General features: G+C 44.1%; 3 protein-coding genes across 3 annotated transcripts; all 3 read right to left on the reverse strand.

Annotated features, from left to right (window-relative positions):
• Positions 1-13576: 13576 nt before the first annotated feature.
• Positions 13577-101220, reverse strand: SSU72 (SSU72 homolog, RNA polymerase II CTD phosphatase). Its single transcript, XM_040325809.1, has 5 exons — positions 101020-101220; positions 77336-77479; positions 28907-29046; positions 26140-26258; positions 13577-14003 (listed from the first exon to the last, which is right to left on the reverse strand). Exons 1-5 carry the CDS (start codon positions 101097-101099, stop codon positions 13902-13904), a joined length of 585 nt encoding a protein of 194 aa, XP_040181743.1. The 5' UTR covers positions 101100-101220; the 3' UTR covers positions 13577-13901.
• A 37816-nt stretch (positions 101221-139036) lies between these two features.
• LOC120915845 (putative eggshell protein) lies at positions 139037-139666 on the reverse strand. The gene is made up of 2 exons (XM_040326652.1): positions 139137-139666; positions 139037-139052 (listed from the first exon to the last, which is right to left on the reverse strand). The coding sequence occupies exons 1-2, from the start codon at positions 139664-139666 to the stop codon at positions 139037-139039; spliced, it is 546 nt and encodes a 181-aa protein (XP_040182586.1).
• A 2616-nt stretch (positions 139667-142282) lies between these two features.
• Positions 142283-144133, reverse strand: FNDC10 (fibronectin type III domain containing 10). The gene has a single exon (XM_040325810.1). The coding sequence runs from the start codon at positions 143704-143706 to the stop codon at positions 142822-142824; it is 885 nt and encodes a 294-aa protein (XP_040181744.1). The 5' UTR covers positions 143707-144133; the 3' UTR covers positions 142283-142821.
• Positions 144134-144179: the final 46 nt, after the last annotated feature.

Below are 144179 nucleotides of genomic sequence, written 5' to 3' on the forward strand. Positions count from 1 at the left end.
GCACATTGGACTCAGGGCGCACTCCTTCATCATGCTCCTTCAAGAGTATGAAGAAGGAGCGTGCCCTCAGCACCACTACCCTATATTTTTTGTCTGTGCCACATCAGTGCTCATCCATGCCTCATCACTGCTTATCCGTGCCACATCACTGCTCATCCATGCCTCATCCGTGCCACATCAGTGCTTATCCATGCCACATCCATGCCATTTCAGTGCTCATCTGTGCCACGTCCATGCCCCATCAGTGCTTATCTATGCCACATCATTGCTCATCCATACCTCATCTGTGTCAAATCAGTGCTAATTCGTGCCACATTCATGCCACATCAGTGCTCATCCATGCCACATCAGTGTTCACCCGTGCCTCATCTGTGCCACATCAGTGCTCATCTATGCCACATTCGTGCTCATCCGTGCCACATCAGTGTTCATCTGTGCCTCATCCATGCCACATCAGTGTTCATCCGTAACTCATCCATGCCACATCAGTGCCTCATCCGTGCCACATCAGTGCTCATCCGTGCCACATCAGTGCTCATCCGTGCCTCATCTGTGCCACATCAGTGCTCATCCGTGCCTCATCTGTGCCACATCAGTGCTCATCCGTGCCTCATCTGTGCCACATCAGTGCTCATCCGTGCCACATCAGTGCCATCACAGTGCTCATTAGTGCCATTACAATGCCAATAAGTGCCACTACAGTGCTCATCAGTGCCCTACAGTGCCTCACAAAAGTGTAATATGTAGTCAGGAAATGATATGAGTAATTTATGTCCCTAGAATACCTGATGGTGCTCCCTGCAGGTTGGGCCTCTGTAAGTGTGGCCAGGCTGTGTAAAAGACTCACAGATGTGGTATCGCCAAACTCAGGAGGAGTAGCAGAATGTGTTTTGGGGTGTAGTTGCAAGTATGCACTTGCCATGTGAGAGAAATAACCTGTTAATACGACAATTTGGAAGGGAAAAAAATATCTTAATTTCGCAAAGAATTGTAGGAAAAAAATTTCAAAAAACTCACCACGCCTCTTACTAAATACCTTGGAATTTCTACTTTACAAAAAGTTGTAATTTTGGGGGTATTTGTACTTTCCTGGCTTGTTTGTGTCTCAAGAAATGAGAGGCTGTCAGTACATCAGGTGTTATCTGTTGTGATCAATTTTCAATGATTGGCACCATAGCTTGTAAACTCTATGAGGTTGATTTACTAAAGGCAAAAAAACTTTGCAGTTGCTCAAGAGCAAATGAGGGGAAAGTTCTCTTTGCAAAGAATACCCAATCACATGCAAGGAAAATAAAAAAAAACAGCATTTTTGCTTGCACATGATTGGATGATGGAAGTCAGCAGAGTTTCTTCTCATTTACTAAGCTCTGGAGCAACAACACTTGCAGACTGCAACTGCACTTTGCAAAGCGCACAGTCTCTTTGCCTTTAGCAAATCAACCCCCAATGTCTATAACCTTCACAAAGACCAAATAACATACTCTGATTTGGGTTATTTTTACCAAAGAAATGTAACAGTATAACCTTTGGCCAAAATTAAAGGAGAAAAATTAAAAATTTTCAAAATGTTATAACAGAAACAAAGAAAAATTCGGTCTTTTTTATGTATAGCGCCAAAAAATTAAAAACCCAGTGGTGATTAACCACTTGACGACCGCTTCACGCACTTATACGTTGGCAGAATGGCTCCTGTGGGCAAAGCAACGTACCTGTAATACGTATCAATTACTAGTAAAAAAATATATATAATAAAAATACCATAAAACTACCCCCTATTTTGTAGACGCTATGGGCCAGATTTAGGTACAAATGCGGCGGCGTAACGTATGTCATTTACGTTACACCGCCGCAAGTTTTCAGAGTAAGTGCTTGATTCACAAAGCACTTGCCTGTAAACTTGCGGCGGCGTAGCATAAAGCCGTCCGGCGCAAGCCCGCCTAATTCAAATGGGGCGTGTATCATTTAAATTAGGCGTGTTCCCGCGCCGAACGTACTGCGCATGCTCCATTTTGAAATTTCCCGATGTGCTTTGCGCGAAATGACGTCGCACCGACGTAATTTTTTGAACGGCGACGTGCGTTACGTCCTTTCCTATTCCCGGACGTCTTACGCAAAAAAAAAATTTTTAAATTCGACGCGGGAACGACGGCCATACTTTAACATGGGCTGTCTAATTTTATACCACCTAAATAGCAATCGCAACTTTACGACGGGAAAAGCCGACTAGCGACGACATAAGAGAATGCGACGAATGCGCGTACCTTCGTGGATCGCCGTAAACAGCTAATTAGCATACCAGACACGGAAAACGACGCAAACTCCACCCAGCGGGCACCGAAGTACTGCATCCTAAGATCCGAAGGCGTACGAAGCCGTACGCCTGTCGGATCTTAGCCAAATGCCGTTGTATCTTTGTTTGAGAATTCCAAATAAAGATACGACGCTGCAAATTTGAAAGTACGCCGGAGTATCAGCAGATACTCCGGCGTACTTTTTCTGTGAATCTGGCCCTATAACTTTTGCGCAAACCAATCAATATCCGCTTATTGGGATTTTTTTTATTTGTTTAAAAAAAATATGTAGAAGAATATATATCGGTCTAAACTGAGGAAAAAAAATATTTTTATATATTTTTGGGGATATTTATTATAGCAAAATGTAAAAAATATTTAATTTTTTTCAAAATTGTCAACATTTTTTTGTTTAAAGCGCAACAAATAAAAACCGCAGAGGTGATCAAATACCACCAAATGAAAGCTCTATTTGTGGGGGGGGGGGGGAAACGTCAATTTGGTTTGGGTGCAAAGTCGCTCGACCGCGCAATTGTCAGTTAAAGCGACGCAGTGCCGAATCACAAAAAATGGCCTGGTCATTGGGCAGCCAAATCTTCCGGGGCTGAAGTGGTTAAACACCACCAAAAGAAAGCTCTACAGTATTTGTGTGAAAAAAAGGACACAAATTTCATATGGGTACAGTGCTGAGTAATTGTCATTCAAAGTATGAGAGCACTGAAATCTGGAAATTGGCCTAGTTAGAAAGGGGGTATAAATGCCCAATGGGCAAGTGGTTAAATCATTGTTATCTAATGCCCCTCAGCCCACTGCAAGAGGTGTTGAAAATGTAAGTTCTATGTTGCGTGTGCGATTTAGGAGTAGGATGGGACCTGTCATTTCTTTCTTTCTGAATAAGCCAGAGTGAGAAAACCAATCAGCTTCCAAGTTTTATTGTAACAGCTTAATTGAACAAGATAATGTTAGAAGCTGATTGGCTACCATGCACAGCTGCACCAGATTCTGAGTGCTCCAGTTTGAGTAAATCTCCCCCATAGGGCCAGATCCACGAAGCAGTTACGCTGGCGTATCTATTGATACGCCGCGTAACTTCTAGGTTACATCTTAGTACGCCGTCGGATCTAAGGTGCATATTTACGCTGGCCGCTAGGTGGCGCTTCCGTAAATTTCCGCGTTGAGTATGCAAATTAGCTAGATACGCCAATCCACAAACGTACGTCCGGCCGGCGCATTTTTTTTACGTCGTTTCCGTAAGGCTTTTTTCGGCGTATAGTTACCCCTGCTATATGAGGCATATCCAATGTTAAGTATGGACGTCTGGCCAGCGTCGAATTTTCTGTTGTTTGCGTAAAACATTCGCGAATAGGGCTTTGCGTAGAATGATGTTCACGTCGAAAGCATTGGCTTGTTGCGGGTTAATTTTGAGCATGCGCACTGGGATACCCCCACGGACGGCGCATGCGCCGTTAAAAAAAACGTCAATTACGTGGGGTCAATAGGAATTACCATAAAACACGCCCCCATCTCATCCATTTGAATTGCGCGCCCTTACGCCAACACAGTTACACTACGCCGCCGTAACTTACGGCGCAAATTCTTTCAGAATACGGCAAATACGCTGTAAATTACAGCGGCGTAGTGTATCTGAGATACGCTACGCCGGCCGTAAAAATGCGCGGAGGTACGTGGATCTGGCCCATAGTGTCTAATGCATTATTTAAGTCATCATTCTCTAATGCCACCCAGCCCCCTGCAAGAGGCGTGGGAAATGTAAATTCTATGTTGCATGCGCTATTTAGGAGTAGGATGGATTTTGTACAAAAAATTTAAAAATAATTTCAGGACCTGTCATTTCTTCCACTTGTGACAAAAGGTGACTTCAGCTCACACATAGGTAGATGGTGCATGATGATGCTTGCTCACTGTTGCCATCTAGTGGTGCATTTGCTAATATACCACTGGACCTGCATTGCAAGAGTGCGATAGACTTTGGCAGTTATAACTATGGGAAGAAAATGTATCATTGTTATATTAAACTATGAATAACACTCCTTTTTTTGTCCAGATAATGATATCCAACATCTAAAGGCTGCTGAGATTTTATTTTCCTTTTAAAATTTGTAATTTTCTTCGTTTTTTTTTTTGGTCAATGCCACTTCACTAGATTACAACATGTACAGTGCGTATAGAAAAGAACCACATTTTGTTGCTTTGCAGCCCAAAATGAAGACAGACACTATTTAGGCTTTATTCAGTTGACCTGAAGACTGCAGTCCACAAACGGTCACCATCAAGTTTAACTGAACTGAGCAAATATTGAAAAGTGAGTAGAGACATATCCCAACAGACTAAAGGCTGTAATTAAAGAAAAAGGTGGTGATGCTTTTTCCAACTCAGTGGGCCGGATTCAGATAGGAGATACGACGGCGTATCTCTGAGTGCGGGCCGTCGTATCTATGGGCCTGATTCAGAGAATCAGTTACACATAGATTTCCCTAAGATCCGACTGGTGTAAGTGTCTTACACCGTCGTATCTTAGGCTGCATATTCACGCTGGCCGCTAGGTGGCACTTCCGTATAGATACGTGAGGAATATGCAAATTAGGTATTTACGCCGATTCAGAAACGTATGTCCCGCCGGCGAATTTTTTTACGTTGTTTATGTTAGGCTTTTTTCGGCGTATAGTTACCCCTGCTATATGAGGCGTAGCTAATGTTAAGTATGGCCGTCGTTCCCGCGCCGAGTTTTGCAAATGTTACATCTTTTGCGTAAATCGTTCGCGAATAGGGCTGGACGTCATTTACATTCACGCCGAATCCAATACGTCCTTGCGGTGTACTTTGGAGCAATGCACACTGGGATATTTTACAGACGGCGCATGCGCCGTTCAAAAAAACCCGTCAAAAACGCAGGGTCAAGTAAAATTTTAATAAAACACGCCCCCAACATCCCCATTTGAATTAGGTGGGCTTACGCCGCAACACATACGTTACGCCGCCGTAACTAAGGGCGCAAGTTCTTTCTGCATATGGAACTTGCGCCCAAAGTTACGGCGGCGTAACGTATCTGATATACGTTACGCCGGAAGAAAGATAGAGCATTCTATCTGAATCCGGTCCAGTGATTCTGTTTTAGAATTCCTGACATATTGATGTTATATCTTTAACTTGGATGTTATAAATTGCACAGAGTAAATACAGCTGGATAAAACAAAATCTGTGTCTGTCTTTGTTTTAAGCTGCAAAGCAATAAAATGTGATAATTGTAAAGGGGGCGATTCTTTTCTATACCCACTGCATATGTGTACTTCCTTGCCTTTCTGCCATGCTTGATAACATCTTTGCAGGTATAGTCACATACACAACACTGCATGTCAATTGTGGTAATGGTATAATATGATATTTCAGGAGTGCCACTTCACACCTCTGTGCTTAAGGCATAACCCCCCAAAGGGAGAATTTAGATCTGAACCCCAACTAAACCCTCCTATCCTTTACACACAAGTAAGCTGCCATCTTAACCTCTGTTTGATCTGCAGTTGCTATGGTGCTGCACATGTGATCAGTTATGACAACCAACATTCAATGGCAGCTCGATTGAGTCCACAAGAAATGATGACAGTTATTATTTATGGTATGTCTTAAATGTAAGTGTTTTAGGAGTCAGTTATATTGGTGGATTTAATTCTGCTTTAACAAGTATGCTACCGGTCCTTAATGCCTATTCTACACCATATAATGTTAAACAAAAAGGTTTACAGTTATGCTTAAAACTGTACAGTACATAAGATGCAAGCAAAGTTTTAGGATTTATTTTTTAATTGGGTAGGTCTCATCTATGTGTAGAGCCTTGCTCCTGTTGGGTAGGCGCTATTTGTAAATTTATAGCTAGATTTAAAAAGACGCGCCTAACGTTAGGCAGGCGTAGCGTATCTCATATACGCTAAACCGCCGTAAGTTAGAGAGGCAAGTGCTGTATTCTCAAAGCACTTGCGTCCTAAGTTACGGCGGCGTAGCGTAAATGTCCCGCCTAATTCAAATTGTGAAGAGGTGGGCGTGTTTTATGTAAATAAAGCATGATCCCACGTAAATGACGTTGTGAACGAACGGTGCATGCGCCGTCCGTGGACATACCCCAGTGCGCATGCTCCAAATTACGCAGCAAAGACTCATTGGTTTCGACGTGAACGTAAATGACGCCCAGCCCCATTCACGGACGACTTACGCAAACGACGTAAAAATTAAAAAATTTGACGCGGGTCCGACGTCCATACTTAACATTGGCTGGGCCAGCTTTTTGGTGGACTAACTTTAGGCCTGAAAACGCCTTATGTAAACGGCGTATCTTTACTGCGACGGGCAAGCGTACGTTCGTGAATAGGCGTATCTTGCTAATTTACGCATTCTAGGTGTAAATCAGCATACACGCCCCTAGCGGCCGGCCTAAATAGACAGCTAAGATATGACGGCGCCCGCCGTCGTATCTTAGCTAGATTTAAGTGTATCTCAATTTGAGAATACACTTAAATTTACGACGGCGCAGATTTAGAGTTACGACGGCGTATCTACTGATACGCCGGCGTAAACCTCTCTGAATCTGGCTATCTGATATCTGAGCTGTAGTTTAGCTTAGAATTTTATGCCAATTTATGGGTCTCTGTTCCAGCTCGGCTGCGTTGCACATCTTCCACCTGACTGTGGGTGTCACTGTCACCAGTCGAGGTTGGAACTGTAAAGGGCTGGGTGTATTGGGTGCCTCTTGCCTAGAAGCAGCTCAGTGGCGTGGTCCCCGCCACTGTGCATTCTGGGGAGGGGTACTTAAGGGACAGCCACCGTTCCGGCGGGGTCTTCCGATCCTGACCGGATGGCCCTCCTGGCCTCAGGGATGTGTTTGCAGCTTTTTGGTATTTGGGGCCTGCTGGCCCGAGGCTCTGTTACTGCGAGTAGGCGCAGGAGTTTCTGGGGGCCTACTGGTCCAGGGGTGGTCCCGTGCTGTCTTGCCTGCGGGAAGAAGTTGAACAATTGGGGATCCAATTGGAGGACGCATCCTGGCCAATTTACCTCACTGTGCTGCCCGCTTGGCTAAAAGATCCTGGCACTGTGAGCTGTGTAATTTCATTGAACTTTGCAAAGTGTGTGTGTGGTTACATGGTCCTGTGGCAGAGGACCACGTAACGACTCAACAGCACTCATCAAGTCTGTGGCAGAGACTTTTGAACAAGCTTTGTACCGGCTGCTAGGTCAGTGAGAGAGGCCTATCCGGTGGTTGCTGAATCCAGTGTGGAAACGTTTTTTTTTGTCCTCTGGATCCAAGATCATACCTGTGATCTGCAAAGCAAAGTACCTGAATCCTCCCTACCCCCTTCACCCCTCTAATGGAACTTTTTTAATAAAACCCTTGAAGAAAAAGAAACAAAGTGTTGGTGCAGACCCCTAGGACCAGAATGGTGAACAGTAAGGTAACAGCAGGCCCAAATCTAAACCAGTAACTCCTTCAGGGGTAGTGCTACATATGCATTTAAACGCTGTTTAAATTTTTTTAATAAATGGCGCATGTTTGGTGAAGTTTCCGGCAAGCAGATTTTTTGATGGATAAAAAGTATTGCATGTAATGAGCATGGTGCTTTACTAATAACACAATCTCTATAGAAAATGTGTATAAATAAACTCAATAAAGCAGGGGTCTCCAACCCCTGGGCCGTAGCGTCTCTGCAGCTAGGCTGGCGGATGTTACGGGCGGCATGAAAGTGCAGGGCTGGTGAGAGAACTCATCAGAGGCGGGCGGGTGAGGGAGACCGGTACATTACAGGAGCGGGCAGGTGAGAGAGCCTTGTGGATCACAAAGGCATGCGCCCACCCCGCTTCCGCCCTCACAGCGCTGGTGTCAGAGGTACGGCCGGGAGCAGAGAGATGACATCATCTCTCACTGCCGGCTCTGCATCACCGATCTCCAGTCTCCTGCCCTTACTCAACAACGACCACTGCAGGCACAGTGGCAAGTAACATTCATCTGGTGACAGGCAGTGTGAAAAGTGGCATTCATCGGGTGGCAGGCAGCATGGCAAGTGGCATTCATCTGGTGGCAGGCAGCATGGCAAGTGGCATTCATCTGGTGGCAGGCAGCGTGGCAAGCGACATCCCTCATCTGGTGGCAAGTGACAATCATCTAGTGGCAGGCAGCGTGGCAAGTGACATACCTCATCTGGTGGCAGGCAGCGTGGCAAGTGACATTCATCCGGTGGCAAGTGGAATTCATCTGGTGGCAGGCAGCGTGGCAAGTGGCATTCCCCATCTGGTGGCAGGCAGCATGGCAAGTGACATTCATCTGGTGGCAGGCAGCGTGGCATTCCTCATCTGGTGGCAGGCAGCATGGCAAGTGGCAATCCTCATCTGGTGGCAGGCAGCGTGGCATTCCTCATCTGGTGGCAGGCAGCGTGGCAAGTGGCATTCCTCATCTGGTGGTAGGCAGCGTGGCAAGTGACACGCTAGATCTCGTGGCAGGTGACGTGGCAATTGACGCGCTCAGGGAACCCACTGATTGGCATTATGGTGAGTTTATATTTAATTTTATATTACAATGTAATAATAAAAATAATGCGCTTCAATCATCCTGACACCTGGTGCTGTGATGATTGAAGCACCAACACTAGCTATTGCTCCAAAAAATTGCCCCTGAAAAATCACTTAACCCCCACATGGGCCTTGGCACAATTTTTGTCCACGCAGCCGGTCCCCGGTGCCAAAAAGGTCAGGGACCGCTGCAATAAAGCATATTACAAATGGTTGTATTAGGAAGAGAATATGCACAGGAGCCCACTGTCTGCTGGGAGTATAGAAGGAGCTTCCCCTAGAAAAATAATTGAAGACAAGCTGTGTGTTGGACTGTTCATTCAGGCTGGGTTCACACCATTGTGAATTGGATGCCAGTTCCGCAGCAGGTCCGATGTGTTTTGCACAAAAATTCTGTGTGTCTTTTGGTCTGTTTGAGGTCCGAATTCAGCCCAAAATTTCGACCTGAAACCGTGAACCAGGACTGCTGTGAGCTGGATGCGGCGATGGTGTGAACCGAGCCTGAGAGAACTAGTTAAGACATGTGGCTAAGGGGCAGTAAAAGCAGGCAGTTGAGCCCACTGCTCATCTATGCCTCTCAGGGCTGTACACTAGGGTGACCAGACATCCCCCGTTTCAGGGGACAGTCCCCCAGATTGAGGACATTGTCCCCGGACCAAGTTTGTCCCCGGATTGGATTTGAACAGAGGCTGGGGCAATTTCAGACAGTGCAGAATAAAAAAAAAAATATATGAACTGCACACCCCCGCTCCTACTAGCTTTGAAGGGTGTATTTTTTCCATTATCTGTGCCTCTTTCTGATGATCATGTGCTGGTCAGAGCAGAGGGAATATTTCTTCAGTTTCGGGGGCATGCCCATTTAGCTCCGCTTGCATGTTCTTCTGCTTGGCTCAAGTCCTGGCCAGCAGCCTGCCTGCTAATCTCCTTGTCTTCCCTGGTGGAGTGATCTTCCTCGGCTCCCCACCCAGTAGTAGCCGGGGCCCGGGGGTAAAACTTGACAGGCTGTGAGGTGGGCGGCGTCGGGCAGAGAGTCGCTGATTGCCACCATTATTAGTTTAAAAAAAAAAATGTCCCTGGATTTATTTAAAAAAATCTGGTCACCATAGGCCCCTTTCAGACGTCCGCTCTGCCTGTCCGTTATCACAAGTCCGTTAACAGACTTGTAATACATCCCTATGGGATCGTGTCCGTTAGCGGATGGAGCATCCGCTAACGTCCGCATCCGGTTTTCGGACAGAAAAAAACCCTATTTTTCTTCCGTCTGGCGGAACGGATGCAGACGGACACACGGTCCGTCTGCATCCGGTTCCCCATAGGGCAGAGCGGAGCTGAGACAGGGCGGTCTCTGCACTGTGTGCGGGGACCGCCCTATCCGCCGAGAGCTCAGCGGGGATCCCCGCTGAGCCGACAGAGCGGACCCAGAAACGGTCCGCTCCGTGTGAAAGCCCTTACTGTACACATGCAATGGTTGCAACACTTTTCTCCACTAAGACAATAAAAACTGAAATCCCCTATTGCACCCAGCAGGCAGTACGACTGCCAGACTTGACCCATTCAAGTTAATGGGGTCAAACCCACACCACAACCTCCTGCACCCGCATATATTGTAGGTGCAGTCTGTACATTGTGTGGCAATCTGGGAAGACATTTTCAAGGTTGGAAAAGGTGGTGATAAGGTGACATGTTGCCCCCTTACTGCCTGTTCTAACAGGTGTCCCTACTGAAAGATTTCCTCTTTATTCCTGTTCTGGTGTTAACCTTTATTATAACCTTTTTTTGATTTTCCAACACTTTTTGTCCCGGTGACAATGGTTACCAGGACAAAGAGAGAGGTTGACACTCCCTAGTAGGGATACCCATGGAAGTCTGAGATTTTTCCCCATTTCCTCTTTTGCCTGACACCAGTCACAAAGGCAGGAAGTGAGAAGAAATCTCCCAAATGGGGGAACAAGTACTAAAACAAAACTGACTCAGGGTTCAGCATGTCTCATCATTTTACTGGGCCACGCGGCATTACCACCACTTGGGGGGGGTTTGCTTGGGCACCCACCGCATGCTCCATCTGGCCCCAAGACCACCAGGATGACAGCGCTGGGTCGTCTAGTGCATTAACATACAAGGCCTTCTAGCACCAAATATCTCCCAAGTGCGGTATAAACATTGAATACCCAAAGAAATGTAAATGTAAATAAAAAGGAAAGAAAAAAAAGGGAGAACAAACAAAAGTAGGAGAGGGAGAAGGTGACATGGGATAAAGAAGAATAGACAGGGGAGGGGAGAGACAAAGGGGCTGGGGGGTTAGCAGATGCATTATGTACCATGAATTCCATGAGACCACCCACACCGGAATTTGTAATTGGACAAAGAGAAGATCAGTACTGAATCAGGTAGGTAATCTGAAGTTGGGGTCTGCTAGTTTCAGTAATGGCACATCAACAAAACATTTTTTTTTATAAATATTTATGTTTTTTTTTTTCTTTATTACATTTTTTTCACAACAGTAACACTGTTCTACTCTGGGCAGGTGATCAGGATTTTAATTTTTTACACATGATAATTGCTTATAACTGCATTTTACAGTTATAAGCAACCATTTTTTTCTGAATGAAAACTACTCAGTGTTTACTATTATGATTAGCTGTAAATGGTCACAGCTGATCACATGGTACAGATGGGCTGTGACTGGCCCTGTCTGTACACTGTACCGTGTGATGACTGAACAATCACAGAGCTCATCACACAATGAAAGTCATGTAACAAAGCCTTTCATTGCTTAAAACCGTCATGTAATCTGCTGTGATTGTCCACAGCGGTAACATGGTACCAGCAGCAGGCCGTTACAGTGATCTGTCATCAGATGTGTCCGGTGACAGATCGTGCCGGTCATATGACATCTTCCCAGAACAACAGTGCTCCCGGCCGTCATTTTACAATATGATGGGGGGGGGGGGGGGTAAAGACTTTCGATCACAGATGCAATTAGGCATCAAAATGAGACAAAAAAAAAAAAACTTCACACCATCTTTTGCATACATTTCCAATTTATTAACTATTATATTACAGATATTAGCATTCATATTTGTAATCCACCATAAACTACTTGAATGAGAACTTCAGTCAGCACACACAAATAAAATTAAATCATCCACCAATGAAAGAACTTTTACCTCCATCTTTTGTGAGAAACCACTGGCATTAAAAAAAATGCCATTAAAAACTCCAGCAGCTCCAGTTCCCAGCTAGCATACTAAATATTAGCATGGATTTGGGGGGTGTCTACTTTGTTTGAGAGTACATAGTATACAAGATCACCATGTACACTATGACCAAATGTCTGTTGACACCCGACAATCACATCTACTATATGGCCACATGTAGAAACCCCTCCAAATGACTGAGTTCAGGCTTTTCTAATAAGAGGTACTTCTGATGCTACAGCAAAGACATTCTTATACAACTGTGCACTTTCAATTTTGTGGTAACTATTTGGGGGGGGGGGGGTCCTTTGTTCCAGCAAGACTGCACTCCTGCATAGCCAGCTCCATAAACACATGGTTTAAAGTGGTTATAAAGGCAGAAGTTTTTTTTTACCCCCCCATAGTTACCCGAGTCCCATCTAAATCTAGCGGTGTGCACGTGAGCAGCAGCTTTCCCTGGTCTCTCTCTCATTGGCTCCTGCCAATCACAATGAGCCAATGAGGAGAGCGTGTGGGCGGGGTCATGCATCACTGTGTGTAAATGGACAATGTCCATTCACAGGAGTGCAGCTCGGAACCGAGCCTGCTCGAGTTCCCCCAAGCAAGAGGAAGGGGACAGGAACGCCAGCGGGGGACTCGATAAGGGGAGGATTGGGGCTGCTCTGTACAAAACACCATTACACAGAGCAGGTAAGTACAACATGTTTTTTTTTTACTTAAAAAATAAAAATCACAAACCCCTTTAGAATTGCTTTAGGCTGGGTTCACACCCAAGATGGATCAGTCGCACAGCAGGGGTCTTGTGCGTCCTGGTTCAGTGTTTCAGGTCCGATTTCAGCCCAGATTTTGGGCCGAATTTAGACCTGAAACGGACCAAAAAAGGCACACGTTTTTCCTGCAAAACACATCGGACGTGCTGCAGAGATATGTGAACCGCCTCCATAATGAGCCAGTCACATTCTCCTGCTATGTGAATTGGATGTGGAGAAACCCGCATAGGTGTGAACCCAGCCTTAATGAGTCTGGTGTGGCCTGCACATTGCTCTGACCTCAACCCTGCTGAGGATAAACTGGAATGCCAAGTCTTTTCAACATCAATATCTAACAAATGTTCTTTTGGCTTAACAGGCACAAATTCTCAGACACGATTCAAAATCTTGTCCACAAACTTTTGGCTACATAGTGTATGTTGAAGGCCAAACTAGTGGCAGATATGCATTGTCCCAAATATGCTCAGAATTTCTCATTTTACAAGCAGCCCTTTGAGCTTTAGCATGATGAAATCTAATGATACCTTCTCTATCCATGTATTCAAAGAAAATGCACACAAAATAATCTGTTATTTCTACTGATCATCTATTCCTTAAATTAGTGTTTTGCCTGAAGTTCTCCATCAGTGTTGTTACCGGAGCTGACCACAGACCTACCAAAGTGCTGTTACCCTCTGACAGCAAGGAGTCTAAACGTAACTAGCACCAAAATAAAGGCTTCCTCCAGATATTACGCTCATTTCTTAAAAAAAAAAAAAAAAAAAAGTTAAAATAATACTTATGCAGCACAATCATAAGAAATAGTTTTTTTTTCTTCTTTTTTTGATATACATCTTTCAGTCTATATTTTCTTTTCCATATATATATACACACAAACATTTGTACATCCCTGCTTGTTTTGGACAAAATACCTGAAGGAAAACACTTTGCAGGAAAAACACAAGAGGGTGGAAACAAAACCAAAATGAAAACATAAAAAAAAAAAAAAAAAAAAAGTTTTTCTTTATACAATTTAGTTTTTCAGAAATATGATGATATAAATGTAGATAGAATAAGGCTTGGTTGGACTTGCATCAATAAAAGCAGACAGTATGAAGAAAGGTTCGGCAGCTTTTGTCTTCAAAATCTTGTAACAGTTCATCAATTTCATTTTCCATATCTTCTGTGTGTTGTATCTGTAATATTAGGAGATGGCCATACTTAGGAAGTGTGCATGAAAATACAATATCAATATAAGCAAATAGTCAGATTCTTTGGTATAGTTGTGTCTGTAAATCATCACTTCCTGGGGAAGAAGATACTTGCAGTAACTGCAGCACCACAATTCAGCTGCATTCACACCGGGGCCTTTTGAACTGTGGGCAGAATTGCTGCAAATTCAAAACACCCAGGTGTGATAACAAAATCGCACAACGAACATTTCACGTCACCCAAAAGAAGCAGAAAATAAAGAAAAATCCTGGACAGCTGCACTCCGAAAAAAACTATGTTGCTTTTATTGGTAAAAGGATAAAAAAAAAAAAACACTACAGGTCACAGCAAAATATTACACACAGCTGACGCATTTTGCACTAATAATAGCGCTTAGTCATAGCTAACACTCACAAGAAGATTTGCCAAATACTTTTAAGCAGACCCACCTGGAGCGGGAACTCCCCTTCCCTACCCAAAAGAGCTCCTGAACTTTTTTGGGTGACAAGCTTCCCGGGATGCGGTTTGCCAAAATTCCATCGAACGACAATCTCGGAATAACCGCACCGCGTTTTTAGGTGCCATTCAAATGAAAGGCATCTGAAATGTGCGTTTTGTAATTCACACCCGGGTGTTTTAAAAACGTGGCAAATTTGCCTGCAATTCAAAAACACCCAGGTGCGAATGCAGCCTTCAGCGCACCCAAAAAAGTGTTTGCAATGCATTTACTCATGATTGAAGCTGAACTCTAGCAAATAAGTACATACTTACACTGGGAAATACATGTGCATGGTCTTATCTGCCAAAGGATTAAGAATTCTGTGCAGCCGATTTGGTCATTAAAGCAGAACTTCATCCAAAAAGGGAAGTTTTGCTTATTTGCATCCTCCCCTCCCTCCTCCACTTTTGGTATGGGGAGCGGAGCGGGTACATGGTTTTGACACGTACCCACTCCTACTTCGTCAGATCGCTGCGGTGATCTGTGCGCAAGTTCTTCCCCCCAGCAGCCTTCTGGGACACATCACAAGTCTCAGACGACTGCGGAACAATTCACAAAGCGCAGCGTGGCACGCGCAGTAGGAAAGCTATTATCATTGTTTTCACACAAATAGAGCATTCTTTTGTAGTATTTAAGCAACACTAGTTTTTTTTTTTTGCTAAACAAACTAAAAAAAGACAGTTTGAAAAAATAAAAAAAATGTTTTTTCATAGTTTGTTATTACATTTTGCAAACAGGTAATTTTTCTCCTTTACTGATGTGCGCTGATGGGGCTGCACTGATGAGCAGCACTGATAATCTGGACAATGATAATCAGTGCAGCTGTCACTTTTCACGCTTCAGCGCGAGGAAAGAAAACCCAATAACTGGCTTGCGTTTACATCCTGTCATTGGCCACAGCTGATCATGTGGTATATGCCTGCTGTGATTGGCCCTTTACGACAATCTGTGAAAAGGATTACCACTAGTCTTAAAAAGTATTTAGCGAACACAGAGCACTGCCCGCATGCTGCAGGGGCCGTGCGGGTAGCACAATCATAGGATGTCCATGGATGCCCTCCTGGCAAACTAAGCCCGCGCTGTAGCCATCTTTTGGCTACAGCATGGGCAGGAAGTAGTTAAAGGAATAGTGGAGTAAACCTGATGGAGGATCCAATTTATTGGCATATCTTTTGAACCTGGATTGAACCAAGTTTGGGGACAATCCAGTCCAATAAAGCGTTTGACTTGCTTGTTGCAAACAAGGGGTCAATATGGTCTGGTGAGTGCGGTGTGTGGTAGAGTGGTACACACCGTTTTGTCCTTTGAAGCACATGCATCTTGGAATAAACCAGTGGTTCTCAACCTTTCTAGTGCCGTGACCCCTTGATAAAATTTCCCAAGTTGTGGGACCCCTAACAGTAAAATTATTTTCGTAGCGTGGGTTGTCGGGACCCAAGGCAAGACAAGTAATTTGCGCCCCTAACCCACGGACATTTAGCGCTCCCTGAGACTCTACCACTTGTACAGTATTAAAACCCCTTATGGTACATTTTAGGATATACCACTCTTTCTCTTTGTTCTCCTTTCTTTCCCTTTTATCTCTTTATGCAAATTTATTGTTTCCCCCCCCCCATTCCCTCTCTAGCCAGCTTTCTTATTATTACTCTTCCTTTTCCTTTGTTCCTTCCCCTCTCACTGTGTCTCTGACTTTGTGGTGTCTCGTAGCAGTGAAATCAGGAGATGGGGTCTCCTTCAGCCCCTCCCACTTCACATTCCTCACCAGTCAGCTGACCTCTAATCTCTGCCCCCCAGCCTAGCTGTGAACTGAATGGGCGGCTGCAAAGAGGCCGAGTGGGCGGCCGTGGGCTCCAGGGACAGCCCTGCTGGGCAGCCGCGAAAAGACTGGGAGAGCAACGCGGGCTCCAGCAACAGCCCAGGATTCGGTGACCCCTGGCAAATCGTCATTTGACCCCCGAGGGGATCCCGACCCCCAGGTTGAGAACCACTGGAATAGACGAACAGAGCACATATATTTATGTGGACCTATTATAGTTTATCGGTTCACTAATTTATTGCCTATGTTGCACAATTAAGTTATAAGCGCTGTCTTTTGCCCCATGTTTGCATAGGGGCTTACAAATACACTCTCTGGCCACTTTATTAGGTGCACAACCTTGCTAGTACTGGGTTGGGCCCCCTTTTACCTTCAAAATGGCCTCAATTCTTCATGGCATAGATTCAAAGATGTTGGATCAGAGATCAGTGAAATCATTGTCATGTTCAATAATCCAGTGGTGAGATAATTTGAGCTTTGTGACATGGTGATTTATACTGATGGAAGTAGCCATCCAAAGAGGCATAAGGATGGACATGGTCGGGGGGGGGGGGGGGGGAATAGTGGGTCTTAAGCACATCATATCCAATAGCAGGCTGCAGAGCTTTTCAGAATTTAAGGCAGAATTTCACCTGCCTAAAAGGATACTATTCAGATACCTACAGCATAAGCCTTGTACACACAATTGTTGGCCAACCGAGCATCAGATTTTTGTCAAAAGGGCGTGTGCCAGGATCTTGTCTTGCATACTAACGTTACACAATTGTCGTGCCACAAACACAAATGTAGTGACGTACTACAAGGAATTTCAGCTCTTGAGTGCCACTCTTTGGGCCCCTTCTGCTAATTTCGTGTTTGGTGAGCATCGATTCCGAGCATGCATGTTTGTACTTTCAAGTGATGGATTTGTGTACTGACCATACGAAAAATCTGACGTCAAACCGTTGTCCGCTGAAAATTTACTAGCCTGTCATCCAACATTTGTTGGCAGAAAATTGGACAACTATTGTCAAAAGGAGCATACTAATGGTAAGATTTTATGACAAACAGTCTGTCAACAGACAGTCCCCTACCAACAATTGAACCGTGTGTACGAGGCTTTAGACATGCGGTGCTCTCGCAGTTTCTCCCTCCCATCACCTTGGACTCTAACCCCCTGGAACATATTCTGACATACAGGGAAGCCCTTGTCATCAAATATACCTTTGACTCACTGTTGCACACTCAGTGGCAAGCTGATCTGCCAGAATTGTCGGAAGAGGACTGGGACGAGCATAAAAGCCACTATGTTACCAATATGGGCCCAGATTCACATACAAACGCCTACCTTTAGGCGGGCGTAGCGTATCTCAGATACAGTACGCCGCCGTAACTTAGTGAGGCAGGTCTCGTATTCACAAAGCACTTGCGCCCAAAGTTACGGTGGCGTAGTGCAACTGTGCCGGCGTAAGCCCGCGTAATTCAAAGTAGGCTGGTGTAGGCGTGTTTTATGGTAATGAATTGTAACCCGACGTGATTGACGCTTTTAACGAACGGCGCATGCGCCGTCCGTGAACGTATCCCAGTGCGCATGCTCAAAATTATGCCGCAAATAGTCAATGCTTTAAATGTTACGTGAACATAACTTACGTCCAGCCCCATTCACGGACGACTTACGCAAACGACGTAAAATACGACGCTGTTCGTCCGTTTCTGCCGTCCGTATCTAACATGACTTGCCCCTGCTTTATGAGGGGCAACTTTACGCCGGCGTATGTCTTACGTAAACAACGCATCTTGATACGCCGGGCGCACGTACGTTCGTGAATCGGCGTATCTAGCTAATTTGCATATTCAACGCAGAAATCTACGGAAGCGCCACCTAGCGGCCAGCGTAAATATGCAACTAAGATACGACGGCGCAAGAGACTTACGCCGCTCATATCCAAGCCGAATTTATGCGTAACTGATTCTAAGAATCAGGCGCATAGATACGACGGCTCTCATTCGGACTTACGATGGCGTACGTGGCGATACGCCGTAAGTCCTTTGAGAATCTGGGCCATGGTCTCAGCCAAGGTGAAATTTCTTCACAGAACCTACTAAACTCCGTTTGCTTGGCTGCCATATATCCTTCAGTTAGTTCCTTGTGTACTAGACATCTTGCCAAGGGCACGTTTTTTCACATGGTCTGGATATGCCCTGAGCTCTGGCACTTCTGGTCCTCGGTCTTGAATGCCATTAATGATATGTACAATCTAGCTTTGAGCTTGGACCCCCAAGGTACTGCTGCTGAGAGTGCAGAACTGGGTCAGTACATTAAACTTTTGTGTTCTTTGCCTCCTATGCCATAGGGAGACCCTGCTCAAGTGCAAGTCTCCACTACTGTTTCCTCCTGGTGTGCAACCATTATTGCAGTATTGCCTTTATTTAAGTTGACCTACGAAAGTTGTACAGTGACAAAAATTATTATTTGATCCCCTGCGGATTTTGTAAGTTTGCCCACTTACAAAAGAAATGAAGGGTCTAGAATTGTTATCAATGACAGAGACAGAATATCAAGCAAAAATCCCCAAAAAAACTATACAAATTTATAAATTGAGTTGCAGTTCAGTGAGTAAAATAAGTATTTGAGACTGGCTACAGTATGTGCTCATGTTGTACACAGATTAGTCCTATCAATTTAAGAAGAAGGTGCTCCTAACGAGAACCCGTTATGTGTATAAAAAACCCAATCATAGGCAAGACCAAAGAGCAGTCAAAGGACGTTGGGGACAAGATTGTAGACCTGGAAAAGGCTGGAATGGGCTGCAAGACAACTGTTAAAGCGAATATTTGCAAATGAAAGAAATACAAAATAGCCATCAATCGCCCTCATGGGGTAAGGATGATTATGAAAAAAGTGAGGGATCAGTCCAGAACTACACAGGAGGAGCTTGTGAATGATCTCAGGGCAGCTGGGACCAAAGTTACCAAACAAACCATTGGTAACATAATAAGCCGCCATGGAGTAAAATCCTGCAGCGCCCGCAAGGTCCCCCTCCTCAAGAAAGCACATGTACAGGCCCGTCTGAAGTTTGCCAATGAACATCTAAATTATTCAGAGGATTGAGAGAGAGTGCTTTGGTCAGATGAGAAAAAACAATTGAGCTCTTTGGCATTAACTCAACTCGCCCTGTTTGGAGGAAGAAAAATGCAGACTATGACCCCCAAGAACACCATCCCTACTGTCAAGCATGGAGGTGGAAAAATTATGCTTTGGGGTTGGTTCTCTGCTAAAGGTACAGGCTGACTTTTCCGCATTGCGGGGCCAATAGACGGGGCCATGTATTGTAAAAGTTTGGGTGAGAACCTTCTACCCTCAGCCAGAACACTGAAGATGCGTCATGGATGGGTCTTCCAGCATGACAAGGACCCAAAACATACAAGGCAGTAAATGAGTGGCTCAAGAAGAAGCACATTAAAGTGGTTGTAAACACTTACAACACACTTTATGCTACAGGTAAGCCTATATTAAGGCTCACCTGCAGCTACGTGGGATATCTCCTAAACCTGCACGTCTAACTGAAGTAACGGCACGACATGCTATCGCTTCAATGCGCTTCCCAGGATATCTCCTAAACCTGCATGTCTAACTGAAGCAACGGCACAACATGCCATTGCTTCAGGGCACATGTGCCAATGACTTTGGCAACATGCAGACACATGGGGAAAGCTCCTAAACCATGCAGGTTTAGGAGATATCCAGGGTAGAGAGAGAGAGCTGTGCATGATGTCATAAGCCTAGGCTAATGACCAGACAAGAAAGAGGAAGTGGGCTGTATAAGGTATTTACTGGCAGAAAAAAATATATATTTTACTATCCAAAGTTAAAACAAGGGCAGAAGATTTAATAGATGGAAAGTTGAAAAAAAATTCCTGAAGGTCCCTATTAAAATCATGAAGTGGCCTAGCCAGTCTCCAGACCTTAATTCTATAGAACATTTATGGAGGGAGCTGAAACAGTGACAGCCAAGAAACCTTAAGGATTTAGAGAAAATCTGTAAAGAAGAGTGGACCAAACTCCCTCCTGAGATGTGTGCAAATATGGTAACCAACTACAAGAAATGTCTTCCTCTGTGCTTGCCAACAAGGGTTTCTCAAAGTACTAAGTTGTGGTTTGCTTGGGGATCAAATACTTATTTTAGTCACTGAACTGCAACTCAATTTTTAACATTTGAATCATGTGTTTTTTCTGGATTTTTGGTTAATATTCTGTGTCTATCATTTAAAATACACCGATGATAAAAAATTATAGACCCTCAATTTCTTTGCAAGTGGGCAAACTTGCACAATACGACTGCCATGTGTCCCGGCTCTCCCCCTTCCCTACCCTTCCCTGCTTATCCATCCAATATCTTTTTCTCCATCTTTTTTCTGCCCTCGTCTCTTCTTTTTCTTTATTTATAGACAATTGAAACGCTTGTGCTTTCTATGATGCATCATTTGTTATATTTCCCGATTTATTATTCTGTATTGATGCTTCTTTAAAGAGTTGATTTACTCTTATTGTACTGTTTATTTCTATCAATAAAAATATATTAAACAAAAAAAAAACTTGCACAATCTGCAGGGGATCAAATAATTTTCCCCACTAACTGTCCTAGGAAAGGCAACAAATCTGGTCAGCCTGGATAGATTCCTGGGGCTCATGTGACTCTGCATCTGTTTTATATGCCAATAATCATGTGCTTTTGGCCTCTTTTCCTTGATCTGTCTCTTCCTCCCCCTGCCCCTTCTTCCCTCCACTCTTCTTTTCTTTTCCTCTCCCGATTCCGCTTTCTCATGTTTCGCCTCCCCCCTCTTCTGATTCCTCTGTCTTCCAGCTGCAGCCCTGTGTAGCACATGCCTGTAGCCAACTACCTTCACTTTGTACCCCTGCAGCCTGTTGTACTTATGTGACTTCTTTGGTTGTCCTACATTTGTAGCACTGTACCAAATAAGATATCCTACTGTCTTATTGGTGTTCTCATTATATCAGCTGCACTTGTTTGTACCAGTTTTGCTCATCTCAAAATATTTTTGGGATAAAAAATATAATCTTCTGGACATGTAGAAAAGCTTGATGCTTTCCGAATCGGGGAGACTATCAAACAGCTCCCTGGCTTTGATTCAGGTACAGACCCAGAAAAGTACCAGTTACACCACTCTGAGCTCCAAAAAAATATATAAAAAATAAAAAAGATGCCAACTTATTTGCTGAATGCAGCCAGGGCCTGCACACTGGTATTCTGGAGGCAGCAGCCTCATCTTACACTCTCGCTGTGGTTTACCAAGATAGCTGAAATTCATTCTATTGCAAATAGAGCCGTGATGTGTGCCAAGGAGAACAAAATTCATTCATATGCACGTGGTATCATCACTGGTCACTCCACATCTGTTCAGAGAATACGTTGTTGTCCTTGCAATGGGGGAGTAAATCTCAAAAAATTCATCCTCCCTCTCCCCCACCTCCTCATTTTTTTTTTGTTTTTATCCTTCTTATTTTATTACTGTGTTGCTCCCAGATACAGGAATCTTCTATTTGTAGGGTGATGTTTATAACTGAATTTTGGATACAGCAAGAGTCACACCACTGCTTATTTGGGTTTACATACAGATGCATCTCATTAAAATTAGAATATCAAAATGTTTATTTCAGTAATTCAATTCAAAAAGTGAAACTCATATTTTATATAGAGATATATTTCAAGCATTTTTCTTTTAATTTTGAGGATTATGGCTTACAGCTAGTGAAAGCCTAAAATCCAGTATCTCAGAAAATTTGATTACATAAATCCAATAAAATGTTAATACTTTTCAGTAAGCCAACATTTCTGTATGTTCATGTACAGTATAGTATAGTATAGTATGTACTAAATACTTGGTTGGGGCTCCTTTTGCATGAATTACTGGATCTAGGTGGCGTGGCATGGAAGCAATCAGCCTGTGGCACTGCTGAGGTGTTATGGAAGCCCAAGTTTCTTTAATATCGGCCTTCAGCTCTTCTGCATTGTTGGGTTTGGTCTCTCTCATCTTCCTCTTGACAATACCCCACAAATTCTCAATGGGGTTTAGGTCAGGTGAGTTTTCTGGCCAATCGAGCACAGTGATACCATGATCATTAAACCAGGTATTGGTACTTTTGGCAGTGTGGGCAAGGTGCGAAGTCATGTTGGAAAAGGAAATTAGCATCTCCATTAAGCTGGTCAGCAGAGCAAAGCATGAAGTGCTCTAGAATTTCCTGGTAGAGGGCTGCGCTGACTTTGGACTTGATAAAACCCAGTGGACCAACACCAGCAGATGACATGGTTCCCCAAAACATCATGGACTGTTGACAATTTTGCATTTCATTTGGAAATCGAGGTTCCAGGGTCTGGAGGAAGAGTGGAGAGGTACAAAATCCAAGTTGCATTAGGGCTAGTGTGAAGTTTTCACAGTCAGTGATGATTTGGGGAACCATGTCATCTGCTGGTGTTGGTCCACTGTGTTTTATCAAGTCCAATGTCAGTGCAGCCGTCTACCAGGAAATTCTAGAGCACTTCATGCTTCCCTCTGCTAACCAGCTTTATGGAGATGCCGATTTCATTTTCTAGCAGGATTTGGCACCTGCCCATAATGCCAAAGGTACCAATACCTGGTGTAATGATCATAGTATTACTGTGCTTGATTGGCCAGCAAACCCCCTGACCTAAACCCCATATAGCATATGTGGGGTATTGTCAAGAGGAAGATAAGACACCAGACCCAACAATGCAGAGGAGCTGAAGACCGTAATCAAAGCAACCTCGGCTTCCATAACACCTCAGCAGTGCCACAGGCCGATCGCCTCCATGTAACGCCGCATTGATTCATGCAAAAGGAACCACAACTGAGTAACGAGTGCATACTATACTGTACATGAATATACTTTTTAGTAAACAAACATTTCTGTATTAAAAATACCTTTTTTTGGTCTTATGTAATATGCACATTTTCTGAGATACTGAATTTTGGGTTTTCACTAGCTGTAAGCCATAATCATGAAAATTAAAAGAAATGCTGAAATATATCACTCTGTATGTAACACACCTATATAAAATATATGAGTTCACTTTTTGAATTGAATTAACTGAAATAAAGTAACTTTGATGATATTCAAATTTTATGAGATGCACTTGTTTATTGATTGGAAGTGGATACGTCTCATCTCACTGGATGTAGCTCTTATACTCAATGTGCTGTCATAGGTACGGTTTGTCCCACTTTATGTACTGATGTGCTAGTAGGGCCACGCCCACCAAGGGATAATCTAACATCAGTGATTTGTACGACTGGTCGCGCTGTCTGTACTGTGATTCATTGTTTTTGTTGTTTTTTATAACCCTTTGATATTATGTCAATAAATTTATACATTTAATTGTAAAATTTCTCTCTTGAGCTTGCCTGCTTACCCTGTACTGCTACAGTCCTACTGCCTCCCTCTTTTTTTTCAGCTTTTGCTGTTGGTCTTTTGGGTTCCGTTAAGCCCTATCTATTCAAATGGCCACACTCTTGTCTGTTAAAAAAAAAAAAAATGAGCCCATATGTGCTTGCAAATGGGGTTGTTTTTGCTTAAACATAGGAGACTCAGCAGGTTTCACTGCGATTAGCTGTGGGCAGGAAGCTCAGCCACATGGAAAGTATTCACACTGAAAAAAAAGACAAATGCCTTGTTGTTTTCTTCTAAAATACTACTTAAATCTGGTAGTTTTTTTTAATGCAGGTACCTTTCTTGTACACTATTTTGCACTGCGTTTGTGTTCCAAGCAACAAGATCTAGCATGATTAAGTGTAAGCCAAAGTGTAGCACCCTGTGATTATCATCAATTATAGAACTGCAAGTACTATCAGATGAAATCACACTTGCGAATAGAGCCCTTTACGATTAGATGCAGGAGATCCAGCAGGGGTTCCCTGTGAGTAGCTGCAGGTGGAAAGACTCATTGAAAACAGTGGAAAGCTAATGGCTCCTGCAGCTATTCGCAGACGCTTAAAGCGGAGGTTCACCCTAAAAACAACATGTATTTAACATTCCATTCAGCATAATTCCAACATTTACACTATGCCTTTTTTTTTGCTGTACATACCGTCTTATTGTTATTTTCCACCCGGCTTCCGGGTTCTCACTCCCGCGGGAGTAGGCAGGCGTTCCTATGCAGAGGCTAGATGATTGACGCCTTGTGAAAAACTTCCCCCCAGCGCATAAGGCGCGTCACCAGTTTTCCGAAAGTAGCCGGCTCTATACGGCGTCTGCGCAGTCAGCTCTACACGGCAGGCGCTGTATAGAGCCGACTAGCAGTTCAGCTACTTTCGGAAAACTGGTGACGCGCCTTATGCAACGGGGAGAAGTTTTTTTACAAGGCGTCAATCATCTAGCCTCTGCATAGGAACGCCTACTCCTGCAGGAGTGAGAACCCGGCAGCCGGGTGGAAAATAGCAATAAGACGGTATGTACAGCAAAAAAAAACAAAACAACATGGCATAGTGTAAATGTTGGCATTATGCGGAATGGAATGTTAAATACATGTTTTTAGGGTGAACCTCCTCTTTAACTTTGGAGCGACTACCTGTGAATGTTTGTCCCTGGATAAAGACTGTCTGCATCCAGAGTTAATCAGTCACAGGTAATTGCTCCATGAGCACGGCTGTGAATAGCTGTGGGAGCTAACAGCTTTCCACTATTTTCAATGTGGCTACCTACCTGCAGCTAATCGAAAGGGTACCCCCACTCAAATTTGATTGCAAACAGATGCACTCACAATTGAGAATGAGGCTCTAGGCCAGGGATAAGCAATTAGCGGACCTCCAGCTGTTGCCAAACTACAAGTCCCATCATGCCTCTGCCTCTGGGTGTCATGCTTGATGCTGTCAGAGTCTCGCTATGCCTCATGGGACTTGTAGTTTGGCAACATCTGGAGGTCCGCTAATTGCTTATCCCTGCTCTAGGCAAAGCAGCAAGCAAATAGAGATAGAGAAGCCGCCATATGCATTGCCTATTTTGCCACAAGGCAATGCATATCAGTCACCAACTACCTAAAAGCACATCCTCCTTCGTGAAGTAACAGGCAGGTCCACGGCTTTGTAAGACAATTAAGAAAACAGAAGGCGCCACCATCCAAGTGTAGTGTTTTATTAAAAACTGGAAAAAAAAAAAAAGTTTAAAAAACACTGACAAAACATAGAAGCGAATGGGAACATCGGAGTTCGGCAGGAAGGCATCCAAGTGTAGCAGAGTGGTGCCTGTGAGTGTCCACAGGACTGTTTGATGTTCCCATTTGCTTATACCTTTGCAAGTGTTTTTTAAACCTTTTTTTTTTTACAGTTTTTAATAAAACACTACACCTAGATGGCGGCGCCTTCTGTTTTCTTAATTGTCTTACAGTTCACAGAGAACATTCACTACTCTGCCAGAAGAGCTGCAGCCATTGCATAGTGGGACTTTTTAATCCTGGATTTCTACAAAGACACTTGAGACCGTTTTTCCTTATGGTTCCCTTTTCTCTTTTTGTGCAATTAAGCCTTTCTACTTCTGTAAGGTCCAGCTTTGTCCAATTGCGCTATTCCCCCGGTTTACTGCAGGAGCATGAAGGTTGTAGCGGAGCCCAATGACATCCACCAATCCCTAGGCTGGTGCTTTGTGGATGATCCGGCTTGAAGGACGATCCGGCTTGGAGGACTAGAATTTTAGAGCAGCTTGAGATACAAAGCTGGGCAGCCACGTGTACATGCCATTTCTACATTTAATGAAATGTGCTACAATGCACCAAATTAATATGTACAAACTTACACACTGGCAAAGTTCACAAATTAAGAAGGCTCCTAATGTGGCTTCTTCATGGTTATCTTGAATATCAACATTTATGACATGTACTGATTGGCACGTTTCTTGTTCTCTAGAGTTCAGGTCTGTAAAGGAGACAAAAAATAAAAACATACAGCATTACAACACAGCAATCACTCAACAGTGCTGAGCATGGCATTTGCAAGACGGAATAGTAAACCATAGAAAGATATAATTTTTTTTTTAAAAACACCAGTAATTTAAAGCATATATATACCCAATTTATTTTTTATAAATTGCAACTTGTAAGCCCTTGATGTGGTGGCTGCAATAGTTTTTTTACTGCAACTATGCATTTACCATACCTGGCCAAAGTGGAGGGGCAAGGGACCCAGAAGCCAACGAGATTACTGTAGCAGTGGTGCACAATACAGAGATTTACAATTTGCAGGCAGGTCCCACGAGTATGGTATTCCCCCATTACATTGGTCAAAGCTGCACCAATGTACTATGTAAAAATATCCATATCTGAATTATTCTTTAAACTGGTGATCCTGCCAGTAACACTTCCTGTCCTCTGACAATGGATCAAAATTTGTCTGGTTTAGCAAGAACCGGTTGAATTTTGATCCATGTGTCTGTTCAACAGAAGTTGATCATTAGATTGTCTTTTGCAGAACAGGAATGTTGTAAAATGTTTCTTGAGAGGGGGAGATGGAGAGAGTCCTCGCTTGCGTGGATAGAGGCATCTTTTTTTCTGTACAGTCCCCAGCTTTACTGTACTGTACATATGAAAAGTCATGGCAGCCACCCAGGCTGGATTTCAGACTTCCTTTCTTTATGTTTGTTATGGGGAGGGGTGGGGGGGATTTATAGTTTAGAGAAGGAAAATAAGTTATTTTTGCAGCTCACAGGAAGCGCCAGGATCACCGAATTTAGCAAGACCAGTAGGTATTTTCTGTACTTGCTGAAAATGTCCTTGCTTTCTATATTCATTCCCCCTACTGCCTGTCCCAGAAGGCATTTGTCACCAGGACTGGAAATTCGAGATTGTAAGTTCCTTGAAGGCAGAGACTCATGTGAATGTACAAGAAATGTAAAAGCACTGCACACATTGCCAAAACTCTAAATACTTGTAACAAATGACAATCTACAGAAAAAAAAAAAAAACACCTGGGTGTGCAGGATCGACTTCAACTTTAGAAATGGTTTCCTTTGGCTGTGCTTTACCGTTCCTCTCTTTCTCTCATTGCAGTTCGATCAGCCTCCCCTGACTGAATAACGATTCATAGCAATCTTGGCCAGAAAAGGCTCCCCTGTGTGCCTCTTTGAAATAAGCGTTAATAAGGAGTCCAGCTACCATAAAAGCCAGACCAAGTGGAATTCCCTAGTGCAGCAAGACCGTCTCCTTTGCCAATATGTCCATTGGTATTAGTGGACGAAAATAGTGCCCCATGAGCCAGATAAAAGCAAGCAAATGGCTGTATCTGGCCCCTTGGCCACAGTTTGGAGACAACTGGACAAGAGCGTGGTGGGTGGTAGGACTTAAGGAGATCATGCACAGTTCAAATTCTGGCAAAAATGTGAGCTGTGGCTGGCCTTGTCAGCACCCCTTCACGCTACAAAAGGCCTTTGATCAACTTTTGTTGAAAAAGCTGGCCTAAACGACTGAATACAATAGCTGATAAACCGATATTCCTCTATCTACGCTGTTTAGCATGGAAACTGGAATCTAGATGAACGAGAGAAATCTATGGGTATATGGCCAGTTTAACTTTAAATAGTAAGCGCCCAAGAAGCCAAGTGAAGCATGCTGCGGAGAGACGCACAGAAGGTGCTCCTCTGAATGAATGAATGACTTGTATAGCGCTACACATGCGAACTGAATCGCCTCTGGGCGCTTTATCCAGCCAGTGTCTGCTTGGCTGGTGCGGTCGTTTTTTTACCCCGTAGGATCACAACACGCTTGGTCATACACAGAGATAGATATATATACATATACACACACACACACACACACACATATACATACATATACACATACACTGGGATAATTTGGACAAGATGCAATTTACCTACCAGCATGTCTTTGGAGTGTGGGAGGAAACCGGAGCACCCGGAGGAAACCCACGCAGGCACAGGGAGAACATGCAAACTCCAGGCAAATGGTGTCGTGGTCGGGGATTCGAACCAGCGACCCTTTTGCTGCTAGGCGAAAGTGCTACTCACTACACCACTGTGCTGACGAAGGTAAAATAAAGAATCTTGTGGTGCCTGCTTTGGCATAATTCTCTAGGGAATTCCATATAGTTGTCATTGACTACAAACTGTTGGCCTACACTGTCAGTCCAGGTCAATTTAGGATTGAGTTTATAGGCAAAGGATGCCTGAAAAAATTATTCAAGATTGGGATGATGCTAATGAGTTCAGTCACCCTCCACCCCAACTTCAGAGACTTTCGTATCAGAGTTCCCAGCTCCACATACTTCAGCTATGTCATGCTCCATTTATTTTACATTCTAGAGAAGAAGGCAGGACCAGCATAATACCAAAGTTTGGCTCTGTTATGGCCACTGTGGTGGTGGAAGAGCTGAACATTCTTGAATTATGCAATTGAGGTCTCCAGCAACCAACCAAAACTAATACTGTATATCTAATCTGAGTAAGTTTGTTTGAGCGTGGTGATAATAGGAAATCAGTGCAAGTTTATAAATGTCCAATCTCAACTAAAATACAGAACTTTAATGAACGTAATAAAAAAAAAAACTCTTACCTTCAACTACTTGATCATACACTCTTTCCTCGCAGGTGATAACTAGGTCAAAGTAGTCCTTGCAGTTCTGGAACCTCTCTGGTCGTGGCTTGATCCTCTTATTTCTGTCCAGCATGTGTAAAATACCATTCTGTGTGTATCTGAATTATCATGAATTAAGGAACTTTTGCAAAAAGTCAGGCATATTAAAAAAAATTCTCCTTAGTATTTTGTTCACATCAACCTATAAAGTACAGCCCAACCTTTTTTTTTGGATAGAGTTGGGGAGAATTGAGACCCCTGTTTTTGCTCCCCTCTGGGATGGATGTTAGAGATATTCCCTTCAGCTCCTGTCCCAGTGACCAAAACTTAATCAGAGACAGAAGCAAACATGTTTTAGTTAAGGAATGGGAAAGCTAGAACCCATCAGCTTTTATTGCCATCTCTGTTGCAGATTTTTCTTTGCTTCCGGTCTGATGAAACCATTCTCAAATGGGAAAAGGGCAAAACTCTCCAATGGAGCCCATAATAGCAGTAAAAGACCACAGGGGTTTTAACCCTGTCCCACTTTCTATACATAATATATATATATTTTTTTTTGGCTGAATATGCACGTTAAAAGTAATGTATAGCATTTCCAAAAGGCAGCTCCTTTTTATGTGTATACTAGGCCACCCTTAACAGTTTTAACCTGCTTACTGAGCTGAATAGCTCAAGGTTAAACTGCACACACAACTGAAGAGGTGGGGCTCCCCTCTCCTTGGACGAGGCCACATGAAGATTTAAATAGTCACAAAAGCAATAACTACTGCTATTGCTTCTTAAAAAAAAAAAAACAGTGGTAGGGGTGAATCCTGTAATAAAGGTTTGTTAAAAAAAGAAAATATATCATTGGTTTAAAAACTTCTAAAGTTTAGGAAATTTGTCGTTTACTTTTAATGGATCACATTTGGGGTTAGATCAAAGCAGGATTAGAATCGTAAATTTTATTACAGTCTGCCAATCCTGGGGATAGCGTATCTTCGCTTTCCATCCAAGGGGACTGCCTTGATTCGGGCCTTCGTACCATCGACCTAGTTTTCACAACACCGCACCCAGCTAAGCCATCTATGCACGTAGAAGCAATTTAAGAAAACATATCTACGTGCAGCCTAGATCATTTATACAGTCCAGATCAAAAGTTTAAGACCACTTGAAAAATGGCAAAAAATCATATTTTACATTGTTGTATCTTAACAAGGTTCCAAGTAGAGCTTCAACATGCAACAAGAAGAAATGAGAGAGAGACAAAATATTTTTTCAGGTAGTCACACGTTGTGATGGCAAAGGCAAAAAAACTCTCCCTTTTTGAACGTGGTCGGGTTGCTGAACTGCATAAGCAGGGTCTCTCATCAAGACACTGGACTGGTTATGGTGCTGACTGCAGCCCCATAACCATCAGACGTCATCTGAGACTGAAGGGCTTCAAAAACAAAAAATGTCTTCAAAAACCTTGTCTCCTTGAACGCCACAGAACTGCTCGCTTGGACTTTGCAAGAGAGCACCAAACATGGGACATTCAAAAGGTGGAAGAAAGTTTTATTCTCTGATGAGAAAAAAATCTAACCTTGATGGTCTTGATGGTTTCCAACGTTACTGGCATGACAAGCAGATCCCACCTAAGATGTTGTCTACGCGCACAGTGGAGGGGGCGCCATAATGGTCTGGGGTGCTTTTTCCTTCAGTGGAACAATGGAGCTTCAGGAAGTGCAGGGGCGTCAGATGTTGCAGAGAGCATTCCCCATGACTGAGGGCCCTCGTCTGTGTGGTAACGACTGGGTTTTTCAACAGGACAATGCTACAGTACACAATGCCCGCAGGACAAGGAACTTCTTCCAGGAGAATAACATCACTCTTTTGGCCCATCCTGCGTGTTCCCCTGATCTAAATCCAATTGAGAATCTTTGGGGGATGGATGGCAAGGGAAGTTTACAAAAATGGACAACAGTTCCAGACAGTAGATGGCCTTCGTGCGGCTGTCTTCACCAAGTGAAGTGATCAACAATAACGGCGGAGCTACTCATTACCGAGTTCATGTTTGGAAATTGGATTTCTGTTTTTGGGGGGGGGGGGGGGGTTATTTTTTTTTGGAGGTGTGGTCCTAAACTTTTGATCAGCTGAAAAACAGCCTGTTTCAGTTTATTCGTTATTTTCGATTAATTGAATGCTCAAAAAATGTTTGGAACCTTAAGATCCAACAATGTAAAATATGATTTTTTGCCATTTTTTAAGTGGTCTTAAACTTGTGTTCAAGACTGTACTAAGGCCCCATTCACACCTGGGCATAGCGTTTTCAGGCAGAAAGTCACGCAATTTTTCCGCTTCAGGCGACAAAACGCTCAGGTGTGAATGGGGTCTAAATGTAATGGTATCATGAAAAGGCGACACGGTAAACAGTAGCATATTTGGAATTGGATATGCCTGCTCAGAACAAAAGGGAAGCCATGGCTACAACAAATCTATTTTAATTCTTTAACAAATCTAAAATGCAAGAACCAATTCATGAATGGTTTTCATTAGACAGCCTTGTACTATCAGCAGCTGAGAATAGCCAATCTAGTGAATTGGCGTTCCCACTCAATGTGAATATTCATACAGATCTGTCCGAGCTTCCTAGGCACTCCTCAGTGTAGTTCACATTGAAATTCTCTGCCTTCTTCTAATCTGAAGAGCTGCAGACAAGGTTTTTGTAATCATAAATGTATTCAATCAAGGGCATAAAAATGGGTTACATTTATTATTAGACTATTAAAATTAGAATTGTGTTTTACAGAAATTACAGACTAATTTCTGAACTTCCTTTACTACCTTACTCATGCAATTCAATCAGTGAACATTAATAACAACTGTGTTATATAAAGGACGTCAGACCTCTTGGAGGTACTTGACTAAAGTTGAAAAACATTGTTACTGCTAGTACAAATTCTGTTCCCTTAATACCTTTTTAAGCTGTGTTGTAGTACATCTTTCCTTCTGTTAGCAAGAGATGCTGTATAATGTACCAAAACAGATGATCATTCCTGCCTTGTCATGGCATTGCATAATACACTTCAAAAGAGAAGTTGTGGCAGGGCCAGAGAACATGGGTGGAAAGGACCATACAGCGAGGAACATGTGTATGCTGCAGGCAGTGGCAGGTGTTTATGGACAGCCGTCCAGGCTGTCACTGTATGGGTGACACTGTACATCCATGCGTTTGCATTCGCACAGAGATGGATGAGCAGGCCTGGACACAGAAACTTTAAATAGGTTTAAATCTACAGTCAGGTCCATAAATATTGGGACATCGACACAATTCTAGTCATTTTGGCTCTATACACCACCACAATGGATTTGAAATGAAATCAACAACTGCAGACATTCAGCAGTAATTTGAGGGTATTTACATTCAAAATGAGGTGAACAGTGTAGGAATTACAACAGTTTGTATGTGTGCCTCCCACTTTTTTAAGAGACCAAAAGTAGTGGGACAATTGGCTGCTCAGCTGTTCCATGGCCAGGTGTGTGTTATTCCCTCATTATCCCATTTACAAGGAGCAGATAAAAGGTCCAGAGTTAATTTCAAGTGTGCTATTTGCATTTGGAATCTGTTGCTGTCAACTCTCAATATGAGAGCTGTCACTATCAGTGAAGCAAGCCATCATTAGGCTGAAAAAACAAAAAAAAACAAACCCAGAGAGATAGCAAAAACACTAGGTGTGGCCAAATCAACTCTTTGGAACATCCTTAAAGAAAGAACGCACCGGTGAGCTCAGCAACACCAAAAGACCCAGAAGACCACAGAAAACAACTGTGGTGGATGACCGAGAAATTCTTTCCCTGGTGAAGAAAACACCCTTCACAACAGTTGGCCAGATCAAGAACACTCTGCAGGAGGTAGGTGTATGTGTGTCAAAGTCAACAATCAAGAGAAGACTTCCCTAGGAAGGCCAGATCTAAAAAAAAAAAAAAATTCACAATTCTGGAACAACATCCTATGGACAGATGAGACCAAGATCAACTTGTACCAGAGTGATGGGAAGAGAAGAGTATGGAGAAGGAAATGAACTGCTCATGAGCCAAAGCATACCACCTCATCAGTGAAGCATGGTGGTGGTACTGTCATGGCGTGGGCATGTATGGCTGCCAATTGAACTGATTCTCTTGTATTTATTGATGTGACTGCTGACAAAAGCAGCCGGATGAATTCTGAAGTGTTTCTGGCAATATTATCTGCTCATATTCAGCCAAATGCTTCAGAACTCATTGGACGGCGCTTCACAGTGCAGATGGACAATGACCCAAAGCATACTGCGAAAGTAACCAAAGAGTTTAAGGGAAAGAAGTGGAAGGTTATGCAATGGCCAAGTCTATCACCTGACCTAAATCCGATTGAGCATGCATTTCACTTGCTGAATACAAAACTGAAGGAAAAATGCCCCAAGAACAAGCAGGAACTGAAGACAGTTGCAGTAGAGGCCTGGCAGAGCATCACCAGGGATGAAACCCAGCATCTGGTGATGTCTATGCATTCCAGGCTTAAGGCTGTAATTGACTGCAAAGGATTTGCAACCAAGTATTAAAAAGTGAAAGTTTGATTTATAATTGTTAATCTGTCCCATTACTTTTGGGCCCTTTAAAAGTGGAAGGAGCCAAAAAGATTAGAATTGTGTCGATGTCCCAATATTTATGGACCTGACTAAGGCCCCATTCACACGGACACATCGTTCAGGTCCGCCTGTCAGTTTTGACGGTGGACCTGAACGGCCGCTCCATGCATCCCTATGGAGCGTCGGATGTCAGCGGAGACATGTCCGCTGACATCCGACCCTATCCGATCCGCCAAAAACAGATGTATAGGGGGCACATCCCCATCCATCCATGCGGATGGGATCGGGTAAGATCTGATGAAAACGGACATGCTGTCCGTTTTCATCAGATTGCTCCATAGGAGACAGCGGTGCCCGACAAGCCCCTCCTCGCTCAGTGAACAGAGAGGAGCTTGTCATCCATCGGCTCAGCGGAGATCTGCGGACTGATCTCCCACTGAGCTGACGGGAGCAGGCGGACTCCCTAGTAACGGAGTCCGCCTCGTGTGAATGAGGCCTTAATTTTATTTTGTTAACCGTTTTAATTTTGTTATTTTACCATCTACATACATTTTTTTTTTATTATTCTGGTTGGAGTAGGGCAGTGCAAGATCCTGGATCTATATTGATATCCAAAGCCCAGGTGAGGCAAGTTCCCCCACCAATGCTTCTCACTTCTCTTCTGGTGTGCATTCTTCATATATTCCTATGGAGCATCCACTAGAGTGCCAGTGACAAATGAGTGCAGCAAGCAGCATTCCAGGCTGACTGCATGGGAAAATTAGCAAATTCCCGCCCTTCTCCGGGGTCACTGGCAGTAGTATAGCCCTGGCAAGTGTCTGAATCTGCCTCCCTCCACCAAAGACAAGAGCAAGCACTGAAATGTATAATCAAAGCTGTCTATAGTAACCAGATCCTAGCAACAGGTATTGTAAAGTAGAACAGGAAATGAAAACAAAGACCCAGTTGCTATGAAAAACAACACACAGGGGTCGACGTATCAGTCTGGGTTCACCCTTTTCCAATGTAGTGCCTCAAAAAAAAAAAAAAAAAAGCAGATGCACTTTTTGAAACACTGCACTTTTACTGTATCAAAGCTGAATGGTGTCTTAATTAAACGTGTGTTGTGGCAAATGTTTTCACACTGGATTCACACATTTTTCCAAATTAATCCAGTTAGAAAAACGTGTGAATGCTGCGTAACACTTGTTGGAATCTACATAGAACCCAAACACTTCAGTTATTGTTTGGAATCCCATACACCTGTATCAGTTCCAAGATCACTGTGGCTCATGCTTACTGTTCTGATGTCTACTTGCGCGCATACCAATAAAACGTGTACATAGCGATTCAATCTGTTAAGTTTATTGCTGTAAAAAGCTAAATAATTCAACACCAGTTACTGCGGCTGGAAAAACGTGCAGAAGGTAATGAGATTGGATGGAAACAGAAGTAAAGTGTACATTACAGAGAAATATAGGGTACAGGTAGAGACTACAGTGGCAGAACAAGGACCAGCAAAGCTAAACATTAGCTTTCTTTATAGGAAATGTTTAACCGTATTTATCGTATGCCACCGAAAGGCCTTAGTCCGTTTGATCTGAGTTATGACTATTCTATTATGCTTGATTTACCAAGTTTGTTTTTACAGATACTTTTCCTAGAGAAAGTCTTACTCTTGGTTGCCAGTTTGTATTACGACTTTAATTGGAATGTATGTACAGTATATTTTACGTTCCCGGGCTAAACTAGGATTTTTGCTTTAGAACTGAAAAATCCTTTGCAGTATGGGGCACAGGTTCTTCAATCAATAGAAGTGGGTTAGGGCTCTTTCATACGAAGATCCTATGTTCTGATAATCAGAGGATCTGCGAACAGATCTTCTGCTAAATCAGAGCCAAAACGGTATAGATGCCACATTAATTATATCCATGGCCATTCAGCTTCCTGCCAGTGCCTAAAGTGATTGTAATTTGAAAAACAAGAAGAAAAAAAAAAAATCATGTTCTACTTACCTGCTCTGTGCAATGGTTTTGCATAGAGCAGACTTAATCCTCTTTTTGGGTCCCCCACGGTTTGTCCAGGCTCCTCCCTCCTGCCGAGTGCTTAATATTGGGCCACTCAAACAGTCTTGCTCCCGAGCAGAGGTCCTGTGAATGGAAATTGTCACCTGTGAGAGAAAGAGACCTAAGAGACACTGCTCTCATGCACCTTACTGGATCGAGATAGGGGTTCATGTAATCTGGGGGAGCTGGGGAAGGGGCTGAATCCAGAAGGTTTTTGCATTAAAGTGGAAGTTCAGGAAAAACATAACCAACGATAAACCTGCTCTTCGGCACAGTCTAATCCCTGTAAAGCAAAAAACTTTATACCTACCTATTCTGCAGCACTTTGAAATGCAGTCACTGTAGATTTGAGGAAAGGATCTGAAATGAGGGCTCTGCTGCTTTCTATCTATGCACATGGATTAGATAGAAAGCAGCAGAGCCCTCATTTCAGATCTTTACTTCAAATCTACAGTGACTGCACTTCGAAGTGCACTTGCAGTGCACAGTGGATTTGCAAATCAACTCCATTGATTGACAAGGAGGACTGCATCTACCAATAGAGCAACATGAAGCTTACGTTCAGATCTTCCTGAAAAACTGGAAGGTGGAGGTCATTGAAATGCCTGTGTGAAAGGGCCCTTTTATGCTGTTACCTAGTGATTGGTCGCTGGCAACAAAAAAAGTTGCAGGTACATCCCTCAATGTTACCTCTCACTCCCTGCTAGTTTTGTAGCAAGCAATACAGAAAACACAAGAACAGAGGGAGAGGGTACAGTGCCCTATACAGTACTCCAAAAGATGAATTTTACTGGCAAGTCGAAAAATTCTATTTTCTTTGTTGTACAGTTGGGACATAGAATCTTTAATCATTACGACTGGGATGTCCAAATGAATCCAACTAAAGGGATGGTGAACATGGCAAACACCACCAACAAGTCCATATAACAAATGGTTCAACCAAGACTTGACAGACTCAAAGAGAAGCTTGTAGCACCTTATATCTGAAACGAGCATCAGAGGAGACCCGATCATCCATCTTTTAGAACGTAGACAAGTCAACAGAAGCCCAAGTGGTAGCTTTGCAATCCTGGGAAAATAGGGCCATAGTCACAAATGACATACGACGGCGTTTCTCCTGATACGCCGTCGTATCTCTGTTTCTATCTATGCGACTGATTCATAGAATCAGTTACGCATAGATAGCCAGAAGATCCGACAGGTGTAATTGTTTTACACTGTCGGATCTTAGGATGCAGTACCGTGGCCGCCGCTGGGGGGAGTTTGCGTCGTAAACCAGCGTCGGGTATGCAAATTAGGAGTTACGGCCGATCCACGATGGTTTTTCGCGTTCGCTACGTCGCCGCTAGTATAGTTTCCCGTCTCAAAGTTACTTTTTTTTGGTGCCTTAACTTTAGTCAGCAAGTGTATTGCTGTCTAAAGTATGGCCGTCGTTCCCGCGTCGAAATTTAAAAAACAACGTCGTTTGCGACGTAGAGTGTGCCTTATAAGGAAAGAGAATAACCCTATCCTTTAAACTAATGGTAATCTCAACAATGGTGGAGTGAGAAGGGGGGACCTAGGAAAGTACAAAGAGGGAATCATGTTGCCTAAAAAATAGTAGCAGAGATATAAAATTCTCGGTGTGCACTACAGCTAAACAGTGGAGAGAAGTTGCCCTGAAATTGGAGCAGGATATAAGGAAGGACAATATCCTAAAGGTAGAAAGAAGAGAGCACCTTTGTGAGGAAGAAGGACTTAGGCAACACTAAATAGTTCCTGGAAGGATAAAGCCAACTCAGAGACCCTCCTTGCAGAGGTGAAAGCAGCAAGAAAAGTTACCATTCGATTAAAGTGTCATTAAACCTACATCATTAAAAACCTATCAGTAAATGCCGTGTTTCATGCTGTTCATACTCAGTCAATATGGGATTTGTTTCCTGTATTCTTCAAAAAAAAAAAAAAAATGTATTGATCCTGCTGTTCTCTATCTCCCTTTACTTTCTATGTCCCCAATGCAGTTGTGGAATTTGGAGAGCAGTGGTGGCAGCTCTGCACATGCTCAGCTTTCAGTGTATTTGCCACCCTGAGCATTTTCTCCCCATCACATCTGAGCAGCCCATGCGATTAAAGAGTCACACATGTGGGCTTATACACAGCAGTAAATGACAGCCCACTCCCTCCCTCCACCTCCGCCATGCCCACTAACCAGCTAAACTCAATGGGGAAGAATATTACAACTTTATTGTTGATTGCTTCACCTCCCTGTTATTCTAGGACACAGGCTGGAGGGACGTAACTAAGCCTGTGACTGGCAGAAATCCTCCCACACCAAAAAATAAATGATAGATTTCATTTTAATTAAATATTTGTATGACAACTTAAAACAGTTTATGGATATTAAATATTTATCAATTTTTACTTTTTGCACACTTGACCAGTAGCAGAGGACAGGATGCTCCTCATGCCACTGTTTCCCTACAGACAGGCTTGGGAAGAGCTAGATCATGTGACATCTGTATAGTGATTAGGGGAAAAAGGGTACTTATATATTTTTTTTATTAATAAAGAAGTACAGTGCCATCATCCACATACAGAAAGAGAATGGATAATGTAAATTAAACAGAGTGTGTTTAATATAATACATTTAGACAAGAACATATTCTTAAAATGTTGAAAAGGCAGCTTCTTTGAAGCCAAGAGACCCAGATTAAAGCCCTAAGGGGACACGGAGGAGTGTATGGGGAAAGGTGTGATACACCTTGAATTAAACCTTAGCTAGGAAGAAAGGGGTCAAAGATCTCTTGCACAGGACAGCCAAGGCCTAGCGTTATTCTCTAAAGGTACTGAAGGCTAGATGCTTACACAAACCACACTGGAAAAAAGAATACATTACATGGAGTACTTACTAGGATTAAAGTTCCTCAAATCACACCAAGCAAAACAGCCTTTTTTCAGGTGTAATGATAGACTTTTAATAAAAGCTCATATTCTTGGCCTTCCAGAGGGTGGGGATGATCGAGTCTGATAGGCCCCTGTTTCTAAAGAAATGCCATTAAAACCAGCGATCAAGAAGGATGAAACACTGGCCCTTGAAACAAAAGATCTGGGACAGGCCCACAGAGCATCTGCAAGGTATCTCAGGATGTCCAACTACGACACCCTTCTGGGACAATTTGGTGCGATGAGGATCTTCAGAATGCCCTCCAACTAAATCCCATAAAACTGACTAGGTTGATTCTGAAAAGGGCAAAAAAGACATAAATCAGGTTGAACTGATCCTATGGTGTTACCAGCACGTCCACTGACTGTCCAAGGACATCTGGGAGATGTATCCAGAGATTACTTTCTCAGATTGAGGATCCACAGCTTTGCAGAGTCTTAACTCTGTTGTTCAATGTCCGACAGGGATGACTGATACCACACAACACTAATCCTTTAGGCATAGAGCAGAGCCAAAACCAGGGGAAGCCATCTTGGTGAAAACCAACAGGGCTTTAGACAGACCAAAAGGGAAGAGCAACAAACTGTTAATACGGATTGCCCACTGCAAATTACAGATGTGCTGAGGTGGCCGAAAGAAGAGATATTTAAGGAGTCCAGTAAATCCCCTAGGAGGAGGAAAGCAATGACCGACCTAGCAGTTGGATTTTTCAAATCCAGAATAGAAGGGACTCCAAGTTGAGTAAAAACATTTTTTTGCAGACCAGTTTGTGAGCATGAATCATGGAGAAGGCCGAGTGTGAAAATGGGGACACCAAATCACTAGGAAGAAGCCTTGGAACCAGTTTGGGCTGCTTTGGAGGGCCATGTTTTTTTTTTACAAAAGTATGTTTCTGTTTATTTGGCATAAGAAGACAGAGGGACAAAATGAACCTTTCCTAACCTCAGTAGTAGAATCCCTACCAATGGAGGAACAAGCTTTCCTGTTCTCAGGTAGAAAAGTACTCCAAGGCCATGTAATAGTCTTTATTTATCCAACAGGCCTTTGTGATCAAACAGTAACCACTCAAAGTTGAATAGGTGCACTTGCATAAGAGCTCAGCTGACCGGCATTTCAAGCAACACTAAACAATAGCCTTATGCCGCGTACACACAAATCGGAATTTCCGACAAGAAAAGTTTGATGTGAGCTTTAGGTCGGAAATTCCGATCGTGTGTAGGCCCATCTGACTTTTTCTGTCGGAATTTCCAACAGCAAAAATTTGAGAGCTGGTTCTCAAATTTTCGACCGTGAAAAGTTATTGTCGGAAATCGCGATTGTCTGTATGCAATTCAGACATGCAATAAAAACACGTATGCTTGGAATCAAGTCGACATGCTCAGAAGCATTGAACTTAATTTTTCTCGGCTCATCATAGTGTTGTACGTCAACGTGCTATTGACGGTCGGAATTTTGTGTGACCGTGTGTATGCAACACAAAGTTTGAGCCAAAATTCCATCGGGAAAAAAATCCATGGTTTTCTTGTCAGAATTTCTGATCGTGTGTACGCGGCATTAGTCTCAAATAAACAAAAAAACAAAATACTTCCACTAAATAGTCCTATGAACTATTTTTCATGAAATGGTTTCTTATTATGATTTTCTGCCTCCTTGTAACCTTGTCTGAACTCCCAAACCTCTTCTTTGCCCCCCCCCCCCCCACTTCTGTATGTTTGGAACATACAGAAACTGTTAAATGCAGTCATGTGAATGGTTCTAGGCAGACACTACACATACCACAGCCCATAGCCCATCTTAGTAGCAAGTAAGAGGGCGGCTATGTTCCTACATACAGTGGAACCATGGAGACTTAACATAGCTGCCCTCTAACAGGAAGTTGGGTAACAGAAAAAAAAAAGAATTTGGAAATTTGGAGGCTACAGAGAGCAAATTAAGGCATTTGAGTTACATATAACTTACTTGGGTTTTTTTTTTTTTAAAACAGAGTTTAGCGTCACTCTGAGCCAATGGCTCCTGTGCAAATGGATGGAGAGAAGACCAAATCCTGGGGATTTGGCAGTGTCCACCAAGCCATTTGCACAGTAGCATAGGGTCATAAATAAACAGTCCAACCGCCTGAACTAAGTGAATCATTCTGATGGAACTACAATTTCGGACCATGCATTTAGATTAGACAGCAATCGTCTGGTAAACTGCCATAGAAGAAACCTCAGATTGCATGGCGGGCCCAAGAAAAATATAGGGAGAAGCCTCCACAGAAAAAGGGCAAGCTTCTCTCAATAAAGAGAACGAGGGATGCTATCAAAAAACTGAGGCTAGCTAAGAGTGGGAGGGGTTATTATTAATTATTATTAATTAGGAAACAAGGATAGAGTTCAGCCACCTTATATAGCAAGTACCTACACAAGAATCCTCATGGCAGGATCACCAGGTATTTAAAGTAAAATCTGTAAAATTTAAAATATAATGAAAATGACGTTTGAAACTGCATTAAAAGTTTGAGTAAGGCCCCTTTTACACCTGCGGAACGTATGTCCGCTTTTTCATCCATCCGTGTGCGGATTAAAAAAAGGGACACATTGGTCCCTATGAGATCGCGGATGTCAGCGGATGAACATCCGCTCTCACCTGCCTCCACAATGATCCGATTCTGCAGACGGTCTGTGTTCATCTGATCCCCCCATAGGGGAGAGCGGAGAAAAGACAGGGCAGTCCCTGCACAGTGTGCAAGGACCGCCCTGTCATCCACCGGCTCAGCGGGGATCAACGGAGCAATCCCCGCTGAGCAAGCAGAGGTTTAAGGGGCGGATCATTACTGATCCGCCCCATGTGAAAGGGGACCAATTCTCTTTTGGTCTGAATAACACATACTTTTTGCCCCTTTGCAATGACCTAAACCATTCCACCCTTCCACTCCACAGATGCAAAGCACAGGGAGATTTTCCACGTTGGATGCAAATAAAGTTAGCATCTGTAGAGGGTGATTTTGTTTAGATCAGGGAAAAGAGAATAAGTGCACTGTAGGGTATTCTATTACTTACTTTATTTATTTCAGTTACTTATATAGCGATGTCAATTTATGCAGTGGTTTACATATACATTGTACATTCACATCAGTAGAAATCCCGAATTCTCTGCAGACACAGCGCCACGAAAGAAAAGTGCACCTGGGCAGTCCCCCACCTCAGAACAGCGGGGAGGTCACTGTACTAACATTGCATACTTCGTACAGCGAGCTCTTCAGGTTTTGTTCAGCCCGCCGGGTTGAATGAGAAAAAAAAAAAAAAAATAGGATTTTTGTACTCACCGTAAAATCCATTTCTCCGAGTTCATGGACGGACACAGCAGCATTGACCTTAGGGTTATATACTTTCCTTTCAGGAGAGACTAGGCCGAAAAAACAGCACTTTAAGTGTTAAAAACACTTCTCAGTACAGCACCTCCCAGGGGGCGTGTCCCTCGGGTACATCCCACTCTCTGGAACATCCAGCCTCAGTTCGTAGACAAGCAGTACAAACAAAAGAGGGGTGGGTGCCGTGTCCGTCCATGAACTCAGAGAAATGGATTTTACTGTGAGTACAAAAATCCTATTTTCTCTTCCGTTCATGGACGGACACAGCAGCATTGACCTTAGGGACGTCCCAAGCAGTGTCAAAAACAGCAAACCAAGCTTCACCCCAAACAAAACCGGAGTTTCTCAATGGAGGAACTCCAACCTTAAACTGCCGCCTGTAACACCTTGCGGCCAAAGGAGGCATCCGAAGATGCACTCACATCCACCTTGTAAAATTTTGAGAAGGTGTGGATTGACGACCAGGTCGCCGCCTTACATACCTGTAAAACAGACGCTTGATGGCGGAAAGCCCAAAAGGCACCAATCGCCCTGGTCGAATGCGCCGTAACCTGAAAGGGAGGCGCACGCCCCTTTAGGGCATAGGCCTGGAGCACGACCTGGGTGATCCACCTAGAAATGGTGGCCGACGAGACCGCCAGACCTTTCTTAGGACCAGTCACAGACACGAACAGCGAGTCCGACTTCCGAAACGGAGCTGTAGCAGACAAGTACACCCGTAGGGCCCGAACCACGTCCAAGGAATGCAAAGTGGCCTCCTTCGGGTTTTTCGGCCGAGGACATAAGGATGGCAAAACAATGTCCTCATTAATGTGAAAAGATGAAACAACCTTTAGAAGGAATGATGGCTGCGGCCGCAGCACCACTTTATCCTCATGGATGACCAAGTAAGGAGCCTTGCAAGACAAGGCCGCCAGTTCAGATACCCGTCTGACCGAAGTAATTGCCACCAGAAAAAACACCTTCTGGGACAGAGTCAACAAAGGAATCTTCCGAATGTCCTCAAACGGAGCTTCTTGAAGCACCGAAATAACTAAATTCAAGTCCCATGGAGGCACTGGAGGACGCACAGGAGGGGCCACATGCCAGACCCCCTGCACAAACGTACGCACCAAGGAGTGCGCCGCCAAGGGTCGCTGAAAGTAGACAGCTAGAGCCGAAATCTGACTCTTAACCGTACTTAAGGTGAGAGCCTGATCCACTCCACGCTGCAAAAACAGCAGAATCCGGGACATCACGTATGTACGGGGGTGCCATTTTATCTCTTCACACAGAGATGTAGGCCTTCCACGTACGATGGTAAATCTTTCGTGAAGTGGACTTCCGTGCTCGTAGCATGGTAGAGATCACTGAGCCCGACAGACCTCGGTCCTTCAACACCTGGCTCTCAACAGCCACGCCGTTAAAGCCAGCGACTGTAAAGCAGGGTGAAAGATAGGACCTTGCGACAGAAGGTCTTCTCTCAGGGGTAGACGCCAGGGGACGGCCAGGCTAATCCGGAGCGATCAGGATTGTTGGTATCCCCTCGGCTTCCACACCCTGCGCAGCAGGCGAGGAAGAAGCTGCAGGGGAGGGAAGGCATACATTAGGCGATAGTGACCCCAAGGCGCCACCCAACGCGTCTGCCCACGGGTCCCTCGACCTGGTCACGAATCGTGACACCTTCCGATTGAGACGGGACGCTAGAAGGTCCATGTCTGGTGTGCCCCATTTTTGGCACAGACTCTGAAACACCTCCGGGTGTAGCGACCATTCTCCTTGGTCTAGCTTTTGGCGACTTAGGTAATCGGCTTGCCAGTTCAGCACCCCCGGAATGTACACCGCTGACAGAGCCGGAACGTAACTTTCAGCCCACCGGAGAATGTGCGCGTCTTCCGTCGCTGCAGCCGAGCTTCGTGTGCCCCTCTGATGATTGACGTATGCCACGGCCGTGGCGTTGTCGGACTGGATTCTGACCGGTTGGCCTTGCAGACCCAGAGACCACTTGGAGAGACAACTTGATCGCTTGGAGCTCCAGTACATTGATTGGAAGGCGGGACTCCTCCTGAGTCCAGCGCCCCTGGGCTGACTGGACACCCCAGACACCCCCCAGCTGGAGAGGCTGGCATCCGTCGTGATCACTATCCAATGACACAGCAGGAACGATTTTCCGGCCTGAAGTACCGGAGATGTCAGTCACACTAGGGAGGACTTGACCAGTCGACTCACCCGAGTCTGGTAATCCAGAGACGAAGGAAGTTTGTTCCAACGTGACAAAATCTCTTTCTGCAACACTCGAGTGTGGAATTAGGCATACGGAACTGCCTCGAAAGAGGCCACCATCAGACCCAGCACTCTCATGCAAAAGCGAAGCGACGCCCAAATCTGTTTAGCCAAGCGCTGCACCGCAGATTGCAGAGTCTGCAGTTTTTCCGTTGGGAGAAAAACTCTCGCCTCTGAGGAATCCAGGACCAACCCCAGATATTCCAGCTGCTGAGACGGTACCAGTACTGACTTCTGGGTATTTAATATCCAACCAAATTCTCGGAGGGTCTGACAGGTGATAGACACGTCCTCTTCAAACTCTGAGCTTGAGGAAGCCCTCAGAAGGTCGTCCAGGTATCCCACGATAGCGATCCCACGCTGCCGCAGCAGGGCCAGAATCGGGGCGAGCACCTTGGTGAAAACCCGCGGTGCTGAGGCCTGACCGAACAGGAGGGCCACAATTTGAAAGTGGTCCTCTCCGACTGCAAAACGCAGAAACCTCTGGTGTTTTGCGCATATGGGGATATGCAGGTACGCGTCCTTGATATCCAAGGATGCTAGGAAATCCCCCTGATGGAGCGCTGCTATTACTGAGCGACTGAATTTTTGCACTTTGACAAAGCAATTGAGGGCCTTGAGGTCCAGGATTGGACGGACCCCATCCTTCTTGGGGACTACAAACAGATTGGAGTAAAACCCCTGAAACCGTTCCGTTGAGGGAACCGGCACAATCACTCCCCTGACCAGCAGATCCTGGACAGCCCCTGACAGATCCTTCAGGCGATCCGGAGGAAGCCAGAGGTTGGAGGGAAAAATCTGTTTGGTGGACAAGAGAGAAACTATCTTGTACCCCGAGGAAACTACTTCGCAAACCCAACGGTCAGAAAGAAGAGACCTCCACCGAGCCGTGAGTTCGTGAAGCCGGCCCCCCACCCGAGATGTGGGCGGGGCAGACCTTCATGCGGAGGCAGGCTTGTCCGCAGGCTTGTTGGGCTTGCGGTACCAGGGGCGCTTTTTCCCTTCAGTGGACGCTTTAGCTCCCTGAAAACGTTTTCCTGCTGCACTTGGTGGGCGAAAAAAAAAACGCTTGGGGGTAGTAAATGTGGGCCCTTGCTTACGGCGAGGCTCCTTACCCTTACCAGATCTGGGGTTGGCATCTTTTATTATGTCATCCAGGGACGCCCCAAAAAGCCATTCACCCTTAATGGGCAAGTCCACCAGTGCCTTCTTAGAGGACTGGTCTGCAGACCAACACTTTAGCTACACAAGGCGGCATAGTACCACCACGGAGGCCCTGGAGAGCAAGGGAAGCGTATCCAGGGCCGACTCACAGGCAAATTTTAGGCCTTGCACCAACTGGTTGGCCAGGTCCATGCAGGTCTCAGAAGCATTCTGCGCCTCCGGTTCCTGCCCCAGGAACTTAGCTAGTTCGGTAAGTGTCTGCGACGCCAGAGCCCTGGCCAAAACCAGTCTCACCGCCGACCCCACCACTGTGAATATGGAGCAGGCCACAGCCTCAGCTCTCCTATCTGCGGGGTCCTTAAATGAGGGAGCCCCTTCCACAGGCAACGTGGTGGCCTGGTTTAGCCTGGACACCAGAGGGTCTACTGACGGAGGAGATACACACTTTTTTTTAGGAAATCCTCCTCAAACGGGTAACGGACCGCTAAGTATTTTGGTACTGCAAAAACTTTCTGCGCCCGTTTCCATTCCTTGTATAACAGTTTGTCCAGATATGGAACACAAGTAAACACTTTCGCGGTGCGGGGTGGCTTGCGGAACCCAAAAGGGACTGGCATGTCTGATGCCTTCGCCAAATCCTCAAGTTTTTGAGTGTCCCGCACCACAGTGATAAGAGCTCCAACAAATTCCTTATCATGCTTTGACCCTGAAGCAGAGTCATCCTCACTGTCTGTGTGGGCCAAGTCTGCATCATCTGACATGACAGAACCAGGGCCAGATGCAGTAGCAGGGCCTGATTCCGCGTCAGAGACATCCCCAGAAGCAGGCGCAGGGAGGGGGCGCTTTTTACCCCCCCTTCTGGCCACTTGCCGCTTCAATCCTGGCAACAAACGCCTCAAGGACTGCCTCATAGCATCCACCGAGGTCGCAGGAGCACTAAGGGTTAACTCTGGCATGGTTGGGGTAGAAGCCTCTGGCTCAGACTCCATGCTGATCCACCTATATATGCCACCTTAGTACTGCAGAAAACAGGACCCACAGGCCACCCTGCCGGCTGTCACAGAGAGCAGGGGACCCCCAGGGGACTCACCACCCAAAACAGGCTGTACTACTGTGCAGAGATGAGCGCTGTCCGTGCTGTGCCGTCCCTCAGGAAGAATGCTGCGGCTCTGGCGCCGCTATTCCAGACACTAGAGGCCAAAACTTTTTCAAGATGGCTGCCGACATGCAGAAAAAACAGCATGTGGGCTACAAGAAAATGGCCACCAATATATAGAACCGTGTCACCGGTAAAATGGCGGCCGTACACGCGTTTAAAAAACCCCAGTAACACACAGCAGACACTGTCCAGCATACACAGCACATAAGCACAATAAAAAACAGCAGCACAGCCCCCGACAGTAACAGAGCCCCCCCCCCTAGGTGTACCCCCCACCTCACAGCCGCCACCCAGAACGGGGAAGGAGGGAGAGGAAGGGAGAGAGGAAAGCAGGGCGGACCCTCAGTCGACCTCCCCAGGAATGCACCAGCCGAACCACCCTGCCGAGGCAAGGGGATACTACTTACCCATCCTGCGACCACCGGCTGGAGGCATTCCAGACAGACCCAATGTCCGCAGGTAGATACGGCTTGGCTGTCAGCCCGGCACACTGACACAGCCATAGAGACCAGTCATATGTGTGCCCTGTAGCATATAGCTCACCGGCTGCCCCTGGAGCAACGGGGCATGTCGTGGACGGCCTAGCTAAAGGCCGGCACACGCTCGATGGCCGAACATGGGGGGGACTACAAGGATCAAGATCCAGCCTGTCACCCAGTCAGCAGTTGATAGTAGATCCCAGGATCCAAAAATGCAGGAAAAAAAATAAAATAAGGCGAAAAATCGCAAAAAATCTCCAGAGCACATGGACTCCAGAAAGGCCATGTCTTCTCCTAATGCTAGGCAGAAAAAAACTGAGGCTGGATGTTTCAGAGAGTGGGATGTACCCAGGGGACACGCCCCCTGGGAGGTGCTGTACTGAGAAGTGTTAACACTTAAAGTGCTGTTTTTTCTGCCTAGTCTCTCCTGAAAGGAAGGTATATAACCCCCAAGGTCAATGCTGCTGTGTCCGCCCATGAACGGAAGAGAAATCGGGTGTACAAGGCATCAAAGTGGTTGTAAACTTCAGATATGAAATATGAACAAAGCATATCCCTCTATAGTGTGTACTTGTCTCAATCTAGAGCACCAAGTAGGATTTATTTCTGCGGTCCCATTCTTCTGTTATCACCGAGTCAGACAGAGCGGACCCAAGGTAGCCAGGTGTACATGGACAGCAGAGTCAGTTTTCTCCAGGCCTTTTATAGGGCGGAAGAGGCTCTGCCCGTGTCCGCTCTGCAGATACTGAGTGGACATGGGTATGTTATTCACCGGCTCTGCTCTAATCAGTAGGGGGGGGGGGGTCAGCTCACAGACCCCATGTTGATTATAACAAAATCTGCCCTGTGTGAAAGGTGCCCAAGAATACAATCTGTACAGCTAATCTTCTCATAGCCAAGCTCCTCTATGCCTCCGTTTGGTTGTCTTCTCTGCACTTTCTCCAGTTCCCCGATATCCTTTTAGTGAACTGGTGTCAAAAACTGAACTGCAAATTCCAGATGAGGCCTCATCTTGCCAATGATTTGCACAGGGAAAAACGATTTCTCTCTCTGGAATCTAGGACCTTTACTACGAGTCTATGATCTACCAGAACACCCAGATCCTTCTCCACCATTTACTTCCCCAGCGGTTCTCCTAGAATGTAAATTGCATGCATGTTTTAGCCCCCAAGAGCATTTTTTTATTTACTAACATTAAACCTCATTTCCACAGTCACCCAATCAGTGCATTAAAGTGGTTGAAAACCCTGAGGCTAAGTTCACACCATTGCGAATTGGATGGCGGATCCCTGCATCGGGCTGCAACGTTAGAATTCCAGTGGGCAGCAAAACTGCGAACCAGCCATGTTTTTACTGCCCCTGATCAACAGTGTGAAAAAGCCCTTTGTCCTTCAGTCACCACCTCCAAGTTATGTTGTAAAAGGACTTAAATACTCAGACCTGACCTTTTTACAAATGTATTATAATATATTTGAAGAATCTTTTGGAGGTTTGTCTTACTTTCGCAAACTAGATGTTCATTTTGAATTTTTGCGGTCTTCATTGTTTGTTTAACACGGTTTGTTACAGTCTTTGTAATGTAGGATCATATTCCTTCATTTTTAAATACACTTTTTTTATGCTTTATGGCTTTGTTACCCTTGGATGTGAGCCATATAGGTGTACTTTCAGCCTATTAAACTTGTTGTCCATGGGAATATATTTTGCAGTGTTGGCAGAAATGGGATTGTTTTAAATTGACTGTATGCAGTGTTTTGTGGAAAAGATTTCTTCCCAGTCGAGTCTTGGAAAGCAACCCAAATTTTCTCTCCAAGTGTTTTTAAATTTCTAGTATATGCTGCTTGTTTGCGGACGACATTAGAGCTGCACGATTCTGGCCAAAATGAGAATCTCAATTTTTTTGCTTAGAATGAAGATCACGATTCTCACTGCGTAAAATGTTTTACATTTATACCAAAAAATGGGCTAACTTTACTGGCTATTTTTTTTTTTTATTCATTAAAGTAATTTTTTCCCCAAAAATTGCATTTAAAAAGACTGCTGCGCAAATACAGTGCAACATAAAATATTGCAGCAACCGCCATTTTATTCTCTAGGGTCTCTACTAAAAAATTATATAATGTTTGGGGGTTCTAAGTAATTTTCTAGCAAAAAAAAAATTATGATTTTAACTTGAAAAAAGCTGTCAGAAAAAGGTTTGGTGTTTAAGTGGTTAAACGTTCCTAATTTACATACAGAAGTTTATTCCTTTGATGTACAAGTCAATGTGATACAATGTTTAGACTTAACTTTCCACCGATAAAGAATGTTTTCAAAACTTGGCAGGCTGCCCAGACTTGGCAGATTGCCCAGACTTTGACTTTTGGCTGAGAGCAGACAGGAAATTCTTTGCATACCAAAGTGCAGAGAGAAAATTCTTTTCATGTCAAAGATCGTGAAACCCTGTGTCAAGAATCGCAACGGAAAAAAGATCGCGATAACGATTGACAATTAATCGTGCAGCTCTAGATGACATCAAGTTAAATCATGTTATGGTCACTGCTACAGATGTTCTTATAGAAAACCTACATTATTTGTAATTATCAGGTCCAGCAGAGCACGGTTTCTAGTTAGGGATTCTAAATTCTCACCCTCAGCAGTGCCATTACTCTATTACAGTAAATTTCAGGGCAACGTCTCCCATTACCGTCACTGCCCCAGCCCTTTCTATCGGTTCATGCTCCATCTCCACCTCCTTATTAGCACTGAATGGCCTGTAACAAACTCCAAAAGTTCACTTTGAAGCACGCACACCCATATGAAGCTCTACCCATAATGCCCCTCTCTGAACCATCACAGCATCCATCAACAAGGTCCTCTTTCACACTCGCTTCTCATATAGAGACAGACGCCACCAATTTTGTTTTACCCTTTTACAATTTAGATTTTTTTATTAATACACTACATGACAGATTTCTATAATTAGGCAGGTTGTTAATAGCAATATTTAGTACGCATGATTTCACAATCTGAGCTAGGTCACAAAGGCTAGTGCTATATTGGCAATTATTAGACCAAGTTAGCATTAGAGGCTAAAATCTTTTGTGATCAATTACTTCCTTTTAGGGTTGTTACACAAGAGATCAATAGTCATGATGCAATCGCTCTACAATGAAAAATACAAAAGTTAGTCAGTCTGCCCTCTTCTCTTCCATAGACTTGGACATAAAATTAAACTAATTGCTCCTTTTAAAACAAAAAATAAATAAAAAATTGCTTTATTATTGTTAAGAGCTTTCTTTAAGATCCTGTTTACACGTATAAGGCAGCTCATTTATGTACTGGAATGTATCAAAAAAGGTGAATGCGCTATTTTTAGCAATGCAGTAAAGTACAGTGCACAGCAGTAATACCACAGCGTAGCAATGCATTTTACCATAATGCAACAATATAAATTTGGCCTTAAAAGATACCAGCATGTCTTTGGAGTGTGGGAGGAAACTCACAAGCACAAGGAGAACATAGAAACTTCATGCAGGTAGTGCTGTGGTTGGGATTTTAACTTACATTTGCAATAAATCGTGCACGATACTGTAATGCGCTCATGGGTACATGTGCATTGCTGTGCCATTCATTTTGAAATGCATTGAAAAAGGAGATTACCCAGTCCCTTTCTGAATGGAGAGAAGACAGCGGCTCCTCTCCATTCATGAACTGAGACTTTGTAAACACAGTTTACAATGTTTCAGTTATGTGAATGGACAGAGTCAGTGATCACTGACACTGTACATTTGGAAAAGGTAGGAGCCGGATTTACCTCCGCTCTCCATCCTGACAGATCGAGGGGGACAGCAGCACGGAGGGGGAGAAGAGAGGGGGACGCAGAAGAGGAGGGGGGGGACAGAGGAGAAGAGAGTGGGACAGCAGCACGAAGGGGGACACGGAGCAGCATGGAGGGGGACAGCAGCAGAAAAGAGGGGGACTGGAGAAGGATGCGGGGACAGTCAGCAGTGATTGTGTGCGATTGTGTGTGGGAGAGTTACAAGCACCGATCACTGCTGATTTCACTAAAAGCCGGACTTTGAAACCTATACAAGGTGATCAGTGCTTGTAACTCTCCCCACGCACTGATCACCCTGACTGCCCAGGTATCGGGTGAAGCATCAGACCATTTGCCCAAGTACAAGTACTCGGGCAAATGCTCGGTATCGGTACCGATACTAGTATCGGGACAGCCCTAAGGATAACACTGAGACTTCACGCATATGGCAGTCAGACTAGGCACAGATGTCTACACAGATGTACAAATCGCACCCCGAAGTTGCCAAAAGTAGTACAGAAACTACTTTTGGGAATTTGGACAGTGCCATTGCCGGCAATAGCCGCCGATTTGGCATGAACTGCCCAAAGCTTTAGCTTTGAGAGATAGAAGGGCTTATTGTTTGGAGTATCGATGGGTACTTGCATGATATTGAATATCTAATTGTTCTAAGTTTGTAGGAGGTTCTCAAAGTAATTGTAAAGTCTAGTTCAGCCAGCATCTTTCTATGGGGGCACCCGAGCAGAGTTAGAGCTCAGTGTATCTGTTCAGACACGGAGCCCTGGCCTGGTCCTCCCCCTTTCTCCGATTGGCTGACTGACTTTGACAGTCGCAGGAGCCAATGGCGCTGCTCCTGTTTCTCAGCCAATCATTCTGCCTTTACAACTCCTTTAAATGTAAAAACGTAGTGTTTTATATTGCCCCCCTCCATCCCAAGCAAACAATGGTTTCTGCCGCCAATGTCATTCCAGTAAACAAGTGGCATACACAATATAGAACACACAAGAGTCACCCATGTCCACTCTTTAGCAAAAGTAGGATCGTTCTCTTTATTGCTTGGACCTGCTCAGTAGGCTAAACCTGGGACCCTAAAGTGATCCTGTGCCAGTGTTTATTAAAGTATTTACATATTCTAAGAAAGCAGTGAAATGTTATGGGCTTGTTCCCACCACGTGTTGGTCAACTTGGCTCCAAAACACATGGACACAACAAAAAGTCTATTTTTCTTTTGCACTGCGTTGGCTTATGCTGAAAAATTATGAAGCAGGCAGCATTTTGACGCACACGTCTAGCTGCAGTTCATCATGCTGTAATGCTTATTGGCTAAAAGCAAAAGTACAATGCATGTAAAAATCTGAAAGCTTTGTTCAATGATCATTAATTTTATTTTTTTACCAGTAGGCCATTTGGGTCCCCTGAGAAGCCTAGCTACAAAAATAAAAAACACCCCTAGTTAGTTAGCAACATCCCGATTTGGTGCTAGGACATGAAAGCCATTGGATGCCCTTTTCTGGTATTGCAGTCCTAGCGACAAGGCAGGCTGTGGTTGTATTGCCTTGAAAAAGTATTTATACCCCTTGAAATTTTCCAAATTTTGTCATGTTACAACCAAAAATGTAAATGTATTTTAATGTGATAGACCAACACAAAGTGGCACAGAATTGTGACGTTGAAGGAAAATGATAGATGGTTTTTAAAATCAACCCGTGTGTAATTTAATTTCAGTAAAAAAAATACAGCTGTTCTGTGAAGTCCTCACAGGTTTGTTAGAGAACCTCAGCGAACAAAAAGCACCATGAAGGCCAAGGAACACCCCAGACAGGTCAGGGATAAAGTTTTGGAGAAGTTTAAAGCAGGCATAGGTTTTAAAAAAAATATCCCAAGCTTTAAAAATCTCACAAAGCACTATTCAATCCATCATCCAAAAATGTAAAGAGTGTGGCACAACTGAAAACCTGCCAAGACATTGCCGTCCACCTGTCAACTGACAGGCCAGGCAAGGAGAGCATTAAATCAGAGAAGCAGCCAAGAGGCCCATTGTAACTCTGGAGGAGCTGCAGAGCTCAGGTGGGAGAATATTAGTTGTGCACTCCACAAATCTGACCTTTACAGAAAGTGGCAAGAGGAAAGCCAAAAGAAGTCCTGTTTGCGAGAAGCCCTGTGGGGGGGGGGGACACAACAAACATGTGGAAAAAGGGGTTCTGGCCAGATGAGGCCAAAATTGAACTTTTTGGCCTAAAAGCAAAATGCTATGTGTGTGCGAAAAAGTAACACCGCACATCACCGTGAAATATGATGGTGGCAACATCATGCTATGGGGATGCTTTTCTTCAACAGGGGCAGGGAGGTTGGTCAGAGTCAATAGGAAGATGGATGGAGCTAAATATAGGGCAATCTTAGAAGAAACAAAGACTGGTGCAAATTTAGTCAGGCTACCTCTAGGCCCACCTGCCCCTTATCTATCCATTAGAATGCATGTGCTTCCATTGTGGAGACCCGCAGATTTAGAAGGTTAGGACTGCAAGTGATACAGGGTGCCGTGAAGAGGCCTTGCAGCTCATGCATGCATTTGCAAATGTTTGCCAACTAACCCCCTGTTTGTAACACACTGTTGGACAGGTTTATTCAGTTGGCAAGTTGGACTGGGAATTTTCTCCGATTTTTTTTACCTTCAATCTTGGAAGAATACCAGTTGGTTTGTCCGATGAAAACAGACCGATGGACTGTTTTCATCGGACAAACCGATCGTGTGTGGGCCCCATCGGTTTGTTTTCCATCGGCAAAAAAAAAAAGAGCGTTTTACATTTTTCCTATGGATAAAAACGATCATCTTTGTGGAAGTCCATTGGTCAAAAAGTCAACGCATGCTCAGAAGCATTGAACTTCATTTTTCTCAGCACGTGCGTTTTGGCACGGTCGGATTTTTGACTGATGGTGTGTAGGCAAGACTGATTAAAGTCAGCTTCATCGGATATCCAATGAAAAAAATCCATCGGATTAGATTCCATCAGATATCCGATCGTGTGTAGAGTCTGCAAAAGACTGGGGCGGAGGTTCACCTTCCGGCAGGACAACAAATCTAAAAACATACAGCCAGAGATACAATGGAATGGTTTAGATCAAAAGCATATTCATGTGTTAGCATGGCCCAGGCAAAGTCCAGACCTAAATCCAATTGAGAATCTGTGGCAACACTTGAAAATTGCTGCATAGACGCTCTCCATCAAATCTGACAGAGCTTGAGCTATTTTGCAAAGAAGAATGGGCAAAAATGTCACTCTAGATGTGCAAAACTGGTAGCCAAAAAGACTTGCAGCTGTAATTGCAGCAAAAGGTGGTTCTACAAAGTATTGACCAAGGTGGGCTGAATACAAATGTATGCCACACTTTTCAGATATTTGTAGAACATTTTGAAAACCATTTATCATTTTCCTTCCACTTCAAAATTATGTGCCACTTTCTGTTGGTCTATCACATAAAATCCCAATAAAATAAATTTACGTTTTTGGTTGTAGCATGACAAAATGTGGAAAATTTCAAGTGTTATGAATACTTTTTCAAGGCACTGTAACTACGTTTTTATTCAGGCTTCTGAGGGGAACCAAATGGCCTAGAGGTAAAACAATAAATTTAACAATCACTTTACAAAGCTGGACAGATTTTTAATATCTACTGGGCCCATTTTCTGTAAAAAGTGAACTTTATACCCTATATAATTATACCCAATTATGTTCAGCAGGCAGTAGTGCATGGATGTGGCACTGCTAACTCTTAAACGGCATGAGGCGGCAACATCACTTCCTCACTGCCCGTCAAGCACCTCTTAAAAGCAATCCATCGATGATAGCCACACCCAGGTTTAGCCTAAGCTGTTAAAAACAGGCCAACACAAATTACTTTACTGTCCACGTTATGACATGAGGAGGAATTACTTTTTACAGTGCAAGCATCTAGAGCAGGGCTCTCAAACTGGCGGCCCTCCAGCTGCTTTGTGAAAACTACAAAGTACCATCATGCCTCTCCCTGTGGGAGTCATGCTTGCAACGGTCAACGTTGCAAAACTACAAATCCCATGAAGCATTGCAACAGCTGGAGGGCCACCAATTTGAGACCCCTGATCTAGAGAGACCAGTGAGGGCTTTGTTTAACATTTTACTGCTTGTTAGGAATATGTAAATCTTTGATGTACATACTGTAGCTTTGGCACAGCTGCATATTTTTACTAGTCATAGCTTGATGACTCCATTTAAAAATACAAATTTTTTTAATCTGCAGTTCGTGCATTTCATGTGTACTGAGAAAGACAGCAAGAGGTTTAAGGGGTCACAATTTTCAAAGCTTACTTTGAAATCCCTTTAGCAGGCAGTATTCTGCCTGCCTCTTTTGTATCCCTTGTCAACAGGAAGTAGTTGTGATATGATGGTAGTACAACTTTAATAACTAGATTTTTAGCGCTGCTATACCATTGTATTTACCGCGATACTCGGCCGCTAATGGTGCGGTTTTAACCCCCACTAGCGGCCGAAAAAGGGTTAATACCGCCCACAATGCGCCTCTGCTGTTACTGCTACCATTATTAAAGGATGGCTACGCTAACCTCAGCCAGTGGAACACTCATTTAAGTATTCAGTCAATAGGGCATATTCTTTTACAGCTCAGGCCAGATAAGAGTGCTCCATAAAACATGTTAAGGAAAGTCACACTAAACCAAGAGTTTACAAGAGGGCATTTTATTGGCCCAAGACAACAATACATTCACAGGGTAAAACATTTGCTTTCAGTCTTGGCTGTTACTGTAAATTAGGTTATAAAAATAAATGCCATGACATTTATCATACTTAAAACTTTGCTGAAAATATATCTCTTGGCACACAGCATTGTGTTAATTACGCAACATTATATCTTTCGATTTCCCTAAAGATCTAAAAGTTTATTGAAAGCATGCTACTGTAGAGGCCATTAACTGACGCAATTTAAATACATCTGCAGGTATTCAGAAGCACACTTTCTATCCAAGGCTCACACTGTGCCATTAAAAAGGAAAAAATGCCTACCAAAATTTTTGCCAGATACACTGGTAGATGGACAGGCCAAAGGATATGTCCCACACAACTCTTCAGTCTATTTGCACACATATTTCTCCTTCGTAGTCAATAACTGAGTGGAAGGTATCACAGGTGAGACGCATGCCGTGGATTGTATCGCTCTCAGTGACAAGCCCGGCCGCTGCCTCCCCTCAAGCTGCGTGTGTACCTGCCTGCTTATACCAAGTTTTTACCCTGTAAGTCATTTTAATAAAAAGACGGTATTACACCATTTCCGCTTTTGTGGCTCATTGTGGTGGAGCCATTTGAACTTTCCAGATTGGAGAACCTGTATTGGAATATACAGATATATAATGGAGAGCAGTTTCTGTTGAATTATACTGGGGATTGACCCCGTTCAGGGAGAGGTCGCAAGAGAGGACCCTATTAACCACTTCCCTACCGAGTCTTGGTAAAATGACGTTGGCGGGAACCTTTCGTCCTTCAGAGTGGACGTCATATGACGTCCTTGCATTCCCGGCCGCTAGGGGGTGCGTGTGCGCCCCTGCCGCATTGTTTGGGACCCGGAGCGTGTGCCCTGCGGCCGCGATGTCCGCCGGGCACCCGCGATTGCCCGCAATCACGGCAGGACCATGGATCCAGGGCTCAAGTCCTGCGGGAACGGAGTTCCTGCACTTTTTTCACAGCAGGAACTCCGTTCCCTTTGCAGGACTAGGGCAGCCGAGAGCAGCCAAGCCGCCCGAGCCAATCCTTCACTAAGCAGCGATGCCCAGCTCGAGTCAATGTCAGGGGCAGGTGAACCTTAGTAATCCTTTTATGTTACAGGCCGCTTCCTGTATATGGATTCATCGGGTAGTGTGCGGGTATTTTGTCACTTCCTCGATGCCGCAATGTCTCCTGGGAGCTTTTGTCATTGTTCCCAGGAGACATTGTGGAGGCCTGCCGTGAGTTATCGCGGGATTTAGAAAGAAGCAACATTGCGGCATCGAGGAAGTGACGGAATACCCGCACACTACCCGATGAATCCATATACAGGAAGCGGCCAGTAACAAAGGATTACTAAGGTACAGTGGATCGAAAAAAAAAAAAAAACATGCGGTTTAGTAATTATGCATGAGCGTATCGTTTTTGTTTTTTTTTGGTGGGGGAGTGGATCTTGGGTGGGAGTTCCCACACTTTTTTCCCCCAGGACTCGACCCCTGCATGGATCTGTATGTGTAAACACACAGATCCATGTCCTGTCAGCGGTGAGGAGACCGATTTGTGTTCCCAGTACAGAGGAACACACATCGATCTCCTCCCCCTGTGAGTCCCCTTCCCCCTACAGTTAGAACACACTTTAGGGAACATATTTAACCCCTTCAGCGCCCCCTAGTGTTAACCCCTTCCCTGCCAGTCACATTTACACAGTAATCAGTGAAGTTTTATAGCACTAATCGCTGTGTAAATGTGAATGGTCCCAAAAATGTGTCAAAAGTGTCCGATATGTCAGCCGCAATGTCACGGTAACAATAAAAATAGCAGATCGCCGCCATTACTAGTTAAAAAAAAAAAAAAAAAAAAAGCCATAATTCTATTCCCTATTTTGTAGACGCTAGAACTGAAACCGATAAAATATGCTTATTGCGATATTTTTTTACCAAAAATATGTAGAATACGTATCGGTCTAAACTGAATGAATTTTTTTATCATATTTATTAAATCAAAAAGTAAAAGAGTGTTTTTTTCAAAATTGCCGCTCTACTTTTGTTTATAGCGCAAAAAAAAAAAAAAAAAAAAAAAAAGCAGAGGTGATCAAATACCCCCAAAAGAAAGCGCTATTTGTGGGAAAAAAGGGCGTCAATTTTGTTTGGGAGCCACGTCCTACGACCGCGCAATTGTCATTCAAGGTGCGACAGCGCTGAAAACGAAAAATTGGTCTGGGCAGGAAGGGGGTGAAAATGCCCTGTATGGAAGTGGTTAAAAAACCCTTTACATGCCTGATGGTCATTTATGGCCCTATATATTCAGTGAGCGCATTTGATTGTCACATCGGGTGAAGCACTTTATGTATGCACGCTGCACTTTTTTGAAAGCACGGTGGTTGGAAAATATAAATTTGGAATATAGCACTTGTCTACTGCAAATTTCATATCTGCATATATTTGAACTTTTCAACTAAATATTGCATGTTTATTTTATGGACATTAATTTTACAATGTTGCACCCTTTTTATTACTTATCACAGGTGGACTATTTATAAGGCACCACTGTCCACTGAAGGAGCAAATTTGGGAAGAAATGTATTGGTTATAAAGCCACAATACAAGTCGTCAAGGGATGCAGATTAGCTTATACTAAAAATTTTCATTTCTGTGACATGTTTTATTTGTACCCAATGTATTAATAAATGTGCCATTGTGCATCGATTTTTTTCCACTTCAGCCCCAGAAGATTTTACCCCCTTCCTGACCAGAGCATTACAATTTAGCACTGCGTCGCTTTAAATGACAAAAATAAATACATTTCTTTATCAGTTTAGGCCAATATATATTCTTCTACAAACTATGGGAAAGATTTATGGCATTTTTTTTTACTAGTAAATAGCAATGATCTGCGATTTTTAGCGGTACTGTGCAGCGGATAGATCGGTCACTTGACACATTTTTTGGGACCATTGACATTTATACAGCAATCGATGCTAAAAAAATACACAGATTACTGTGTAAATGTCACTGGTAGGGAAGGGGTTTACATTAGGGGCGATCAAGGGGTTAAATTGTGTTCCCTAGATGTGTCTGACTGGGGGAGGAGACATATCGTTGTTCCACGCTCCAGACGACGTCCGATGACGAAACCGGTCGAGCGAACAGACGCTGTCACGACACACTGCCGAAAATACGATCTTTTTACCGCTTGTTCAATCTGCCAAATTGTGAGTACCCAGTTTTTAACAATAAAGGCAAATGCTTTTTAATGGTATCACACTATTGGGATTCCCTCTCTCTTTGCATATGAATTAACGTTGGAAACTGAAGAGCAATACAGGGGGATGAGAAATTGCCAGAGTGCCGCACAGGGCATACACTGTGAAAGCTTTTCACCCCAAGAGGGGGTGTAGGATCTGGTGAGTGCAGGCCATATCAGAGCACAAAGGGGGCACTGTGTGGAACACAGGAACATTGTTGAAACTGGCACAAAGCACTTTTAATGCAACATCCAGCACTCTCTGAATGAAGACACAAAGCACTTTCTATGCAACATCTAGCACTCCTTTCTTTGATAATATAGTTGCACATGGACTGTTCACTGTAATTTTATTATAATTAGCACCTTCACTTGCACCTTTGTAATATCTTATCCTGTATCATTTAATATATATTATTTATAATTTCTTAGCACGCCATTGGGAAGCAAATTTATATTTTTTTTAATATATCATTTTTTTTTTTTTTTATATGCCGTGTGCATTAAAGCACCAAAAATCAGAACAGGTCATGCGAGTAAAGCGCCCTGAGGCAACATAGCCTCAGGGTAAGAGACAAGGCCTCAGGTACTCAAAAAATACTGGGCAGCTGAAGTAACCAAGTCGGTATAGTAGAGCAGAACCCCCCTACTTTCTCCTTTTCAAGCAGCTGTATGGCAAGAAACTGAGTGTGGAGTATGACCCTCACTGAATAGAATTTGCCAGGCAGGCGCCAACTTCTACTAAATTCTCCATTCCGTTGTTCCTACTTCGTAATAACAAACAATATGTCTCCTCTCCCCTGACAGAACAGGGATTTGCGTACACAAATCTCTGTGCTGGCGATCATGCATGGCTGTAGGCGATTGTGCCCATCGGGTCTCCCGCCGTGCAGTGGGCTCTTAAAGGGTACAATTTACCCATACAGGGTTTCGCCCAGGACAGCCATTCTGCCGATGCATATCGGCGTGAGCCAGTGGCAAGCGGTTAAAGTCCTGACTCCTTAAAGGGTCACTAAAGAAGTTTTTTTTTTTTAGCTAAATAGCTTTCTTTACCTTACTGCAGTCCTGGTTTCATGTCCACATTGTTCGTTTTTGCTCTAATCCTTCTCTGTCCTGAACACTTCCTGGTTGTCTGTTTCCTGATGAAAAGTCATGGGAGCTTTCTCTGTGGTCACTAATCAAGGAGGTGTGATTACTGTGTGTCTAAAACCCCTCAACACCAATCAGTTTTGTTTTCCAAACCATCACTGCCCTGTATTGGCTCCGTGTCTCTGTACATCACAGAGCAGGAAACCGCATGCAAAAACGAAACTGAAGGTACATTATGATTGATTTTTATCTATTTTTAAAAGAAATCAGTTAACTATTATGTCTCTATACCCTGTAAACAGTCATTTCAGCAAAAAAAATTTTTTTCCCATTACAACTCCTTTAATCATATATTGGGGATAGAGGTGGGTGACCTGTTGGATCATGTGCTTCATTCAAAGTCCCAAAATCCCTTTCCTATTTATATTGCTTCAACTATGGCGACTGAAAAGGATTCCCTTCTTTTTAGTTTCTGATGATTGTGATGAAAAATTTTGACTAGCTTAAGCTTAAAAGAGAAGTTCTGGAATTGAACAATCAATCGTACTCACCTAGGTTAAAGCAGCATTGGTCTGATGCTGCATTTGTCCCCTGCCACCTGTAAGACTGAGAACAAAGCGATCAAATGCCACTGATCGCACAGTAAGCAGAGACCAGCTCTCTACTCTACCCCTCCAGCGCTCACTGGAGAGACAGGCTGTGGAGGGGGCTCTCAGCAGTATGTTGAGCCTACCATTTAAGGCATCTGGCCAGATCCTGCCATTAAAGCTGGGATTAATCCAGAGCCTGAACCAGCTGAGTGACATCAGCTTACTTTATAAAGGACAAGAGACAAGTCAGGTCAGGCTGACCTCCTAAGCAAGTACCGGTTTGCGGTCTAGAGATAGTCAAAGCTTAGTTGAGTGGCTGCACTTCAGTGAGGGCTGTGGGGCCAATCTCAAAGTCCCCAGCCCTTCAAAAGAGCTTCCATATAGCATCTCCTCACACAGCAAGGACCGTACAGACTGGCTGAAGTGAAAGCCAAATGTCTTTAAAACGGAAAGCCATGAACCGGTTGACTACTTGTACAGCTGAATCTGGCTCAGTCTGCTGTTCCTGGTGATGCTGCTCAGTGGGCTCATGAGAAGTGGGGGGGGGGGGGGGGATCCATTTCAGACACAGATGAATCCTCAGTCTTATGTGCTTTCACTCAACTGGTCACCAAGGTGAACTGCAGTATTTGAAACCACAACTAACCTTGCCATGCAAGAAAAACTGCTTTGGAACTAGAATAATGTTTGGTAAGGTTGAACAGCGAGAAAAAAAAAAAAAAAATGTAACACACAAGTATAGGGAAAGGATACCACAAGAAAAAAAAATATGTTAGGATAAACAGTTAAAAGCATGACGTGTCTGTGGGAGCTACATGCGTGGCTAGCCTATAAAGATGGCAGCAGAAGCTTCTTTGAAGTTGGCCCTATAAAGCTGGATCAACACTATACAATTTACTGTAGAGATTATTCCTTCAGGATTTACCAAAACCATATAATACGAGGTCAAACCTTAAGACCCCTTTCACACTGAAGCGTTAAAAAAAGCGCTATTAAAACGCTCTCCATGCATCTCACCTTTAACACCGAGTCCTGCAAGCAGCATCTTTGGAGCAGCTTTTGGGCGCTGAAAAAAAAAAAGCTCCAAAAACGCCCCTCTCCATTGAAATGAATGCGCTGTAAAAACGCCTTACCCTTTCACACTGAGGCACTGCAAAAACACCCTAAAACCTTAAGGTCTTAGCAGTGCTTTACCAGCACATTGGGATTGCAGATGAGGCTTCGCTCAAATAACGCCCCAGTGTGAAAGGGGCCTAGGACTTTTAATTTGTATTTGATCAGGCAGGCCCTTGCACTACATGGTTTTGGTAAATCTAATGGAGATCAGACTACAAAAGTTGTATAGCGTGTATGGGGTCTTAGCTGTAGACCGGTAAAGGAGCACAGAGCTGTCATCTGTGGAACAGGGCAAACCCAGAAGCCTGGCATCTAATGTGCATACAATCAAGTTTTCTGCATTTAAAGCAGCGTTCCACCCAAAAGTGAAACTTCTGCTGATTTGTCTCCTCCCCCCCTCAGGTGCCACATTTGGCACCTTTCGGGGAGAGCAGATCCCCATCTTTGACAGATACACTGTTCCCATTTATGGGAGTCCGGGCCAGGGTCCATGACGGCACCCTTCTCCTCCTGCCGCACCAGTAGGAGGAGCAGAGCGCAGTAGGGTTCCTGGTGTGAAGCCGTTAAGGCTACACTGCTGGGTTCCCTTATCCGCAATTGTGGCAGCATGCACCCGACAGCTGATAGAAACATCAGCTGCGGTGCCGACATCGCTGGACTCCAGGACAGGCAAGTGTCCCATTATTTTTTGGGTGACAAGCTTCACGCAATGTGGTTTGCCACACGATTTAGTATAGCTTCATCTTAGGATTTATTAGGAATATTAACTTGTGTATTTTTAGCAAAAAGATCTTGACATTTTCTAAGGGGGTGGGGCCCAGCAGCTATGCTGTATGGGCCCCCTTGATTTCTAACAGCAGCCCTGGTTGCATTCCTTGTTTCCTTTGTTTTCTACTGTTAATTCATCGAGAAACTAATGCATTTCCAATTTCCGGAAGGCTTTATCCTCTTCCTAACCAGGCATTTTTTGTGGTGCGGCACAGTGTTATTTTAACTGACAATTGCGCAGTCATGCAACACTGTACCCAAATAAAATGTCCCCCCTTTCACAAATAGAGCATTCTTAATGGTGGAATTTGATCACCTCTGCAGGTTTTTTTTTTTTGCGCTAAACAAAATTTTGAAAAAAAAAATTTACTTTCCGCTATAAAAACATTACAAAAAAAAAAAAAAGAAAAAAGGGAAATTAATTGTTCATCAATTTAGGGCAATAAAGTATTCTAAAACACATTTTTGGAAAAAAACAAAAGGCATATATTGATTGGTTTGCGCAAAAGTTATAGCGTCTACAAAACTATGGGATATTTTTATTGAATTTGTATTTTTTTTTACTAGTAATGGTGGTGATCAGGAATTTTTGTTGCCACTTTTTGGAGACTAGTGACATTATTACAGTGATCAGTGGCAGGGGTTAACATCAGGGGCGATCAGAGGGCTAAGTGTGTCCCTAGGGGGTGCCGTCCAACTGTGGGGGGGATGTGCTTTCACTAAAGGAAAACAGATTCTCAATTTTCCTCTCTGGCAGAACAGCGATGTCCCTTGTTCACAGATCGCTGTTCTGCCTCTTCTCAGAACGATTGCAGATCCCATCAACCAATATTAATTTTATATGTTTTTGTTCACAAGAGAAAATCTTTCTATAGAAGATTTGTTGCAATCACTTTATTAGATACACCTGAACCATCATGTGATCCACCCTATATAACGGAGTGTATTGTGCTTGCATACTTGTGGTTTTGACAAAGCATGTTTATCGCGTCAACCTTGTTCTCTCATGCCCTGCTGTACCCATCTTGTACTTTTACGATTTTCAATAAAGAATTGGATTTTGCAGTGGCAGGGCGTGCACCCTACTCATCCTTGGGATACAGGCTAGATGTTGTCTCACCTGTGAGCAGCGGAATGTTTATTATTTTTCCTGCTTTGGTGGTCTGACTGAACTCAGCCTATCCAAACTCCTTTCTGTCCCACTGCACAATGTTGTTGCCTTGAGTCACAGGAGACTGCTCACAAACTGAGGCAACAGCTCTTGAGAGATGCAGTTCTGGCCCTGGGATGGTATCACAGGGATAAAAAAAAAAAAAAAAAGTTTCTCACTACAGAAACAAAAGAAAAATATTAGGACATGAACTACTGGGGAAGAGGCAGGGTGTTGGTTAGTATTTTGCAGTGGTTGTGACCAGGTGGCTGTATCACTTCCATGTAAAAGATGACAGTTGGCTTAACAGACGCACACATGCGTACCGCTATAGCAGCCAGAGATGTGTTTAAAAAGACCACTGATGTGGTTATGCTGTACAGTTTAGATAACCACATTTAATAAATATAACCCATTTCTTCCTTGTTCACAGGAAACATCTAATAGGTTGCCTAATGGGAATAGCACGGTTGATTTTCCCCACAGATTAGATTGTTAGCATGACCGGTGGAGACCTGTTGCAAACATCTTCCTGGTCAAATTCTTGTGTACGATAGTTAAAGTGGATGTAAACCCGCCCCCCCAAAAAAAAAAAATTATGTTACAATGTAGAGTATAAGATTTCCTATCATTTGTGCAGAGTCTTGCCACACAGAGTTAATCCAGCTCTGAGCAATCCTCTTTTATTGTTCAGTGAAATACAACAGACTTCCAGATAAAAACCAAAGTCCTTGCTTCTGAAAAAAAGTGCACAATTCACATCCCCTCCCCTGTGTTTTGAATAAATGTTTTCAAAATATGGGGTGAGTCACAGTTCAGTGCCATGAGAAAATTCAACAGCCATCAGAATATACATAGAGCTGGAGGGAAGAGGGGGGGATGTGAATTGAGCACTTTTTACAGAAGCTGTGTATGTCTGCAAGCAGTGCACGAGATATGTAAATAACCTGTCACTCAAGCAAGGACTTTGGTTTTTATCTGGAAGTCTGTTATTTCCCTGAACAATAAAAAGGGGATTGCTCAGAGCTGAATTAAAGCGATTCTCCACCCTAAAGTGGAGTCCCGCTGATCGGAACCCTCCCCCCCTCCGGTGTCACATTTGACACCTTTCAGGGGGGAGGGGGGTGCAGATACCTGTCTAAAGACAGGTATTTGCACCCACTTCCGGCCACACGCTACGGGCAAAAGACGGGCATTCCGTCACATCCCGTCTGTCGCCCGTTGTGTGCTGGGAACACTCGGCTCCCAGCACACAGCGTGTGAGCCAATCGACGGGCGCAGCGCGACTCGTGCATGCGCCGTAGGGAACCGGGCAGTGAAGCCGCAGCGCTTCACTTCCTGGTTCCCTCAGCGTGGATGGCGGGGGGAGCAGCAGAGTGAAGAGCGATCGTTCGTGCTCTGCTGCGATCAGCGCTGGACTCCAGGACAGGTAAGTGTCCTAATATTAAAAGTCAGCAGCTGCAGTATTTGTAGCTGCTGGCATTTAATATTTTGTTCCCATGGCACATCCGCTTTAAAGGGTCAATAAAGGAATTTTTTTTTAGCTAAATAGCTTCCTTTACCTTACTGCAGTCCTGGTTTCATGTCCTCATTGCTCGTTTTTGCTCTGATGTTGCTGTAAAACTGCTCTGTTCTGGACACATCCTGGTTGTCTGGCTCCGTATGAAAAAAGTCATGGGAGAGTTTAGTTTTGTTTTCCTAGCCATGACTCTCTATGGCACTGTCCAGCACAGAGGCATAAAATAACATGCAAAGACTAAACTACTTTCAGTTTCGTTTTTAAGAGGCACATTATATGATTGATTTTTAATAGTTTTTAAAAGGAATCAGTTAACTGTTATGTCTCTATACCCTGTAAACCGTCATTTCAGCAAAAAAAAATAAAAAAATCCTTTAGTGATCCTTTAACTCTGTGTGGCAAGACTGGGCACAGATGATAGGAAATCTTATTCTCTACATTGTGACATAAAAAAAAAAAAAAAAAAAAAAATGGTGTTCCTCCAGAGGTTTCTAGGGGTTCCTTGAGCAATGCCTGCTTCTCCAAGTTTCCACCAACACCAATGATCTTTTTAGCGATCTGTAAAGGGATAATTCTTCCCAATGGCTACAGGGATAAAGAACATTCTTCAAACTGACCATCATAGTTGTAGATCTAGTTATTTTTTAGCAAGGGTTCCCCGAGACCGGAAACATAATTTCAAGGGTTCCATCATGTTGAAATGGTTGAGGAAGGATTGTCTAAGCCGATGCAAGCTTGATCCAGGCAGCCATTTCAGAAGAATTTTTTCTTTTAAAATTATCTATTGAATACAGGATAGGTGAGCTGCAGCAGAAGCCCAATGCTAGTCTTTCTTTAAAGTCAGTATAACCTAAATAGTTGACCAATTCCAATCAAAGTGTATAAAAAATCAAAAAATCATGCGTTTAGTTTGATGGAAATTCCAAAAGTACTATGACTGCCATGTGAACAGGTGAGATGATCAATGTATACAAATCTGCATCCTAATGCTGGCCATACACTTTACGAAAAATGGTCCAAAATTTGGTCATTTAGACAGTTCAGCCAGTCAAAAAAACAAAAAAAAAACAAAACATAAAATGGATACATTTAAAGTGGAGGTTCACCTAAAAAAACCCATTTCTTTTTTTCTCCGTACTTATTTTTATATTCCGATTTGGTCCAGGGCTTTCTGCGTTCGGATGACTCCGGGACTGGGCGTTCCTATCCCTGCCTCAGGGTTCAGATGACTGCGGGACTGGGCATTCCTATCCTTTCGTTCGATGATTGACGGCTTGTGAAACAGGTGACCTGTCGCACAACGTGCGTCACCCGATTTCCGGAAATAGCCGAGCTGCAAATCAGCACTATACGGCGCCTGCCGTGTAGAGCTGACTGCGCAGGCGCCGTATAGTGCCGACTCGCAGCTCAGCTATTTCCCGACATCTGGTGACGCACGTTGTGCGACAGTTCACCTGTTTCACAAGCCGTCAATCATCGAACAGGATAGGAACGCCCAGTCCGCAGTCATCGGAACTCGGAAGCCCTGGACAAAAACAGAATATAAAAAAGGTATGTATGGAGAGAAAAAAAATGCCGAAAGTAAATGCCCTTACTATGCTGGCTCTGCTAGATGTAATATAATTTTTTTATTTTTTTTTGGGTGAACCCCCACTTTAAGTCCACTGAGCGATTTAATCGGTCATTACATGATGGCACCATCGTTTGCGCTCTTTTTTAAAAATGGGTTGGGCCGATTTTTCTTAGTGTATGACCAGCCTAACTCTGCCCATGGGAACCTCACCATCTATTTGCTTTAAGGTGGACATACTTATTAACCACTTCAGCCCCGGACCATATTGCTTGTCAATGACCGGGCCACTTTTTGCGATTTGTCACAACATCGCTTTAACTGACAATTGCGCGGTCGTGCGACAAGGCTCCCAAACAAAATGGTGTCCTTTTTTCCCACAAATAGAGCTTTCTTTTGGTGGTATTTGATCACCTTTGCAGATTTTAGTTTTTGCGCTATAAATAAAAATAGAGCGACAATTAATAAATATCCCCCAAAAATATATAAAACAATTTTTTCCCTCAGTTTAGGCAGATACGTATTCTACATATTTTTCGTAAAAACAAAAAAAAAAACGCAATAAGCGTTTGATTGGTTTGCGCAAAAGTTATAGCGTTTACAAAATAGGGGATAGTTTTATGGCATTTTTATTAATACTATTTTTAGTACTAGTAATGGCGGTGATCAGCGATTTTTATCGGTACTGAGACATTATGGCGGACACATTTATGGGACCATGGGCATTTTTATAGCAATCAGTGCTATAAAAATGCATTGATTACTATAAAAATGCCACTGGCAGTAAAGGGGTTAATCATGTTCCCTGGGTGTGTTCTAACTGAAGGGGGGGGGGTGGGACTGACATGGGGAAATGACCAATCGCTGTTCATACATTGTATGAACAGACTATAGGTAATTTCTCCCCCCGACAGGACCGGGAGCGCGCGCGCGCCACACACACACACACACACACACACACACACACACACACACACACACACACACACACACACGTTCTCGCTCTGCAACGACCGGGTGCCCGGCGGTGATCGCGCGCGTCAGGGGCGAGCTGGGGGGCGCACGCGCCTCCGACGGCGCGCCCCTAGTGGCTGATTCACGAGGTGACGTAGATCTACGTGACCTTACGCAGGGGAGCCGGCCTGCTGCCGTATAACTGCAGCGGCTGGTCGGCAAGTAGTTAATGGGTCACTAAAGGAATTTTTTTTTTAGCTAAATAGCTTCCTTTACCTTACTGCAGTCCTGGTTTCATGTCCTCATTGTTTGTTTTTGCTCGGATGTTGCTGTAATTCTGCTCTGTTCTGGACACTTCCTGGTTGTCTGTTTCCTGAGGACCACAGTACTCAGAGCTTCTAGTTTCGTTTTCCAAACCATCACTTCTCTATGGCTCTATACAGCACAGAGGCAGGATAACATGCAAAAACGAAACTGAAACTACAGGTACATTATATGATTGATTTGTATCTATTTTTAATCGTTTATAAAGGGAATCAGTTAACTATTATGTCTCTATACCCTGTAAACAGTCATTTGAGCAAAAAAATGTTTTTCCTTTAAAGAAGTTGTAAAGGCAGAAGGTTTTTTATCTTTATGCATTATGAGTGCAGCAACCACCCTCAGCCCTCCTAACTTACCTGACCACCATCTAGATCCAGCGATGTTGCATGAGAGACTCAGCTGTCAGGCACACTCCCTTATTGGCTGAGACAGCATCATGGTGCCATTGACTCCCGCTGCTGTCAATCGAAGTCAGTGAGCCAAATGAAGAGAGAAAGAGGACGCAAAAAAAAAAAAAAAAAAAGACAACGTTTTGGCCAAGTAACCCAAATTATGAACCCTTAACTAAAAAAGGAGCATAGAAACTGTTCTAGGATGTTCTGAACCTACACATACCAGATGTAGAAGAAATTCAGTTGTGCAATTGTGTAGTTTTATAATACTGATAATAGGTTCAGGTTATATCCAAACTTCTGTGGACATCCTGATTTCTTTGGTGTTTTTATAGAAGGCGCTTGTGCCTGACCAATAAGGAGGATTATAGGCCAGAATTAAGAGATATAGGTGACCATTTAGTGCCCCAAGCATGACATGGGAGCAAGGCAGGCCGCATGTCTCATCTTCTTTCATTTGACCAGCATGTTGATGGAAACAAAAAAATGATTTGGAGGAGTTATCTGTCTCACAGAGCTATTGTATACAGACAGGGGGAAAGCTTCCCCGCCATCAGAACACATTCGTCAGCACTGCTGGCTACAACTGATCAAGCAAAAATGTTCCAACAGGCTGGTTTTACAGTCAATTGAGAGATCAACTTCTGTACAACCAACCTGCCCACAGGTGGACTGAAATTGACATTTCAATCTAGTCACCCTTCCATAGGAAGCACTGAATAATCTTTCTCTAGCACAGATTGTTGTACTTTCACAATTGCAAAAGAGAAATTAGATTCCTTCATGCCAAACAATTTCATTGTTGTTCATCCACTGCCTGAGACAACACTCCTGGGAAGAGGCCACTTCACTTACCCAGGGATGTCACGTGGATTGGGAATTGGATCATTACTAACTGAAGGACTGAGTTCTTGATAAGAAAGATCCAAAATAAAAAGCAGGGGGCAGAGATTCTATCTTAGATGTCAAAGATTCTAGTCAGAGGGAAGGACGTGCCGGAAGCACATGTATGCGCTATTTAAAGTATCTTGGGACTGCATTAAACCTACCATTTGACCACTTTAGCCCTCTAAACATTGTGGTAACTGGATAGAATACAAATCTATAGGAGCCATGAGACTGTTTTTATTTTCAGTCGGTTCCCAACTTAACTTGTCTACTGGGGCACACTTTGAATGACAATTGCACGGTCATGTACACTGTAACCATATGAAATTTCACACAAATAGAGATTTATTTTGGTAGTATTTAATCACCACTGGGCAGCACATGTGGGCACTAAGAGGACCGATGTTCCTCCAACAGAAGTCGCAGGTTTTTTACATGTATGCCAAAAATAAAAAAAATAACCTGCATCTGTTTATTTCCGTGATCAGCTGTCATTGGCTGACAGCTGATCGCGTGGTAACGGGCCTGCTGCGATTGGCTCTTTACCCAATCCATGATTAACCAAGTCTCATGGACTCAGGGATCACAGAGCGCAGCAAGTGAGAGAACTGGACGACGTCCATGTACACACTCCCGGCAATTTGAGTTCAGCTTTAGCGCAGGCGGCAAGTGGATAATGCATTCTATGAAGATTAAAAGAAAAAACCTTGCGTGTAGCAGCACCCCCCGCCCCCCATTCTTACCTGAACTCCCTCTCTATCCAGCGATATGCATGAGTGCCTCAGCCATCTGGGACGCTTCCTACTGATTGACTGAGACACAGCAGCAACACCATTGGCTCTCGCTGTCAAACTCAGTTAGCCAATCAGGAGAGAGTGAGGCGGCGGGCCGAACCGCAGCTCCGTGTCTGAACAGAGCAATGTGGCTCGGGTGCCCCCATAGCACGCTGCTTGCTGTGGGGGCACTCAACAGAAAGGAGGGGCCAGGAGCACTGAAGAGGGACCCAAGAAGAGGAGGATCCCGGTTGCTCTGTGCAAAACCCCGGCACAAAGCAGGTAAAAAAAAATTACTGAGACTTTACCCATCGCTTTACATTCAAAATACTAACAACCTAAAATGCCACCCACAACTCTGCTCTTATCTACAGGTGATACTCGAAAAATTTGAATATCGTGCAAAAGGTCATTTATTTCACTAATGCAACCTAAAAAGGTGAAACTAATATATTATATAGACTCATTACATGCAAAGCAAGATAGTTCAAGCTGTGATGTCATATTTGTGACGATTATGGCGTACAGCTCATGAATACCCCAAATCTACAATCTCCAAAAATTTGAATATTGTGAAAAGGTGCAATATTCTAGGCTCAAAGTGTCCCATCAGCTAATTAAGCCATAACACCTGCAAAGGGTTCCTGAGCCTTTAAATGGTCTCAGTCTGGTTCAGTAGGAATCACAATCATGGGAAAGACTGCTGACCTGACAGTTGTGCAGAAAACAATCATCGACACCCTCCATAAGGAGGGAAAGCCTTAAAATGTAATTGCAAAAGAAGTTGGATGTTCCCAAAGTGCTGTATCAAAGCACATTAATAGAAAGTTGTGTGGAAGGGAAAAGTGTGGAAGAAAAAGGTGCACAAGCAGCAGGGGTGACCGCAGCCTGGAGAAGATTGTCAGGAAAAGGCCATTCAAAAGTGTTGGACTTTCACAAGGAGTGGACTGAGGCTGGAGTCAGTGCATCAAGAGCCAGCACACACAGACAGATCCTGGACATGGGCTTCAAATGTCGTATTCCTCTTGTTAAGCCACTCCTGAACAACAAACGTCAGAAGAGTCATACCTGGGCTTAAGAAAAAAAACACACCTGGTCTGGTGCTCAGTAGTCCAAAGTCCTCTTTTCTGATGAGCGCAAATTTTGCATCTCATTTGGAAACCAAAGGACCAGGGTATGAAGAATGGAGAGGCAAGATGCTTGAAGTCCAGTGTGAAGTTTCCACAGTCTGTGTTGATTTGAGGAGCCATGTCATCTGCTGGTGTTGGTCCACTGTGCTTCATTAAGTCCGGGGTCACCGCAGCCGTCTACCAGGAGATTTTGGAGCACTTCATGCTTCCTTCCGCAGACGAGCTCTATAGGGATGCCAACTTAATTTTCCAGCAGGACTTGGCAACTGCCCACACTGCCAAAAGCACCAAAACCTGGTTCAATGACCGTGGGATTACTGTGCTTGATTGGCCAGCAAACTCGCCTGACCTGAACCCCATAGAGAATCTATGGGGCATTGCCAAGAGAAATGTGAGAGACATGAGACCGAACAATGCAGAAGAGCTGAAGGCCGCTATTGAAGCATCCTGGTCTTCCATAACACCTCAGCAGTGCCACAGGCTGATGGCTTCTATGCCACACCGCATTGAGGCAGTAATTTCTGCAAAAGGGGCCCAAACTGAGTACATAGGCATGCTTCTACTTTTCAGAGGTCCGATATTGTACAATCCTTGTTTTATTGATTGCATGTAATATTCAAATTTTCTGAGATTGTGGATTTGGGGTTTTCATGAGCTGTAAGCCATAATCATCACAATTATGACAAATCACAGCTTGAACTATCTTGCTTTGCATGTAATGAGTCCATCTCATATTAGTTTCACACTTTAAGTTGCATTAGTGAAATATATGAACTTCTGCACGATATTCAAATTTTTCGAGTATCACCTGTACATCACTAACCTAGTCCTAAAAATACCAACCTAATCATGCTTTGTTCCTTCCAAGACCTCCTGCTCTCTCTCATCACCTCCTCAAATGCTTGCTTCCAAGGCTTCTCCCGAGCCTCTCCAACCCTATGAAACTCCCTCTACTCTAATCAGTCTGGCCATCTCATACTCTGTTCACTTTTAGACGATCACTGAAAACCCTCCTCTTCGGAGGAGGCCAACCCTGCATCCACCTAACAATTTTCACTTTCTCCATGAGTTCATCCCCCCCTAATTATTACCTTTTGGATCTCTTGATCCGCTCTCAGATTGTTAGCTTAACCACTTAAGACCCGGACCAAAATGCAGCTTAAGGACCTTGCCCCTTTTTGCGATTCAGCACTGCGTCGCTTTAACGGACAATTGCGCAGTCATGCGACGTGGCTCCCAAACAAAATTGGCGTCCTTTTTTTCCCACAAATAGAGCTTTCTTTTGGTGGTATTTGATCACCTCTGCGGTTATTTTTTGCGCTATAAACAAAAATAGAGCGACAATTTTGAAAAAAAAATCAATATTTTTTTTTACTTTTTGCTATAATAAATATCCCCCCCCAAAAAAATTATATTTATAGTCTTCCTCAGTTTAGGCCGATATGTATTCTACATATTTTTGGTTAAAAAAAAAAAAAAAAAAAACGTAATAAGCGATAACGGTTGGTTTGCGCAAAATGTATAGCGTTTACAAAATAGGGGTTAGTTTTATTGCATTTTTATTAATTTTTTTTTTTTTTTTACACTACTAATGGCGGCAATCAGCGATTTTTTTCATGACTGCGACATTATGGCGGACACTGTGGACAATTTTGACACATTTTTGGGGCTATTGTCATTTTCACAGCAAAAAATGCATTTAAAATGCATTGTTTACTGTGGAAATGACAGTTGCAGTTTGGGAGTTAACCACAGGGGGCGCAGAAGGAGTTATGTTTCACCTAGTGTGTGTTTACAACTGTAGGGGGGTGTGGCTGTAGGAGTGACGTCATAGATTGTGTCCCCCTATAAAAAGGGATGACACGATCGATGCAGCCGCCACAGTGAAGAACGGGGAAGCCGTGTTTACACGTGGCTCTCCCCGTTCTTCAGCTCCGGGGGCTGATCGCGGGACCCCAGCGGCGATCGGGTCCGCGGGTCACAGAGCTTTGGACCCTCAAACTATTTAAAGGAGAAGTCTAGCCTGGGCTTGTTTGGCTTCTCCTATGGGTCACAGTAGTGCAATTCGTTTTGCATGCCTGTGACCCGGTTTCAGTAGAGACTGGTCTGAAATCCGCTCTCCACTGACATCACTTAGGAAGTCTGGATCCACCGGCTGCCTGAACTGATGGCAGTCTCAGCAAGCTGCTGAGCATGGAGTGAGCAGATCATGAGAGCTGCCGATCGATCGGCAGCAGCTGTCTCCTTGGGGTGGCGAGAGAACCGAGCCATCAGCTGTGTTCGGGGCTCGGTTCTCAGTGAAGAGGCTGCAGGGGACAGATGCGGCATCGGTCCAATGCTGCATCCATGTAGGCAAGTATGGATCTACCAAAAAATAAAAAACACATACCTTTTAAACAGACTGTTTTTGAATAGCTGCAGTCAAGGAGTGTGAGGTGAGCTGTGACTCTGGAAGTAATGCAATACAGGTCGCTTCCAGCCTGTAACCAGTTTTTGGGAAAGCCCAAAAACCCCCACAGGTGCCACTGGGGGGGGGGGGGGTTGTACCCTTTGAGAGCCCTTCACCAGCGAGCTTGATTTACCACTTGTCTACTATGCGGTAAAAAAAAGTTGCTGCGCAAATACCGTACGAAATAAAAAGTGGCAATGACTGCCATTGTATTCTCTAGGGCAGAGGTCTCAAACTGGTGGCCCTCCAGCTGTTGCAAAACTACAATTCCAATGAGGCACTGCAAGGCTGACAGTTACAAGTATGACTGCCATAGGCAGAGGCATGATGGGACTTGTAGTTCCGCAACAGCTGGAGGGCCGTTAGTTTGAGACCCCTGCTCTAGGGTCTTTGCTTAAAAAAAAACATATATAGTGTTTGGGGGTTCTATGTAATGCTCTAGCAAAAAAAAAAAAATGGACTTTTACATGTAGGAGCGAAGTGGCAGAATTGGCCCGGATGGGAAGTGGTTAGTGGTTTTGAAATAATTCATAACACTGCTCTAGAGGGAAAGCGATTTTAAAATAAAATTCTGCAGGATCTTAAGATGAAGTAAAGCATTGTGAGGGTGGCCAATATTTGCCATTATGTACTTGCACATTAGGATACTTCCCTCCAGGTGTGCTCTCCTCCAGCGATGCAGGGTTTGAGCTCTACATCCAATCCACCCCCACCAGTGCCATGTCCTTTTCTTGCTTCGCTTACTGGGCAGGCACTGCTGATGGAACTCCCATGCACAAACACTGAAGGTACAATATCTTGGCAGCTGGTGCCATTCCTTGCAACTGTAGGATGCCGGGTCTGTACATTAATGCACATGTGCTGTAGTTCAGATTTAAAAAAATCTGCTAGCAAGTAAACATTCATCAGAAGAGACTTCTAAATTCTCTTTTACAAAAGGCCATATCTACTAGCCAATTAGTTTTTTAGCTGTACTTCTACTTTAATTCTAGATGTATTGGCATTAATAGTTTTCTCTTAATCTCACCCTGCAAAGTCAAAAACACCTGCTGTGCCTTCCAGTGGCGGCCAGCCACTGCAGCTTCCCAAGATGGTGTAGCAAAAATGCGTGGCCACTTAGGTAAGTGCATCATGGCCACTTAGGTTGTGCCTGCTTGCACTATGCTGTCCATTAGTACCTGGCCAGTCAGAATTTAAAAATAGCATGGCTGAATGGCGACATGGCTGCATCTTTCATTTACAGAATTCTATGAATGAACCACCGTCGGCCTCTGTAGTCAACAGCATGTAGTTTTCAATTAACTGTGAGGGCACTGGTGAATCATCTCACAGTCCATTGATTCTTCCTGCCATTCAGTAAGTGTCTACCCGTATCAGAGGCATAAACTCTGAATCAGCCAACTAGACCTTCCCTGGCCTATTAACCCAAGTACACCCTCTCCATACCAAGTTATAAGGTCACCTCTTATGCTTTAGCCTACAGACCACAACTAGGGAGTGCCTGGACAGACGCTAGAATTTTCTGATAATACATAGTATGGGTCAGTACCATGTCGGAGTGGAAATTCCTTTTCATTCACTTCCCTACCACTATTTGCATTACCCCCTCTTTGTACGCTATGAAAAACGTCAAACACTTCTAGGGAGACATAAATAAATACAAATAGCTTTTTATTGCAACACTTACCCCTTCTCTCTGGCACACAGCTAACCCACTTCCTGTGAGCACTGGATTTCAAGGGACCCCCCCCCCTCCCCTGTGGGCTTGTTACCGATTATCACTTACACAAGCACAGTACATGAACAAGGAGGAAGAAGTGGTGTGTATCGTAAACAAAGACATCGGCTGGGAATGAATGGACATGGATGACTGGTCAGCTTTGTGCCCCAAATGAAGTTGGACTTTAAACCAGGTGTAACATTTAAAAGCTCTCAGGTTTTATTGCCATGCCTCTAGTAGAAGGATTTCTATCCACTTTTGACAAATGGCAAATCTGACTGGAATCAGGCTTTTAACTGCACCAAAAAGATACATTTAGAACTTCCAGAATTGCAGTGACTAATGAGTTCTTAGAAAAAATGTTATTGCCATTTATCAGTCCTCTTAAAAGGAGCAGTAAAAGGATGGGGTAGGTATGCATTTCTACAATAGCCACCCTTGATGGGTGGCCACACCACCCAAACATTATTTTGCAGCTTAACGTCATTGAAATAAGACGCCAGACAATAGCATTAGCCTGCTCCCTATGTATACGCGGAGCCTCAAATTTTGCTTATCCCTTGCCTCCAAAATGCTTCAGGGCAATGCATTTGGTGAAGAAAAGCAAAACTCTAGAGCCTAGTACACATGGGCTGAATGTCAGGCAGCATTGTGTACGGGAGGCGAGCTAACTTCTGTCAAAGGGTCATAACCGGAAAAAAAAAAGTCTGCCAACCAGCTACTGATCAGCTCTCTCAGCCAATGACCTGTGTGCTCTGGGGGGGGGGGGGGGTTCCCCACTCCCAAAAACACAATAGCACATCGGGGGAGATTGCTCTACTAACATTGCATAGTTAGTAGAGCGGCTCCTACCGAGCGGTCAGTTTTTTCCGTTCAACATGCTGGGTTGAACGTTAAAAAATAAAATTGTACGAGGCTTTAGATTGTTTGGCGTATGGAGAAGCAAAGCGAATTGCTGTAAGAAATAGGTAATGTTTACAGAAAACAGTAGGGTAAATATTAAAGCGGGGGTTCACCCTAAAAAAAAAACCTACCATACAAACGAGCATACTAGCGTCAGCTACAGTATGCCTTTTTTTTCCCCCCTGTACTTACAGTTTAATCCGTAACTTTAGTTTCAGACTCCGGCCGGGAAATGGCCGTTCCTATGCAGAGGGGTACATGATTGACATCCAGCTATGGCGTGTCATGCCTTCCGAAATAGGACGCGGACATATGCGGCGCCTGCTCAGTCAGCTCCTACTCTGTGCGCAGGCGCCGTATAGCGCCGTGAAGAGCCGAGTCCTATTTCGGCTTTTTTTCGGAAGGCATGACACGCCATAGCCGGCCGTCAATCATGTTCCACTCTTCATAGGAACGCCTACTCCCCGCGGGTGTCTGAAATGAAAGTTACGGATTAAACCGTAAGTACAGCGCCAAAAAAAAAAAAAAAAAAGGCATACTGTAGCTGATGCTAGTATGCTAGTTTGGATGGTACAAAGTTGTGTTTTTGGGTGAACCTCCACTTTAAAACAGATTTACACTGCATCTAAAAACTACATTTTGACTTATCCTACCGCTGTGATAGAAGTATATGTTTTTCCACACGCACACTTGTAACACAAGGCAATATAAAATAAAAAAATTGGCATAAAGAATTTTAGCCAATATTATGTGAATAGGGCAAAAAAAAAAATGCTTCCTAGTGATCCATTAGGAGAATTGCTATTTAAGCATGCGTCAATTGCTTGAAAATATAAAAAGTTCAAGTCGTGAGGATAAAATTTGCAATGTTACATTTGTCCAATGAAAGTTCCTCGAGTAGGACCTGACCCTGCAATACATAAAATGTAACTTAAGGCTTCAACCACAAAATTATACTTACCTGTGACAAATTTACAGTGTACCATTCATGCATAGTTTATGAACTTTCTCCGTGCAAAGATGGGGAACCAAAAAAAAAGATAAAAAATGGCCCCAACATATGCCAATTTAGCACCTGCTTACAACCTGTAAGCACATTTCTTTACCTGGAACACTGGAGGAAAGTCACTATTCTGATGCTAGAATCATCTGACATGCATTTTGTACCATTACCGGCACCCTGAACCATACCACACCACCTGTTATACCTGCCTACAATTCCACATGGAGGACCTGCAAATGTAAAGTTATAATTTACACCTTTACGAGTGGACACCTTTTTGGTTTAAACAAAATGAATTCCTCTGGGATACAGTTCTTTGTCTTTCTTAAGGAGATCATTGTACATCTGTTCATATGTGGTTTTGAAATCGTAAACATTTGGCTTGTCCGGTGCTGGTCCGGGAAGTTTAACATGTGTCCCTGTTCCAAAAGATCGGACGTTGAAGGACCGTTTGCTGAAAACAAAGAAGAAAAAAAAAAAAAAGAAGAAAAGAAACCATAAGCATTATATATTAAATTAAAAAACATTTCATTGTGTGTTCTAAACCTGGCACAGAAAGCAATATCAAAGAACATCCAAGCTTTTCATAATGGCACTAGACTGACGTTTAAAAAGCAATACAGGTTTCATGTCCAAGTCAATATTTTTGCTAATATACATAACATTGATTGCCTGCCTACTTTTCACACCTGGAGCGTAGAAGATTGCCAGCTGCCATAGGAGTGAAGAATAGGATATTTCTCTGCATTATACTAAAACTAGCAGTGCTGCGGTATAATGCATGATTACACAAAAGGTGTCCCCAACGATTCTTTAATAGCTCACCAGAGTTTACACTAAATTCAAGATCATGACACCATTTCAAATCTTTTAGAATATCAAAACAGAATTTTTCTTCTTTTTAAAACCCGGTTTGCTTTTACGTGCGGGTGAGGTTTAAAATTACGACTGCATACAAGAATAGCCAAATCAAACCAGAATGTTCAGCATCGCAAAAAATAAAAAAATCATGCAGGCAAAAACGCAAAGACTGAATAATATATGTTAGACATTCTAGCTGGTAAGAGATGGGAATTTTACTGGAGACCTATCTATAAGTAAAATAACAGATTAGTTCCAACGTTCATCTAGCCTATAAGTCCCATAGCACAGTGGGGAAGAATGCTGCGCACTAACACTTTAATACGGCGATCTCAGGATTTGTTTTCCATACCAATATCAGATCGAACCTGAAGTTTATCAAATTCACAAAACTTCTCTTACAGCAGAATAAAAATTTGAAAGGGATGTAAAGCATGTATTTAGCATTTGCAAACCACAGCTGTGCTGATTAGGCAAAAAAACTAAATAAAAAATTACGAAGACCATTTTCGTGCATATCGGATAATATCAGATGAACTTGAAATGTTTAGAGGACCAATCTGCCACAGGGTCCAGTGGCCATGTCCACTCGTTCTAGCCCTTGCTGGAACACCATGGATGACAGGTAGTGTTAGAAAGCTATGCCATGGGAACAAAACCCCTCAAGGCGAGATCTATTGAAGACTAATAGCTAAGCGATTTGTTAAATATTGCAGCAAAACCAAATTGGTGACAGCTAAAGCAAACTCACATGATCTCATGTGCAGACTAATCTCACCCATGACTGTCCATGAAGCATGCACAACCAAATGCATGCCCTAGCTCCGCTATTGGCTGAAGTCATGGGAGCCGCCGGTCACGGCACAAGCACTATAGAAATGGCACGCATCGTGCCCTTTCTTCAGAGCACATGCGGCGATGTCGGTGCCGGCATACATGGCGAATATCTCCTAAACCCGTAGAGGTTTAGGAGTTATTTCCAGTACCTACAGGTAAGCCTCATTTGTAGGGACAAGTGGTTGTACAGGGTAGACAACCACTTTAAACCTATACAAGAAGTATGCTGAAAACTTTAAGCATGAAACAATGTTAAAAAAAAAAAAAAAAGAGATAAAAAGTATTGGGTGTGATGTTAAACTATTCCCAAAACCGGGTCCTGTCTAAGCATTTTCCAGTTCTTCTCAGTTTTGTGTTTTTACACCTGCACCCACCTCCGCCTGAATTTTGGTTAAATAATTAATTGTGCAGTCAGCTGCAGCATTTAACAATGTCCCATTCCATATTTTTTGCAATTTGTGTTCACCATTAGGGACGTGACACCATTGTTTCTAGCTTGGTCCGGGTACAGCAATCAAGCTTTTTTTTTTGCGGTCAAAAAGGGTACATTGAATTGGGCAAATTCAATTATTATATACACCATTAGGCTAGATTCCCGTTTCCCACACCACAATCGCACTACCCTTGCAATCTGTTGCGGTTGTCAATACAAAGTTAACGACACCCCAAATTGAACCAAAAAAAAAAATATATAGCACCGTTTTGCGTTAAAAAAGTCCTTGCCCTTTCCAAATACGCAGCAGTTGAAAAAAAAGTCATGGATGTGAATGTGTCCCATAGGAAAACATGTAAATTAACGCTAGTGTGTTTCTGCAAAAAGCACCAAAAAACAGAGGTGTGACCCAGGCCTGAGATGTAACATAATGGGGTTAAAAAAACAAAATAAGTACAAGTACTGTGGGACAGTGAAAGTAATATTTACAGTAGCGATTTGCTTTTTTGTACTATAAAGGGCTAATTTTAGTTTTTTTTAACCCCATTATGTTACTGGCCGATTAATTGATTATGAAAATTTTAATATATATACACACACACACACACACACACACACACACACAGACAGCAATTATAATAAAAATGAGCAATAGCATGTGCCAGTAGCCATGTAAAACAAAGTCATCTACCTGCTCTCCAGGGAAATATTTAAAATAGGCAGGTGGTAATCACAGTCTATATAAAAGATGCTAGGTTAATAATTTCCCTCTATTCAAAGATCTTCTTGTACAAATGTACTGGAGCGGACAAAATGTGCATTCCATCCCAAGCTTATTACTCTGCACGTGACAAATTAGAGGCTGAAAATAAATTTGAAGGTAACCGCACAGACATTGATTGGGGTCACACTAGAGCAGAGGTGTAAAACCCCAGGGAATAGTTTATAACCCCCCCCCCCCCCATCATCTTCAGTAACGTGCACAGCGGCAAGCCGACTACTAATTTATAGCAACCTCCCCCGAACACTTCCATCTCCAGTCTCAGAAAATGTGTGAGAAGTTATCAGGCTGATAACAGAGCTACAGAGCCAAAGACAGCTATGGGACATAGTGCTTTTTCGAGAGATAAGAAAACACAGCAGAGATATATGTGCCTAGCCCAAACTTCATGAATCAGGTTTACATCCACTTTAATGCATCAAGATAAAAAACCTTTTGACTTTACAACCCCCTTTAAGCCCCAGTTCATCTACGCTCAACATACAGAATCACAGTTTGTAATCCTGCCTGTTTACATTGCAATGCGCAGTCACCTGTAGCATGACACGCTGTACCAATAGTACATAAGATATTTCAGCCATGTCCAACCTGCGGCCCAAGATGGCTATGAATGTGTCTCAACACAATCAAAAAACGTACGTAAAAATTTTATATTGGAATTTGTTTGGCAAAATGCATTGACGCTTAGCGAACATAACTACGCAGCCAAAGAAAAAAACACCCCTCACAATCACACCTTATTTACGTCACCAGCTTTTGTCAGCACCTATATTTTCTAGCAAGTATTTCCAAGGATGAAGCACACAAAAAAAAAAAAAACAGGCAAAATTAGAACCAAAATATCCGATGATCAATTCACTGAGAATAGCTACTATATCCATCGAACCAGATACTGATGAGTAAATTTATCAAAAAACAGTGACAAATATTGCACTAGTTTTATGTTGCCCTCTTTTACCTTTTATAATAAAAAAGTTTATTCCTCAGATGGGTACATGATGTATACAGCAATCGTTCAACTTGTGAACTGTGACTTTCTGCTCATTAACCATCCCTAAGGGCCCGTTCACACTGCAGCAACCCTGCCAATCCACTGCGAGTTCCCGCATCGCATGTTTCCTGGCCGCAGTTCACACTGCCCTATACAAACAGCTGGGAGTAACAGTTAAACGTTGATGACGCAGTGCGATCTGCAAACTCAGACAGGAATCGGATCACATGGGTGCCAACACCCATGCGATCCGATTCTGCTGCAGACAAAGAAAAAAGTCCCGTGTGAGTTTGATGCGAATTCAGCCATACAATGTATGGCTGAAATTGCATTGCACAGAGACCACATGTGATTTGCACTGCAGTGCGAATCACATCCAAACTGACATCACAGCAGTGTGACGCGTCCCCGAGGCTGGGTTCGAATCTCAGCCAGACCCTGCTGTCCTCCATCACCTCAGTAAATGGGAAAAAAATATATCAATTTTTTTATGTCAATTTTATTTGGGTACAATGTCGCGCGGCAGCGCAATTGTCAGTTAAAGTAACGCAGTGCCGCATCACCAAAAAAATGGCGTGGTCATTAACCACTTTAAGACCAGGCCTATTTTTCAAACTTGTTGGCTACTAGTTGAAATCTTATAAAATTACTTAGAAAAATAATGTTTGGGGGTCCCAACACAATAGAGAATAATAAGGCGGTCAGTACAATACTTTGTCACACCGTATTTGCTTAGCTGTCTTACAAGAGCAATTTTTTTGAAAAAAAAAAAAAATTACTTTTTGGAATAAAAAAAGTAAAGTTAGCCCAATTTTTATTACATCATGAAAGATGTTACACCGGGTAAATTGATACCCAACATGTCACGCTTCAAAGTTGTGCCTGCTAGTGAAATGGTGACAAACTTTCACCCTTAAAAATCTCCATAGGCGATGTTTAAAAAAAAAAATCAACATGTTGCATGTTTCGAGTTAGAGGAGGTCTAGGGCTAGAATTATTGATCTCGCTCTAATGATCGAGGCAATACCTCACGTGTGGTTTGAACACCGTTTTCATGTGGGTGCTACTCGCATATGCGTTCATTTTTTTTTTTTATATATATTTTTTACACACATATTTACATACACTTCTTTATTGCACCTTTTATTTTTACACTGTTCTTTTAAAAAATAAAGCAGTGTCCCTTTTCTTTCTATTACAAGTAATGTAAACATCCCTTGTAATAGAAAAAAAAAAAGCCTGACAGGACCTCTTAACCACTTAAGGACCCGCTCATGTGCATATACGTCGGTACTTTAAAGATGGATATCTCGGTAACGGCAGCAGCTGCTGCCACAACCGAGATATCCATCTTTACTGTGAGCGGTCCTGTAAACGATAACGGTGGTCTGCGCGGCGGCGGGAGAGGGCCCCCCTCCCCCCGCAAGATGGCCCCCACCCGTCCCCATAGCAGGGCGGAAGGGACTTCAAAACATCACTTCCGCCCATGCTTCTTAACCACTTAAGCCCCGGACCAATATGCAGCCTAAAGACCCAAGGTGTTTTTACAGTTCGGGACTGCGTCGCTTTAACAGACAATTGCGCGGTCGTGCGACGTGGCTCCCAAACAAAATTGGCGTCCTTTTTTCCCCACAAATAGAGCTTTCTTTTGGTGGTATTTGATCACATCTGCGGTTTTTAGTTTTTGCGCTATAAACAAAAATAGAGCGACAATTTTGAAAAAAAAGCAATATTTTTTACTTTTTGCTGTAATAAATATCCCCCAAAAACATATATAAAAACATTTTTTTTCCTCAGTTTAGGCCGATACGTATTCTTCTACCTATTTTTAGTAAAAAAAATCGCAATAAGCGTTTATCGATTGGTTTGCGCAAAATGTATAGTGTTTACAAAATAGGGGATAGTTTTATTGCATTTTTATTTATTTTTTTTTTTTTACTACTAATGGCGGCGATCAGCAATTTTTTTCGTGACTGCGACATTATGGCGGACACTTCGGACAATTTTGACACATTTTTGGGACCATTGTCATTTTCACAGCAAAAAATGCATTTAAATTGCATTCTTTATTGTGAAAATGACAGTTGCAGTTTGGGAGTTAACCACAGGTGGCGCTGTAGGAGTTAGGGTGCACCTAGTATGTGTTTACAACTGTTTGGGGGTGTGGCTGTAGGAATGACGTCATCGATCGTGTCTTCCCTATAAAGGGAATGACGCGATCGATGCGCCGCCATAGTGAAGGACGAGGAAGCCGTGTTTACACACGGCTCTCCTCGTTCTTCAGCTCCGGGGAGCGATCGCGACGGAGCGGCTATAAACAAATAGCCGCGCCGTGGTCCCGGATCGCTCCCCGAGCGGACCCGACCTCCGCATGTAGCGGGGGGGGTCCCGATCGGACCCCCCACCCGCAAATAGGCGAGGACGTACCTATACGCCCATGTGCCTGTACGTGCCATATTGTGGACGTATATGTACATGGGCTGGTCCTTAAGTGGTTAAAGCAATATTTTCTAGTTTTTTTTTTTAAAATGACTTTTTTTTTTTTGCATTTAAGTCTAAATATGAGATGTGAGGTCTTTTTGACCCCAGATCTCATATTTAAGAGGACCTGTCATGCCTTTTTCTACTACAAGGGATGTTTACATTTCTTGTAATAGGAATAAAAGTGATCACATTTTTTGTCCCAGTGTAAAAATGTAAAAAAATATAAAGAAAATTTTTTTAAAGCACCCCTACGAGCTCGTGCGCAGAAGCGAACGCATACATGAGTACCGCCCGCATATGAAAACGGTGTTCAAACCACACAAGTCAGGTAACGTCGCGATCGTTAGAGCGAGAGCAATAACTCTAGCCCTAGACCTCCTCTGTAGCTCAAAAGATGCAACCTGTAGAATTTTTTTTAAATGTCGCCTATGGAGATTTTTAAGGGTAAAAGTTTGATGCCATTCCACGAGCGGGCGCAATTTTGAAGCGTGACATGTTGGGTATCATTTTACTTGGCATAACATTATCTTTCACAATATATAAAAAAATTGGGCTAACTTTACTGTTGTCTTATTTTTTTAATTCAAAAAAGTGTTTTTTTTTTCAAAAAAGTGCGCTTGTGAGACCGCTGCGCAAATACGGTGTGACAAAAAGTATTGCAATGACCGCCATTTTATTCTCTAGGGTGTTAGAGAAAAAAAATTATATATATATATATAAAATAATTTGGGGGTTTTAAGTAATTCTAGCAAAAAAAATTTAGTCTTGTAAACGCCAAATCTGAAAAACAGCCAAGGTCCTTAAGTGGTTAAATATGAGATCTGGGGCCAAAAAGACCTCAGATCTCAAAAACATGCAACCTGTAGAATTTTTTAAACGTCGCCAATGGAGATTTATAAGGGGACATGTTTGACGCCATTCAACGAGCGGACACAATTTTGAAGCGTGACCTGTTGGGTAGAGCTGCCCCCCCGACGATCCCCAGTCCGGATGACTCGCAATTTTCAGGTGCAGCCATAGGAAAGTCCCCGGCTTCGGCCTAGCTCCGGAGCGTGGCCATCTTGGTACACCTGGCAGCGGCTGTCTCGTCAGGAAGTCACGTTTCGTCACCGCCATCTTGCTTCATCCCACAATCCTGTACATTAATGTTAGTTAGAAGGGGGGCAAGCGGACATCTTGTTACACCCAACAGTAATAACTTTCACAGTTATTTTTCAACACAAAACAGAGCTTATGTGCTTAAATAAAGTATATGAAAATCTGACAGGCAGTTTACATGTTAAATTTTAAAAGCCGCAGCAAACCTCACATGCTTGCTAATGTGACAGAATACCTCTGATTTTTACATTTAGTTAAATGTGAAAATCAGAGTTGTTCTTTTACATTAGCAAGCGTTAGGTCAGCAGGTTTGCTGCGGCTTTTAAAATATAACATGGAAACTGCCTGTCAAATTTACATATACTTTATTTAAGCACATAAGCTCCCTTTGGTGTTGAAAATAACTTTAAAGTGGTAGTATACTCTGTACTACCACTTTTACCTACAGGTAAGCCTATAATAAGGCCTATAATAAGGCTAACCTGTAGGTATAAAAAATTCCCCTCGCAATGCGCTGCTGACACCATCGGCGCATGCGCACTGGGGATCCTCGTCTAAAGGCCCGGCAACCGCCAGACCTTGCCGGCAAGAAGTCTCCTGTGCGTGACAACATTGACACTCCAGGCACTCACAGCGCTGGAGCGGCGATACCCGGAAGACACGCCAAGGCAAGACGACATCTCCCTCAAGGTGGACCAGGTAAGTTCCCTACGACTCGTTCCAAGTAGGGGTGCAACGGATCGTCACCGATCCGTGATCCGAACGGGTCACCCCGTTCGGATCGGCACACTAGGCGATCCGCGGAGCGCTCCGGAGCCTCGGCCGTAGGAAAGTCCCCGGCTTCGGCCTAGCTCCGGAGCTTCTTGCTCCACCCCAACCAATCACAGATCGGCTGTGATTGGTTGGATGGGATGTCCGGTCTCTGCACCCGATTGGCCCGCGTGATGAGCTGCCCGGATTGGCTGGCTTACTTGGCGCGCTCTGGGAATCATCTCTGCTGACATGTGTCTTCATTCCGGTGCCTTGGCTTCCACTGTAAAATACACTGTGACGCACACTCCATGCAATCTGCCTGCACACTGATTAAACTTCTCCTGCAAACAGACCAGGTGGATAGGAAGGATGGCACAGGTCAGTGATGTAGCCCAGGAGCAGTTATAGAGCTTGAAATGAAGCCATAAAAGGTTTTGGGCAATTTTTTTAAAAGAAAATTAAGTTTACAAATTTGCAAAAAAAAAAAAAAAAAAACTGTGTATATTTATATAAAATCTCACATACGTATATACTGTTTACATGTTGAATTTTAAAAGCCGCAGCAAACCTTACATGTTTGCTAATGTGACAGAACACCTCTGATTTTCAAACATGTAAGGTTTGCTGCGGCTTTTAAAATTTAACATGTAAACTATATTTTGTGTTGAAAATAACTGAATCTAAAACTCTGTTGGGTGTAACAAGATTAGTCTTTTTTTTTTATTTTTTGCTGATCCGAAAAATGATCCGATCCGTGACTCCTGATCCGAGGATCGATCCGATCCGTGAGTTTTTCGATCCGTTGCACCCCTAGTTCCAAGGCAAGTATTTCATAATGAGCTAGTATGCGGTGCATACTAGCTCATTATGGCTTTCAGGTAGGTTTAAAAACAAAAAACAAAACAGGGTTTACTACCACTTTAAATAAAAAAAAAATTGAATCGTTTTTCTCATTTTTCCCAGAATCGTGCAGCCCTACTGTTGGGTATGAATTTACTCGGCAATTTACTCTGTCAATATTATATATATATATAAAAATAATTGGGTTAACTTTACTGTTTCAAAAAAGTGATTTTTTTCCCCCCGAAAAAAGTGTGCTTGTAAGACCGCTGCGCAAATACGGTGTGACAAAGTATTGCAATGACCGTCATTTTGTTCTCTAGGACATTAAAAAAAAAAAAAAAAAAAAAAAAAGTATGTTTGGGGGTTCCAAGCAAAAAAATTTTTTTTTACTTGTAAAGAGTCTGAAAAACAGGCTCTGTCTTTAAGTGGTTAACAACGACAGTCTGCACAATCACCAAGGCCTTCCTTGCTTCCACAGAACACAAATATGATGTGGCCCTTTGATTAAAGATTGCAGTAGAGAATGATTGAAGAAATTATGTTTTATTGCAGGCCAACAAAAAATCTCCCAGAATGATCTTTTTAGCCTAAGCACAGTCACATGCCTGGAGCAAAAGGACTACATTTTAGGCTGTCCCGAGACTGCTCAAGTGGCTTACCACACGTTAAAAAGCAGCATTTACCATGCAAATACATGTTGCATTAAAAGAGCCAAATACATTTGGAGTGGGCAGTCAATGCACTAACACAGGGGTCGACAATCCCAAAGGCGACATGTCGCAATTGCGGCAAAAAATTGTGACCTGGCGCCCGCGACGGCCGGTAATTGAGCTTTGCGGCCTCAATTACCGGCCGCCGCGATCGAGTGGCGGGGGAGCTCGGAGGCACAGGATCCTGTGTCTCCGTGCACCCCCCCCGCCGATTGCAGCGGGCCCGCGACGGCCGGTAATTGAGGCCGTGGCTTTGCAGCCTTGTGAAGTCCCTCTGTGTCCTGTGAGCTAGCGCCATCTCGCGGTGGCATTACAAGTTAAACAGCAAATCTAAAAGTGTAATTTTTCACTATTTTCACTGCCATCTCCTTCCCTCTAATTAGAACCCCCAAACATTATATATACATTTTTATTCTAACACCCTAGAGAATAAAATTGGACGAACGTTGCAATACTTTGTCACACCGGATTTGCGCAGCAGTCTTACAAGCGCACTTTTTTGGGAAAAAAACACACTTTTTTAAATTAAAAAAATAAAAAAAAAAAAACAGTAAAGTTATCCCAATTTTTTTTTTATATTGTGAAAGATAATGTTACGCCGAGTAAATTGATACCCAACATGTCACGCTTTAAAATTGCGTCCGCTCGTGGAATGCCGACAAACTTCTACCCTTTAAAATCTCCATAGGTGAAAATCTATAGGTTTTGAGTTACAGAGGAGGTCTAGAGCTAGAATTATTGCTCTCGCTCTAACGATCGCGGTGATATCTCACGTGTGGTTTGAATACCGTTTACATATGCGGGCGCTGCTCACGTATGTGTTCGCTTCTGCGCGCTCGTCGGGACTGGGCGCGTTTTCTGGCTTTTAACTTTTTTTAGCCGACTCCTAGATTCCAAGCAAATTTGTCAAACCCTGCACTAACAACTATACTTGTGCTGCTCTGCACCACATGGGTGTTGGTATTTTTGCACAAAGTGTGAAGTGCTATTTAAAGTTTCAATGGGCTGCCAATCACGTGTTATCAGGCATTGTGGCAACATGCCGTTTACCATGTGTTCCCCAACACACCAGTATGAGGCTGGATTCACACTGGTCCGGTGTGAATTTCAGCTCAGTTCTCTGTGCGAAGAGAAAAATAAGCCGTTCAGTGGTGCCTCTCGGTTGTAGCTGCGGATCAGATATATTCCAATTGAGTCAGACCACACTGCCTAGAAAACGCACATGTTTTTTTGGCCAATGCGGAGTGCGATTACACCACTGTCATGTGAACCAGCCTCATTCAAATACACAGTGTAAGCCACGTTCAATTCGCATTAGGTGTGAACACAGACTAAAACTAGCGTTAAGGATAAAATGTACATTTATTGTTGCCGAATCTTATGGCATACCCGTCTATTGTGGAGTGCTATTACAATAGGTCTACTTTAAGTTGCAGATTTTTATGAAGAAATCAATTTCTCTTTTCAAAAACTTGGAGGCCGAGTGCTTCAGATATGACCAAGATCTCGAGTAGCAATTGGATCTGAAAAGACTGCTAGAAGAGAAAAAAAACACCCACACATATCCTTGATAAGGCAGGGCCTCAAAGACTGATATCTAAAAACGTATGCCTGTTGTCCCAAAATAAGCCAAGAAGGAAATTCAGGATGTGGTTGGCCTAAATGAGAAAATAAGCTCTGGAGCCATCAGCTTAATAATTGCAATGACAGCCATAGAGCTTACAGCTATATAAAAGAAATCATCCAAAACTCCAATATTTCTACTCACAGGTTCATGTTAAAGGAAACCCACATGAAACAAAAACTCATATTCCTAAACACGCTTAAAATGCTGGATGTCTTTCCTGCATGCTTATCCTCCGACATTACATACAGCAAAAATAATAAAATCGTAATAGCCACTGACCAGAAAACATTATGAAACCAAAGATGGCAATACTGGAACCAGAAAGCATCTCAAAGTATATAAAACCATTGAATCAGCCTGAAGCAAGCCATACATGTGGCAATTTGATAGAACGCCCAAAAGAACTACTCAATTTTTTGTCAAGACTGCAAATGAATCAGACATAAAATGGTGGATTGGACTGGCTGCAAGGAGATGTGCTGTGCTTGAACCCAACAGAAAAACATGATCACTTTAAGGCCCCATTCACATGAGGCGGACTCCGTTCCTATGGAGGCCACCTGCTCAGCGGGAGATCAGGCCGCAGATCTCTGCTGAGCCGACAGATGACAATCTCCTCTGCTCACTGAGCGGGGAGGGGCTTGTCGGGCACCGCTGTCTCCTATGGAGCGATCTGATGAAAACGGACAGCATGTCCGTTTTCATCAGATCTTACCCGATCCGCATGGATGGATGGGGACGTGCCCCCCATACGTCTGTTTTTAGCGGATCGGATGTCAGCGGACATGTCTCCGCTCACATCCGACGCTCCATAGGGATGCATGGAGCGGCCGTTCAGGTCCGCCGTCAAAACTGACAGGCGGACCCGAACGGTCCGTCGTGTGAATGAGGCCTTAAAGAAATCTGTATTGAATCAAATGCATTACCCAGTTTCTACTTGACAATCATGATCTGGTGGTCGAGCAATCTCATGGTAGATTGACTAGTTTCTGGTGCTTACTTGTAATCAAGTGATTCTCCATGGATGGAAATTTATTGCAATAAGACTGCCATGTATATATAGCCAGCTGGAAAGTTAGGCAACTAGCTTTTTAAAAAAAATGGCAAGAAATAAAATAAAAAGGCTCTTACTTCTATGAGCAGGTTTCTTTTAAGAAAAACAAGGCAAAAATATTAAAAACACTAGATCACTGCTCCAGGCGAGTAGCCTCCAATGATCCCTCAAGTCAGGTGCCAGCCCAAACAAGGACGATCCAAACATCCCTACCGTACTTGTTTCATATGTCATTTGGTTTTAATGTGTATACAGAATAAAGTGGGTTGTTGGGAGTGCAGCCATCCAGATCTTCCCTGTCCTCCAAGGCAAAAATATTATATAAGAATATACAGCATCTCACAAAATTGAGTACACTCCTCGCATTTTTGTAAAGATTTTATTATATCTTTTCATGTGACAACAGTGAAGAAATGACACTTTGCTACAATGTAAAGTAGTGAGCGTACAGCTTGTATAACAGTGTACATTTTTTGTCGCCTCAAAATTTGTCCACTCATTCAATGAATCCAAGCTGAGATAACATGCACTGCATTGATGCATTCACACAATTACCATGAGATAAAACAGTTCAGGAATATTCCTTTGAGCCATTTTTTTTACAAACCTATGTACACTACAAAAACTTGATTGAATCGCTGTATTACTAACCTGACAGCTTATTATTCCAAATAGAATCTTTAATATTTGCAAACAAAATGAAGGTTTCCCCCCAACTACCAGCAAGAATATGTCCTATTTAAAGAGCACCTGTCATTTTAGATCCGACATGGTAGCGCCTGTTAGTGGGCATCCACTCACCTGCTGCTGCCACGTCTAGGCCATCTTCATGTAGAGCAGCAATTCTTTTTTTTCAGATCCCCAGAGAGTTCTTTGCCATGAGGTGCCATGTTGACCTTCCAGTGAGCATCAAGAGAGAAACAAGAAATTTAACACACCTGCTCCTAGGGGTGCAACGGATCAAAAAACTCACGGATCGGATCGATCCTCGGATCAGGAGTCACGGATCGGATCATTTTCGGATCAGCAAAAAAAAAAAAAAAAAAAAAGGGGTCCGTTTTTTCATTGGTCCAAAAAAAAATATATATTATTTTATTATATATATATATATATATATATATATATATATATATAAAATAATATATATTTTTTTTTGGACCAATTAAAAAAAGGAACCTTTTTTTTTTTTGCTGATCCGAAAAAAGAGCACAATAGCAATTCACAGGGGTGGATTAAAGAGGAAGCAGGTGAGGCTGTTTGGGACTTAAAGTACAATCTTGATGTTTTTACAGCAAAATATATATATATATATATATATATATATATATATATATATATATATATATATATATATATACACAGTATATATATATATATATATATATATATATATATATTTTTTGCTGTAAAAACATCAAGATTGTACTTTAAGTCCCAAACAGCCTCACCTGCTTCCTCTTTAATCCACCCCTGTGAATTGCTATTGTGCTCTTTCCCCCCCCCCCCTCCTCTCACACCAGTGCTTCACTGCTAACATTCCCATTCAGCTTGCTAGAGCCCAGTGCACAGCGTGACATGCCTCCCCGGGGAGGCGGGGAGGCGTGTCACGCTGGGCTCTGGCAAGCAGACTGGCCGCCGCTCCGGAGCTAGGCCGAAGCCGGGGACTTTCCTAGGCCTAGGCTCCGGAGCGCTCCGCGGATCGCGGGGTGTGCCGATCCGAACGGGGTGGCCCGTTCGGATCACGGATCGGTGACGATCCGTTACACCCCTACCTGCTCCCCATCGAAACCTGAGACCTTGTAACACCAAGGTCTCTTTCACACGGAGCAGACAGTTTTTGTGTCCGCTCCGTGTGTGTCCGTCGGCTCAGCGGGGATTCCTCCGTTAATCCCCGATGAGCTGTCGGCGGACAGGGTGGTCCCCGCACACTGTGCAGAGACCGCCCTGTCTTTCCTCCGCTCTCCCCTATGGGGAAATCGGATGAAGACGGACCGTCTGTCCGTCTTCATCCGATCCGAAAAAGGGTTTTCTTCCGTCCGAAAAAACGGATCCTGATGGACGTGGATGGTTGCGGACGTTAGCGGATGCTCCATCCGCTAACGGACGCGATCCCATAGGGATGCATTACATTACAAGTCCGTAAACGGACTTGTAATAAACAAACGAACGGTCCGCTAATGTGAAAGGGGCCTAACGAGTCACCCGACACTGGGGAGTGAAGATGGCCAATTGGGCCCAATTTGGAAATGTTCACTTAGGGGTGTACTAACTTTTGTTGCCAGCGGTTTAGACAATTAGGCCCGGATTCAGAAAGGAGTTACGTCGACTTATCTCCAGATACGCCGTCGTAACTCCGAATGCGGGCCGTCGCATCTCGGCGTCTGATTCATAGAATCAGATATGCCTCAATGTTGCCTAGAGACGAGCGGCGCAAGTCTCCTACACCGTCGTATCTTAGGGTGCAATATTTACGCTGACCGCTATGGGTGCTTCCCAAGACTTCCGCGTCAAATATGCAAATACGCCGATTCAGAAACGTACGTCCGGCGCATTTTTTACATCGTTTACGTAAAAGTATTTTTCCGGCGTAAAGTTACCCCTGCTCTATGAGGCGTAGCCAATGTGAAGTATGGACGTCGGGCCAGCGTCGAATTATACGTCGTTTACGCAAGTCGTTCGCGAATAGGGCTTTGCGTAAGTTACGTTCACATCGATAGCATTGACAATTTGCGGCGTAATTTGGAGCATGCGTACTGGGATACTTTCACGGACGGCGCATTCGCCGTTCGTTAGGAACGTCAAAGACGCGGGGTCATGATTATTTAGCATAGAACACGCCCCCAACAAGCCTATTTTGAATTAGGCGGGCTTACGCCGGCCCATATACGCTATGCAGCCGTAAATTCAGGCGCAAGATCTTTGTGAATACACTACTCGCCTGACAAGGTTACGGTGGCGTAGCGCATATGAGATGCGCTACGCCCACAGAAAGATACGCTATTCTTTCTGAATCCGGGCCTTAGTGTGTTGAGTTATTTTGAGGGGACAGCAAATTTACACTGTTATACAAGCTGTACACTCACTACTTTACATTGTAGCAAAGTGTCATATGAAAAGATAAAATATTTACAAAAATGTGAGGGGTGTACACACTTTTACTGTACTGTACACTGTATATACTGCTATAGCCCAAATAAACCCGACATACATTCAAAGGGCAAAAGCACCAACACTATAGTGCATAATCCAGGCATATATTACACACAATTTACTGTGCTATTCAGGTCACCGAAAATCAAGACAATTTGTACACAAACGTATATAGGTAATAAAAACTGTAAAAGCTCTTGCACACCAAATCGGAGCCACACCCAATAAGCACCGGCATTTTTTATTTCGGTCCGTTCATTGTTAGTTCTCATGCACAAAGGGAATTTTTTTTAGCTTCGGTACTGTATGGAGCCTATTATGCACAAACTTTCAGAGTCATTAGCGCTTAGGGTAGTGGGGTTGAAAATAATCGGCACATCGCGATTCAGCCTAGCTCGACACTTCATCGATGCAGAGATTAGCTGAATCGCAATGTGCACCGACGTTATCGCTGCTCTGCCCCCTTGTCACATTCATCTTAATAGCGGCTTGGCAGACACTCAAACCGAGCCACTTATGTGTTGCCACCATCCACCAATCCCCTTCCCTCTCCCCCAGTTATCCCACCACCTCACCAGCCAATAGAAAGTGATCCCAGGCATCATGGTGGCGGAATGAGGCTGTGAGGAGCCACGCTGTGTGCAGGTTGGCGGGGACATGGAGGGCTGGGGGAAGCCGTCCATGCAGGAGCTGCGGCGACCTGGCTTATGGAGCATGGAGCTGTGGAGAGAAGAGCGGAGTCATCAATACTTTGGTCCCGGAAGGGTTCGGGGGAGCTGCGGCGTTCCCAGACAGAGTTGTGACGGTGGACGACGAGGGCGAGCCTAGGCCAGAGGAGAGCCACCGGCCTGTCGCCATACAATACTGTTCCAGCTGATATCTCCGCTCATTACCATAGCGGTCCCCTGCCCAGTGTCACCGTGGACCAATTTCTATCCTTCTTGATGAGCATCCATAGTGTCCTCTGTCCCCGTCCCCCCCCACCTCCGCCGACTTCACTGGGATCAGTCGAGGCACCGCGTCAACCTGACTTCCAAAGTCTGCCATCAGCAAAGGCAGATGCTGGATCCAGTCTCAGCACTCCAATGAGTGTGAAGGAGCAGAGGAGAGCTGCTGACTAACAGGCAGCAGCTCTCCTCTCGGGAAGAAGCAAGAACCGAGCCATCGGCGGCGTTCGGTGGCTCGGTTCTCAGTGCAAAGACACCCGGGGGACAGCTGCAGCATCGGTCTAATGCTGCATCCACCTAGGCTAGTATGAATAGGACCAATATCACCACGGACCAATTCCCATTCTACTTGACGAGCATATGTGTCCTCTGAGCTGTAAAAACACGAAATTTCCCCCCCCCCCCCCCCCCCCAAAAAAAAACCTGCTAATGTAAACGCTGGTTACATTATAGGGATGTTTCTACTGTAAAAATGCCCAGAAACGAGAATACCAAAAAATCTGCATTAAGACTAGTCAAAAATGCAGCTTTTTTATAGACGTTTTTACCTGGCAGCAGCGCTGGTGTCTTTTATTCAAGACAGGGTACTAATTCGCAAACCACAGCGATGGAAAAAAATTAAATACAAAAAACAAAACTAGACCAATAGCTGCAAACATAAGAGTGTTCTCACACGAAGGTTAAAATTGATAAACAAGGAATGTGGTGCTCATTGAATAAATAAAATAAATAAATAACTACTATACAAGTATAAATAAATACTATACAAGTAAAAAAAAAAAATGTATATATATATATATATATATTTTTTCATTCTTGAGATCACAAGATGGACCTCTTAAAACGAGATTTGGAAATGCCAAAGAGATAAATCCAAATAAATGATGCGTCCTTAGATTATTCTCTCATCGGAATTGTAGAGCCAAAGATTAGCAAACCAATGCTATAACAATACAATGAATGGATGTAAACAGCAAACCGCCCTCCAAGCAATGTGTAATAATGCTCACGTGACTTTTTCAAAGGGCCCTTTTTGGCCGAGAGTCTGAACGCCGTGGAGACCTGGCAGAGTGAAAAGAGACCCATCTTAGAGATGGTAATATTTGGGGAGCCTGGGGACGAACCCGGCCAGTGTGGAGCTCGAATGGTCTATGTTGGAATATTTTTTTGCACCCTATTCTTGCTGCTTTATATTTTTTTGCACATTTATTGCTACACTTGCACCGACTACCTATTTGCACTTGGATTTCACCCTTTAGCATTTTGCACAAATTATTTATTGCTGCATTTTTGCACAGATCACTTTTTTTAGGATTTCATAATTTTCTCATCAAATTTTAGCAAGTGTTCCATTTATTGCAATTTGCACAATTATCTGTTTGTTCCTTTAATATTGCTGTTTTTGCACAGATTGAATTATTTATTTGCACATTTTTTTTCAGGCTGTTGATGCTCATCTGCCATTATACACTTACTGACTATATACTTATTGACTATATACACTCATTGATTATCCCATGGTTATAGTCTGGGCACAATATTGAATCGAATTCCGTTTCACATATGAGAGGCTAGCATTAATTACCCTTTTTGGACATTATTACATTATTGCTTGGAGGGCGGTTTGCTGGTGTCTTAAACATCCTATGTTCATGAGCCCAAAGAAAAAAAAAACCCTTGCCAGATGACCTCAAGGAGGTAGAGAAGTATGACAGTAACAAGGCAAAAATGTCTGGGAAAAAAAAAAAAAAAAAAAACACGAAACTACACCAGCAGACACAAAATGGAAGCCTTTCCATTATACAAGAAACCAATGCTGTGCCTCTACTAGCCCTAAATCAGAATTCTAAGAGTGCTTTCACACTAAAAAGCGCCCGGGAGTCTGCGGTTAACGCCGCCATTTTTAGCAACGCTTTTCGGCAGCTAGTGGAACGCTTTTAACTCCCGCTGCGGCCAAAAATGGGTTAAAAGCATTGATTGATTTTAATGGGCAGGGGCACTTTACACCGCTCCTAAAGCGCTGCAAAGAAGCTGCTGCCAGGCCTTTTTTTGACGCTCTGCCAGTGCAGTGCCCCAGTGTGAAAGCACTCAGGCTTTCACACCAGGATTGCAGCCGAGGCTTTTTTCAGGCGCTATGTTTAACGCTAAAGTACCTCCAGTGTGAAAGGGGTCCAAGTGATGTGGGGACAATAGTGGTACTGCCAACTAGAGCTACACGATCCTGCCCATAATGAGAATCACAATTTGCTTTTGCTTAGAGTAAAGATGACGATTCTCAGTGTAACATACAAAAAAGTTGGGATAACTTTACTGTTTAGGTCTTTAATTCATTAAAGTGTATTTTTAGTGCCAAAATGCCTGAAAAGAACCTTCAGTGTGAAAGGGGTATTAGTCTCAAGATAAAACTTTGCAGGCAAAACTTATGGAATACATTAACCCCTTTCTCGCCCCCCAGTGTTAGCCCTTCCCTGCCAGTCAAATTTATACAGTAAATCGATGCATTTTTATAGCAGGGATCGCTGTATAAATGTGAATGGTCCCAAAAATGTGTCAAGTGTCCGCCACAATATCGCAGTCACGATAAAAATCGCCGATCGCCGCCATTACTAGTAAAATAATAATAATAAAAATGCTATCTATCCCCTATTTTGTAGACAATATAACTTTTACGCAAACCAATTAATATACACTTATTGCCATTTCATTTGGGTACAGTGTTGAATGACCGCGCAATTGTCATTCAAAGTGTGACAGTGTTAAAAGCTGAAAATTGGTCTGGGCAGTAAGGGGGGTTAAAGTGCCCTGTAGGCAAGTGGTTAAAGCGGACCTTTAGTCATCCCCCCCCCCCCCCCCAATCTATTAAATCTTCTTCCCTTGTTTTAACTTTGGCTAGTAAAACATTTTATTTCTGCCACTAAATACCTTATCCGGCCCACTTCTTGTTTGGTCATTAGCCTAGGCTTAGAACATCATGCACAGCTCGCTCTCTCAGAGAGTATGCCAGGAAGGGGATGAGTCATAAGAGGGCCAATGAAAGCTGCAGAGCTAGAGGTGTGTGTCTGTAAACCCAGGAAGTGATCAGGCAGCAGCTTCAGCTGCCCACAGTTACAATGGCTGCAGCATATTTGGCAAGTACAGAATCACAGTACAGTAATACCTTGGATTACAAGCTTAATTCGTTCCAGAAACATGATTGTAATCCAAAGCACTTGTATATCAAAGCGAGTTTGCCCATAAGAAATAATGGAAACTCAGATTTGTTCCACAACTGCTAGTGTATGCAGTACTGTGGGCAGAGGTGTGGAGGCGCTGGTGGCTCCCAGCACTTCCTGGAGAACTATGAGACTCAGGAACTGTTGACACCTTTGGGAGTGTCTGAGTTATTCACAAAGCACTGGGAGCCCCTAGTCCTCTGGCTGCATGCAGTACTGCATACACCAGGGGTCTTACTGCATGGATTGTACTGCTTGTATATCAAGTCAGGGCTATGGACCCAGCACTGATCTTGATGTCAAAACCCTCAACTGCTACAGTAAAGGGGTGGAGATGCTTCAGGAATTGGTCTAGCTGCAGGACGGAGCAGAGGAACAAGGAAGTACAGGTGAAACTTGAAAAAATAGAATAGTGAAAAAGTTCATTTATTTCACTAATGCAACTTAAAAAAAAAGGTGAAACTAATATACGAGATAGAATCATATGCAAAGCAAGATAGTTCAAGCCGTGATGTCATAATTGTGGAGATTATGGCTTACAGCTCATGAAAACCCCAAATCCACAATCTCAGAAAATTAGAATATTGTGAAAAGGTGCAATATTCTAGGCTCAAAGTGTCCCGCTCTAATCAGCTAATTAAGCCATAACACTTGGTAATTGAGCCTTTAAATGGTTTCTCAGTCTGGTTCAGTAGGAATCACAATCATGGGAAAGACTGCTGACCTGACAGTTATGGAGGGTGTCAATGATGGTTTTCTGCACAAGGAGGGAAAGCCTCAAAAGGTAATTGCAAAAGAAGTTGGATGTTCCCAAAGTGCTGTATCAAGGCAGATTAATAAAAAGTTATGTGGAAGAAAAAAGGCGCACAAGCAGCAGGGATGACCGCAGCCTGTAGAGCAGGGCTCGACAAATCCCGGTCGCCATGGCGACTAGAAATAGTGTCCTGGCGACTTGGCTTGGAAGGTGGGCAAAAAAAATATATATATATTTTTTTTTTTTGTGAGCTGGAGCCATCTGGTGGGGAGCCGTTGGTATTACAAGTTATTACCACCAGATGTGAGCTGGCGCCATCTGGTGGTGGCCGTTGGTATTACAAGTTAAGCATTACAAGTTAACAGCAATTCTAATGTCATTTTCACTATTTTCACTGCCATCTTCTTCCCTCTAATTAGAACCCCCAAACATTATAAATATTTTTTATCCCAACACCCTAGAGAATAAAATGGCGATAGTTGCAATACTGTCACGCCGTATTTGCGCAGCAGTCTTACAAGCGCACTTTTTTTGGGGGGGGGGGGGGGGGAAATCACACTTTTTTAGTAAAAAAATAAGAAAACGGTAAAGTCATCCCCATTTTTTTTTTTTATATTATGAAAGATAATGTTACGCCGAGTAAATTCATACCCAACATGTCACGCTTCAAATGCCGTTTATTGTTCACATAAATGTAAACAAGCAAAGTGATACTAAAGTCTTGTGTTTAAAAACAAACATGTCATACTTACCTGACCTGTGTAATGGTTTTACACAGAGCAGCCACAATCCTCTTCTCTGGTCCCGCACTGGCACTCCTAGCCCCTCCCTCCTGCCGAGTGGCCCCACAGCAGCTTGCTATGGGGGCACTCAAACCAAGCCCCAGCTCTGTGTCCATTGAGACGCAATGAGGCTAGTCCCATCCCCTCATTGGCCCACTGATCGATTGACAGCAGCAGGAGCAATGGCGCTCCACTGCCGTCTTAGCCAATGAAGAGCGAGAGTCCCGGGCAACCGAGTCTCTCCTGCAACATCACTGGATAAAGATGGGCGCAGGTAAGTATTAGGGGGCTGCTACACGTAGATGTTTTTTTATCTTAATGCATTGATAAAAAACCTTCTGCCTTTAGAACCACTTCAAAAATGAGCTTTAGTTTGTTTAAATAAATCATTTGGGCAAAGCTGGCCCCAATGACCTCTCACGTGTGGCCGCTACAAGCGCTGTATGAACTGTATATAGCTGAGGCCACACACAGTATATAGCACTGTGTTCCTGATCTTTCTGCCCCATATCTGGAACAATATAGCATCAGTCTGATCGGTGCTCAGCCACTCATAGATAGCTTTGTATTACATACAGTGAATAGAAAGCTCTCTTTAAAGGAGTCAGAGATTGTGAGATCAGCCCGCCTCTCTGACTCAGCCATTTAATGGAAGCTTTGTATTCACTGCGTGCAATACAAACCTATCTATGAGTGGCTGAGCACCGCTCAGACTGGCGCCATATTGTTCCAGAAAGATCTCCTCTCACACCCAGGAACACAGTGCTGTATACTGCGTGTTGCCTCAGCTATATACAGCGCCACACACATTACAGAGGGAAAAGTTTGTTTGGACCAGCCTGGCCTGAATTATCTCTTCAACCACCTGACTACTGGGCACTGTCACCCCCTCCTGCCCAGGCCAAATGTTCAGCTTTCAGTGCTGTCACACTTTGAATGACAAACATATGGAATGTTTATAATTATTTTGTTTTCATTTATTTTTGTGTTTTTTAAATCACCACTGGGCTTTTTTTTTTTCTAGACGCAAAAAAACAAAAAAAAAAAAAACACGTTCTTAGTTTGTTTGCATACAAACATGCAATTTTTCCCCTTCACTGATGTGTGCTGATGAGGCTGCACTAATATGCAGAACTGATAGGGCAGCACTGATTATTAGTGTAGAAGTCTCCTGTCACACTTACAAGTTACCAGCTCTCTTCTCTCCTCAGGCTGTGACAGTGTGAGGAAAGGAATGTCCATAACCAGCAAGTGTGTTTACATCGAGATCAGCTGATCATGTGGTAAAGAGCTGCTGTGATTGGCTCTTAACCTTGATCAGCTGTGTCCAAAGGAAGGACACAGAGCACACTGCAGTTCTGGGAGGGTGTCAATAGATGCCTCTGCAGGACTTGACAACCGCGCTGTAGCTGTCATTGGTCTTTATAGCATGGTTGGCCGGTGGTTAAATTAAAGCTGGAGATCTTCACATGGCTGCTGTGTCCCTAGAGACATGAATGGGACTGGTGAGACAGGGATGTACGATCATCAGTCCATCCTTGTGTGGGCAAGCACAACCCTGCGCAGGCATATTGTAATATATCTATGTGAATGAGGCCCAACCCTGCTAGTGCAGACACAACCCCACTGCAAGGAGCCTTGCTATATGCAACTGTGTGACCCATTGTTCCCCAGTCAGGGGGTCAGCCCCCCCCCCCCCCATATGTTGCCCAGTCATGGGGGTCAGACTCCCCCCCCCCCCCATATGTTCCCCAGTCATGGCGTCAGACTCCCCCCCTCCCATATGTTGCCCAGTCATGGGGGTCAGACTCCCCCCCTCCCATATGTTCCCCAGTCATGGCGTCAGACTCCCCCCCCATATGTTCCCCAGTCATGGGGGTCAGACTCTCTCCCCCCCCCCCCATATGTTCCCCAGTCATGGGGGTCAGACTCTCTCCCCCCCCCCCCCATATGTTCCCCAGTCATGGGGGTCAGACTCTCTCTCCCCCCCCCCCATATGTTCCCCAGTCATGGGGGTCAGACTCTCTCTCCCCCCCCCCCCATATGTTCCCCAGTCATGGGGGTCAGACTCTCTCCCCCCCCCCCCCATATGTTGCCCAGTCAGGGGTCAGACTCTCTCCCCCCCCCCCCATATGTTGCCCAGTCAGGGGTCAGACTCTCTCCCCCCCCCCCATATGTTGCCCAGTCAGGGGTCAGACTCTCTCCCCCCCCCCATATGTTGCCCAGTCAGGGGTCAGACTCTCTCCCCCCCCCCCATATGTTGCCCAGTCAGGGGTCAGACTCTCTCTCCCCCCCCATATGTTCCCCAGTCATGGGGTCAGACTCCCCCCCCATATGTTGCCCAGTCATGGGGTCAGACTCCCCCCCCATATGTTGCCCAGTCATGGGGTCAGACTCCCCCCCCCATATGTTGCCCAGTCATGGGGTCAGACTCCCCCCCCCCCCCCCCCCCCCCCCCCACAGACGTGAAGGCCTTCCCCTAGGCCTGACGGCCCCCATATGAAGTCACACACACATTATCCCCATAACTCTGAGATAATTCGTCCTCCCTGGCTGAAAAGGGTGACAGGTTCTCTTTCGGTACTGAATTTTCGGTCAGGGGCCCGGGCCCCCCCATATCACAGTACGGGGTGGGGGGGGGGCGCTGTGGCAGCCATTAGCTGTTCTTCGTAGTTACCTGAGGATGTTGTGAGCCTCCATACTGCGGTTCTGATTGCTGGAACATACCACGGCCACTCTGAGCGGGGTGGACGGCATGATGGCGGCTGGAGCTCACACAGTCCTCGTACGACGATTACACAACAGGCAGAGCGAGCTGATGGCGGCTCTTCCGCCTTCTCCAGGAACTAAAATGGCGGCGGGGAGGGCCGGGAAGTGACGGGAGAGATGACGTGAGGGGTTAGGAATGTGGGAGGGACCGCACTTACCTCATAAGGTCTTCACTTCCTTCCTGCTGAACCTCCGCCCTCTATATCGGTGTTCTATAGAGAAGTGCCCTCCATCGAATAGTGCCCAGCGCATGCGCGGACGCTATTTGACGGGTCATTTCTCGTCACAACACCGGCCTTACCGAGAACCAGCCGTCTATACCGGTGTACCAATCTACCCTGAAGGAGGAATCAAAGTTTAGGGGAAGATAAATATATCAATTCACCCCTTTTTATAAAATATCCATTTATCATTATTATTCTGTTTACTTGCAATCTGCAGACTATTCCTTCAGCCTCAGCTCTGTACAGAGAACAGTGGGGTAGATTCAGGTAGCCTTGCGCATTTTTTGCGTAGGCGCAGGGCACCGTTTTTGCCCTGCGCCCCTGCAAATTTACTGCGCTACCCGCGATTCACGGAGCAGCAGCTCCGTAAATTGCATGTGCGCTCTTTAAAATTGCCCGGGGTAAGCGCGCGCAATTTAAATGATCCCGTAGGGGGCGGGAATCATTTAGGCGCGTTCCCGCGGCGATCGTAGAGCGCATGCTCCGTCGGGAAACTTTCCCGACGTGCATTGCGGAAAATGACGTCGCAAGGACGTCATTTGCTTCAAAGTGAACGTGAATGGCGTCCAGCGCCATTCACGAATCACTTACGCAAACTACGTAAAATTCAAATTTCGCGACGCGGGAATGACGGGTATACATAACATTGGCTGCCCCTGCTAATAGCAGGGGCAGCCTTACGCGAAAACCGGCGTACGCAAACGACGTAAACTGCGTACGCAGGGCTCGCGTAACGTTGTGAATCGGCGTTAGTATGCAATTTGCATACTATACGCTGAGCACAACGGGAACGCCACCTAGCGGCCATCGCAAGAATGCAGCCTAAGATATGCGGGCATAAGAGCCTTATGCCGCGCATATTTTAGGCTGCAGTTGGCGTAACGAGGTTCCTGAATCAGGAGCATTCGTTACGCCGGGGCAAGTAAGCAATTGCGCTGTGTAACTATGGTTACACAGGCGCAATTGCTTCTTGAATCCAGGCCAGGGTTGCCAACTATCAGTAAATTTACGAACAGTTTGTAAAATCCATACATTTTGCATCTGACATGGACATGTAGGCTGCATGGCAGTAACTGACATTCATGGACAGATGCGACAATTATGGATTTTACAAACGGTTTGTAAATTTACTGAAAGTTGGCAACCCTGACAGAGGAGCTCCAGTGATGGGGCTGGGCTCTGGAGGAAGGATCAATGGACTCCCCCTTAGGGTGACCACATTTCCAAACTAAACCCCCCCCCCTTCCCAAAAATTAGCTTGTGCTGTAACGAATCACAGCACAGTGATTGGACACAAGAGGCGGGATTTATGATTTCTCCAATCACAAGCAGGTGGCGGGGGATTGTGCTCCTCCAGGCATTCCTGGCCAGGGCAAGTAGTCAGTGAGTAGAGCATTGATGTGGCAGCCTTTTTTGGGGGCATCAGATTGGCCCGGGGGGGGGTGGCTGTATCAGTTTCATTCCGGGACACTGTATTGTCCTTGAATGAAGGTGCCCGGGACAGACCTGCAAAATGCGGGACTGTCCCGGGCAATCCGGGACACGTGGTAACCCTACTCCCCCTGTGTTATCACTGTTCCCACTGTGGTATCTGGCACCAAGCTGGCAGTAGCAGATCTTTTAGGTCCTGTAAGTTGTGAGGTGGGACCTTCACAGACTTGTTTCTCCAACACATCCCCCAGATGCTCGATTGGATTGAGATCTGGAGAATTTGGAGGCCAAATCAACACCTTGAACCAAAGGCGTAGCTAGAACCTTTATGGCCCGGTGCAAGAAACCCTAAGCTTGGATCCATGGACATCCTCCCAGAAACCCTAGCTCCTCAGTGTCCCCTGGGGCATGCATCCATCGCTCCCAGTGACTGCTGAGTCCTTCGAGCACAGCTGATCACAATATAGGCTCAATCCCAGTGGCCCTTTACCATGTAATCAGCTGATCACATGTAAACAGACTTGCTGGTTATTTGGTGTCCTCTTATGCTGTGTCTGTGTGAGGAAAGGAGAGCCATTAACCGTCAAGACTGTCAGAACATTGTTTAACCGCTTCCTGACCGGCTCCCTTACTTATACTGCAGCACGATGGCACTCCTGAGCGAAACCCCGTATGGGTACGTCCTTCCCTTTAAGAGCCGCCAGAGGGCACGTGCTGCCGCACGGTGGGGGACCCGATGCGCGTGGTCGGCCGGCGCGATCACATGCACGAGAGCCAGCACAAGGATTTGTGTGTGTAAACGCACAAATCCCTGTTCTGTCAGGGGAGAGGAGACATATCATTTGTTCCTACTAAGTAGGAACAACGATATGTCTCCTCCCCCAGTCAGTCCCATCCCCATACAGTTAGAACACCCCTAGGGAACACACAGTTAACCCGTTGATCGCCCCCTAGTGTTAACCCCTTCCCTGCTAGTGACATTTACACAATAATCCGTGCATATTTATGTGAAAACACAGTGTAGCGCTGATAACCTTCAAAGAAACAACATAATATACAGTGCATTGAAGATCTGTAGAGAAAAATAATAATGTATACAGAAGAAAAAGTAATTTATACAGTGAGAATTAATACTAATAAAGTCCAGTAATTAGAAACAGCGAAAACATAAAATCACCACTAAGTGAATTGATTAAACGCTTGCCGACCGCCGCACAAACTTATACGTCGGCGGCGCCGGCCTCAAGCTCCGTGACCGTGCCCGCTGGACCCGATGTCCGCCGGTGTCCCACGATCGTGTCACAAAGCTGAAGAACGATGAGATGTTAGTGTAAACACATCTCCCCGTTCTGCCTAGTGACACTGTCACTAATCGTGTTCCCTGTCATCGGGAACAGGGATCAGTGACGTGTCATGGCAAGCCACGCCCCCTAACAGTTTTCAGAAGCACTCCTTAGGTCACACTTAACCCCTTCAGCGCCCCCTACAGGTTAACCTCTTAACTGCCAGTGTAATTTTTACAGTAATCAGTGCGTTTTTATAGCACTGATCGCTGTTGCTATGGGAATGACTACCGCAGCTAAACGCGGGCGCATGTAACCGCACGTAGTCGCAATGTACAAATGCAGCTAATCGCAGTGCCTGGAGCCTTGAATTTCACAGAACATTTACATGCATTTAACTGTGGCAAAACAGCCGTCCGTGTGAAAGGCGCCTAAGGCTCCATGCATACAGAATCTAATAAACTGTAGTTTATTGGCGTTTTGGCTTTTTTTTTTAAAAGCCCATAAACAGCACTCTATGTTAGCCTATGTGTCTATGCACACATGGACGTTTTTTAGTGTTAAAGCGGAGCTCCACCAAGGAAAAAAAAAATCGAAAATGCTGCAAAAAATAAAATAATTTTTTTTATTTTTTTTATACCTACCTGAAGTGCCTTTTGCTAGGCAGATCGTCCTTATCTGCCACTTCCTGGTCTGCGGTCCTTTTTCTTTCTTCTGCTCCTCGGCTCCTTCCTGTGGAATGGGGGAGCGGTGTCTTCTGGGACCTTGTGTGTGTCCCAGGAGACATCATTCCATGCACAGTAGGGAATCGTGCGGAATCGGGTGGTGAATCGGGCTGATTCCCTCCCCGAGGATGGCGGCGGGGCAGCCGAGACCCGAGCGTTTGCTCGGCTTCGGATGCCGTCATCGCAGGCATCCAGGACAGGTAAGTCTCCTTATTAAAAGTCAGCAGCTACAGTGTTATGACTTTAATCGTCATACCGATTGTAGAAAGACTGTCCCTTTTCCAGCTCGTTGTGTTTCCTATCTATGACCCGATAGGTGACAACTTCCGTTTTTTGGAACGCACAGGCTTTTAGGATTATTTCGGATATGGGGAGGTTTTTGCCCGTCTGTAGAATATATTTGAATTTTCTTTTCCTTTACCTGATGTGTCCCATGGTAACAATCTGTTGTTTCATGGAATGCATCAAGCTTCTTTTTTTGTTTTAGCCGCTCTATTATGTCGGGTGTGACTTTCGAGTCCGAGGAGCTATCTTCCGGCCAGTGGAACGCATCGTATTTCCGCTATCATAACCAGCTTGTCCTCTATAAATAGGCGCACCACACGACGGGAGCTACGCCCCTGATGACGCATTTCTTATGACGAAACGTTGGGTGGAGCGAGGGACGTGTGATATTATGTCGGGTGTGACTTTCGAGTCCGAGGAGCTATCTTCCGGCCAGTGGAACGCATCGTATTTCCGCTATCATAACCAGCTAGTCCTCTATAAATAGGCGCACCACACGACGGGAGCTACGCCCCTGATGACGCATTTCTTATGACGAAACGTTGGGTGGAGCGAGGGACGTGTGATGTAGGACGCAGGCGGTGATGTGGCAGCCATCCTGTTGGTTTGAAACGCTGGACGTTTCTATATGCTTACTTGAACCATACCAAATGTGAGTGTTTATACGTTTTTAAATTAATAAAAGTGCTTTATCTTGATCTCTGCGTAATGAGCGTTCCTTTTCTTTATATTTATGTGGATACGGGAGCCTATTTGTCATTGGCCGGTGTAAGAGTGGAATTGATCTTTGTACATACATTGGTCTAATGGGAGGAGAATCTGTGTATACCCCATGCACTGATGGTAAGAGTCGGTATTATTGGGTGTTGGTGATGGTCATTCTTTCCTTTTCTCATACGAAGACACCTTACAAGTGGACTTTGGTTTGACTGATCCAGCAGTGTATCATTGATGAACATTTTTAAAGTGCTACACCTCTATTTTTTAAACACATTTAACCCCTTGATTGCCCCCCTAGTGTTAACTCCTTCCCTGCCAGTGACATTTATACAGTAATCAATGGCTATTTATAGCACTGATCGCTGTATAAATGTCAGCAGTTTCAAAATCATGTCAAAGTTTCTGATCTGTCCAAAGCAATGTTGCAGTCCTGATAAAAGTCGCAGGCTTCCGCCATTACTAGTATAAAAAAAAAAATGCCATAAATGAATAACCTATTTTATAGGCGCTATGGGCAAAATTCTCAAAAAACCTGCCTAACTTAACTTTCAGCAGTTAAGTTACACAGGCGTTAAATTTCTACCTAAGTGCCCGATCCACAAAGCACTTACCTAGAAATTACACGCCGTGTAACCTAAGTGCCTCCGTCGCAAGGCGGTCATCTGATCGAGGGGGCGATTCCTATTTAAATGAGGCGCGCTCCCGCGCCGGACGTTCGGCGCATGCGTGTGACGTAATTTTTCCCGACGTGCATCGCGCGAACGTACTTTACGCCGGGCTTTGTGGATCGCGACGGGACAATAAAGTTGCGTCGGGTAAAAAAAAAAATACGCGCCGGGAAAAAAAATTCGAAATTTTAAAAAAAACGCGGCGATCGAAAAAAAGGTTTGTTTTTACAAGGTCTAAACAGTTTAGGCCTTGTAAAAGCATCCCTAATTTTACGCATGCAAAACGTAACTTACGCAGAAAACACAAAGCTAAAAAGCTTTGTGGATCTGCCTAAGTACTCATTTGCATACGCAAAGCGGCATTTCGACTCGAAATGCCCCCAGCGGCGGATGCGGTACTGCATCCTAAGATCCGACAGTGTAAGTCTATTACAGATGTCGGATCTTATGCCTATCTTTGGAAAAATCCTTCTGAGGATCGTTTCCAAAGATAGCCACAGGGATACGCAGGATGAACAGCAGTTCCGCCTGCGTATCTCCTTTGAAGATTTGGCCCTATAACTTTTGAGCAAACCAATCAATATACACTTATTGTGTTTTTTTTTTTTATCAAAAATATTAAGAAGAATACATTTCGGCCTAAACTGAGATTTTTTTTAAATTGGGATATTTATTATAGCAAAAAGTAAAAAATATTGTGTTTTTTTCAAAATGTACGCTCTTTTTTTGTTTATAGTGCAAAAAAAAAACAAAAAACGCAGAGATGATCAAATACCACTAAAAGAAAGCTCTATTTGTGTGAAAAAAATAATTATTTGGGTACAGCGTAGCATGACTGCGCAATTGTCATCTTTATTGTTACTGAGCTGGAAGCTGAAAATTGGCCTGGCCAGGAAGAGGGTGAAAGTGCCCTGTATTGAAGTGGTTAATATATTCTGTTGCCATGATCAACATTACTAAAAATCCTCGGATTGCCTTGTTACACGGACACGTGGTCAATATCCCGTGAAACACACAAACTTTGATCTATTTTATGCTCCTGGCGGCCAAAATCGGTTTTGCCACCGCTTGGAAAAGTGCAGTGATTGCCCTGGCTTTCATTAAGTGAAAATTTACCTGGATTATGCTTAATGAAAATATTGGCCCAGATTCAGTAAGCAATTGCGCCTGCGTAACCATAGGTTACGCAGCGCAATTGCTGACTTGCGCCGGCGTAACAAGTTCTCCTGATTCAGAGAACTCGTTACGCCGACTGCAGCCTAAAAATCATTTACATTGCGCGCGCTTACCCTGGGCAATTTTGCCGGCGCGCCCTCGCAATTTACGGAGCTACTGCTCCGTGAATCGAGGGCAGCGCAAAATATTTGCGTGGGCGCAGGGCAAAATCGTTGCCCTGCGCCTCCGCAAATATAGCGCAGATCTCTTTGAATCTGGGCCATTGTCAGTGGCCCAGATTCAGTAAGCAATTGCGCCTGCGTAACCATAGGGCTCTTATGCCACACAGATTTTAGGCTGCATTCTTGCGTTGACCGCTAGGGGGCGCTCCCGTTGTGGTAAGCGTATAGTATGCAAATGATCCCGCCCCCGGCGGGATCATTTACATTGCGCGCGCTTACGCCGGGCAATTTTGCCGGCGCGCCCTCGCAATTTACAGAGCTACTGCTCCGTGAATCGAGGGCAGCGCAAAATATTTGCGTGGGCGCAGGGCAAAATCGTTGCCCTGCGCCTCCGCAAATGTAGCGCAGATCTCTTTGAATCTGGGCCAGTGTCTTATGGGATAAGCAAACGTTGTTTGCAAGGATTTGGACCCCCTGGCTATGTTACCTTTCTTCTTATTGTTCTACTGCTTGTTTCTCTACTTTTTCTGTTTTTTCAGTAACGTTGTCAGAATATTGGTTTGGACCAGGGGTCGCCATACTTTTCAAACAAAGGGCCAGTCTACTGTCCTTCAGACTTTAGGAGGGCCGGATTGTGGCCAGTAGGGGTAGAAAATGTCCCAAGCCCTGCATTAGTGAGAATAAATATGGCCTTTAGGGTTGGTGGTCAGTAGAAGGAGTAGTGCCCCATTATTGGCAGTAGTGTGAGGAATAGTATCCCATCATTGGTATCAGTGGAAAACATAGTTCCCCATTGCTGGTGTCACAGTTTGGAGACCCCTGGTTTAGACTAAAAGGGTAACTCCACTTTTGTGGAGAAAAAAAAAGCAAATTATAAAATTAAATATTATAGCGTATACAATTGTGACTCAAGTCATGTTGTAATTGAATGATATTAAAAATGACCATCATTTTCAATCTGCAGCTCTGTCATTTTCTGTAAAATGTAATGCAATATGGCTACCTGGATCTGTTCTGTACTCAGAATGTGTACAGAACACCCCCCAGAAACACAATTTCCTGCTTGTGTGATTGGCTCACTGATTTTCCCAGAAGTCTGCACTAAGATACAAGTCAGATTTCAGGCCTCCCTTGCAACAAAAATAAAATTTTTGGTTAGATACTCCCAATAGAAAATTATGTCTAAGGCTGCTTTCACATTAAGGCGTGCAGCCGCGGTGACGGTATAGCCGCGCTATTTGTAGCGCGGCTATACCGTCGTATTTACTGCGATATTCGGGCGCTATCGGTGAGGTTTTAACCCCCGCTAGCGGGCAGTATTATCGCGGTATTACCGTGCTTTCCCATTGATTTCAATAGGAAGGCGCGGTATAGGAGCGGTGAACACACCGCTCCTATACCGCAGTAAAGATGCGGCTAGCAGGACTTTTGGAGCGCTCCTGCTAGCGCACCGCTTCAATGTGAAAGCCTTCGGGCTTTCACATTGAACACTACAGGGCAGGTTTTTTTTAATGCGGTATAGCAGCGCTATTTTTAGCGCTGTAGCGCATGAAAAACGCCTCAATGTGAAAGGGGCCTTAAGGAATGCAGACTCTGCAATGTTCCTCATTAGAGCCCTGCAGGTGCAGCAGCTGATTTATAATTATGAAACCACTCCTATTAGATTCACTTACCACATTAGCACAGACAAACACACAGTTATTTCTTCAGAATAACAAAAGATAGGAATCTGCAACAATGTTTGTTATACAGTAATCCTTGCAATGTACATAGATTGACCAGAAGGGAATGTTTTTTTCTCTACAAAAGTGGAGTTATTCTTTAAGGTTATTGTTGAGGTTTTGCTTGTGACAATATTTTTTTTATGGGAACTATACAGGTTTTAATATCTTATGTGACGATCCTATTAAAGTTGTGTTCACCTTCTGCTCAAAACCTCCAAGGCTGTTCTTTATGTCATGGTCTGGTTTGGATTTCCAATGAAGCCATTTGACCAGGTGACTGGATGGGCAGGACCAGTCCTGCCTGACCCCTGCCAGGTCTACAGTATCAGTTTATCTCATAGAATATTTGTCAATTGGTCTTATTTAAAGTGGAGTTCCACCCATTTTTTTATGTTTGTCTGTGCTGCATGCTCTAATCTCATAGTGTTCAGAATGGACAATTTTTATTTAATTTGTTGCTTGTAAATACCTTTATTTTGTAGTCCTTCATTACTTCCTCCTCCTTATTTGCCTAGGCTATTTGCAAGGGTTTCTGGGATAGGCATCATGTTTCCCAGTAGTCCTTGCAAACCTGACAGAAACCTATTACATTGCTTGTGCACTGAGCATGTGCGAGATATGCAAAGCTGAAATCCAGGAAGTCATACAGTCTGGCTTCATGATGCCCACACTTAAGATGGCCACGGTCTATTTCTAGATTATAAACTATCTAAATGCTGTAACAACCTAACAAAACGGACCTTAGTTTACAGACTAACTTTACTAGAATACATTAAGCTTGTGTATTACAGGGGTATTTATATTTAAAAAGTGAAATTGTGGGTGGAACTCCCCTTTAAGCTAATGGACTGTCTTCTACCACAGTTCCGGATTTCCAGTTATCGATATTCTTGGCACAACTTCAATGATTTTTTGTTACTTTTGTTGTTTTTTTGTTTATTGTTGGACTCTTTCACTGGACTTTGGTTTGCCTCTTTCTGCTGTCATCACATCTATGACTAGCTGCTATTTTGGAAGATTGATTTGCTGTCAACATTATCACTCTATGATTAAGCACTGTTTGATAGTGTGAAACGCATCAGCTGTTCTGTCCGTCCTGCTGTGGCAATGATCGAATTTTTTTAATAAAAGACAATTTTTGGAGTGCGGCTGTCTCATTGCTATATTGTTTTTTGTTATTAGTTGAAAAACCCAATAAAAACGGTTGAAACAGAAAGTGTGACAGTGCTAAAATCTGAGAAATTACCTAGGCAGAAAGGGGGTGGAACAGTCCAGTCTTGAAGTGGTAAAAAAGAAGTCTGAGGTTTGAAAAAAAAAAAAAAAAACATACATGCTTACCTCTATGCTGCAGCTATTCCATGTTGGCTCTAGGATTGAGAATGGTAGAAAATGGTGCTTGTGTGTATCCATCATCCCTAAGAACAAGAAATACCCTCTATACCAAAAGGGGACTATTATAGGCTACTGTGCATATAAACAACAAAGAACACCTATATCATAAAAGATTACAATTTTATTAGTACAAAAAACACAAAAAACGATGCGGCTCTGCAGGAGGTGTAGCAAGATGGCACCGCTCCTGATGACATCCTAGTGAAATGCGTAGGACGAAGCTTCTGGCATCACACGTCACTTCTGGTTTCGGGCCGTTGAACACACAGTGTCCTGGACCCATTGATTTCAATGCTCCATTATTGCTATGCTTTATGTAGGTGCTTTTTGTTTTGTTTTTTAATAAACGTGTTATGCGGATTTACACTATGGAGTTTGCTTTTGTCCATTTGCCTGAGCCTACAGCGATGGAGAAGTGAAGGAGACATTCCTGGAGACCTTTATACCTTTTATATGCTTTATTACCCCTGTGGGAGCAGAATTGTCTGGTGGGTTAGTGTCAGAAACCATGAATCAGACCGAGACAAAAGTACAGGTAAATCACACTTGTTTAATAATAAAAATAAAAAGATAAACAGAGTGGTCAAAACATAGCCAGAGTTCAGTAACCGGATCGGGTAGTCGGCCAAGCCAATGTCAGAGAGCCAGCGATAAATGTAGTAGTTCAGCAAGCAGGATCCGTAGCCAGAATTATCGTAAGCTAAGCAAGTCTTCAACAGGAACGCAGGAGACAGTCTCTGTGATCTTGACAAAGGCGAAGGCAGAGAGCAAATGAACTGGAAGGCTTTAAGTAGGCAGAGCTGACAAACAGGATCATCAACAAGTGGACCACTGTGGAGAGATGGGAGCTGGCAATTAGCTGACAGCTGAGCTGCCAGCACAGAGAAGGAAGGGCTGAGCCCAGACCTGACAGTTAGGACCTGATGGGGGAGCACCTCAGGAGACACTAAAGTGAGGTACACACTATAAGAAAATCTGGTGAAAGTTCGTCTGTTTCTTTTTAATGTTTCACAGCATATCGGAACTGATTAAAGAATATTCGTACGAATATCTTTGTACAACAACGTTTTTTTTATATTGTTTATTGTTTATAATCATGCACAGTCTTTCTTTTCTGATTTTTCTTGTACGAAACTTGTATGAAAAAACACTACACATTAAACAAAAATTGTTTGTTCTGTTCCCCTACGAGAACAATTTTGGAGTTTGTTCCTTGGGGAATGAAAATTTGGAATCGGCTGTCAAAAGTTGTGTACACACTATACGAAGATCACATGAAAATTCTTTGGACGACAATGTTTGCCCGATTTCCTTATAGTGTGCCTTAACTCACTGTCTGTCAGTGTGTGTGTGTGAGCTGGTGACCAGCTATTCACCGTATTGATACACTTATGGACTTTTTATTGTATATGAATTTAGGATTTGTTTTAACTATTTAAATATCAGCGTTGTTTGAATTTGTCAAGCATATATTGATTTTAGAGAACTTTTAGCACCTTCTGTTATTTATAACTTTTTGATAAATAACATTTTATACGAGATCCAAAAGTGGCCAATCACATACGGGAACATACCAGGGGATGTGAACAGCCAATCTGCAGACAGATAATCATTATTGATTGGACGATCTGTCTCTTTCTCTCACTCCCTTTCTTGTAAAAGGTGTTCCCTGGAACAGAGGCCCCGTACACACGTCCGAGGAACTCGACGTGCCAAACACATCGAGTTCCTCGTCGAGTTCAGTGTTAAAGCCGCCGAGGATCTCGGCGGGCCGACTTTCCTCATTGAACGAGGAAATAGAGAACATGTTCTCTATTCGGCCCGACGAGTTCCTCATCGGCTTCCTCGCTGAAAAGTGTACACACGACCAAGTTTCTCGGCAGAATCCAGCTCCGACCGAGTTTCTGGCTGAATTCTGCCGAGAAACTTGGTCGTGTGTACGGGGCCATAAAGTGTGGGGGAATCTCATTAACAGTGCCCAAAATCTCAACAAAATTTGATAGTGGTTTCTAACCTTTACTAAGTTAATAAACTGTAAAGTTTTGGTATAGATAATTTTTTTTTTTTTAATTAAGGTACTTCTCATTTGCTTTGATTTGTCTATGGATTGTTCAAGGATTTTCTGCAATCTTCTTCTGAGTTGATTTGGCATCAGCTCTTAGACCGCTGTTGTAACATCTAAAAAGTGCAAGTTCCAGACCCACAGTTTACCCAATAACCAGTGCAAGTAACAAAACATTAAATAATTCACCCAAAAGGTGATATTTTAGTTGTAGCTGGAGCCTGATGGGCAGAGTCATCCACTGGCTTCTTAGTTGTCTTGAATACTCCAGCAATGAGATCTCCATGCTATTCCTGTGGAGCTTGGGTTGTTCCTGTACACCTTTGTGTGTTTCATCTCCTGCTGCTGAATTCTCCAGTCACTAAAGTTCTTATCAATAGGTGGTATTACTCTCCAACATCCACCAGTAACTGAAATAACAGTTCATGTCATTAGTAAAAAATAACACATCTGTTTTAAACTTGCAAATATGCAAAACAAATATTATCAGTATCAATAAAAACCACTAGATGGCAGTAAGACTTTGCAAAGTGTTAGATGCCGTCAGCAAAAAAAAAAAAAAACCTTGACTGATGCTATGGTATAGGATAGGAAATGGGTCATTATTTATTTTTTATTACAGATATTTATATGGTGCTGACAATTTATGCAGCACTTTACATGTGATGCATTCACATTAGTCCATGCCCTCAAAGAGCTTACAATCTAAGGTCCCTACCTCACATGAATGCATACATACTGGGCCAGATTCTGATACATTTACGTTGCTCCACGGCAGCGTAACGTATCCCATTTACGTTACACCGCCGCAGGTTTACAGTGTAAGTACCTGATTCACAAAGCTCTTACCTGTAAACTTGCGGCGGTGTAACGTAAATCCGCTCGGCGCAAGGCCGCCTAATTCAAATGGGGCGGGCACCATTTAAATTAGGCGCGTTCCCGCACCGAACGTACTGCACATGCTCCGTCGGGAAAATTACCCGACATGCATTGCGCTAAATGACGTCACACGGACGTCATTTGTTTAGACGTTAACGTAAATGGCGTCCAGCGCCATTCACGGACGACTTACGAAAACGACGTGATTTTTTAAATTTCGACGCGGGAACGACGGCCATACTTAACATGGCTTAGAACACCTAGGGCTCAGCCCTAATTTTACGACGCGTATCTCGACGGAAACGACGTGAAGTTAGAGCGACGGGTAACGCGGACGTTCGTGGATCGCCGTAACTAGTCATTTGCATATTCTACGCCGACCGCAATGGCCTCGCCACCTAGCGGCCGGCATAGAATTGCATTCCTAAGATCCGACAGTGTAAGTCAATTACACCTGTCGGATCTTAGGGCTATCTATGCGTAACTGATTCTATGAATCAGCCGCATAGTTAGGACGGGCGGATCACAGAGATACGACGGCGTATCAGGAGATACGCCGTCATATCTCTTTTGTGAATCTGGCCCACTGTACTTACTAGAGCTAATTTAGACAGGATTCAATTATCTACCAGCATGTCTTTGGAAACCCACACAAGCACAGGGGGAACAGACGAATTCCATGCAGATAGAGTGATGTCTGTAATCTAAATTAAGAACCCCAGTGTTGCAAGACAAAAGTGCTGTCATACCAGAAATATGGAGTTTGTAATTTCTGATCTTTTGAAAATGTAATTTGCATAGCTGTCCATTTAAATGGCCTATGTGCTAAGCAAATGTAGCACCCTCTAGTGTGCTACTAGTGTAAGTGTAGGCAAATTTATGTTTTGGTTCATGGTTAACTCATGAGTCCTGAATCTGGGTCAAAAGTTTATTGTGGGTCAGCTGGATGACTCATATGGGCAGGCCTCTGGTGTCTCCCCCTGGTTCTGGAAGGTTGGAGAAACTTCTAGAAGCTGGAGGGCAGAGGCCAGGAGGGTTGACCTGCATACTTAGGGGAACTTAGCCAATCTCCAGGCAGTGGGTCTGGCATGGTGGCTAAGCCAGCCCTTAAATATGGATGAGTCATGCCAGGAGGGGAGTCGGGTGGAAGATGGAGTGCTGATGAGACTGTCAGCGGCCATTGAGGCAAACCCCTGGTCTGGGGGGTGGCTCTGCCTCACACTGGAGCTCAGGCTGGCTTGGAAGGATCCTGACAGTATAGTGAATTGAAAGGGATCTTACCTGAGAAGCAGCGGGAGCAAGAGATTTGACTGCCTTCCAATAGGCTGTGCATTTAATGCCCAACCACAGTCTGTGAAAGGTAGAATGTTCTCCCTGTATTGTATAGGTTTCCAGGGCCAGTCTAAAAACATCTTGGTAAGGTAACTGACATATGTAAAACAAATATGTCAGTAACCCACATTATAACAAAACTATCAATGAATGGTGTATTACATGCTGTACATACTCACTCAGTCCCTATGAGATTAATTTTCTGTACTCAAAAAAACCTGGTGGTTTCAAAGAGCATACCCTTCTATTGTCTAGGGGCTTGAACTAGATAGCAGCAGCAAATGTATTGATGGTAGCAGTCAGTGATGGACAATAACATAACCATCTCTACATTTTGCAGCAGAATAAATGATCTTTGAAGGAAACCTTCAGTATATATTCTGCGAAAAAGTACATAATAAATGTCAATAGGAAACAAATAAAAATCATGTTATTTTTCTGTGATCCCTGCATCATTATTAATAAACACTAGATGGCAGTAAACCTTTGTAAAGTGTTGGCCTCATTCATGCATATGAGTCCTTTATCATGGTTGCCAGAAGTATTTAAAATTAACCTGTACACTGTTTAAACCTTTTAAGAACAGACTACCAAAAGGCCATTACCATCATAGGCCAGAAATGTTCATTGTGTTCTTCTCACTGGTTTACTTTTGTCATGTAAAGATATTAACCAAATTATCAAACAGCAACTTGATGTTTTCCATATGAATACAAGATGCATTGGCAATGGAACAAAAATGCTAACTGTATCATTCAAAGATGTAACAATCATAAGACAAAGTATAACAGACAGTGCAACTTCTGCACTATACGGTCAGGGCCAGATCCACAAACGAGATACGACGGCGTATCTACTGATATGCCGTCGTATCTCTGTTTCTAACTATGCGACTGATTCATAGAATCAGTTACGCATAGCTAGCCCTAAGATCCGACAGGTGTAATTAAATTACACTGTCGGATCTTAAGGATGCAATTCTAGGCCGGCCGCTAGCTGGCGAGGCCATTGCGGCCGGCGTAGAATATGCAAATGAAGACTTACGGCGATCCCCGAACGTCCCGAGCGGCCCGTCGATCGAAATCTACGTAGTTTCCGTCGTGTTACGCCGCGTAAAACTAGGGCTGAGCCCTAGTTCTCTTAAGCCATGTTAAGTATGGCCGTCGTTCCCGCGTCGAAATTTAAACATCAACGTCGTTTGCGTAAGACGTCCGTGAATGGCGCTGGACGCCATTTACGTTAACATCTAAGCAAATGACGTTGGTGCAACGTCAGTTAGCGCAATGCACGTCGGGTAATTTACCCGACGGAGCATGCGCAGTACATCCGGCGCGGGAGTGCGCCTAATTTAAATGGGACTCGCCCCATTCGATTGGGCCCGCCTTGCGCCGGACGGATTTAAGTTACACCGCTGCAAATTTCCAGGTAAGTGCTTTGTGGATCGGGCACTAACTTGGGAAATTTGCGGCGGTGTAACTTAAATGAGAAAAGTTAAGTTGCGCCCGCTTTTTGTGGATCTGGCCCTTAGTTCCTTAGGGTCTCAATCACACAGGTTGGTCCCAGTTGCTGGTAGGCTATGAGCTGCTCCAATAACAGTTCAACATAATGTGCAGTCTTTTCCTAACATCCCTAGTCCCTAACTACAGGCTTGTGGCTGCCCCAGCATACCTGCACATCTCCAGAGCTGGTGTTCTTCAGGGAGGACTTAAAGTTATTGTAAAGTCCAGTTTAAAAAAAAAATAAACATGTTAAACTTACCTTCTCTATGCAGTTGGTTTTGCACAGAGCAGCCCGGATCCTCTTCTTCTTGGGTCCCTCTTCGCTGCTCCTGGCCCCTCCCTCCTATTGAGTGCCCCCACAGTCAGCAGCTTCCTATGGGGGCACTGGAGCCGAGTCACAGCTCTGTGTCTGACCTGCCCCCCCCCCTCTCTTCCCTGATTTGCTGACTGTCTTTGATTGACAGCTGTGGAACCAATTGTGCCGCTGCTGTGCCTCAGTCAATCAGGAGGAGTGTCCCGGATGGCTTAGACTTTCATGGACATTGCTGGAGAGAGATGGGGCTCAGGTAGGTATTGGGGGAGCTGAGAGGGGGGACTACTACACACAGGTTTTTTATCTTATTGTATAGAATGCATTAAAATAAAATAAAACTTCTGCCTTTACAACTCCTTTAAAGTGTTGCTAAACCCAATAATATAAAAAAGTAGTTCATCTGAAACTTGTACTTGCTTCAGTAACTCACTGTGGTCCCTGGTAAAGGTGATCGGTCCCTTCGTGGCAACAGCTTCCCTTCCACCTCCGACCACTGACAGCTTCTCCGGTCGACAGAACCATCACTTTTGGTTGAACTGCAAGCCGCTCTCCCAACCTTGCTTTGCCCTCTTACTTCTGGATTGGCCCTCACACAACCTGGCAGCCTGATGCCCCTGGGATAGGCCCAATCACCGGCCTAGCAGCCCGGGGCAGATGATACAGATCCACCCAGACGGCGGTCTGGGTGGCACACAAGAACCTGGATCACCTGATCTCATTCAAATATATAGGCTCTCCCACCAGACCAAGGGATTCAACAAAATCCCTGCCCATTGGCTGAGATACCCCATATACCCATAACCTGACCATGAGTTGTCCTTTTCAATCTAATACCTCCAAGTGCCCGGTCACCTGGTGATAGAAGGGGAAAGTGCAACAAGGCCAAACTTAGGGAGAAGTCAATGGATCCCTAGTAATCAATTACAGTACCTATTCCTGACAAGGAATTTGATGAAGAGCTCCCTGACTAAACCCCAGGAGCGCTACAATTTAGTAACACTTTAAGGTCTCAGCAGCTCCAGGGATGTTGGCGGGTTCCTCAGGCAGAATCTTTAGTAATGTCAGTCAGGATGAAAGGTATCTAAAGGCAGAGAGGAGCGGAGCCCCTCAGGGCGGGGGGTTGCTGGAGGATAATGTTACATTGAGTTCAGGTGTCAGCCTTCCGTGCTTCCCACATGGCTGAAACATGTCTGGGCAGAGTCTCACTCCTGAATTTATAAGCTCGGGGAGGGGGGCAGAGCTCAGCAGAAGCAATCCAAAGCAAGGAAATACCGTTAACCCTTTCCCGAAAGCCAGGGCAGCAGCTGTCTAGCATTTAAAGTGGTGTTCCAGCCGAAATGACACTTTTTAAAATAAAAATACCCAAATAATACACACACTACTGAAGTCCTTGAAGAAATTGAAAAACAGTGGACCATTGAAGATTTTGGAAAACAGCAGGCCCTTGAAGAACAGCAGGTCCTTGAAGAAATTGAAAAACAGCAGGCCCTTGAAGAACAGCGGCTCCTTGAAGAAATTACAAAACAGTGGGCCCTTGAAGAACAGTGAGCCCTTGAAGAACAGTGGGCCCTTGAAGAAATTGAAGAACAGCAGGCCCTTGAAGAAATTGAAAAACAGTGGGCCCTTGAAGAACAGTGGGCCCTTGAAGAACAGCGGGCCCTTGAAGAAATTGAAAAACAGCAGGCCCTTGAAGAAATTGAAAAACAGTGGGCCCTTAAAGAACAGTGGGCCCTTGAAGAACAGTGGGCTCTTGAAGAACAGTGGGCCATTGAAGAACAGCAGGCCCTTGAAAAGCAGCAGGCCCTTGAAGACAGCAGGCCCCTGCAGAACAGTGGGCCCTTGAAGAACAGTGGGCCCTTGAAGAACAGCAGGCCCTTGAAGAACAGTGGGCCCCTGAAGAACAGCAGGCCCTTGAAGAACAGTGGGCCCTTGAAGAACAGCAGGTCCTTGAAGAACAGTGGGCCCTTGAAAAACAGTGGGCCCTTGAAGAACAGCAGCCCCTTGAAGAACAGTGGGCCCTTGAAGAACAGCAGGCCCTTGAAGAACAGCAGGCCCTTGAAGAACAGTGGGCCCTTGAAGAACAGCAGGCCCTTAAAAAAACAGTGGGCCCTTGAAGAACAGTGGCTTCTTGAAGAAATTAAAAAACAGCAGGCCCTTGAAGAACAGTGGGCCCTTAAAAACAGCGGTCCCTTGAAAAACAGCAGGTCCTTGAAATACAGCGGGCTTTTGAAATACAGTGGGCCCTTGAAATCCAGCGGGTCCTTGAAGAACTGTGGGTTCTTGTACAACAGCGGGCCTTTGAAATACAGCAGGCCCTTGAAATACAGCGGGCCTTTGAAGAACAGCAGGGTCTTGAAGAACAGCAGGGTCTTAAACTACATAAAAACAAACAAGGCGCCTCTAAGTGCAGAAATATAAAACTTTTAATATCCCCTAAAGGGGTTAAAAACACTTACAAGATGGTGGATGAAACAGGCATGTAGCAGGTAAGTGTGTCCAGAAGATGTTCCAGTGGCAGGGCAGTCCCAGTCTGATGATAAAGCTTCCAGGGAAGTCCACAGGATAACAGCCAATTTGTGCTGTGAGTGTTTAGAGAACACAAAGGTGATGGAGCCTGGGGATGATGTCAGAGGAAGCGAGACAAAAACCAGCATGGAACACAACCAGGAAGAGGGCAGGAAGTGTGTCATAGAGGCGGGACGCGTTTCAGAAACAGCTCATTGGTTCCTTCTTCAGCCAGTGACTTTTTAGAACAGCAGACAGGAGCCACACATGGCTAAGGGCTTAAGATCAAGGAGACCACCGTGGACATCCCCATAGTAAGTATCCTGTTATATGGTTTGGTTACTTATAGTTAATTAGGTTGACGAAAGTCACATGTCTATAAAGTACAGATTTTCACAAATTTCAGTAGAGGAACGGAGAACAAAACCCCCTAAATAGTGGGAGGCCATTGGGGGGGATTATAACTAATATTATTTTGCCCACTGTTAACCTACAGATCTTTTAAAAATGTTGGCCGGCGCTGGCTCACGACGATAGAGATGACTGGTGACAAAATGGTCACCAGTCACCTCTATGACTGTCGGAGGCCCGGGCGCGACGTTGTGATGTCACGCCCGGTACCCAGAAGTAAACAAAGCCTCAATCGCGGCTGTCGGCATGAGATCAGTGATTTTTTTTTCACAATCTCATGCTTGTAAGCCTCACATCTCTCCATAAAGAGAACCTGTCACAGTGATTCCTATTACAAGGTATGTTTACATTCCTTGTAATAGGAATAAAAGTGATTAAAAAATGTAAAAAAAAGTATAAAAATAAAAAAATTAAGTAAAATGAAAATAAAATTCAAAAAATAATTTTTTTAAAACGCCCCTGTCACCGGTAGCTTGTGCTCAGAAGCGAACACGCATGTAAGTCCCGCCCACATATGTAAACGCCGTTCAAACCCCACATGTGAGGTAGATTCGCGTGCGTTAGAGCGCGTGCAACAATTCTAGCACTAGACTCCTCTGTAACTCGAAAAAAAGTAACCTGTAAAAAAAAATGTAAAGCGTCGCCTATGGAGATTTTTAAGTACCGAAGTTTGGCACCATTCCATGAGTGTGCACAATTTTAAAGCGTGACATGTTAGGTATCTATTTACTCGGCGTAACATCATCTTTCATATTATACAAATTATGTTATTTTGAAAAATGATTGCGCTAAAATACTGTGCGAGAAAAAAAGTTGCAATGACCGCCATTTTATCCCCTAGGGTGTCGGCTAAAAAAAAATATATAATGTTTGCGGGTTCTCATTAATTTTCTAGCAAAAAAAATGTATTTTTTTACATGAAGGAGAGAAGTGCCAAAATAGGCATGGTGGACAAGTGGCAGAACGCCATGCAAGACAGTTCATGGATTTAAGATGGAATGGGGGAAGGGTTAGAACCTCAGTTGGATTTTCATTGCTGTCTGCAGGCCTGATGGGAGGATTTCGCTTACTTCTCCTCCTAGGATGATATGAAGTAAAAGAAAAAAACTTTCCCAGTCAGGACACAGAGAACAGTAAAAACTTGAAAAGTTTGCACCCTTTCCCCACTCCATCCAAATCTAAAAGATAGAGTAGAGCTCCACATAAGAATCTGTCTTTTTTTACTTACCTGTTTTATTTATTTTTAGACACCGGAAGAATGGTCGACTGAGGAAAAGAAGGAAGGACAAGAAGAAAATGTCAAATTTACAGAGAAAGGGGTCCAGACAGAAAAGAAATTGAAAAAATGGGCGAAATTTAAGAATAAATTGCAAAGAAAGGGCAAGGAAGAAAATGTAGAATTTACAGAGAAAGGGGTCCAGACAAGTCCACTAGAGAAGACACCGGAAGAATGGCCGACTGAAGAAAAGAAGCAAGGACAGGAAGGGCCAGATTCTCAAACAAGTTACACCGGTGTATATGGAGATGCGCGGCGTAAGTGTAAAAATGCGCCGTCGTATCTATGCGCCGTAGTCACAGAACCAGATACGCCAGAAACAAGGCTTCTCCCGTCCGTCTTAACTTGTTTAAGTTTACGCAGCGTATGCGCATATTTACGCTGATGGCATCCTGCGCTTTCATTGAATTAGTATTCAAATATGCAAATGATGTAGATGCGCTGATTCCCGAACCTACACGCGATCGGCGCAGGCTACGCGCGGTGCACGTAAGATGAATGGTCGGCCTAAAGTTACCCCTCATAAAGCAGGGGTAACTTTGCCCCAGACGTGAGTAAGTCAGCTTGAAAGCAAAGACAGCAGCACCATCCCGGACGAGCTGAGCAACCACACTTATAGGACAACACATTCGTATGCCAACATGCCAGGGGCAGGCATGGTCTTAGCACTACTGCCTGTGTGCAGCAAAAATAACATAAAAAGCTCTTAACCAGAGCAAACAGAGAAAAAAAAGCTCTTAACCAGAGCAAACAGAGAAAAAAAAGCTCTTAACCCGAGCAAACAGGAAAAAAAAAACCTCTTAACCAGAGCAAACAGAGAAAAAAAAGCTCTTAACCAGAGCAAACAGAGAAAAAAAAGCTCTTAACCAGAGCAAACATATCTGCAAAAAAAGAACACTTGCCCCGGCGCGGGCTACGCCTGGTGCCCAGGCTCCTGGCCCTCACTTGCCTGGGGGGAGCCTCAGTTGGGGGGGTGGGGCATCAGGTGGAGGAGCATCCCCAGGTCCCTCCCTGGCTGCCTGTCTGCCCTCCAAAGCCACCGCTATGCGGCTGAGCACAGCCTCCAGGGTAGCTGTCTGGGCCTGTACAGCCACTGTAAGGCACCTGACCTCCCCCACAAGTTCAGCCGTGGTAGTCTGCAGATCCCCGAAGCAGGTGACCGTTGCTGCACTGTTTACAGCGACATCCTGGATGGCATCCGGTACTGCTCCCTTGGAGGCCAGGCTGTCAGATAGGCGCCTCAACTCCACCACTAGTTCCCCCATATGGCGGCTCTGCTGGTCCTGCTGCCTGGCCAGATTTTGTTGCAGCATTTCGGGCGCACCCCTTGTCTTACGGGTCGCCTTCCTGGGGACAGGAGTGGCTGGGGCCCTTGCAGTTTTCGCTAAAGTAGTGAGTAAAAGTGTCTGACATTCCTTTCACCACTCCAATATCGTCCAATAGATTGTCATTCAACCTCCACGTCCAGGCCTTTTGCGTGCCCGACGGTAAGGCGAGGGCAATCATGACCGGGGCGTGGTCTGAGATAGAGATGGTGCAAATGGACGCAGTCCGGAGGAGTTCCAGAGTTTTAAGGTCCATGTAGATGTGGTCTATACGTGTGTAAATGTTGTGCACTTTGGAGTAGTAGCTGAAGTCACGATCTGTGGGGTGTAGCGTTCGCCAGCAGTCAGCTAGGAGGTGGGACTGGAACATCTTGCGGAAGTGTTTAAGAAAAGCATAGGAATGCGGGGGTCTCGTGTGGGACGTGTCAAGTAGGGGGTCAGGGCTAACGTTAAAGTCTCCTCCTAGAATCAAGAGGCCTTCCCTAAATTCCGTCAATCGTTTCAAAGTGAAGTCAATGAAAGTGAGTTGATCCTCGTTCGGGGCATAAACCGTCGCAAATGTATACATCTGGCCAGCAATACTGCCCTTAAGGAACACATATCTACCCCGGGGGTCTATTTCGTTACCAGAGGGTAGGAAGGGACAGGACTTGTGTATGGCGATGGCCGTTCCCCTAGATTTAGGTGTCGGGGAATTACTGAGAAACCATTGGTTAAAAAGGTGGGTGGCAGTTTGGGGAGGAACTGGGGGGTAAAGTGAGTCTCCTGGAGGAAGAGCACCTAACATTGTACATGCTTACCTGAAGCGTAGCCATGAGGAAGGTGGGGATAGACAAGGCTTGCAAGTTGGCGACGTGGTCGGCGTGGGTAGTAGGACAGCAGAGCGCACCTGGATGAAGAGAGAAGGGGGGACAATAGGAAAGAGAAGGGGAAAGAGGTGAAAAAAGGGGAGAAAAAGACACATGAGACAAGTTTAAAACATACAACAAATAAAGCAGAGTGGCCGAAGCCATCTGAACATAAACAGAACCTAAGGGCCATGCACGGGAGCCTGTCCCCTATATGGGGGGGTGCCCGAGCCGTAGCCCGTGATCCTGATGGGGATCGTTGCCCATAAAAGGGTGACCTACTAGGTGTACGTGAGCCAACATGGGGGTAATGCGAGGGGACTCCCAGCCCCGCCCACCACATCTAACATGGTGCGGTGGGAGAGGGAGAACAAGGGGGACGTCACTCGGGGTAACATGTTCCGTAAAAAGGGGGGAAAAGGGGATAGGCAAGGGAGCAATAAGGCTCATTGTCGGCGGTCAAATCCAGATTAGCGGGCATACAACCCTCCTCCTCACTTCCAACTAAAGAAGAGGCTCAGACTAATTAGAGTGGCAGGGAGGATGGGGAGGTTAGAACACATGCGACCCTGGCACAATAAAATACAAGAGTCTACAGCATTTCAATCAAGGACACTATATAGTGCACCATCAGTGTAGAAAGGTTGCACCATCAGTCTCTCAAAGGGGCCGGACCCATGGAGGATTCGGAACGGTGGCGTCCGCGGTCCCGTCTGCGGTTCCGGCTTTTGGTCGACTGCCACGGCTGGGGTGTCGGCAGCCTAGTCGTGGGGAGGTCAGATGAACCCCGCCAGTCAGGAAAGTCCACCGGATCTAGGGCCAGAGAGGACAAAAAGTGTGGGAGGTCATCCTTTGTGCGAAGTGTCACAGTTCTGCCTTCCTTAGTGACCTAAAGAAAGAAGGGGAAACCCCAGCGGTACGTCAGGCCTGCATTTTGAATAGCCGTCAGGAGGGGGCGAAGTGATCTGCGTTGCATAAGAGTGCGCCTGGAAATGTCCTGATAGAAGGCCAGGTGTGCTCCATCAAAGTCAAAATAGGGTTTTCCACGCATTTTCTGCATTATGCGGTCCTTTAGCGTGTATTTGTGGAGCTTGCAGATAATGTCCCTGGGGTTGTTCACATCTTGGGAGGGGCGTTTCAAGGCCCTGTGCGCCCGGTCTATTTCAATGACGGCCATCGCCGGCAGCCCCAGTATTTCCTTAAAGACACCCTCCAGGGTGGGAATAATGTCCTTAACACCGGTGGCCTCAGGCAGGCCTCGGACTCTAATGTTGGCCCTACAGATGCGGTTCTCCATGTCATCTAACTCAGGGCTCAAAATCCTGAGCTACTAGCCAGGCCTCAAGAGTTACTCGCCACCAGTTGCCCCACCTAATTCATACACTGCCCTGCGCCTAATTGCACCCGTAAATACGCCCTCGTAGATTATCTCATGGAAGGACAATGTTTTATGCAGAATCAAGTTACAAAATTAAATATTACCAACAACAACTTTAACAAAATGGGACAGGGCACTGGGGGCAGACCAGAGGGACAGGGCACTGGGGGCAGACCAGAGGGACAGAGCACTGGGGGCAGATCAGAGGGACAGGGCACTAGAACTGGGTCTCTTCCCCATTCTCTTGCTGTCTCCTCTGCAACTTCCATCCATCCTCTCTCTCTCTCCCATTCATCTCATCATCAGGAGCCTGTGTGTGCAGATCCACGCTTGCATGTCCCCACTTCCCCCTTTTATTCAGGCTGGCAGAGAGGAGAGGAGCTGCAGCACAGCAGGAGGGAGTACAATCCAGCGCTGAGATCCACACAACTGCGCAGCCATTGACACCATAGCACAGCGCACACTGACAGCGCACAGCACACATTGAGACCAGTCTGTTCACAGTGCTCAGGCTAAACTGTTGGACACTTACATAGAGCACAAGGAGAAGAAAACTGCACAAACTAGAAGGCTGCCGATCTCATGTCAGGGCAACTTTCAGTGAGCGCTGCACCGAAGTGGTAATTTTTGCAATCCTCCACCTCACTCATTACTTTCTGCTCTCCAGCTACATTGGTCGGGGCCCGGGGGAGGGGGGCAGGCTCAGAGAGGTCATAATGTTGGGTCCCATGGCTTAATGAGAATTGTAGGTAGAGCACCTGTGTACTGCTCTGCCTGTGCGCGGCTCACCAGACTACTTTTCCCGAGCATGCACCTTTCCTCTTCGGCCGCCAATCTCATCGGGACTCTAAGTGTGGGCAGAGATTGGAGGGAGATTGGTCATGCAGCCCTGTCATCACTCGCCCCCAGCTTAAATCCACTCGCCAAATGCTAGTAGGTGAGTGGACATTTTGAGGGCTGATCTAACTGACAGAGCAAGGCCTCAATTTGGTCGTCCTGTGCAGTGCATTTATCTTGGAGCATTGAAAGAACAGGGAGGGCCTCCTCAAACCTCTGCTTCAGGGATTTCATCCTTCCCTCCAGGTGTGATATGTTAGCTTTGAGCTGTGCAATGTCCTCCTTGAGGGCCTTCTCCACCCTGTCAGCAAATCAGACTTGGTGGGGAGAGACCAAATACGGCGTCTGATGTCTGCATCATCTAGTGGGTCAGGGGCCGCAGAGTCTTCCTCTCCAGACAAGGGGGATTCTGGTGAGGCCGGGGGGATCGATTCACTCACCGATCCTGGGGATGGCACAGGAGAACTGGTCGGCAGCTGAGACCGGGCGTTCTGGGAGGCCTTAGTAGCTTTTTGAGCCTTCGCCGCCGGCACCATCTTTGGAGTCTCGCCGCCACGTCCGCCGTTCCCGGCGAAGAAATCCAGCTGGCCTTGTCTGATACGGTCGGTCCTCGGTGGCTGTGAGGATGCCCGGTTCCTCTGGGACATGTTTTGGTGGCGGACGGGGGAAGATTCTCCCCGTGGCAGTGATGAAGTGCGGCTGTGAGACGGAGCTGTAGAGACACGTCCTCACTCCTCCATAGCCAGGACACGCCTCCCACATCGGACACTTTTGACACATTTTTGGGATCATTCACATTTATACAGCGAACAGTGCTATAAATATGCACTGATTACTGTATAAATGTGACTGGCAGGGAAGGGGTTAACACTAGGGGGCGAGGAAGGGGTTAAATGTGTGCCCTGCATAGTGTTTATAACTGTGGGGGAAGGGGACTGGCTGGGAGAGGTGACCAATCTGTGTCCCTATGTACAAGGGACACAGCATCGGTCTCCTCTACCTGTCATTGCGGCCGCCAGGCATGCGCATCGGCACCTTGTGGCCGTTTTTTGAATATGGCCGGGATACCAAGTGGTTAAGACATCGCTTGTATATCAAGTCAAAATGTATTTAAAAATGTAGCTTGTCTTGCAAAACACTCTCAAACCAAGTTAATCTCCAACCAAGGTTTTACTGTATTGACTTTTTGGTCACAGTTCAGCCTAGTAAAGGAAACACCCACAACACTGGTCAGACGCTTAATATAGGGCAATTTGTTCCAATCGCCTAATTCTAAAAAGCTAATTATAACGGTTCCATTTTTTTCCAGACGGAACTGTCGGAAGAAACATATATTCATGTTATCGTGCTGTTAAACAATAATGAGTTTTCTGGCCGGGTAAAGAGTTTAACCTCAAGGAAATAACTTGGTCATCTAGAAACCAGTGACATTTCAAAAGGGTGAAAACAAATTATTTGGCTAGCTGTTTTCCATTGTGCTCACATTAAATGGTTCATTAATCAAAGTCAATAGTTTGGCATTACAGATGATTTAGTGACCCTATTAAACAATTGATTGACTTTTTTCCCCAGAATTCGACAATAATTTAACATATTTAATCACCTCATTCAGCAAGTATTAAAGGGAGTGCATACTGTTCTCATTTTTTTTTAGATAAATATGTAAAATAAATCAGCTTGATATACAGTATCTGACAAAAGTGAGTACACCCCTCACATTTTTGTAAATATTTTATTATATCTTTTCATGTGACAACACTGAAGAAATGACACTTTGCTATAATATAAAGTAGTGAGTGTACAGCTTGTATAACAGTGTAAATTTGCTGTCCCCTCAAATAACTCAACACAGCCATTAATGTCTAAACCGCTGGCAACAAAAGTGAGTACACCCCTAAGTGAAAATGTCCAAATTGGGCCCAAAGTGTCAATATTTTCTGTAGTCACCATTATTTTACAGCACTATCTTAATCCTCTTGGGATGGAGTTCACCAGAACTTCACAGGTTGCCACTGGAGTCCTCTTCCACTCCTTCATGACGACATCATGGAGCTGGTGGATGTTGCGCTCCTCCACCTTCCATTTGAGGATGCCCCACAGATGCTCAATAGGGTTTAGGTCTGGAGACATGCTTGGCCAGTCCATCACCTTTACCCTCAGCTTCTTTAGCAAGCAGTGGCCATCTTGGAGGTGTGTTTGTGTTCCTTATCATGTTGGAATACTGCCTTGTGTCCTAGTCTCCAAAGACAGGGGATCATGCTTTTCTTCAGTATGTCACAGTACATGTTGGCATTCTTGGTTCCCTCAATGAAATTTAGCTCCCAGTGCCGGGAGCCCCCTGTGCAGCTCAGAAGTGTATTTAGGTTTTGTGCTGCCCTAGGCCTGACTAAACTCGTGACCCCCTAATTTACATATGGCCCACCCCTTCCTGTTTAAAACCCGCCCTGAAATGTTTGAGTTCTGAGGGCCTGAAGGGGGGGGGGGGCAATGGATTCCCTTTATTTGCATAGATTTCCTCTCACACCCTGTTTGGCTATAGGCCAGGAAGTTAAGGGAAATCTCTACAATGGGACAGGAATGTGTAAAAAATAAACTGACAGGGGCAGGGCCGCCATCAGGGGGGTACAGGCAGTACACTTGTAAGGGGCCCGGAGGTCCCCAGTGGCCCGGATGGCAACCCCTTTTTTTTTGTAAGGGGCCCTGGATGGCAACCCCCCTTTTATTTATTTATTTTTATATACTGTATATATTTTTTTGTTTTTATTAAAGGGCCCAGAGGTCCCCAGGGCCCCAGATGGCAATCCCCCTTTTTTTCTTTTTTTTTTTATAAAACATTTTTTATATACATTTTTTTAGTTTCTTTTTTGTTTTCATTAAAGGGCCCAGAGGCAACCCCCCATTTATTTTATATAAACAATTTTTTATATATATTTTTTCTTTCTTTTTTTTTCTTTTTATTAAAGGGCCCAGAGGTCCACAGGGGCCTGGGCACTGCTTCAAAATTCCCTCCCACACAACCCCTTCATAGCCACAGGATTGGCTGCACACCAGGGCTTTTGAGCGGACACAGGGGGACATGGGGAGAGGGTGGAGCTGATCCAGCCTCCCCTCCTCTTCCTGGCAGGCAGGTGATCGGGGGGGGGGGGTTGTGCTTGCTGGGCACTGAGTGAGTCTAAGCTACAGCACACACTGACAGGTGGAGTCAAGTGCCAGAACTTAAAAATCCTGGGGAAGTCCTGGCAAATCCGTCACAGTTGGGAGGTATGCATTTACCATACTGCTCCTTTTCACAATGCACGTATACAAAGCTGGCCTTGGATGGGCAGGTTTTTCCATTTAGCTGGTGTTGTGAACGTAAAGAAAAAACAAACAATTTGCTCCATCCAAACAAGCAAAGTGGATGGGGGAAATTCCCAGCCAGGACATTGTATTTTAATGAGATTTACTGATGTCAGAATACAATGATCAGTGGCTGCAGCTGCTGATCAACAAAAATTTTCTCCCATGACTCTTCGACAGAAGTCAATCAAACAATCAACTGGGGAACGCCACACACTGATCAAAATTTGATCAGTCTATGGACACCCAAGTTAGCTGATTTGCTGAAGAAGATTCCTGGAGGATGCGGCTCAATGTGACTTAGGCCTGAATCACACTAGTGCGTTGCGTTTTGGAGCTCTGTTGTCTTTGCGAATTTCTCTATAAGGTGTTCTGCAGATCAACTGCGTTTTAGCTGCAGATCAGGTGCGAATTTGGAGACCTGGGAGAGGGGAGGGGGAGGGGGGAAGTGTATTGAACTGAATGAGACAAATACTGAAGAGAAATGAACACATCTGCAAATTCAGCTGCGTACCCATAGAAGATAATGTTACTGAATTCGCACCTGATGCATCGCACATATGTGAACCAGCCTAATTGAAAACAATGTATTTTGAAATGTCCTGCGAATTAGATGCGGTTTAAGCTGCACTCAATTCGCATAGGTGTGAACCTAGCCTAAAGGTCATACATGACTTGAATTTCAGACGATTCTTGCTGAATCTGACAAAGTTTGAGTTGTGGTTGGCCCTGTTAGCAAGCATCAAGACATTGAGCCGAGTTAAAAATGATCAGACAAAGTCACTGTTTGGGTATTCAAACAGGAGCTTTTGTTATGGCTGTCTGAATACAATAGTTGTATGTACAGATTCCTGCATCCACACTGATTTCTAGCTAACTGACAAATATCACCACCTCCCGGCCAACTTATTGTAAAATGACAGCTAGGTGAGAGCACTGTTATCCTAAGTGGACATCATATGACGTCCTCCAGGTGCACATCTCATGCACACCCTAAGGGCTGCGCAGTAGCACAATTTGTTACCTGATGTTCCACCAGACACAGCAGAAGATATTTCTTTGTAACAGTACCAGTGATCACATGTCAATAGGACACAATGCCTTTTATTTATAGCCATCCATTGTGTACTACTTCATAAATAGTGATGCACTACTCATTCAACACACGAAAAAAGCAAGTACTGTTGTGATCACTGTGATTGGTCACAGCAATCACATGGTACCAGGGTTGGCTCGGTACAATGATCTGTCCATCGGAAACAGGTGTCAGATCGCACTAACAATAGTACACAATGGCGCATAAATGGATGCCATTCATAAAAATTATTGCTTATAACAGTGATCAAATAATCACTAATCAATAATAGCGAAAAAAACCTGATCACCTACCCAGAGTGATAGATTGTGACTATGGTGACACTTCACTGCTTTAGTCACAGTATGTAAAAAAATAAAGAAAATTTGGGGGGAAAAAAGATAAAAAAATTGAAAAAACAATTATTGAGAATTAGTTTTTTTGGGGATTCTTTTACATGCTGTCACTAGTTAGTGTCCCTAGTCAACGTCATACCAGTCATATTATAATGCAGTACTGCACCGGTGACAGTATGTAAAAAAAATATATATATATATATATAGTACAGACCAAAAGTTTGGACACACCTTCTCATTCAAAGAGTTTTCTTTATTTTCATGACTATGAAAATTGTAGATTCACACTGAAGGCATCAAAACTATGAATGAACACATGTGGAATTATACATAACAAAAAAGTGTGAAACAACTGAAAATATATTTCATATTCTAGGTTCTTCAAAGTAGCCACCTTTTGCAGCAGACACATCTCTAGAACTGGTAAGAGGAGACTGTGTGAATCAGACCTTCATGGTAGAATATCTGCTAGACAACCACTGCTAAAGAAAGGCAACAAGCAGAAGAGACTTGTTTGGGCTAAAGAACACAAGGAATGGACATTAGACCAGTGGAAATCTGTGCTTTGGTCTGATGAGTCCAAACTTGAGATCTTTGGTTCCAAACCCCGTGTCTTTGTGCGACGCAGAAAAGGTGAACGGATGGACTCTACATGCCTGGTTCCCACTGTGAAGCATGGAGGAGGAGGTGTGATGGTGTGGGGGTGCTTTGCTGGTGACACTGTTGGGGATTTAATCAAAATTGAAGGCATACTGAACCAGCATGGCTACCACAGCATCTTGCAGCGGCATGCTATTCCATCCGGTTTGCGTTTAGTTGGACCATCATTTATTTTTCAACATGACAATGACCCCAAACACACCTCCAGGCTGTGTAAGGGCTATTTGACCAAGAAGGCGAGTGGTGGGGTGCTGCGCCAGGTGACTACCTCTTGAAGCTCATCAAGAGAATGCCAAGAGTGTGCCAAGCAGTAATCAAAGCAAAAGGTGGCTACTTTGAAGAACCTAGAATATGAAATATATTTTCAGTTGTTTCACACTTTTTTGTTATGTATAATTCCACATGTGTTCATTCATAGTTTTGATGCCTTCAGTGTGAATCTACAATTTTCATAGTCATGAAAATAAAGAAAACTCTTTGAATGAGAAGGTGTGTCCAAACTTTTGGTCTGTACTGTGTGTTTGTATGACAAGTCAAAACAGTTTATTGATATTATTGATTTTTTGATTTATTTTTACTCTGTATTCCAAAGGCTTTTTTTTTTTTTTTAGGAACATGTGACCAACAAGCAGAGAACTAGAAGCTCCTCCTGCTTATGTTTCCCTGCAGGCAGGCTGGGAAAGATCTGGGTCATGTGACAGTTGTAAATCAATTAGGAAACAGGTACTTCAGTGTTTCTTTTTTTTTTTTATTATTAAAATAATTACAGTTCCATCATCCATATACAGAAATAGAAGGGACAATGTAAATAAAACAGTGTGGGGGGAGATTTACTAAAACTGGTGCAGAATCTGGTGCCACTGTGTATCGCAGCCAATCAGCTTCTAACTTCAGCTTGTTCAATTAAGCTTTGACAAAATCTGAAAGCTGATTGGTTTCTACACAGAGCTGCACACAATTTCGTACTCTCCAGATTTAGTAAATAACCCCCTGTGTGTTTAGTATCACTTTAAACCTGTAAAGTATTCTAAATATAGGAACATTACATGGGAAATGTTTCAAACTCTTTTCCCAATTATTTTCGAACATACTTGAGATAAAGTTCTGAAGTTTGATGGCTTCAGCGGTGATCTGGGGGAGGGCCCAGCGCAGTCCATATAGAATATGGCACTATGGTGCCTGCTATACAACTCTAGTGTTACCTAATATTCTATCAATATCCCACAAGTTTACTTTATTTCTCTAACATCTTCCGAAAACGTATCAGTTAAACAATAGACTGACATGTAATTAACGATGATGCTGTATGTATATACCCTGTATTATTATATTACACAATGGGCAGTGATTCAGCAATTAACACACATATACAAATCTACACAATAAAACTTTCTAATCTGTCAGATAAAATAGATTAAATCTGTATAACATTCTATCAGAATATATTGCTAAAATTCTAGACAATTAATATTATATTCCTGGATTTTAACAAACAAGAGTTTTATGTTTTGATAAAAAAAAGAAACTTTCAGTGAATATAGTTTATGTTGTTGTAAGGCTATGAAGTCATTTTTTTTGTGTCCTACACATTTTACGTGCCTGCTTTGCCGTATTTTCATCACCGTATTTCAATGCTCTCTCTTGTTTTTCAGACAACACAGATGGAATATTTACTGAACAACAACTGAAAAAAAAAATCCACCTATTCTGTTATGTAATCATTATTGTGCTGATCACAGATCTGTACTAAGATGGAGAGTAAAGTACAATAACTGAGTTGGACTATTAGGGCTTGTTCACGCTTTAATGCACATTTGTTTTAAAAAGGCCCTCAAGGTACCTTAATGCACCAACAAAAAAAACAGTTTTGCGCCATTTTTGGGAATGCAGCTCACTGCAGTGCATATAAGGAGGGGAATTATTAACACTGGAGCAGACAGAATATGGAACAGCTGTGCAAATCGACCAATCCCCTTCTAACTTTCATTTTCAAAGCTCAACTGAACAAGCAGAGGATAAAACCTAATTGGTTACTAATCAGCGGCGGTGCGTCCATAAAGGGCGCAGGAGCGTCGCCCCCTCTCTCCTGCCGTCCCTCTCTCACCATAGATACATGCATTGTATGGTGACTGCTGACACCCCCTATTCAGGTGCCTGGCCCATTTTCGGGCGCAAGGCACCTGAATTACAGTGGCGGGGGTGTTTTTTGGAAGCACCTGATTAGAACCAAAGGCTCTAATAGGCGCCCAAAACAGTGAACAGCGGGCGCCATGCTGTGTGTTAGAAAAGCGAAGGAATTCGCTTTGCTAACACTGAGGTTGTCGGGTCTGTTACCGGTCATCTGATTGGCTGAAATGTCAGGCGCTGTGATTGGACGCCTGAGAGAGGACAGAAGAAGACATAGAGGACGTGTAGAAGACCGCCGCTGACCCGCTGCGAGACAGGTAAGTGCCGGGCAGCATCTGATGGGGCACAGTAGTGACAATTGATTGGCACACTGGCAGCATTTGATGGGGCACAGTAGCGGCAATTGATGGGTACACTGGCAGCATCTGATGGGGCACAGTAGCGGCAATTGATGGGCACACTGGCAGCATCTGATGGGGCACAGTAGTGACAATTGATGGGCACACTGGCAGCATTTGATGGGGCACAGTAGCGAAAATTGATGGGCACACTTGCAGCATCTGATGCGGCACAGTAGCGGCAATTGATGGGCACACTGGCAGCATCTGATGGGGCACAGTAGCGACAATTGTTGGGCACACTGGCAGCATCTGATGGGGCACAGTAGCGACAATTGATCGGCACACTGGCAGCATTTGATGGGCACAGTAGTCACAGGTTTGAATCCAGCCATTCTACCTTCAGCCTATAAAAGTCTGTTTCTTTCGTTTATGCAATCAAAGACAAATGCCCAGAATGCAGGATACCACAAGTACAACGTTCAGCCCCATCCAGTCGCAGCGTATTTCAGCCTGCCGTAGACTTTGACTTTGATAGGCAGTGGGGCTGGATGCCACACCTGTGGCCCCTTGGCACACTAACGCACCAGGATTGGATGCACAGGGGGTAGATGCCCTGTGAAAGGGGCCTTACTTAGGAGGCACAACATCTAACAAGCAAATATGGCTGATCTCATGTACATATGATATTACAAACTATACATTGAAATAAAGCTTTTTTTTAAAGTTAACAAACATTAATAGGAAATATTTATGGTTACATCCACATATATTAAAAATTACTTTTCTATTAAAATGTACATAAACCCTGACAATGAACTTCTCTTATTTGGTCTAGTAAGTATACCATTAAAAGTGTTATGTTATATCAATAAATACAAAAATATTCTTGTTGATTGTGTAGGATGGGAGTCCTCCCTGTTCTTATCTTGGACTACAGAACAATTACTATCTATAGTATGTTGGGAAGAGGAGGGAGGGATTCCGTAGTTTGAAACAGACTGCTAGGCAGAGCTGGGATTATTCCTTGCAATTTCAGTCTGGAAAAAGGCATGTCGTGATGTAGTGTCAGTCCAGAGAATGAAATATGGAGTATATTTCTGGAAGAGCAGCAGATATTTATCTGTACTTGCGAACTCTTTATCCACTTGCTGACAAGCAACTGTCATTATACAGCGGCAGGTCGGCTCTTCTGCGCATATCGCCGTAGCTATACGGCGTGGCGCGGGCAGGCGGGCACACGCTCGCTGCACACTGTGGGAGCATGCCCGCGGGTTGGATGGACACGATGTCTGCCGGCGACCCACAATCGCCTATTAAAGAGGCAGAATGGGGAACTACCTTTTGTAAACAAGATGATTCCACGTTCTGACTAGAGACATGACAGGGATCTACTGTTCCCAGTGATCAGGAACAGTGATCTCTTTCCCCATCCCCCCTACAGTTAGAACACACCTAGGTAACACATTTAATCCCTTGATCGCCCCCTAGGGTTAACCCCTTCCCTGCCAGTGACATTTACACAGTAATCAGTGCATATTTATAGCACTGATCGCTGTATAAATGTCAATGGTCACAAAAAAGTGTCAAAAGTGTCCAATCTGTTCGCGGCAATGGCGCAGTCCTGCAAAAAAATTACAGATCACCACCATTACTAGTAAAAATAATAATAGTACTAAAAATGTTATAAATCTATCCTCTATTTTTTAGACCCTATAACTTCTGCACAAACCAATCAATATACACCTACCGTATTTCGTTTTTTTTTTTTTTATGTAGAAGAATATATATCAGCCTAAAATGATGAATAAATGTTTTTTTTTTTTTTTTAATATGAATTATATAAAAATTATTTTTTTCAAAATTTTTGCTTTTGTTTGTTTATAACGCAAAAAATAAAAACCATAGAGGTGATCAAATACCACCAAAAGAAAGCTCTATTTGTGGGAAAAAAAGAACGTCAATTTTGTTTGTGTACAGCGTTGCACAACTGCGCAATTGTCAGTGACGAAGTGCCGTATCGCAAAAAATGCTCTGGTAATTAAGGGGACAAATACTTCCGGGGCTGAAGTGGTTAAAGGGATAAAACATGAATAAATGTGCATGTATTGTCTGCATCTGTACTGCAACTTTTTTTTCTTGCCCTGGCATGGGCAAATGCATACCAAAGTAAAATGAATAAGCTATTGCACTGACTAGAACCCAACCATAGTGGGTCACATAAGGGGGCCAGGAGAGTGGTAGGGAACACCAGGTGAGGTGGACGCAGCTCCTCTCAGATTAGGTCTTGAGATCCTAATGTATATCTAAAAAACAAACATTAGAGGGCGCTTCCATCTAAAGATTTATTAAAAGAAGTATAAAAGACAATAAAAATACACTCACTAGATAAAAGTGGATCAAGACTTGTCATAAACCTATATAGCCCGCATAGGATCACCATGAGGCTGCAAAGCTCTGCAGGCATATGGCTAGTTGAAGCAGAGTTCTTGATGGAAGTACAGCTATCAGGCTGGAACATAAGCAACAGCAGCCTCCAGAAGTAGCAAGATGGTGGCTGCAGCTTCAAACATCACCTCTCTCGGCTGGGTGATGATGACAGGAAGTGGAGGGGATGTGGTAGCCACAACCCCTCCACTACCTGTCCTGTTTATGACAAGCCTTAATCCACTTTTATCTAGCGAGTGTCTTTTATACTTCTTTTAATAAATCGCTACACCTAGATAGAGGCGCCCTCTTGTGTTTGTTTTGTATATGGGCAAATGAATACATCTTTAGAGATGTACTTCCATAGTCCATAAATGTGAGTTGACATATGCACAGCAGTCCCCTCTCACCTGTACAGTAAATGCAGACTGTAATGTTCAAGCTCACCATCTCAGTAAGCACAGGATGAGCCTCTGCGCAGATCACACTTAGATCACACTTAGACCCCTTTCACACTGGAGCGTATTGCAGGCGCTATATCGTTAAAAATACACCCTTAAAAATCTGTCCCATTCACTCCAGTGTGAAAGCTTGAGGGGCTTTCACACTGACGCAGTGCACTAGCAGGATGGTAAAAAAAGTCCTGCTAGCGGCGGTTTTAACCCTTTCTTGGCCTCTACCGTAGGGTAAATGCACCCGTGCTAGCGCCCAAAATGCTCCGCAAATGCGCCCATAGCGTCTGCGTTTTACCGCCAACACTAAGGGCGGCACAGTGAAAGGGCTCTTACTGTGATTTACTCTAAAGCACTGGAGTATTCATGAGTGAATTACAGTCTGGGTTTACCATGAAAATGAGTGTAAGCTCTTGTATACAGTATATAGCCAGAAGTCTGTGGACTGCTGACATCACACCTATATGAGCTTGTTGGACATCCCATTCTAAAACCATGGACATTAATACGTTTATTCCTCCATGTGGATATAGGAGTCTTAAAGTGACAAACTCTGGTTTTAAAAATGTATTCCGGTATATACTTTTAACTTGTAAATTATCTTCTATTGCTCTCAGCATTTTCCAAATCTCCAAATTAAGGGCCAGATTCACAGAAGAAGTACGCCGGAGTATCTACTGATACTCCGGCGTACTTTCAAATTTCCCGCGTCGTATCTTTAGTTTGAATCCTCAAACATCGAGCCTTCGGATCGTAGGTGTAATACTTCGGCGCCCGCTGGGTGGAGTTTGCGTCGTTTTCCGCGTCGGGTATGCTAATTCGCTTTTTACGGTGATTCACGAAGTTACGCGCGGCCGTCGCATTCTCTTACGTCGTCGCTAGTCGGCTTTTCCCGGCGTATAGTTAAAGCTGCTATTTCTTGGCCTATATTTAGACTTGCCATGTTAAAGTATGGCCGTCATTCCCGCGTCAAATTTAAAAAAAATTTTTTTTGCGTAAGTCGTCCGTGAATAGGAAAGGACGTAACTCATGTCGACGTTCAAAAAATCACGTCGGTGCGACGTAATTTCGCGCAAAGCACGGCGGGAAATTTCAAAACGGAGCATGCGCAGTACGTTCGGCGCGGGAACGCGCCTAATTTAAATGATCCACGCCCCATTTGAATTAGGCGGGCTTGCGCCGGAGGGATTTACGCTACGCCGCCACAACTTTACAGGCAAGTGCTTTGTGAATCAAGCACTTGCCTGTAAAACTTGCGGCGGTGTAATGTAAATGCGATACGTTACACTGCCGCAAATGTACCTGAATCTGGCCCTAAATTTTTTTGTTTTTGCTGTGGCTATTCCTATTAGAAGGTGCCTGTGTTGGTTCTCCATTGTCCCACTGGCACAGGAACATAGCCACTCTTTCTTGCTTGCTCCTCAGATGGACTATGGGATTTGTAGTGTGCATATAGCAGTGCACATGACCACAACTTCAGTGCACTCCTTGGAGATATGATGGCCAGGTGTCCAACAGGCTCCATAAAGATAGTCATCTGCATAATCACTAAATAGTAAAAAAAAAATTGGCCATAAATAAACTAAAATTAGATATATTAAAAACTCACATAACCTGATCTGTATTTGGTGTAGAGAGTCTTTGTTCATTTAGCAAAATATTGATTTAATAAAACTGAAGCCCAGGAAATAAGGTGCCTTAGCAACCACTCAGATGTCAAATTTTAACGTCTCACCTGTGGTGTGGAATCTATGTTGGAATTCCAGGCAGATATAAATAACCACCATTCATTCTAGTTATGTATTCAAAAAATAATAATTCATTTCATATATCACAAGAGTAGCTAATTTTATAAAACCTGTCTTGACATCAGTCTCCTGTAACCCCCTGCACAGCAGCACTCAGAATGGGAGAGGAGAGGTCAGCACCTTCAGCCAAATGGATAGATAAGGGGCAGGTGACTGGAGGTAGCCCAGCCCTCATTAAAGGGGCAGGAGCACACTCAGCACATGGAAGCAAAGGTGCCAGTGTGCTGCTTGACCACAATGACATAAATATCTATCCATCAGCAGTCATGTGCTCCTACTGAGGAGACTTAAAATGCAATGTTATAGTTAGGACTGCAGTATACAGAGAGCCTTGACGGGGCCTGCAGCTTACACATGCATTTGCAAATGCGTGCAACTAAACCTCTGTTTGTAACGCACACAGTTAGACAGGTGAATTTGGTTGGTTGCTGATTGGTCGGTAAGTTTGAGCCTGGATATTCTATGTTTTTGAATGTATATGCGCCATTTCCAGCGCTCCTTATTGTATAGACCAGTCATAGGTAGGGGCAGTGACTTTTGTTTGTTGCACCCAAAGCCGTTTTATCGCTCCACTCTCGGGTGCTGCCGCCGCCGCCATCTTCGGTAAGGGGATCAGGAAGTAAAGCATGCGCGACTCGCGCTGTGCGATCCCACTGGTCCGTGCTGTCTTTTGGGACCTGTGTGTCTCCCAGAAGACAGTGGAGGGGGACGGAGGAGGCCCCTGGAAGTGGTGTAGATATCCGCGGCTGGCTCGGGCATCTATGCCCCACAGTGGGAGCAAATACCTGTATTACACATCTGATCCCCCCTCCCCCTGAAAGGTGGCAAATGTGACACTGGAGGGGGGGAGGGTTCCTGAAAGGCAGAAATTTTTGGGTGGAACTCCGATTTAAGTGAAATTTAGCCTTAAAAGAAAAGTAAGCAGTTGTGTAAAAAACAAAACAAAAAAAACATACATATACTTGCACTGCTCATACATGTACCTGTACCGCTCATACATGTACTTGTACCACTCATACATGTACCTGTACCGCTCATACATATACCTGTACTGCTCATACATGTATTTGTACCGCTCATACATATACATGTACCGCTCATACATGTATCTGTACCGCTCATACATGTACTTGTACCGCTCATACATGTACTTGTACCGCTCATACATGTACTTGTACTGCTCATACATGTACTTGTACCGCTCATACATGTATTTGTACCGCTCATACATGTACTTGTACCGCTCATACATGTACTTGTACCGCTCATACATGTACTTGTACCGCTCATACATGTACTTGTACCGCTCATACATGTACTTGTACCGCTCATACATGTACCTGTACCACTCATACATGTATCTGTACCGCTCATACATATACCGCTCATACATATACGTGTACCCCTCATACATATACTTGTACCGCTCATACATGTACTTGTACCGCTCATACATGTACTTGTACCGCTCATACATGTACTTGTACCGCTCATACATGTACTGGCACAGCTCATACATGTATTTGTACTGCTAATGGGAAATGTTTAAAAGACAGTGCACATGTAGATGTGCCTTTGGCTAGTTTTTATGTAGTGGCCATGGTGACTACATGGTGAATCATACCCGAGAAACGATTTCTTTGAAGTTTGTATGTTCTCCCTGTGCCCTCTTCCTAAAAAAATACTATTTAATTCTATGGAAGTTATGGGGCCCTTCAATAGTGAGCAATGATTGATGTGAATGGCTCTGTATTCACTTTAAGGCTTTGTGTAATATATTGGTGACATATAGAACCAGAAAACATAAATAAATTTGTTGTACTTTGTATGAACACCTTAAATGAAGATCAAATTAATGAGACAGCCTAATGTGGATTTCCAGAGTATTAAAGTGGTTGTGAACCCTGACATATACCCATTGAAGTGGCAGGACTCAGGTGAGACAGAGATTGATTAAACAAAGACTTGTACATGTTTATCTGCAGTCTTTTCTTCTCTACAGCCAGCCCAGAATATATAAAGCTTGTCTGAACTGGCCAAAGTTACACACTGCAGAGCTCAGTGAGGAGAGCACTGAGAGCTGATTGGAGGGAAGGGATACACCTACTTCACACAGCACACAGCAACAGAGTTGAGGCTGTCAACCACAGTCTGTGTGCTGGAGGACCCTCTGTCACATTTTTTCTCTTGGTGTCAGGAAAACTTGTCCGGACTGAGGCCCCGTATACACGACTGAGTTTCAGCCAGAAGCTCGATCGGAGCTGAATTCTGCCGAAAAATCCGGCCGTCTGTACACTTTCGGCCGAGGAAGCCGACGAGTTCTTCGTCGAGCCAAATAGAGAACATGTTCTCTGTTTCCTCGTTGTTCAATGAGGAAAGTTGGCTCGCTGAGATCCTCGGCGGCTTCACACAGAACTCGACGAGCAAAACGATGAGTTTTGCCCGTCGAGTTCCTCGGGCGTGTGTACGGGGCCTGACTCACTCTGAGTCAGCAGAGGAAGGAAGCAGCAGACAGAAATGACACTTAGTGCTCTTAATTGAGACAAGTACACATTATAGAGGGATATGCTTTGTTCATATATTTAATGTCTGAGGTTTACAACCACTTTAAAATCTAAACAAACATGGTCAAGAAGAATTAGGCTTTAAGCTAAGTGCACTAACTCATTTCAACCAATCAGCTTAATGTTGCCTAGTCAGACAGGTAAAATGTGAATTCTGAATGGTCTCTATGACATACTGTACATTTCACATCATCACTAATCTTTACACTGTCTAACTTCATAAGACAATGGCATTTTACCTGCTAGGAGGGACTAGTCTCAGCACCCCCAGCTAAACTAAAGGCAAGAAGGACATGATGCAAATCTTGGCTTTTCAACGTAAACAGAATCACAGGCCATACGGTTCTCTCTTACGCCCAAAGGAGTGTTGTTTGGCAGAAAAAAAAAACATTTCTTATTTGCTTGCATTATTATTGGCAGCCATAGACAGTGCAATTACTGCAAGCCATGCAACCAGGATTACTAATGTTGGGTTATGAAGTAAGCAGCGGCAAGAGTATCAAAAGTACTTGTTATCGTGTTCATGGATTTTCCAACGTGTTTGGAAATTTTTTAACTATTTAAGAATAAGTCCCTTTCCCCTACAGAAAAAGGAATAATCGTTTAACTGCATGTGTGCCAAAATACAATGCCCCAAGATAGGTTTAAAAGTTGCAGGTGTGCAGCGAGTGCTTCAACAACTGTCATGTCTCTCAGCGACCAGACCATTGCCTGTTGTTGGCCAAGTCTCGCAAACATCAGCTGACAAGTAAAGGCCCTTACACACGATCGGATATTCCGACAACAATTGTGTGATGGACGTGTTTTGTCGGATAATCTGACCATCTGTATGCTCCATCGGACAATTGTTGTCAGAATTTCCAACAACAAATGTTGGATAGCCATGCTCTCAAAATCCGTCGGACTAAAATCCAAAGTACAAACACGCATGCTCCGAACCAATGCTCACCCCCCCAGACAACATTAGCAGAAGTTGCCAAAAGGGTGTCGCTAAAGAGCTTAAAAACAACGTAGTTTCATGTATGTTGGCTGAAAAAGTTCTGCCATCTGTATGCAGAACACGTTCCCCGGCCAAAGCCCTTCGGACAAAATTCCACGGATTTGTCTGACGGAAGTCCGATTGTGTGTATGAGGCTTAAGTCTTATAAGCATAACATGAGCTAGTTCTTTTAACCCAGCTTTTCTCAAATAGAGTTCCTCACAGGGATCTTCAAACTACGGCCCTCTAGCTGTTGCGAAACTACACATCCCATGAGCCATTGTAAAACTCTGAGGCCTTGTACACACGACTGAGGAACTCGACTGGCGAAACACATCGTTTTAGTCGTCGGGTTCCTTGTTAGCCTAACTCGACAAGCCAATTTTCTCCATTCCCGTCAAGGAAATAGAGAACATGCTCTCTTTTTGGCTCGTCAAGTTTCTCGACAGTTTCCTCTAAGGAAAATGTACACACGACCGGTTTCCTCGGCAAAAAAATATCTCCCAGCAAGTTTCTTGCTGGTTATTGCCGAAAAAACTTGGTTGTGTGTACGAGGCCTGACATTCACAGACATGACTAGGCATGATGACAATTGTAGTTCCTGAACAACTGGAAGGCCGTAGTTTGAAGACCCATGGTCTAGCGGTTGCCAGGGGTTACTTGAGCAATTTCTGTCCTTCAGATAAGTATTCACTGACAACAATGACCCTTTGAGCTATATTTAAGGGGCATTCTTCCTAATGACCACAAACGCAATCGGCTTCTTTCCAACTAATTATCACACTAGTGAGCTGTGGATATAATAATTAGTATCAGAGGTTCCCTGAGACGGGAAAGTTATTTCAAGGGTACCGCCATGTTAGAAAGGCAGGAAGTATTCATTTTCTTCCAACACATTAGAAAGCCTTTGGTTGACAAGGTCATTTCCTATAGACAAAGCAGAACAATCCCTGCATACACTGCATATTGGGGGGTATGGGTTTTTATAGTAAGAAATGACCTGAATTTAGGTAGATCTCTTGGTTAAGGGGTAGGTATGTCTATATATCCACCCTAAAACCAGCTCATTTAAAGAACAATATGGTTAACCTTTCAAATATTACACAGCCAATGAGAAAATAGACTGGGGGGTCATGGCCCTCTTTTAGAAGAAGGGTGCATGAAGGTGGGGTACATAAGATTCTCTGTAATGTAGGCCACTAGGAGGCAAATGATGACCAGCATCACACATATGGAACCCCCAACTGCTGTCATTGCAATGACAATATCCTGCATCCCCACTGGCTCCACCACAAAGTCCACACACTCCTCTATAGACGTCCTGTTAGTGTAGAGAGTCTGCAGGCAGATCCTGTACTTGACATTATCATGGACATTGGTGAGGAGGTAGTCCTTGCAGTTGATGCCAAGCTGGACACTGTCACACTGGAAACGAGTATAAGTGCCATTCCATGAGCAGTTGATGAAAAAGCCTTTAAGGTCAGATTTATGGAGAGCTGGTGGCTGCCATTGTAGGAGGACACTGCTATTCCTCAACACGTTGGCCAACAAAGACCTTCCAGATCGGTACAAATGGCAGCTTCTTTGGTCACAGAGGAAGTCTCTAGCCATGGTCCTGAAACACAAGCTTTTGTAGGTAGCTTTGCCCTCGCTGAAGACTTTATATGGGCACACTGACTCGTTGGGCAATAAGCTAGGCTGGCTTCCTTGCCTGGTTATATTAACCGAGGTAGTTCCTCTCCTGAAACGCTGAAGTAGAGAAGATCCTGCCTTTGAAGGCTCCAACCCAGAAGATGTTAGCCTTCCATGGGGACCACAGGGGAGCCTTACCCCATCACAAGGGAGCCTTGCCCCATCACAAGGGAGCCTTACCCGATCACAAGGGAGCCTTGCCCCATCACAAGGGAGCCTTACCCGATCACAAGGGAGCCTTACCCCATCAACAGTCAAGGTACTCCATTCCAAGAGGCAAAGGATCAGCAGAGACTGCACGGTCCCGAAATACAAGAGGATCATTGTAGGTGACAAAGGTGACAGCAGATCCTGCAATGCAAGGCATAGATCTTCAAGGATAGACCTTGCATGAGAAGATCTGTGGATTGAGATGAAGGTCGATCTTCATGGGTGATGTGAGTAGAAGTATGCTGGGCTTGCTAAGTAGCTGCGGCAGTCTCTCCATCTCTCACCAGCTGAGGTGTCCCTTTGTATGCCCAGAAGCCATTGTCAATGCAGGGTACCTCTGCCCCCCTGGTGCCAGGCACAGCACGTAGCTCCAAGGTGCCAGCCTTTACAACCCGGAGCTGCCACGTTTTGGACATATTAACTTGAATCAGGTCTGCGTCTCCCCCTTGATGATCGTTACATACAGCGTATTCTGGGCAGCCTACCTTCCGCAGCCAATAGAAATACAGAGAGACTTAACCCATTTGTTACCTTCCTGCTCCCTTCAAGATCACTCGTGGGTCACGTGGTGCTGACAGGCTGTAACA

The sequence above is a fragment of the Rana temporaria genome, chromosome 10, assembly GCF_905171775.1.
Source record: "Rana temporaria chromosome 10, aRanTem1.1, whole genome shotgun sequence".
NCBI classification, from domain to species: Eukaryota; Metazoa; Chordata; class Amphibia; order Anura; family Ranidae; genus Rana; species Rana temporaria.

Coding starts and splice junctions, on each gene's coding strand:
- LOC120915845 (XM_040326652.1), bottom strand. CDS start 139,666: ATGTATGAGCTGTGCCAGTACATGTATGAGCGGTACAAGTACATGTAT.
- FNDC10 (XM_040325810.1), bottom strand. CDS start 143,706: ATGATCCTCTTGTATTTCGGGACCGTGCAGTCTCTGCTGATCCTTTGC.
- SSU72 (XM_040325809.1), bottom strand. CDS start 101,099: ATGCCGTCCACCCCGCTCAGAGTGGCCGTGGTATGTTCCAGCAATCAG. Junction 29,047..77,335: donor CTTAAGAAAGACAAAGAACT/GTATCCCAGAGG, acceptor ATGATAATTCAG/ATACACACAGAATGGTATTT. Junction 26,259..28,906: donor GTATGATCAAGTAGTTGAAG/GTAAGAGTTTTT, acceptor TCTCCTTTACAG/ACCTGAACTCTAGAGAACAA.